We start from the raw sequence: 144,179 nt of genomic DNA on the forward strand, positions 1-144,179 counted from the left end.
CACCATGGCTAAACAGCAGAGTGAAAGAGACAGTTAGAGACAAAAAGGCACTTTTCAAAAACTGGAAGTCAAATTCTACCGAGGAAAATAGAAAGGAGCATAAATTCTGGCAAGTCAAGCGTAAAAGTATAATTATGGAGGCCAAAAAACAATCTGAAGAGCAACTAGCAAAAGACACAAACTAACAGCAAAAACAATTTTTTTCCAAGTACATCTGAAGCAGGAAGTATGCCAAACAATCAGTGGAGCCACTGGATGATGGAGGTGCTAAAGCAGGGATCTCAAACTCAGATCACCACGAGGGCCACATGAGGACTAGTACATTGGCCCGAGGGCTGCATCACGGAAACCTTTTCATACAACAATACAAAAGTATAGTCAAAAATGAAAAAAATGAAGAGTAATATAATATGCTATTAAAAGTTAATGTATTAATTTTTTTAAAAATTGTAATGCGAAGAGGGGTTTTAATAAAATATAAACACCTGTAACTATTTCTTATGTGATCAGTAACTCTGATGATGATCTACACCAAGGGTCTCAAACACGCGGCCCACGGGCCGTTTCCTGTGGCCCGCCATAGGTGCTGACTCTCTCCTGCACTGCATAACCCTTTCCATCCACACACACACCCCGTCACAGCCCAAAGTAGAGAGGGAAACAGAGGCTCACCTAGGAATTATAAAAATGTTACAGAAAATTTCTACTTCGTCACAGAAACTGTCCAGTGTCCCAACGGAGAGACCCCGGGCAATGTGGGGGACCTCTGGGTGCCCAGCACCCCTAACAGAGAGACCCCCTGGGTGATGGGGGATAATGCCTGGTGCCCCTAACAGTCTATCACAGGGGTCTCAAACATGTGGCCCCGCCTCTTCCCACCCCTTCCCCGCACCCATTCCAACCCCTTCCCCAAAGTCCCCGCCCCAACTCCGCCCCCTCCCTGCCCCTATTCCAACCCCTTTCCCAAATCCCCACCCCTGCCTCGCCTCCTCCCCTGAGCAAGTGGCATCCCCGCTCCTCCCCCCCTGGAAAGTCCTAAGCACCGCCAAACAGCTGTTTGGCAGTGGGAAATGCTGGGAAGTAGGCGGAGGAGCAGGGACGCAGCGTGCTGGGGTGAGAAGAGTTGGTGGGGGCAGGGGAAGAGGAGGGAGCTTGGCTGCCGCCAGAGTCAGAGCCTATGGTGGGCCGCAGGAAATAACTCCGGGGGCCGCGTGTTTGAGACCCCTGTGCTAAAGGAACACTCAAGGAAGACAAGTCTGTTGCAGAGAAGCTAAATGAATTCTTTGCATTGGTCTTCACTGCAGGGATGTGAGGGAGATACCCACACCTGAGCCATTCTTTTTAGGTGACAAATCTGAGGAATTATCTCAGAATGAGGTGTCATTAAAGGAGGTTTTGGAACAAATTGATAAGTTAAACAGTAATGTCACCAGAATCAGATTGTATTCACCCAAGAGTTCTCAAATATGAGAACTCAAATATTAAATTGGAGAACTACTAACTGCAGTATGTAACCTATTGCTTAAATCAGCCTCTGTACCAGATGATTGGCAGATAGCTAATGTAACTCCAATTTTTTTAAAAAGGTTCCAGAGACGATCTTGGCAATTGCAGAGCAATAAGCCTAACTTCAGTACATGGCAAATTCGTTGAAACTATAGGAATGAAAAAAATTATCAGACACATAGATGAACATGATATGCTGGGGAACAATCACGACTTCTGTAAAGGGAAATCATACCTCACCAATCTATTGTCCAATATGTGGACACAGGTGATCCAGTTGATATAGTGTACTTGGACTTTCAGAAAGTCTTTGACATGGTCCCTCCTCAAAGGCTCTTAAGCAAAGTAAGCAGTAATGGGGTAAGAGGGAAGGTCCTCTCATGGAGTAACTGGTTAAAAGATGGGAGACAAAGGATCGGAATAAATGGTCAGTTTTCACAGTGGAGAGCAGTAAATAGCGGGGTCTCCAAAGATCTGTACTGGGACCAGTGCTGATCAACATGTTCAGAAATGATCTGGAAAAGGGTGTGAACAGTGAGGTGGCAAAGTTTGCACATGATGCAAAATTATTCAAGATAGTTTAGTCCAAAACTGACTGTGAAGAGTTACAGCACCTGTGGATAAATGCAAAGTAATGCACACTGGAAAACATAATCCTAACTTCACGTACAAAATGATGGGGCTTAATTAGCTGTTACAACTCAAGAAAGGGATCTTGGAGTCATTGTGGATAGTTCTCTGAAAACTTCTGTTCTATGTGCAGCAGCAGTCAAAAAAAGATAATGTTAGGAACCATTAGGAAAGGGATAAATAATAAAACAAAAAATATCATAACGCCACTATATAAATCCATGGTACGCCCACATGTTGAATACTGCATACAGTTCTGGTTGCCCCATCTCAAGCCAAGATGGTCAGGGATACAACCACATGCTCTTGGTGTCCCTAAATCTCCAACTGCCAGAACCTGGGATTAGATGAAAGGGGATGGATCACTCAATAATTGCCCTGTTCTGTTCATTACCTTTGAAGCATCTGGCACTAGCCACTTTCAGAACTCAGGGCATGGGGCTAGGTGGAACACTGGTTTGACCCAGTATGCCCATTCTTATGTTCTTATGAAGCCAATCAAAATCAAATCACTTCAGGTGTCGGCTTTATCTGTTTTAAAGCTCTGGACTATTTTTAACTGTATTTAAAAGACTAAAACATGTAATCATTCAAATTAGAATTGCACAATCTTAGACTAGTAGTGTTTTGAAAATCAGACACCATACTGACTTTTGTAAACATTTCTGTAATTGGACTGTGACTGGGTAAATCATTATGATTATCACAGCTCTAAGTTGACATTCCAAAATCTCAGAATCCAAGCAGGGGGCAAATGCTTCATTTAGGTGCACACACATTTCATGGCTTCTAAACATGTAAGAATAGAATGTTCTTCCTTAGCTAATTACAGTGATTTGGACAATCAAGGAGGTGGGGGTGATGGGGAGATTTTCTTGTCTGTGGTCATGTTGTTCTTCTGATGCCAGGAACAAATATTTTAATCTCTTCAGTGGTATGAAGAGTTAGCGGGTGTGTGTATTTCAACATCTGCTCAGTTTATTATTTATTTACTAATATTGGTCTCTGAACATTTGGGGCCAGATCTTCAACAGGTGTAAATCAGCATGTATTTATGGAAGTCATTGGAGCTGATTATACCAGTTGAGGAGCTGGCTCCTGTTTTTTGGAGCACTCAATCTGCAAGCTGTTTTAGCTTCCAGAATTTCAAATCCCATATATGTGACTCATTTTTGTCACATTCACGTGGCATAATCTTTTCCTTCCCAAAGCAAAACAAATAAAAACTAAAAAAAAGAGAGCAAAATTACATAACACAACAGTTAAAGTCCCAAGGAGAACACATCCTTACAAAGAAAGGCACACTTCACAGCAGCTTAGCTAAATTAGTTGTGGCAGCTAATAATAATACTACGTCAACAATTACAGAAGGCTGAAAGGGTGCTGAGAATTAAAACTGATAGTCTTCCTAAATATGCACACATTTCATCATTTTCTAAACCTTACAATATATGACATTGAATCAAGCCTTCTAATCATTATTTCTGATGGTGAAAACAATTTCACTAAGCTTCAAATCTAAAATGTAATTTAAAATGGTGACTATTGGGGTTTAGAATTTTCCACAGATAGCATCTAGAGGAAAGCCAGTGCTTTTTGAGCACAAGCTATGGGACTGCCGAAGAAAATAGCATACAAATCAAATCTCAGCACAATTTTTAAAGTGTAAATCTTTTTAGAACCTTCCCTCAGTCTCCTGCGCAGATATACACAGCTGGGGAGAAAGCAAAATCTCTGTCAGGTACAAAATGGCTAACCTTAGTTTTGAAACCAGCTAAAATATTGGAGGGAAAAAGCAGTTGCCATAGCAGAGAATGATTACAATCCTTAAACCAAATTCTGAAATCCTTGTTCAGTTTTTACTCAGTACTTAGGCCAAATTCCAATTCAAGACTAATGGGAATTTGCCCTGAGGTCTGAGATAAAAATGAATTAGGATTTGAGGATGTGGCAGAGCCCCTAAGGAGTACTCCATATAGAGAATACTTAGATACATCTGAAGGGCTATCAAAGCCCCATTGAGGAATTTGTTAATCCATGACACCGGTGGAATATATTAACCCATCATGCTCCCCAAGGACTTCAAGTTGCCTAGAAAAGGCTAAAAAGACCCCAAACACTTGATAAAATAAAAATAAAATAAAGAAAAATATTGTAACACTACCTAAGTGTACTAACGAAAGCTATTCTAAAGAATCTACAATTGCCTCATGAAGCATATCGTACAACTCAAAAAATGATAAATTCCAAAACCAAATTGTTGCTATATAAAGACAGTTGAAAGCTCTCAAAAAAGTATTTATACAACTAAATAACAACCCTGTCAGAAAACATCTACCTATCAACTGTACATTCCATTCCCTAATAAGTTCCTCGAACCCTAAATCCTAAAGGGATGGGAAGGGAACTGGCTCACCCAACTATCTGTGCCCTGGAAAAAAACACCCAAAACCAAATCCACTGCACATACCATTTCCTTCCCTAAGATAATTTATTATTACATTGTAAAGGCCCCCACAATAAAAATCCATAATAATCAAACAGGGCATGCAACCATAATCTCCATTTTTCACACAACAATCCTATCAGGAAACTCTGCAAAGAACCTGGATCTCAAGGCCCTCGACAGAAACAAACATACACCCCCCCCCTCCCCCCGGCCAAAATAAAACATCTTTGTAAGGCAGCAAGATTATGTGACTTGCCCAAGGTCATGGGGCAGAAAATTATTACTGTTATTATTACTTTTATTTGTATTATGGTAATGCCTACAGACTCACCGAGAATGGGGCTCCATTGTGCTAGACATCATACAAATGCTAAACTGTTCTGTTGAATTTACAATCTAATGAGACAAGACAGACGAGGGGTAGGGGGAAGTTTATAACACACAAGCAGAACAATGTGAAGTGGCAAATGTCAGGTTAGTGCTACAATTTTATTTTTAAAAAAAACAAACTTTTTTGGGGGGAAAGAGATTAGTTAAACTGAAAGACAAAGAAACGGAGAGGGGATGTTGAAGTGAGGGGATGAGAGATCAGGATAGGGGATTAATAGATTTTAAAGCCATAACACACCATTAGATCATCTGATTTGACCTTCTGATTATCACAGGCCATTAAATTTCACCCAGCTACTCCTGTATTGAGCCCAGTAACTTGGGTATCACTGACACATGTCTTCCACAAAGGCATCCTGTCTTGAGCTGAAGACATCAAGAAATAGAGAATTCACCATATATCTTGGTAAGAGGAGGGAGACAAGCGTAAGCATGGAGGGCAAGGGGAGTGAGGCTGAGGTGAAGAGACTGCAAGGGGTTTGGAGCAGGCAGCCAGGGGGGAAGAATATCCAGAGTGAAAGCTGTGGAAAGCAGTCTGACACTCACTATCGCCAGTCCCTGCTGCAGCACCTGGTGAGGCTGCTTCTGTACTTTGGGCTGGCTCCTCCCTGGAATTTTTCTCACTCAGTATTGCCAACAAGAAGCATTAAAAAATCATGGATGAGGCCTCAAAAATCATGAGATAAAAGAAAAAAATCTGGGGCTCATTTTATTTGTCTTTTGGTTTCCAAGCTTTCAGGATGCACGTGGGTCACAGTTCGAAGCTTTTCAATCATGAGAGCTAAAAACTTTCTTTTTCATTAAAGTGGAGATGCTCGCCTAATCACAAGCATCCAGGAGCTGGGTATTAGAAAAACATTGAATATGGCAAGACTTGTGATAAAATTGTGAGTTGGGAACACCGCTTTCTTCTCCCAGTCCACAAAGCGCCAGGGAGTACTGCACAGGGCTGCTAGAATGAGGGGTGCTGTGTGGCAGCACCCCCTGGCTTGAAGTAGTTTCCATCATATACAAGGCTTACAGTTTTGTTCAATGGCTGTCAGCACCCCCCATTATAAAAACTGTTCCATTGCCACTGGTACTGCCTGGATCCTAGTGCTCCCATAGGGGAAGCGAGGGAGGGCATCCCACGCTGTTGTAGGCCTGGAGAGAGCTGGAAAACAGTTCACCTTACCTTTCTCCCAACCCCCACAAATGCTACAGTACCACCTGAGCAGTGGTCCCCAAACTTTTCAGGGTCAACCCCCCCCCCTTACTCCAGTCTGCACCTCCCCTAGGGTTGCCAACTTTCTGATTGCAGAAAACCAAACACCCTTGCTCTGCCCTGAGGCCCCATCCTCACTCACTCCAACCCCCCTTCCTCCGTCGCTTGCTTTCCTCCACCCTCGCTCATTTTCACCAGGCAGGGGGAGAGGGTTGGAGTGTGGGAGAGGCTGAGGGCTCCGTCTGGGGCCAGGGATGAGGGGTTTGGAGTGCGAGAGGGGACTCAGGGCTAGGGCAGGTGGTTAGGGTGCGGGGGAGTGAGGGCTCTGGCTAGGGGTGCAGGCTCCAGGTTGGGGCCAGGGATGAAGGGATTGGGGTCAGGAGGGGGCTTTGGGCTGGGTCAGAGGGGTTCGGAGTGTGGGAGGGGGCTCTGGGCTGGGGCAGGGGGTGTGGGCTCCGGGATGAGGCCAGAAATGAGGGTTCAGGGTGTGGGGGAGGGCTCCAGGCTGGGGCAGGGGGTTAGGGTGCAGGAGGAGGGCTCTGGCTGGGGGTGCGGGCTCTGGGGTGGGGCCAGGGATGAAGAGTTTGAGGTGCGGGAGGGGGCTCTGGGCTGGGGCCGAAGGGTTTGGAATGTGGGAGTGGGTGTGGGGTGCAGGCTCTGGGAGGGAGTTTGGGTATGGGAGGGGACTCAGGGCTGGGGCAGGGGGTTCGGGTGTGGGCTCCTGCCAGGTGGTGCTTACCTCAGGTGGTTCCAGGAAGTGGCTAGTATGTCCCTGCGGCCCCTCGGTGGAGGGTCAGGGGGCTCCACGCGTTGCCCTGGCCTGCAGGCACCACTCCTGCAGCTCCCTCTGGCCGTGGCTCCTGGCCAATGGGAGCTGCGGAGCTGGTACTCAGGGCAGGGGCAGGGCGCTGAGCCTTCCTGGCTGCCCCTGCGTCTAGGGGCCACAGGGACATACTAGCCACTTCCGGGAGACACACAGAGCTAGGGCGGGCAGGGAGCTTGCCTTAGCCCTGCTGCGCCTCTGACCAGACTTTTAACTGCCCTCTCAGCAGTGCTGACCAGAGCCAATGGGGTCCCTTTTTGACCGGGTGTTCTGGTAAAAAACCAGCTACCTGGCAACCCTAGCCTCCCTCCTGGGGCCCAGACTGGGGCCGTGGAGTGGGGAACATGCAAAGAGGAGTAAGGGGGTTGAGGCTGGGGGAAGGGCCAGCAGCCAGGGCCCCAGGTGAGGGGCTGGGGTCATGAGCAGAGCTAGGTGGTGCTTCATCCCTGACCCGCATGGGGGCTGGCCTGAGCCCTAACCACACCCTCCCCCATGTTCCTCTATGCACCGCCAGGGGGTCATACCCTACAGGGGACCTCTGTTCCTGAGGCTGCATCTGTCTCTGCTCCTGCTATCTTCAGTTTCAATGAGGTATTGAACCCAGCTCTCTTGAGCCCCAATCCAGCATCTGTCCCATAAAGCCAAGCTTTGAGTTGATATAGGTTGTGAAAAGTAATGACCAAAGATAATGAATTAGGGCACATTCGCAAGCTTTTTCTTCATCAGTACAACATTCCAAATGACAGATCTGAAACAGCTGCATGAACTGCTGCAGACCCCAACACGTCTGGGATGTGTAGACTTAAAAACTACCAACCCATTTTCTTAGAACATTTTACATGTTTAAAAACCAAACCCTTCTCTACTTTTCTGCCAAGACCTGAGCTCGTGATGCTCAGATTTTCCTGCAATAGTTGGGGGCCTGGCAAACATCACTCCAGGAACTTAAGCAGAGAGAGACCCACAAACCCAGGTCTTGTCAGGTAGATGAGGGAGGAAGCAATTTTTAAATATAAATATATTTGAGATTTTCAGCGTATGCCTGCTGTGTATGTATGTGCCTTGGCTGGTTTGGGGACCTTACAGGGTTTGCAAAGTATTTACATGACGTGGGGAGTTCCCCTTTAGATGTGCTTGTGTGGTCAGCACAAATCAGGAATTAAGCATTGCGCCTTTAAGAGAAGCACAGCACATGACGTGTCAGTTTGCCAAGCAGAAGAAAATGTCTCCATGCGGCAGCTGTAGAGCACAGAGCGTTTCCCAGGTTCCTCCTCCCCTGGTGTTAGGTGAACGCTGCTGGTACAGGTCAGCTCTAGATACGTCGGTGGGAGTTTGCAGAGGCCTGGGGAGGGCAAGGAGAGCGATGGGGACAATGTGCAGAATGCTGTGCTGCTGCTTGTAGGGAGTTCTGAATTCCGGGTTGAAGCCTGCTCTGAGTTGCTTAGAACTGCCTGTTTTGTTAACTAGGTTTGCACCAACGTGTTAAGTAGTTTAAACAATGTAAAGTGAAATCTGCTGTGCACAAAGCAAGGGGCTGCAGCTCTGTAATGCCATAAACCAATCTGAGAGGGAGTAGAAATACTTCCTGTAGTTCATTTATTTCAGAATCTTGTCCACTGCCAACAGATGGGACCCGTGACTTGGTGGGATTATGATTTGCAGATTGCAGCTGGATCCTGTTTTATTTGGGAATGGAGCGAATGAAGTTTGTAGAGGAATGCTGCTATGTTCAACTCAGGACAAAGCAGCTTTGGATTCACAATTTGTGCCAGTAACCCTCAAAACCCCCGAAGTTTAGATGTTAAAACGTTTTTTTTTTAAAAAAAACACTCAGTTGGATTGTTTACAAGTGTATCTTAATATAGAGAATGGATTTAAGAGCTGAAATTTTCAAAGCCACATAACTCATTAGTTTCAAGAGGCAGTTAGGAATTTTGCTGCACAGTTCCCTTTGAAGTTAATAGGAATTGTGAAGCTAAATTCCCTAGTCAGCTTTGAAAACTGCAACCAAGATTTGGGAGAACTGTTGCCACTGAGCAGCATTGCCCACCTCAAGCATTCAGAAGTCATGATTAGCTTAAAATCATGATTTAAAAAATTAAGTTCCCCCCCCCTACCCCCTTGCAATGCCTTTTGGTATGTGACCTCTATAAATATATATATTAATGAAAGCTGAGATTCTAATACAGGGGTGGGCCATAATTTTCACAGGGGGGCCACTCCACGAATTTTGGTGGCCGTCTGCTGCTGGCACATCTGTGTGTCCCCCTTGGGGTAAGATGGGTCTCTGTGCGCTGCCCATGCCTACAAGCACCATCCCCGCAGCTCCTGTTGGCCGGTTTCCGGCCAATGGGACCTGTGAGGATGGTGCTAGGGGCAGGGGCAGCGCACAAAGCTGCCTCCCCTGCACCAGGGGCACACAGAGATGTGCCAGCAGCAGCTGGCCGCTTCCAGGAGCGGTGTGGGGCCACAGCAGGCAGGCAGCCTGCCTGAGCAACCCGCTATGCCACAGGACTTTTAGTGGCTCGGAGTCGGAAATTGCGAGGGGGCAAAGGAGGTCATGTGATCCTCTCAACTGTAGAATGCCAGCACTAATCACAGCTGCCTTGTTGGAATAAATAAATGAAAATTTAGGGTCTGTTTCTGCTCCAGTGAAAATTGATGGGAGTTTTCCAATTGGCTTCATCGGTGCAGAATTGAACACAGTTTTGGGGTTACTTTTTTTTTTTTTTTTTTTTTACTATTTATTTTCAAACTTCCTTTTTATTCACTATTAGACTTGCATCCTATTGTTGTTTGTTTGTTTAAATAGCATTTTGTGATCTTTGCTTACCTTATATAATTTGGTTTTTACAGTGCCTGAAGAAGCCTAAAAAGCTACAGAAAAGCCAAGAAATACACCCCAAGTACTGCATTAAAATGAAACATCCCAAGAGACAGTATGTCTGGGCAAAAAGGTATCTTTTGCTAACATTTCATAAAAAAAATATATGGAGATATAATTAGCTCAGAGAACTGGAAAGGACCCCAAGAGGTCAAGTCCAGCCCCCTGCCTTCACTAGCAGGACCAAGTACTGATTTTTACCCCCGATCCCTAATTGGCCCCCCTCAAGGATTGAACTCACAACCCTGGGTTTAGCAGGCCAAATCTCAAACCACTGAGCTATTCATTATTTATTTATATTATGCAAGTGCCCAAAGGTCCATCAGGATTGAGGTACAATTGTGTCAGGTGCTGTACAAAGTTGTTAGATGACAGGTCCTACCTCCTTACACTTTAATTGAAAAAAAAAGCAACAAGTGAGTATTCACAAACCATAGGAGGGAAGGTGAAGATAATAGAGCAGTAGAACATTTAGTTATATAGGCAATGTACATGACATAATGGTTCTAAACCAATATTTTATTTATTATATAAATCAGCACCCTTCACAGCCCTCTATTTAGCTGCTTTGCTGAGCCTTCTCTGTTTGAAGAGACAGGTTCTGTCTGTCCCCGCATGTATTTGCACCAAAAATGTTGACCATAGGGAAGCAAAAGTGCAGAAATTTTGATTGCATGATCCTGTCTGCTTGGCAATGTGAGGATGATATGTATACATATTCTTATAATAGAAAATATATTGGTAGTTCATCCTCTCTTAAATAGATGCTCTGCTCCCACATCTCATCCTGGTGGTATTCTCTCTACTTTTCAGCCATTAAGGTCAGTCGGTAATGTGCATGTGATACAGCTGATTGGGGCAGCTGCCTGAATACAAATCCATATGTATTCTGTGTTGTTTGTGTGTCTTGGAAAAATGCTTTGCAAGTATATGACACTGCTGAGCCTTTTCTGAAATACTAATATGGATCCAAAAATACACAGAATGGGATGCTGTCCTGAGTTTCAGTGAATGATGGCAGTGCTGTTAATTTCCCCTGCCCTAGTTTTGTCTAATAGCTGTCTCCAGATATTTCCATATTCTTCAGTGTTACTCTCACTATTTTGTGGTTGGCTTTAGAAAAAACATTCTAATGTGCAAAGTAATGCTTAGAGTGGAATTTATTGGTGCTTGGTATTCTTACTCATCAGTTTTCATGCCTGGTGCTAAGGAAAAAAAATGTTTATGTAACTGATGATGGTGAAATGGTATGGGACTTGTTAACATGAGAAAGACCATCAATATTTATGGAGGACTGAGAAGGTAAGGCAGTTATATCCTGTACTGGTTCTTACTGGTTATAGCCTCCAAGATTAAAATGGTGCAAAAGCAACTCATGTTTCTCTCTTAACTGTAGGGGAAACAATACTGCCTTTGCATATATGGCTTGCATAGCCAGATGACGTTTTACTTGAACTTAATTTGTTTGGAAAATGTTCTTATAGTGATAAGTTTGAGGGAGTAGATTCTGTAGCCAAGAGCCCTATTTAGCACTCTACTTAAGCCACACTCTCATTCAGTTCAGTGAGTTATGACTCATAAGCGCTGAATAAGGAACTTGATACAGTAGCCTGTTTAAACCGGTGGCTCTCAACTTTTCCAGACTACTGTCCCCCTTTCAGGAGTCTGATTTGTCTTGTGTACCCCAAGTTTCACCTCACTTAAACTACTTGCTTACAAAATCAGACAAATAGAGAAGTGTCACAGCACACTACTGAAAAATTGCTGACTCATTTTTACCATATAGTTATAAAATAAATCAATTAGAATATAAATATTGTACTTACATTTCAGTGTATAGTGTACAGAGTAGGGCTGTCAAGTGATTAATCGCAATTTTTTCATTGAGCTGCTAAACAATAATAGAATACCATTTACTTAATTTTGGATGTTTTCTACATTTTCAAATATATTTTCAATTATAATAAAGAATACAAAGTATACAGTACTCACTTTATATTTATTTTGATTACAAATATTTGCACTGTAAAAAACAAAAGATAGTATTTTTCAATTCACCTAATACAAGCATTGTAGTGCAATCTCTTTATCATGAAAGTTGAACTTAAGAATTATGTACAAAAAATAACATCAGTTATGGAAAAAGTAGCTGTCTTTTCTTCTTCGAGTGCTTGCTCATGTCCATTTCAGATAAGGTGACTCCAAAACAGTACCCCTGAAGATGGGTAGGAGTTCACGGATGTGTAGATTGCAACATACCTCTGCCGAACCCAGCGTCATTCCTGGCCTGCTGAGTGATGGCATAACGAGCAGTAAACGTGTGGACAGAGGACCACGTTGCGGCTCTACAGGGATGTGTGCCAGGAAGGCTGCCAAAGACACCTGATCTCTTGTCAAGTAGGCTCTGACAATTGGCGGCAGTGGAACCCCTACCAGGTCGGAACAGGTCCTTATGCATGAGGTGATCCAATTGGAAATCTTCTGCGAAGACACTGGATGAGCCATCATCCTATTGGCTGTAGCAATGAAGAGTTGAGTCAATTTATGGAAAGGCTTGGTACGTTCTAAGTAAAAAGCCAAGGCCCTCTGGATGCCCAGTGCATGAAGAACCCTTTCACTGGTCTTGTGCGGTTTGGGACTGAACACCAGGAGAAAGATGTCCTGGTTCATATGGAAGGTGGAGACCACCTTTGACAGGAAGGCTGGGTGGGGCTGCAGCTGAGCCTTATCTTTGTAGATCATGTACTGAGGTCAAGGCTTTAATTTCCAAGACCCCGTCTTGCTGACGTCACCGCCACCAGGAATGTGACCTTCCATGACAGATGGGAAAGGGAGCAGGAACCCAGTGGTTTGAAGGGCAGGCCAGCGAGCCTAGAGAGGACCAAGTTAAGATCCCACTATGGGATGGGAGCCCGCACCTGCGGGAAGAGTCTCTCCAGCCCTCTCAAGAATCTGACCGTCATGTCATGGAAGAACACCATCTGTCCTTGGATCAGCAGGTGAAAAGAGGAGATGGCCGCAAGATGCACTCTAATGGAAGTGCGTGCCAGGCCCTGGTTCCTCAAATGGAGCAGGTAGTCCAGGACAGCCCATATGAAGGAACACGAGGGAGAGATGCCATTCAGACACCTAGTGGGAAAACCTCCTCCACTTGGCCAGGTAAGTCAGTCTAGTTGCAGGCTTCCTACTTTCCAGGAGGACCCGTTGGACTGCTTCCGAACAGGTCTGCTCCTCCAGGTTCAGCCACACAGCATCCATGTGAGAGGTGGAGGGACGTAAGGTTGGGGTGTAAGAGCCAACTGTGGTCCTGCAACAGCAGGTCCAGTCATTTGGGCAGGGGCCACTGACAGGTTCATGAGCATGCCGAACCAATGCTGACAAGGCCACACTGTGGCAATCATGATAACCTGCGCCTGGTCTCTCTTGATCTTTGCCAGGGTCCTGACGATGAGTGGAATCGGAGGAAACACATACATCAGGCTCCCTGACCATGACAGGAAGAAGGCATCGGGGAGGGAGCCCTTGCTCAGAGCCTGTCGAGAACAAAACCAGTGCCATTTCCTGTTCTGGATGGTAGTGAACAGGTTCACTTGGGGAGTATTCCACCTTTGGAAGATCATGAAGGCTACCTCTGGATGGAGTGACCACTCATGGAGAGAGAAGTCTCTGATGAGCTGGTCTGCCAGTGTATTCCTGAGGCCGGGAAGGTGTCAAGCGTCCAGGTGGATTTCGTGGCTGATGCAGAAGTCCCACAGACAGAGCACCTCCTGCCAGAGAGCCAACAAGTGCGCTTCCCCTTGCCTGTTGATGTAGAACACTGAGGCTGTGCTGTTCATCGGGACTCTTACCACCTTGCCCGACAGGTGGGGCAAGAAGACTGCATGCCATCCAGACTGCTCGGAGCTCTTCGAGGTTTATGTGTAACTGTGCCTCCTCTGGGGACCACATCCCCTGTGTCTGGAGGTTGCAGAGATGTGCCCCCGAGCCGAGGTCTGAGGTGTCCAACACCAACGCGATGGAGTGAGGAGGGTTGTCGAATAGAACCCCTTCCAGGACTGTCCTGCGGCCGGTCCACCATTGCAGCGAGGTAAGTATCAGCTGGGGAATGGCAACAATCTTCTCCAGGGGGTCTCGGGACTGGGAATAGACCGTCACCAGCCATTGTTGCAGGGGCCGCATCTGGAGTCTGCCATGGTGGACCACGTAAGTGCATGCTGCCACGTGGCCCAGCAGGCGCAGATAGACCCTGGCTGTAGTCAGAGGGAACGCGGAGAGTTCTGTGACGAGGTTTGTTGTCGTGTGGAACCTTTCCAGCAGCAGGAATGCTCTGGTGCAGGTAGAGTTGAGGACCGCTCCGATGATCTCTATCCTCTGCACTGGCACTAATGTCAACATTTTGTTGTTCACCAGTAGGCCCAGAGAGCGGCACATGGCTTGAAGCACTGCAACATCCCTTCGGACTTGAGACTTGGAACCGCCCTTGATGAGCCAGTCATCGAGGTACAGGTAGATCTGGATACCCTGGCACCTGAGGTAAGCCGCTACCACTGACATGCACTTGATAAACAACCTTGGTGCTGTCGCCAAGCCGAATGGGAGGACCATAAACTGGTAGTGGTGGGGCCCCATCATAAACCCAAGGAAGCGTCTGTGTGCTTGAAAGATCGCTATGTAGAAGTATGCATCCTTCAAGTCGAGGGCGGCATAGCAATCTCCTGGATCCAGGGAGGTGATACTAGAAGCCAGAGAGACCATGTGGAAGTTTAGCTTCTGTAGGTACTTGTTGAGGTCTCACACGTCCAGGATGGGCTGTAGACAGCCCTTGGTTTTTGTGATTAAAAAGTACCGGGAATAGAACTCCTTGTGCCTGTACTCGAGAGGAACTTCTTCCACCGCACCCAGCTGTAGTAACCCTGTCACCTCCTGCGTGAGGAGACTCACGTGAGAGCAGTCCCTGAAGAGGGACAGGGAAGGGGGTAGAAAGGAACTGGAGGGTCTAACCTCATTCAACTGTGGTGAGGACCCAGCAGTCTGACGTTATAGTGGTCCAAGCTGGGAGGAAAGGGGAAAGGTGGTCGGACAACACAGGGAAAAGATGGATCCAGGGAATAGTCTGGTAGGTCACCCTTGGGCGCACCCTCAAAATGACCGTTTGGCCCTCTGCTTATTAAGGGTCAAGCCCAACTGGGCAGAGGGTGGAGGCGGGTAGTTCGGCCAGTGCTTGTAGCCCTTGGCTTGTTTATGGGGTTGGTCCTGCTGAGGCTGGCTCCCCTGGCCCTGCTGCTGCTGCGGTTTGAACTGCTTACACGCCAGGGCTGGGACGTAGAGACCCAGGGTTTTCAGGCTGGTGCGAGAGTCTTTGAGGCCATGCAACTTGTCTGTTTGCTCCACAAATAGGGCCCCACCACTGAAGAGCAGATCCTGCAATGACTTTTGGGCCTCAGTGGACAACCCAGAGAGGAGCTGCCAAGAGACTCGCCGCATGGAGATAGTGGAAGCCATGGTACAGGCAGCAGTCGAGTCCTCATCAAGGATCACTCGGAACTCCTCCTTGGAAGCCTCAGGGAGCAACCCTTTGAACTTGGCCATGGCTTGCCACATATTGAAGTCATATTGGCCAAGGAGGGCTTGGTGATTGGCTACTCTCAGCTGAAGGCTGGAAGATTAATAAGCCTTTCGACCGAAAAGATCCAGCTTCCATGAGTCTTTATTTTTGGGGCTGGCCCCGGGTTGTCCCTGCCTCCTCTTGTGGTTCACCACCTCAACCACAAGAGAATTGGGGGCTGGGTGGGAGTATAGGTACTCACGCCCTTTGGTCGGCATGAAGTACCCACTTTTAGAGATGGGCCAAGGAAGAGGTGGCCTGGCACAGGGCATTAGTGATTTTGGAGACCCCCTTCATGAAGGGGTAGGACCACCCTGGTGGGAGCTGAAGAACATAGGACATCAAACAGAATCCAAGGACTCTTCCAGTTCCTCTGCCTGAAGCACCAGGTTAGAAGCAACCCTCTTCAAAAGTTCCTGGTGTGCTCTGGTGTTATCCTGAGGAACCAAGTGAGAGGGCCCTGTGATAGCCTCGTCTGGTTCCAATGAGGATGATGCGGGAACCTCCATGTCCATTGGTGGTCTAGCAGCTTGGTCCCCTGGGTCTTCCTGGACCTGCAAGGTCTTATCCCCTGAAGCCTCGAGCACCAGAGGGGGGTGGGATACTGAGGCCACTGGCCTCTCCGAGGCTCCCAACACTGATCGGGCAGCCTGGGAAGGTTGGGCGAACCCCCAGGGATTCCACGGGTATCATGGTGCCGGCCACTGCACTTAGGGCCATGGGGCAGGTTTCGGTGCTGATAATGTAGTCGGCACTGCCGGTACTGGGGCTTGTCCTGCAGTCAGGGAACCTCACTCTGAGCCAGAGCTACCAGCAGAGTAGTCAGTACTGGGTGACGAGGATTGGGGTGAGCAGTGGTTCTTGTCTGACCGGTGCTGGTGCTGCATCCTGAAGCCGACCTGTCTGAGCGAGATTGTCTTGGTTGGGCTCTCGGGGACCGACAGCATTTGGCAGATCTGCGTCTGATACCTGGTTATCCACACCTCACGCTACTTGACCGGTACTATGGGCTGGTTGCCAGGAGGATCATCCTGAGTAGGGCCATCTCCTTCTTGGAGACGGGCGATGATGGCCCAGCGATCGGTGATCTCTGGTGCCTGATTGGTCCCAGGATCAGTACCAGGCCCTTGGAGATAGTCAGGGCCAGTCCCGAAGTTCTTGCTGGGTGGTACGTGCCCCAGAGGGTCTGCGCCATTCCACCAGCGAGGTACGCCTTGAGTCTCTTGATCGGTGTCCCTGATGTGGGCTCAGCTTATTTATGTCACCTGAAAGTGAGTACAGGTGTTCGCATTGCACTGTTGTAGCTGCCATTGCAAGGTATTTACATGCCAGATATGCTAAACATTCATATGCCCCTTCATGCTTCGGCCACCATTACAGAGGACTTCTTCCATGCTGATGATGCTCGTTACAAAAAAATAATGCATTTATTAAATTTATGATTGAACTCCTTGGGGGGGGGGGAATTGTACATCTCCTGCTCTGTTTTACCCACATTTTGCCATATATTTCATGTTATAGGAGTCTCGGATGATGACCCAGCACATTTGTTTTTAAAAACATTTTCACTGCAGATTTGACAAAACAAAAACTGGACCGATGTGAGATTTCTAAAGATAGCTACAGCACTTGACCCAAAATCTGAGAGGGATGAAGTGTGGAGCATGCTTTCAGAAGTCTTAAAAGAGCAACACTCCGATGTGGAAACTACAGAACCAAACCACCAAAAAAGAAAAATCAACCTTCTGCTGGTGGCATCTGACTCAAATGTTGAAAATGAACATGCACTGGTCTGCACTGCTTTGGATTATTATTGAGCAGGACCTGTCATCAGCATAAGCAGCAAAGAGTCCTGTGGCACCTTATAGACTAACAGATGTATTGGAGCATGAGCTTTTGTGGGTGAATACCCACTTCGTCAGATGCACGTATTCACCCACGAAAGCTCATGCTCCAATACGTCTGTTAGTCTATAAGGTGCCACAGGACTCTTTGCTGCTTTTACAGATCCAGACTAACACGGCTACCTCTCTGATACTTGTCATCAGCATAGACTCATGTCCTCTGGAATGGTGTTTGAAGCATAAAGGGAGACACAAATCTTTAGCGCATCTGGTACATAAATATCTTGCGATGCTGGCTACAACCATGCCATGAGAATGCCTGTTCTCACTTTCAGGTGACACTGTAAACAAGAAGTGGGCAGGATTATCTCCTGCAAATGTAAACAAACTTGTTTGTCTGAGGGATTGGCTGAACAAGAAGTAGGACTGAGTGGACTTGTAGGCTCTAAAGTTTTACATTGTTTTGTTTTTGAGTGCAGTTATTTAACAAAAAATCTGTATTTGTAAGTTGTACTTTCATGATAGAGATTGCACTACAGTACTTGTATGAGGTAAATTGAAAAATACTGTCATTTTTACAATGCAATATTTAATAAAAATATAAAGAGCACTGTATACTTTGTATTGTGTTGTAATTGAAATCAATATAGTTGAAAGTGTAGAAACATTCAAAAATATTGAATATTTTTCAATTGGTATTCTATTGTTTAACCATGCAATTAAATTGATCAAGACTAATTTTTAAATCATGATTAATTTTGAGTTAGTCATGTGAGTTAACTGCGATTAATCAACAGCTCTCATACAGAGCAATATAAACAAGTCATTTCTATATGAAATTTTAGTTTTTACTGACTTCACTAATGCTTTTTATGTAGCCTGTTGTAAAATTAGGCAAATATCTAGATGTACTGTACCCCACTGAATACCCTCACACAAACATCTACTCCTGGTTGAGACCCACTTAGAAATAGACAAAGGTGGTTATTTAACAGAGCTTATTTGCTATTGCTCCTCTCCCAATATGAAAGTGATGGTTTGTTAGAGTAATACTGCTTTTCCTCCAACAGGTTCTTATGAAAACTCAGACTCTGGAATCTGTCAAACCTACATTGATTTATATAAACTGACATTTTTGAAAACTATTTTTAAAGTGATGGAAACAAGGTGGGTGAGGTAATATCCTTTATTGGACCAGCTTCTGCTGGTGGGAGGGACAAGCTTTTGAGCTTAACAGTGCTCCTCTTCAGGTCTGGGGAAGGTAACCAGAGTGTCTGAGCTAAATACAAGTTGGGACTATTAAGCAGATGGGGTAGGGGAGAAGGGAAAAGCACACCTGCTGTAGGAGACAACTTAACATGGAGTGGGCAATTAAGGGTTAGCAGGCTGTAGAATGTTAGATTGTCGTAATGAGCCATAGAACCAGTGTGTTGGTATAGTCCATGTAAATGTCTAGCACAATTATTAGGTTTCCAAGCTTGTCTTCTGAAGGTGTTGTGCAAGTTTCCTTTAAGGACAAAGAGGTTGCATGCAGTGTGATGATTGCTTAATGAAAAATGTTCACCCACATATGATTGTATTTTTCTGTGAGTTCATTCAGTACTTTAAACTGATCATTTATAGAAAAAATGGACAATTATGACAATGAAAACGTATCTAACATTGTATCTTTATGCACAACTCTTCTCCCAAACGGGGAGTGGAGAGAAAGCTATTACTCTGTAAAATTACATTTAACTCAAATAGCTTTTAGTCAATTTGAACCCTCTTTGAAGAACTGACTTATACATTCAAAGCAAACTGTGGGACACCTATTAAATATCTACAAAATACTGGCAGTGCAGCAGTTCTTAAAACTGTAGTAATTAATACTTAAGATTCAGGTTCCAACAAACTTTTGGAAAGACAATCCAAGAGGGAAAACAAATGCTTCTGTTGTAACTGAATACTTAAGTTACACTACTATCATTTCACAGTAAATCTGACTAGTCTTTGCAGTGGTAACCAGAACTTGATATTAAATCAGATACTTCTATCAAGACTCTTGATTTGCAAGAATGTTGCATTGTCTTTCATTTGTCCTTTTCACCCACTATAGTTCCCTTTCCTTTACTAAGCTATGAGGCTTCACATACGCTATCTTCCTGCTAATGCCAGAAGGGCTAAGGGTAGCAGAAACAGGCAAATAAAAGGTAGTGCTGTGTTCATCTCAGCTTTGACAGAGGACAACTGTAGGATCAGATACCAAAGGAAAAATTTTCAAGGGGCCTTTGAAGTGGACAAGCACACCTGTTTGTGAACATAACTCATTTAACATGATTATATGCTTGAACCACTGATCTGAAAAGTAAATATTTGCTAGCAGCAGAGAAATACAGTGTCTATAATTCCTTAGTCGTGGTGCTGCAGATTCACCAGGTTCTTATTGCATATGCATGAGCAAGCATTCATTTTTACGTGCAAGGAAAGTACTTTCTTCATGTAAGATCAAAATCTCAAATATTTTTACAAAGTATCTTGTTGCACTTTTCCAGGAATTTATTTATTTTTTATAAAGGTACTTGGAGGACGAAGCTTCCCCCTTAACTATAAGAAAAGCTTCAGAATGCCTTGGAATACAAGTCACACTTCTGGAGCTACACCTTCAGAAATGACTCAATATGTTAATTTGTTGTTATGGAATATAGTCTTACAGGAAAATGTTAGCACTAAACTATATTGGTAATTGTGATGTCTTCAATTTACATGTACAAAGACTAATGTTAATATTTTGATTTCTTCAAAGATAGTTTAATACAGAATTGAACAGTGTTGCTATAGCCATTCTAAGCACTTGTACACATAACTGTTTAAAATACCACCTCTGGGCAAGGCATTTTTCAGTAGCTGCTTTCAGATTATTAAACAAAGGCGTTAGACTACAACATTAACCAGTAATCAAAGCATCGTTATTTCTTATTACACTCTCTGGTGACTCTGATGATAAGAAATGCTAAGAAGAATGACTAGCAGCTGTTCTGGCCTCAGCAGTATGCTTGCAGTTGGACAGTTTAGCCCTGGTAAACTAGGTGGATGTTTAAGCAGCAAAGAGTCCTGTGGCACCTTATAGACTAACACAAGTTTTGGAGCATGAGCTTTCGTGGGTGAATACCCACTTCTTCGGATGCTCCAATACGTCTGTTAGTCTATAAGGTGCCACAGGACTCTTTGCTGCTTTTACAGATCCAGACTAACACAGCTACCCCTCTGATAGGTGGATGTTATGTCTGCTTACTGGTCTCCTTTACTGTGACAGCAGTATCAGGATATTGTAGCCTGAATGGAGAGAGATTAGGAACGTGTCCTAATTTTAAAGAGAACCCCCACATCCAACATACTCATAAGTTAATGTCAAGAATCACACAATTTAAATTTGACAATATTTCATTTATTGTGTTTAAGAACATTCAATAAATATCAAGTTTTCAGTTTCAGATTTGCAATCCTTGTGCACGGAAAGTCTGATTTTTTTCCCCCTGGCATAAACTCCATTGCCAGCAATGGGTGTATGAGAACAGCCAGCCTGAAGAAGCTAATAAATACTGTAATACTCCTAGATAGCAGGTTTCTGAGCATACCCCTTCTAAATGGTATGTTACAGATTCATCACACAAATTCTTCACAGAAGAAAATAAGACTTTACTACAAACTGTCCTCTGAATATTATTCTTTTACTAACAGTGGTCATTTATTTCATGGGGACACAGTATTTAGAAATACAAAGTAGACATGGATTGTTAAAAATATCAGGAAGTTAATTTCATATATGAAGAGTAAATTGAGATGCATGTGATCAGTACTGAATTGTATGAATTTAGTTGTAATGTGCCTCTTTAAGTTTCACAACAATTCGGACCAAATGCTCACAAGAGAGGAAAAGGCAACATTTAAAAACCTCTTGCATTGTTTTGTGGGTTTTTTGCTTGTTAGAACATTAAAAAAATAATCTTCATAAGTTTGGAAAAACAGTTTAAAAGCAAATCAAAATAGTTTTAATTGCAGTGGGCTATTGTATTAAAAAATAAATATTTAAAGAAAATTCCTTCCCTTAATGAGCATCACATTCAAGTACTTCCATTTGAACATCCTTTTAAACAATGCCTGCATCAGTCTGGTTTTCACTGCTTATTTATTTAAAAATTGTGTTTGTTTTTAAAAAAAGTGTGAACACTAGTGTAAACCAAATAAGACTATAGTTAATCTTAATATACACCTCTGAATCTTGAGGAGATTCTTCACAGCTGTATATTATTATCACCCAACTTCTAATGTAGCAAAAAATAAAAATAAACTCTCAGCCACTCTTTATATACATGAATTATCCTGCTCTGGGACTGAGTATTTTCATTCTGCAGTCCCTCTAACCCAAGGCATAACTTTGGATGCATCTTTCTGCGTTTTAGCTTCCTGGAAGTTTTCAGCAAATCTCTCTCTTGCTTTATCCCAGTTCTTTTTGTTCTTGCTGTTGATGATCTGAACATCTTCAACTGAAGCTGGTCTACTTGTACCCAAGCCTGCATGCATCTTGTGAATCTGAAGCTGGATCTGTCAGGCACATTGAAAAGTGTTATGGATTCCATATTTCAAATACTTCAACATTACTGTCAGGGGTGAAAGTAACTTAAAGGACTTACCGGTACGCCGGAGTCCTGAGCGGGACGTGGCCTCAACAGAAAGAGGCGGGGCCTTTCAGGATTTAAAGGCCCTGGGGCTCTGGCTGTGGCTGGGAACCCCAGGGCCTTTAAATCACCCTAGAGCTACCAGCTGCAGAGGCGGCTGGGAGCCCTGGGATTCAGGGGCGAATTAAAGGGCCCGGTGTTCATGCCACTGCAGGGAGCCCCAGGCCCTCTAAAGCACTGCGGAGGCAGCAGGGTTCCGGCGGTGATTTAAAGGGCCCGATGCTCCAGCTGCTGAAGGGAGCCCTGGGCCCTTTAAATCACCACCAGGGCCCTCCTGCCACTGCACTGGGGTAGCGGCAGCAGGGCTCCTGCAGCGATTTAAAGGGCCCAGGGCTCCCTGCAGCAGCTGGAGCCCTGGGCCCTTTAAATCACTGCCACAGAAGCTGGTCCAGTCCAGCACAGAGTACACCATAGTGGCTTACTCTTGCCGGTACACCATAGTGGCGTACTTTCACCTCTGATTACTATACACCTATCAAGCTCTGCAACATTAAGAAACCTGCTATGTTTGACTAACAATAAAATACCCAAATCATGAACACTGATTTCATGTTGATAAAAGCCTGCTACTCATCCCATTAGTTTTAGAGGTGATCTGCAAAAAACAAGAAAAAAACCACAACACCCCAAACCCTGAACTTTTTAGTTGCTGAACAATCTAAACAAACATAAGAGGATGTTTTAGCATGTATGCAACTAGTGTATTTTTTAAATTTGTGAGGCACAGTCCACCCTCTACCTTTTCCATGGAAGTGCCAGATTCTCACTCCATAATGTAGCACCTACCACTCTAAAATCCAAACCCCATATCTATTCTATCTGCATTCTGCTTCCCCACAACGATCCTTTCATCTTCGGAAACCGACATGTGGCTGTGCTGGGTGCAGAAGGGGTGCATTGGGAAGGTGCTGCAACACAGCACTGCGTAGATTCTGGGCAGCTCGGTTGCCCTTAGGCACCCATGACAGCAGCAGACGGTACAATATGACTGGTAACCGTCATCGCCAATTTCCAAAGCAGCAGACGGTGCAATAGGGCTCAGATTTCAGAGTAGCAGCCGTGTTAGTCTGTATCCGCAAAAAGAACAGGAGTACTTGTGGCACCTTAGAGACTAACAAATCTAGCAATAAGGCTGGTAACCGTCTCTGCTACCTTGCAAAGGCAAATGAATGCTGCTGTGTAGCACTGCAGTACCGCGTCTGTCAGCAACATCCAGTACACATACGGTGACAGTGAAAAAAGGCTAAACGGGCTCCATGGTTACCATGCTATGGCGTCTGCCAGGGCAATCCAGAGAAAAAGAGTGCAAAATGATTGTCTGTCGTTGCTTTCACGGAGGAAGGATTGAGTGACGAAATTTACCCAGAATCACCCGTGACACTGTTTTTGCTCCATCATACATTGTGATCTAAACCCAGAATTCCAATAGGCGGGGGAGACTGCGGGAACTATGGGATAGCTACCCACAGTGCAACGCTCTGGAAATCGATGCTAGCCTCGGTACATGGACGCACACCACCAAATTAATGTGCTTAGTGTGGCTGCGTGCACTCGACTTTATACAATCTGTTTTTAAAAACCGGTTTCTGTAAAATCGGAATAATCCTGTAGTGTAGACACACCCTAAGTTACACTTTTTTGGTGGGAGGTGTGGCGAGGAGGCCACACTGGCTTCCATGGCAGCCCAAAACTGGAAGGGTGGAAAGTGGCTTAAAGCCACCTTAGCCTTTTTCTACTCCTCCGTTGGTTGCAAGTTCTGTGCTACGCCACTGTGGGGCACAGCAGAGGATCTTACCCAAAATCTGTCTTTTAAAATATTTGCATGCTCCCTATAAAAGGGAGAACACAAAGGAAATTAGTTCTGTCTTCCTCTAGGCTTTCTGTGAAGCATTAAGATAACTGAACTACTGATTAGCTATCTAGACACAGTCTGTACCCCAGCCCCAGCCTCAATTCCCTAACAACGGATACACCACTAACATTTTCCAGTGAAGCACAGCAACTATTGATATAATTTCAAAATACTAGATTAATAATTTAAAAGTGAGTAACTGCCCTGCTGAAATGCCTCACATCCAGTACTTTGAAATCCTGTAAGTTCCTCATGACTTACAATGAAACTAGCATTTTCGGTGCAAATGCATTTTTATATCTCTGTGTAACCTGTAAAGCAAAAGTCACAGAAACCTACCGGATTCTTCATTCCACCACCATCCTTGCCTAGCCCTTCTCCTTTTTTCCATCCCATCTTCTCCAGCATTTTGCGACCCTTGTTGCTATCACTGATTTCACTTTAAAGGAAAGGAAAGTTAGCTAAAAACACGAGGAGGACAAAACAGAATTTTAACTCTATTCCTAGTGTTTGGGGTCTGTTTTTCAAATGCGTGCACAACTGCTGCTCCTGCAAACTAGGCAATTGCACTTGCCATTACCTATATGCAAGCATGAGGGGCTGAACATGTTCATGTCTGCCTCCAGACTATGCTGAACACAATGCAAAAGTTAAACTTTATTGAATTTTTGTTGGCATTGACAAAAATCTGTTTCAAGAAATGAAGTGACTTTTTTTAGTATACACTAGCTTTGTGAAATCGAGTTAGTCACCCTTTGCGAAAATTGGCATTTTAAGTGAAGGGACTGTTCCAATCCTGAGCCCCTTGTTTCCCCATCCCAAACCACCAGCCTCTGCGTCCATCATGACCACCATCAAAACCCTCCTCTGCCCACCAATCCTAAGTGCCCTATCTGCAAGTTCTCCCATTTGACAACCTTTACTATCCTTGTCTTCCCTATGCCCCAAGTTTATCATTAATCTCCCCTTTCAATAGGGAATGTCTACAAAAAAAACCCCACAACCTTTGTTGCCTCAAAATTAGGGTTGGCTCAAGTGTATATTCTACCAGTGCAATCATTAAAATCAGGGATATCGCCAGGTAAGGCTACATTAACATCCTGAGCAATGTCAATTCACTGCCTTACTACCCAAACTTCGTAATTCTTAAAGGCTTATTTGCCACAACAAACATCTTTTCATTTCCAACATACAGCCCCCCACGAATGCATACATTCAATTCCTCTAAAACCCACTCTTAACGATAATCTTGATGAGATTATGACTTGTCATAATTAAGCATGTGAAACAATGTGATTTAGAGTAGTGGTTCTCAACCAGGAGTCTGGGGCCCCCTAGGGGGCCTCGAGCAGGTTTCAGGGGGGTCTCCAAGCAGGGCCAGCATTAGACTCGCTGGGGCCTACGGCAGAAAGCCATAGCCCCACCGCATGGGGCTGATACCCAGGAACCTGAGCCCTGCCACCCAGGGCTGAAGTTGAAGCCTGACCAATGTAGCTTTGTGGGGGCCCTGCAGCATGGGGCCCCAGGCAATTGCCCTGCTTGCTACCCCTGATCGCTGGCCCTGACTTTTATATACAGAAAACCAGTTATGGCAGAGGTTGGCCGTGGAGTTTTTATAGCATGTTGGGGGGGGCCCCCCTCAAAGAAAAAGGTTGAGAACCTCTGATTTAGAAGAAATGGCTGTATGCATTGTGAGCGACTGTATGTTGGAGGTGAAGAATCTGAGTAAATGTGGATGTTACAATGGGTTATAAGTAGAGCCCTACCAAATTCATGGCCATGAAAAATGCATCATGGACCATGAAATCTGGTCTTCCCCCATGAAATCTGTTTTTTTGTGTGCTTTTACCCTATTCTATACGGCTCTCACAGGGGAGACCAGCATTTCTCAAATTGGGGGTTCTGACCCAAAAAGGGAGTTGCAGGGGTGGGGGTGTATCTCAAGGTCATTTTAAGGGGGTTGCGGTATTGCTACCTTTACTTCTGTGCTGCCTTCAGAGCTGGGAGGCCAGAGAGCAGCAGCTGTTGGATGAGTGCCCAGCTCTGAAGGCAGCGCCCCGACAGCACAGCGCAGAAGTAAGGATGACAATATCATACCATGCCATCCTTACTTCTACGCTGCTGCTGGAGGTGGCTCTGCCTTCAGAGCTGGGTTCCTGGCCACCAGCCACCGGGCCACCAGCCCTCTCCAGCTGCCCAGTTTGAAGGCAGTGCAGCTGCCAGCAGCAGCGCAGATGTAAGGATGGCAGGACCGCAAACCCCCCCGCTTACAATAACCTTGCGATCCCCACACAATTCCTTTTTGGGTCAGGATCCCTACAATTATAACACCATGAAATTTCAGATTTAAATAGCGGAAATCATGAAATTTTAAAAATCCTATGACCATGAAATTGCCCAAAACAGACCATGAATTTGGTAGGGCTCTAGTTGTAAGGCATAGGAACTGAGGTTGCTGTGGATACTAACGTAGTGTAACTGGTTATTTCCTTGACTTTAATTTATTGTGTTGATAAGAAATGCACTTGAGGAAACTTAATGCTAGATTAAAATTTGTGTGTGGGGGTTAATGGTGGCCTAATGTGAATCTGGGAGTCAGTGCAGTAACCTGAGCGCTCTCACACTGTACATTCAGCCCAAATGATATCAAATAAGGTTACCATTATAAATTCACTTTATCACCACCTATAAACGTGCACGAAAGGTTTGCTATGCATTAGCAGAGCACAGAATAAGATTTTACAGACTTACACATGGACTGAAGCTGGAGTATCATCCCTTTGAAATGTCCCCTCACTTCCAATGGTCTCCCTGCGTTTTCCTGCTCTATCTTTGTAATTTGGATTTTTTACTGCTTTGTTGTCTTCATAGTCTGTATTCTTTACAAACACAAAAATTCCATTACGGAAAGAAATCAGTGACAGGCTTTAAATGCTCCTTTTTTGTAAACCTGTTTTTCTTTTTCCCAAACAACTAGAATAGCTTTACTATATTTTATTAATTCAAAACCTCATGACCAAATACTATAGAATTCTCCTTCAGTAGTTCCATGTCACTACCACATGCTAATGTGTTATTAGCAAGTACATCAGTTTTATGACAGTCTAATTAAAACCATATAATCTCTCTATAGTACCATGTTCCTGGCGTAATTAAATGCATGTGACCTCCTGACATGAAGAGTCAATTTCCTCATATTAAGCACAAAACCATATTGACAAACCATTGGGAATTTCGTGTATTGCAATTTTATCTCTCTAAGTAGTGTCCCAGGAATCCTGCTGCCCATTAATGTCAATTGCTACAGAATGAATGAGAGATTCTGTACTTGTACAGATTCTGTGTTGGTGACATTTGATTAGCTGCCAAAGTGAAGGCATCCTGTTCCCCACATGAATGTGCACTACAGAGAGGCTGGTCATGACTACATGTTAAGGTTGGGTTCTAAAATATCCTTAAAATTGGACACATATGTATATAAACATAATACAACCAGTGCATGTAAATACATGCACACAAATATAGTATGTGCATATATACACACACAACATATTCACAATGTGTGAACAATATATGCACCACATTTTAAAGTATATAAATAGGTATGGATACATATGCTACACTATTGATTGAAACAGTATTATGCCCCTCCAAAAAAAATTGTACTAGAGCATGGAAAAAATAAACCACAAATTAAAAACATATGATACCTTTTACAATAAACTGCTTAAGTGAGATTCAAAGAACCCTCAACTAAGATTCAGAACACTCGAAGTATTTCTTTATGGGATGGTGGAAATAAGAGATTTATTTTTTTTCTTAAATCCTGTCTCTCCTCCCATCATTTCTTCTCCATTGCTTTCCCTTTTTCTCCCTCCTTATTCCTCAGGCTCTCTCTTTCCAAGTCTAGTTTGTGCTGAACTGCAGTGCCCCTTTCCCAGATTGTAGTAAGATATCCTGTGACTTTCTTATCTTCAAAGGGATAGGCATCTGGCTTTACTCTCAAATCACTACAACTGGACATTTTTTCCCCGAGCCTATATGAGAGAACTTCCACCTCCCCCTACCTACTTTTCTTCCTCTTTGAAAGTTATTTGTAAAATAGCAGCTATAATTAGTGTGTGTAAGATTAGAATTTCTCATTAAACCAGCATACTTTAAATAAGTTGTATATCTGAAAACTTTCCCTGTTAAAATCTATGATTTAAACTAGGAATCACAGAGTAAATATAAACTCCACAGCTTTCGAGCAGTTCATAAACACTTATTGTGAACTTACCTGTAAACCATATTTTACCCGTATTTTTTTTAATGCTTTTCTTCTAACTAATTCTCTCTCTTCTTTGCTCAGTGCTGGACCTAAAGGGAGACCACAAGACCAGATTTAACTGGATAATTAAGTAATACTGTTTTGAAGTATAGACAGAATTAATATTATAGAAAATTTTGTTCCAACTACTGTTGTTTTACAATTGCTAAAATGATCAATACAACTGACTATAATGACTAGATAACAGATTTAAGTTTCCTTTCTGTTTTGTGTGTTCCTAGATCCTAAACAAAAATTGCTAGCTGTAACAATATGATCAGAATGTTGTATTTCTGTTACAAGTTAACTTCAAGAACACAATGCTACTAAATAACCCAAATCTTCTAACACATTTATGTATTGAGAGGAAAATACATCACATGACATATAGTACAGAAATATACCCAGTTGACAGCAGACCATTTTCTTTTTTATAACTATTTGAAATAGAACTACCTGGTTCAGGGAAAAGGGTGACTATTTTACATTCTCAATTAATTTTGTAATGTAAGAGCTACTGTCAATACCATATCCAACAATATCATCACTTACCAGAAAATTCCTTTTTCTTATCAAGGCGAAGATGTGCTCTGACCTGTCCTGGTTCACATCCATCACAGGTGTCACTGCCAGGATGTATGTGGAAGGATAACACAGTTTCTCCGATCTTTACTTCATCCCCATGTTCCAGAACATAGGGGTCACATTTTGTTTTAGGCTATAGAAAAAGAATTATACCGTTTTGTCAGTTGTATTTATTAGAATAACTGATAAAATGCACCATTACATGTATTCCATGAATATTGTTTATATGTGAGTCATTCAGTGTATTTAAATTGGTATCTTGGTAATCTAACTACATTTTTAACTGGAACAGATTTCTCATAATTCCTAATCCAAAATAAATATGAAAATTTATCATAAGTACACCTAAAAACTGAGTAGAAGCAAAGAAATGATCCATGCATGGAAGAAAACCCACTCAGCAAAATCATCAGTGGTGATTTATAAGTCAGAATTTCATTTAAAATGACCATGTGACTGATCTGCTTTTCTATAATGCAATATATGTCCATAGTGTCCTAATCACAGTAAGTTGCAATGCTCACCTGTAGAATCTGATTTCCGTTAACAACTGTGCCATTCTGACTGCCTTGATCCACAAGAACATAATTTTGCAATTCATGGTCAAAATATACTTCTGCATGAAACTAGAAAAATATAATGAAATAAAATGCTTTCACTGCATATCATTTAGTTTACATATTATCTTAATATTTCAGGATGTATTTTAGTGGTCTGTTAACATACATCTGGTATTGTAAGTTAAGTCACACTGTTGCAGGCTTTCTGACTTGACCAAATTGAGGAGTACATGAACAAAACCTAGTATTTCTAGCATACTAAATTCCAGATCAGCACAACTGTATTTGTTGATTGGGCTGTACAGATTTACAATAGGGAACAATCCTATAATGGCAGAGAGATTGACGAAGATGACCTCAGATCTTTTCTGTCTCTGGATTTTATGAACAGAATAAACCACAATTCAACTTAAGTTTATTTTAAAAGGTGCTAACCCTGGAGCTTTTTGATGATCTTATTTTAATCTTTTTTTTAAAAAGCTGTAAACGTGAAAGTGATCCAGACAGCAACAAAATGCTGCCAAGTATTGCAGGTGGAAGAAAACAGCTTACTGCCACTAACTTTCTATGGTTCCATTGGAAAGTCACTTAACTTCTCCCTGCCTTAGTTTCTTCATGTAAAATGAGAATAAGCCCTGACCTCATGGGTGTTACGATATTAAAGCAGTTTGAGATTCTTGCATGATAGGTATTTTAAAACAACTCAACTGCCCACAAATTGGTGAATTTGGTTATTCACACTAGGAGGTGAGTTAAAAAACAAATTACGGTATTACAGAGAAATAAAAGCTCTTGAAAGAAATGACAACCTTGTTCTGAGAACTTTAGGGATGTTTATGAAAAAAATTAGAGAGGTTGTTTGGATAGGAGCAAGTACCAAAGCCAAATACAGGTAGAGGGTCTGGGGTAGCGTTTGAACACTCGCAGCGCATTTCAGATGCAATTCTGTCCACGTTGCAGGGGGATCAAAAGGGGCCTCTCTTCTTCTATCCTCCTCCTCCTCCCCTCCCTGCAGAAACCACAACCTTTGCCCCCTCCCCTCTGAAACCAGGATCCCTCTCCCCTGTCCCCTCCCAGTCTACAGCCAAGAGGGGGCCCTGGGACCTTCCTTGTTGTGCCTCTGACCCCACAATCCCAAACAGGGAGAATGGTAGGACTGGCCCTAGGAAAGCTGCCCTCCAATACCACCTAAAGCCCTTAATTACCTTGGCCAGTCCTGGGCCTGGAGCTCCTTCCCAGATGATCCTCCTCCTCTGTCATGTTCCCTCTCTCCTCCTCCTCCTCTCCCCAGCAGAATATGCAGCTAGGATCTGATAGGATGCATGCTGCGGTGATTGTCAGTGGGGTTTGGATTGTAGGATTCACTGCTCAAGCCACAAACTGTGTTGCACTCCAGTTGCCCAATGTGGAGCCTGCTGGCACACTCTAGGTCCAGCAGGGTCCACACAGGACAGCTACAGTGCTACATGCAACCTGTGGCTTGGCCCATGAATCCAGCAGTGTCCCAAACAATTCTAAATCACTGTGGCGTGCCTCCTATCAGACCCTGACTGCACAGTCTGCACATATGCCACTGGGTGGTGGTGAAGAATGCCACCCTGTGGCACTATTTTCTGTGTTGGTCAAACCCAAGTGGCAATGAGTGACTGACCCACACTTTTCTATATATAAAGTATGCATAGTTCAGCTTGCAAAATTTGTAGATTTAAACTGATTTAGTAATTTTATAATTACATGAAAAAATCAGGATTACAAAAAAATAAGGAGGGATGGCATCTCTGTACTGAGTTACTATAGACTCCTGATTCAAACATCATCTTCCCAAAAGATCATTAATAGTCACCAATCATTTAACCATCAGAGGAATGAGGTTCTGGAACTGCCTTCTAATAGGAGTAATGGGGACAAACAATCTAACTAGTTTTAAGATGGAGCTTGATACATTTATGAACAGGATTATATGATGAGATTACCTGCAATTGTAAGAGATTGGACTCAATGACCCAGGAGATGCCTTCCAGCCCTATGTCACTAATAGTAGAAAAAGGAATTTCACGGTTTTCAGTAGAACCCACTTAATTGGCATCCCGATAAATGGTATGGTTGGATTAACTGGAGTGATGGTCAGGGAACAGATTCAGTAAAATGTGTTTCAGGTAGTAGAAGCAAAGGATAACTGGTAGACCTAGTTTGTTTAAATAGCTTATCTGTAGGGCCCTACCAAATTCATAGTCCATTTTGGTAAATTTCACAGTCACAGGATTTTAAAAATCTGAAATGTAATTATTTCAGCTATTTGAATCTGAAATTTCATGGTGTTATAATTGTAGGGGTCCTGACCCAAAAAAGGAGTTGTGGGGGGATTGCAAGGTTATTGTAGGGGGGTGCAGTACTGCTACTCTTGCACTGCTGCTGGTGGTGGCACTGCTTTCAGAGCTGGGTAGCTGGAGAGTGGCAGCTGTTGACTGAGGGGCCCAGCTCTGCAGAGAGCAGCACAGAAGTAAGGATGGCAGGGTATGGTATTGCCACCCTTACTTCTGTGCTGCTGCCTGCAGAGCTGGGCCCTCAGTCAGCAGTCACCACTCTCCAGCCACCTGGCTCCAAAGGCAGCAGTGCAGAAGTAAGGGTGGCATGGTATTGCCACCCTCACTTCTGCACTGCTGCTGGGGGGGGAGGAGGGGGGGAGAGAAAAGCAGGGCACTGCCTTCAGAGGTTGGCGCCTGGCCAACAGCCAACACTCTCTGGCTGCCCAGCTCTGAAGGCAGCGGAGAAGTGAGGGTGGCAATATCGTGACCTCCCTAAAATAACCTTTTGATCCCCCTGCAACTTCCTTTTCAGTCAGGACCCCAATTTGAGAAATGCTGGACTGCCCCACGAAATCTGTATGGTATAGGGTAAACACAGACAAAAGACCAGATTTCATGGTCTGTGATGCATTTTTCATGGCTGTGAATTTGGTAGGACCCTAGTTATCTGGTTCTGTCTGAAGCCTATTTACAATAGTTTATAGGTGTTAAGGGTGTTTATAAAGCCTAAATGTGCTCACTTCAGATTGCTTTTCTTGATGAAGACTACTAAATTTAAGGTCTGTACTTTTTTATTGAAGTAGTTAGTGAAATAAAAATAAGTATATAACAAAATATAGTCGTATGAGCCTCTGGTAATCTCTTAATTGGAAGAAATATTTTTCCATTGCCCTGTATCAAAGAAGAGAATGCTACTAAATTTCCTCTCCCCTTGAGAGCTCATTTTACATAACAATTACCTAGAAGATAAATCAGACGAACACATGAAAAATCTAGTTCTCAACTCATCTGTTGGGATTTGAATATTGATATGACCAGCAAAAAGTCCTAATTAGTTTTCCAGAATATTCCGTACCCACCGCTGTAGTAGGTTTTAAACATTTTGAATAACTGGAAAGCTCAAGATTAAAATTGTATTTAATAAATTCCTTCCTGTGTTACTATCACAAGCTATTTAAACGCAAAGAATTTTTTTAAAAAAATCAACATTTATATTGTGAATTTTTAAGTTTTTCATGTCACTGCACTTGGACACTGAAATTAAATTGCTGGTTTTGGTCAGTTTTACTTTGTTTCCTTTCCATTGGGACAGTGCTGCACTGTTTCCAAAACTGCAGGGAAATTATTAAAAACATTCCTCTGCTTAAAGACAAGTTCATTTAAAAAAATACTTCTTTTAATAGCAAGACTCTTAAAAACACACACTAAAATTTTGGCCTATATTTCTGACAGCGTACTTTTAAATTTCTTGATCTATCGGAATACAAAAACAACAATTTAAGAATTACCTTACTGACTCCAACTTCAGGAATCTGGAGGGTGTGTTCCATATCTTTCTCTCTGTAAAAACAGGTAAATAGTTAGTTAACTTGATTTCTGGCATACATAATTATGTAACTTACATCATGGTACCAGAGAGATTTAAGATACTTCACACTAATTTGGTTGTGTTATAATTTCTTAAAGAAAAAGTTTTTAATACAATCAGTGACAAGAAGCACACTTTGTACAAATCGCAATATCAAGTTTCCTTTCTGAACTATTAAGAAGCTGTACAGACTGAAAACTATCGTGATGCAATATATGATGGGGAGAATTATGTTATGTACCTTGTTACATCTATAAATACTAACCCATGCAGCAGACAATGAACATATAATTAAGCTGAATCTGTAAACTTATCAGGGAAAAAAGGCTGATGCCACACAAGCAGACAAGGCCTGTAAGAAAATGGCTTTGGTTATGGAGAGACCACAGGGAACTCCTGCATACTTTGTGCTCTTCAGTGGGTCTCTACAGTAGTGTTTAGGGCACAGGTATGCATTTTTAGCATCAGACAGGGGATATAACTAGTGGAACTATAAACTACATGGATCCCTTGGCCAAAATTCCTGTGTAGTGGACAGTCATCACAATCTAGGAGCCTGCTGTAGTAACTGATGCGTGGCTGTACAGATAGTAAAGGACCTCGGGATGCAGGTTGAGAGTTAGGGGGAATTTCCATCTACTATGATATCCATGAAGTTGTGTACTACAATGTCCATTTACTGAGCCTGTGGAATCAAATCCTATATACATATCCCACCATCGAAATGCCAACAGCACACAGCATACTATACAGCTGAAAGGGAGGAAAAATTTTGGCAAACAACACTGCTCTTACATAATATATCACTACTCTTGCATAAAATACATCCAAGAGAACTCTGATATCCACAAGGAGCAGACAGGACTTTTTGAAGATCTCATCCAAAAGATACTCATGGGAAAATAAATACATAAATTGAGTTTGAGTTTCAGAGATGAAGAGTTGAGTCAACTCTACTGGAATGTGAATATGAGAGACCAGGGTTCCAGCATAAATATCTAATATGCTTCATTCTGAATTTCAGAATTATATTTTTTTTACTTGTGAAAGAGGCACTTAGTGGCCTCAAAGTCATCATCACCTTTTGGGAGGTGATAATAGCTTTCACTGAACTCACTGCAGCCAATCACACTGCACTCATTTGCAATCTACTGGTTACTACTACACCAAAACTTCAGAATTGCTAATGTAAAAAGATGAACACAAACCTAGTGACTCATCACACAATTTTTCAATGTCAGACATGAGCCAGGACTGCACAGATTCCTGTCAATTTTACCTTCCAATTGTAGCAGCTTTCACAGCTGTGATGATATAAAGTGATCCAGTCTGCAGTACTGGTGATCTAATTACAATTACTCTGATACATGGAGGCCAAATTCTCTCTTCATCTATATTTATAAAAAATAAGTATTAGTAAAAAGCAAAGCCTACAACTATGATATCACAGTCGTCTAACTTTTCAGATGCTTAGAAAGGATTTAGCCACACCTCAACTGCAATTAACTGGTGTTGTCCAGCACAATCCTGCATCAGTTTTAGCAAATGAAATGTACAAGCAGTTCTGACTGAACAACTTTGATTAAGCTATTCTTCAAAAGGCTTATTTGTCCATTTCCAGTCCAAATGGTCAGAAATGTTTTTTCAGTGTGTTGGAATGGGCTACTTGGATTACTTGTATGTACTGAAGTGCATATTTACTTCAACCAGCATAAAAAATAACTTTGTAGAAGTTATTGACATGCTATTTATTTATGGGTTATTAGGGATAGTTGATTAGAGATAAACAAATTAACATTTTGTTTAAAATGTAGTTCTACTCTGAAAAGAAACTATCTAAAATATAATCTTATTCAACAAATGTGCTCCTTATTGGTATTCAGAGTTATATCTGATTACTTTAGTTATTAAAGTTTAGTTTTGAGTACTTTTTAGCACTACAGAGCCATCACAGTTAAAAGAGAATGAGCTGTATTCTGTTCCTTCTTGTGCATGAAGAGAATTGTTAACTGAATTCCAATTGCTTGGGTAAGCTATGTGTCTTCAGATATACATGTGCAACAGCATTGCCTTTAATGAAGCTGAGCAGGTGTAATTAAGGGCACAATTTGAAAATATTGGGTTGCACAGATGCAAGGACAAAAATCAGCCTGCAGTTTCTTTATTACTCTGGTGTTGATGCACAAGCTAGAAAGAACACAGCTTGACTTTCAGATCCTAGGTTGAGTTTGCAGAGTTGATAGTTAGAAAACCATTTTTCTAATGAGTAAAAGGAGGAAAATTAATCAAGGTGTCACAAGGTAAGAACCACCGAATTACCAAGATGCTATTTTTGCATTCACTTTTCAGACTATTATGTTCTAAGGACGCCTTTATTTATACCAAAATCACCTGATGGTCAGAGATTACCATGCATGTAATTCTGACGTTTACTGAAACCCAAAACTTACCTCTGAAGTCAACGATCTTAAATGCAACTGTAATATATCATCATACCAGTTACATGGGATTCATGATTAAACAACACTAGAGGTCTAAACCAGTTAGGGTGGAGTTCACTTTATCTACATAAAGCCCGAGTAACCTGGCTCTATGTGAGTGAAGAAAAGGGATGTTACAGATAAAATTTCCTAACTGTAGCCAGGTCATGGGGTTGCAGTACAGGGCCCTTGCAGCTACTACTCAAATCTGTGGGTTGGAAAAACAACTGCAGCCCCTCCATGCACTTTTCGGTAACGTTTATGGATCAGAGGATCTGCATAAAGCTAGATCTTGTGACCTCTTCCACAGTACAGTCCTTCTGCCAACCTCTATCCCAGGGTTTCCTAACAAGGGTCGCCGCTTGTGTAGGGAAAGCCCCTGGCGGGCCAGGCCGGTGTGTTTACCTGCCCTGTCAACAGGTCCGGCCTATCGCAGCTCCTATTGGCTGTGGATCACTGCTCCAGGCCAATGGGATCTGCTAGGAGCAGCGGCCAGTAAGCCCCTCAGCCCGCACCGCTTCCAGCAGCTACCATTGGCCCGGAGCAGCAATCCACGGCCAATAGGAGCTGCGATCGGCTGGACCTCCAGACGGGGCAGGTAAACACACCGTCCCGGCCCGCGAGGGGCTTTCCCTACACAAGCGGTAATCCCTGTTTGAGAAACCCTGCTCTATCCTATCCAGAGTCAACAATGAAGACACTTTGGCAATAACTACTATGAGCTCGGGATGTGATTCTCAGATCGCATATATATATATACACTCATGCCAGCTCTCATCTGAACTAGCACACTAAAAACAGTAGAGCAGCCACAGTCGCATGGGCAGTGGCAGTCAGGGCTAGCAGCCCTGAGCACAAACCCACCTGAACCCTTTTGGTACGTACTTGGGGTGGCTAGCCCATGCTGCTGCTGCTGCCTGTGCCTCTGCAATAACACTACTATTTTTAGCTCACTAGCTCTGATGAGAGCTAATGCACATATGTCTATGCAAGCTGGGAATCACTCATCTAGCTGGTAGTGTAGACATACCCTTTCAAAGGGCATAGAGGCCTCCCTGTACACCTACTCCATACACAGCCACTCGAACATGTCCAAAGTAGAACTTAAAGTGGTCTGGAGGGATTGTGCTCATCCTCTGCAGCATAGATAAGTTTCACCCTCAGTGGATTATATAGTATTTATCTAGAGAACCTTTATCAATAACAGAAATTCTATGCACTACTTGGAGAATTGATCCCAGAAATTACTATAAGAATAGGACTGTGATCTTAATTTTAGTATATATAGGTTACACTCTCTAGTGTATATGTATTATGGCATTGCTTCCCTGTCTAAAAGCTCCTGTTACAATTCTCTACACAAACAATATTCAGTCTATGTAAGCAGAGAAAGAGTATCATGTTATCACCACAAAATAACAAAGATATACTCATATGACAGCTTTTACAAGAGCAAAATCCATATTTGTTTTTAGTCCTAACAACAGTGGAAGGAAAGAGTGGAAAGAACACAATAAATATTGGCATAAGCTTTTATATTTCACTGAAGACTGCAGTTTTTAAAGCTAAACTACCTCAAGTCATCCCTTTTCAGTTTTATTTTTATGAGTCACTATCATTTTCTTATAGTCTGCTCTCACGTATTTACTGGACTTCTGAAAAAAACTACAGAAAATACTGTATATAAAAGCCATAATAATTCACCTTCATTTTCAGAGTCTTCTGAGTTTACACTCTCTTCACTTGTTACTTCATCTTCAGTGCTATACTCCTCACATTCCGAGTCAGTAATTTCACCTTCTTCTGGCTCACTCTCTGTCTCTATTATTTTACTGTCATCCATAAATGCAGCTGTATCTTGTGTTTTTCTGTTAAGGTGTGAATTTATACCATCTGTAATAATTGATTCTTTGGCTGTTAGTCTGTTTCTTACATCAATGTCCACTTTAGCCTTCTTTCTTGCATTTGGAGACTCCTCCTCTTCAGTAGAACTTATTTGCTCATTAGTGGTGGAAAGGCAATTCAGACTTCTGGGTGATTTCTGCTCTTCTTTGTCCAAATCCTGGAGAGGATTTATAGAAACCAAACTTGAGGAATTAAACATTGTCTTTAGGGACTGAATTCTTTTAATCTATAAATAACACATTTAAATCCTTCACTAGATGTTATAACTAGTGTCAAGAGATTTTTAAAATCAATAAACTTGTGTGTGCATGCAAGAGAGAGGTTGCAGATGACACCTTTCACCCATTTCAAGCGTATCCAAGATGTTATGGCTATCTTCAATTCCTGATATTGTATCTATCACTCTCTTCTTCTAATCCCTTCACTGACAGCCTCTTTCTTCACAACAAGCTTCAGGATTCTTGTTCTCACTCTCAAAGACCTGTGTAAATCCATCCCAAATACGTCTGCTCTGCTTTCATCTCTCCTAATTTCTCTTTCCCCCTCACTCAATTCCTATGCTCCGTCCAAGCTTTCTTAATTGTTCTTCATCTCTTCCTCTATGTCTGTCTTCTCTTTTTCCACACTGCTCCCTATGCCTGGAACTCCCTGCTACGTTCGCTGATCGACCTTCCTTTCTTTCTTCTTTAAAACTTGCATCTTTAACAAAGCCTTTCATTACAAGGCACTGCAGAAGTAGTTTAATTTTCCAAGTTCCCATTATAATGCCACAGAAGATTCATACTGAAAATCTATTTCCTTACTGAAAGACTTTTCTCTATTACACATACACATGCGGCTTTATTGCATGTTTGTCCATCAGTGTTTGGCTTATAGCATTCATTTGATTTTCCTTCACAAGACCATCAACAATTTCTCAAGGCAAAATATTAAATCAACACAAAGAATTACATAAACTTTTCCAGACTATTTAAGAAAAACTGTAGTCATAATTCTGAATCTACCAACCCTGAGACTTTTAAGTGAACAGAAAAGCTTTGTCAAGTAAATGAAAAACATTTAAGGTCCCAAATTATTTACTTATTTGGAACCCTGAACTCAGAATAGATGTTTCGCAATAAATCCAATACTCTTGAAACAGAGCAGGTAAACAATGGAAAAGTGCCTTTCAAGTATTTTTTAAAAAGATTATATATAAACATGAATTAATCTTAATGTAAACCGTGTGAAAGAAGTTAAGTATTTTAATTTTATAAATGTGGAAACAGGAATAGAGAGGTAAAGTAACTTGCTCAAGGCCACAAGGCTGGTCAATGGCAGAACTGTCATTAGAACACAAGAATTCCTGTCACCCAGTCTTGGCCTTAACCCCCTAGGCAGCAAAGAACATTTAAGTCTACATACACATTTAGCTGTTTTGGAACTTGAAAACATTTTCCAAGAGCTTTTCCTCTCAACACACATTAAATTCTCATTAAACAGCAATTCTAGAAGAACCTTAGACTGTTCCAACCAAAGGACCACCACACTGCATCACTTAGATCTGCATAGGAAGGGTGGGGATGTGTCTCAGAGCACCAATCTTACCCCTTCTGCATCAAAGGGTATGTCTACATTACAAACCCAAGTCGACCTATGTTAGGTCGACTTACAGCCACCGCAATGCATGTCCACACTACCCTCCCTGAGTCAGTGGTGAGCATCCTCACCCCCTCACCCCCCCCCGCCCGGGCCTTCTCACCTCTGCACCATCCAGGGCTCACCAAGCTGTGAAATTGACAAGGCTGCCCGTCTCCTGGAATGGAGCAGGGTCCAAAGCCACCCATTTCTCCAGGGGAGCAGAGGACAGCTGGGCTCTAGCTGCCTGGCTTTCTTGTCAATTTCACGACTCCTGCTGTGAAATTAACAAGACAGCCAATGTAAGGAGCACAGTGTCTACACAGACATTGTGTTGCCCTAACTACACCAACATAAGCCTTACACCACTTGTAGAGGTGGAGTTACTATGTCAGTGTAGTAGGGCACTTACATCGGTTGGAGGAAGGCTGTAGTGTAGGCACTGACATAATTAGGTGGACATAAAGATGCCTTATGTCAACCTGTCTGGTGTAGCCGAGCCCAAAGAGGAATTCACTTGATTGCCTCAGCAACACCATCTCCGCCTCCTTGAGTGGAGAAGGTGTAGGCCTGCCTGTGGTGAGAGGAAAGGAATGGATGCAAATCATTCCTGCTTCAGCCCCGCATAAATAAGGCACAAAAGATGATACAGCTCAGATTGTATCTTTTCCACGCAGCCCTCCCTGGGGATGCTTGAGCTTCAAGTGGCCATGGCTGGCTCCAGTAGTCAGGGAGGGACTGGATGAGAGGGTCATTAGGGATCAGAGCCATTGTCATTTATTTAAAATTGTAATTAGCAATGTGGCAACCTGGTTGGTGAAGAGTTTACACAGGTCACAAGTGCCTGAGAGAGAATTATGCTAGAAGCTTCTTTGGTCAATTAGATCATAACTTTTATCAAAGATAAAGACAGATGTGTATTCACAAATTGTTCACTTTAGTATTTATGCAAATATGTGAAGATATTGTTTTAACATCCCTTCAGATGTTGTATATTAGAAAATAGATAGTTGCCTGGCTCAAAACCTGGCCAGTAAGATTAGATACTCTTGGATGAAAACTGCAATACACATTTTAAATTCTTGTATGCAGATCAAACGTTCAGAAAAAGCATGACACATAAAAAAAATGGTTCAGGATGTAAGTATCAATGCCCATAAACATAAAACTTATACAACATTCTGATCTCAGCAGTAACAGACTACTCAATTTAAAAAAGGAAAGCAAGTGAATATACATAAACAAATTACCATCTAAAAGGCAATCTCCCCCTTCTCCTGACAAAAATGTTGTATTACATGCGAACTCACTGCCCCAAATCAACAAGTATAGATGGCTTTCAACACATTACGCCATGTAAAAGAAAAAAGCAAAGTCAGCTTTAGAAATGTACTGAAACATCCCAATTCAGCTGTTTAAGTGGGGGCATTCAGTATTTAATAGAAAGCCTGTTTGTTTAAGTAAGTGTAGATATTTGCAGATCATCTTTAAACCAACAAAAAAGAATTTAGTGTTACATTTTTAATTTACAATTTATTGGCCCAATTCTGCTCTTACTGAAGTTCATGACAGCAAGGTCAGGAATTTATTGACTGGTTGTTTCAAATGTACAAAAACAAAGGCAATGTTATTCATGATATATACTGAATACCCCTGTTGGAAAGTTCTTATTTGAGACCTGATCCTGCATGATGCTGAGCCCTCACAACCACGGACTTAGTCCTGATCCTGCAAAGTGAGCTACAAGCATGGATCCTTATGCATGTGTAGACTACTGCTGAAGCAAAGTATTGAAGACAATGGAATTCTGTGGGCATGAGGATCCATGCTTGTAAATCCCTTTGCAGGATCAGACACTCAGACTAAGTTCTTTGGGGAAGGCCCATGACTTTTATACTTGTTCATAAAGCTCCTGGCATGCTTTGGGTACAGCAACAAATAAATTTAGGAATCAAGGATGCAGGAGATATGTATGGTTTTGTTGGTTAATCCAACATTTCTGTAAAGATCTGGGGTTTATTTATTTATTTTACGGGTGGTAGCTTCCACCTTTCCATTCTTAAAAGGAACAAATTTTGTTCCTTCCATCATGCCCTGGTGCTCTGTAATGTTAAAGCTGTAGACACTCTTCAATTCATTCTTAAAGCACAAGGGCATCTTAACGGAAATACGGCATCTGAAAAAATGCAAAAGAAGTGACGTACAAAAAAAAAGAGTAACGGTGCAGAAGACGACTTTTCATAATATATCAGTTGTAGTATTAATGCAGAACATAACATCTCTGTAAATGTGCATCAACACATGTACTAGATTAATAATCAGACTTCATTCAACATAACCACTGCTTAGACGAAGGAACCAGTACTTTTTTTGAAAAAGCTGAGAAATGTCAATTCCTTAAGATTCAGAGAAATGTAAACGGCAGACTTCTGATTTTTCTACTGGAGGATTTATAAGACGCTCATTCCCAGCCTGGTGACAGGGCATGGAGAATCATATAGCTAAGCTTCCACTTGTTTAATGCCACCATTCCACTAATTCTCCAGTTATTCCAGTCTTCCAGCAACCCAGAACCCAAGTTTCCAATGTAAAGAGAGGGAAGAAAAAAAAAAAAAAAGTCAGGCCATCTTCATATATCATAAGTTCAACAAAAAAAAAAGGGGGGGGGAGAAACAAACCCCCCACCCCAGTCCTTTTGGCAGGCACCTTTACAGAGCAAGCAGCACAAATGTGACGGTTACCGTAAGAACATCAAAGGTGATTCTTGGTTAGTCAAGACACCATATATTGATGTAACAGGATGCTTAATATTTCTTTTGGCAACTATAATTTAGACAGAAGCCTTGTCAAAGTTTTCTGCAGATGTCTGGATTTGTACATTTCAGTTCAATTAGAAAATAATTTAAAGACCAGATTTGATTTATGGCAAATAGGTGCAATAAATTTAATCCTATTTCCTCCAGGTAAAAAAAAACATTTAAACAGCAACTACCCAGCTACTAAGAATTTTTTTTTAATCTATCAAGGTTAAAGGTAAACATCCACAGACTAACGTGTTTGGTGTCTCAACTCTACCTTCACCAGAAGCTGCCAATTCAAAAGAAGAAATCTTCAGATTAGCCATGGTTTCTGTCAACTGATGTACCTAAAGACAGGATGAATAGCAGCAAATAGTAAACTGCACACTGTAAAAAAAATATCATCTGTATCAAGAGTTCTATGGGAAATACTTGCTATTAAACGCTGTCTCCTGGAGAGAGAGCTAAGATGCACCTAGTTTTGAGATAGCCTATTGAATTCTGTCAGAGAAGTGAACTGTACAGTCAGCATGGCATCAAGATAAAAATGTTGGAAACAGACACAATCAAAACTATTTTCTACTGTGATCAAATAAAAACTACTACTGTGTTTTTCATGAGTAAATTACATAAGAAACTGGATGCAGCCAACAGGCCTCAAATTAGTAATTTTGTGTAGTCTCTCAGGCCCCAATCTGGCAAACAGAGCCACACAGAGACATCTTTGCACCTGTGTGGAACCCATAGCTCTAGTTACAGTATCAGAGGCCTATGTTTATCATTTATTCAATCCTTGTTTGGTTTTTAAAGGTTCTGTTTTTTATTCTCCCAAATTCACTTACTTTTAAATGTTTTTTCCATGTATGAAGAGGATCCTCCCCCAATATTATTCTTTTTCAACTCCTCACAGCCAAAAGAAATAGAAACCTGATCCAATTCCCACTGAAGTTAACAGAAAAACTTCAATTGACTTCAATATGTATTGCACCAAGCCCTTATTGATCAAGGAAAACATAAGTTTATCTGATTCTATGTCCTATCAGAGACAGACATTAGAATTATCTATTAAAAACAAATTTCTTGGGCAAAGTTCTCAGTTTCATGCCTGCAAAGAAAAAAGGTCTGTAATAAGTGACCGTGGAGATCTAAAAGAATGAATATCCCTATAGAAGTTATTTATCCCATTTCCGTTATTTATACAAAAATTAAACAGCTTTGTTTTATAGGTGATATTAAAGATGGAAAAAATTCTTTTAGTATTTTTTGCAATAAAAGTGCAATATTTTAGTAGAAGCCTTCTATGGCTTTCTATTATGTAATTCTATTTCTCCAAAATATGTAAAAGTGTGGGATTTCTTTTTTTAAAAGACAGTTAACCTTTTGTATACCTACACTTACAGGTCTCTTTAAGGAACATTTCAAATGTTGGGAATATATTGCTCATTACTATAGTGTTAGGAAAATGTCCTGACTTGCTGAAAAACTGATATCTGTTTAGATTTTTTGAGACTATAGTCAATAAATGCATCTCATCACTGTGGCTTCAAAAACAAATATTAAAAGAAATGTGGTTAAGAAGAATAAATGAGAGAAATTAGTCAATTTACTGCTTTTATTAGATTAACTACTGAACTCTGAAGAAAAATGGTTTAAGTGGAATAAACCAGTAAGAATTCATTGATCACTTTTGTGGAAAAAACCTACTGTATGTCACCATACCTAGAGTAACTCAACTTATACTGTCTCAACTCTGAATTTCCTTACTTTCTGTATTTGGAACTCTCTCTTTTAATACTTAAATAAAAATATGTATATCAACAATTTTGTTTATATTTAATAAGCTAGTAACTAAAGTGCACTTCTACTCTGAAAAGTTACTGTTATAAAGGATGGATGGGGCTCCAGGTTTATTGTTTGTCAATTAACCTTTGAGATCTAATCTGTTTGTACAGGAGTTTTAAACAGTCTAATTAAAAATTCCTTCTCTTCCTTTATTTTTTTTAAAATCTGCTAACTCTGCAAACTCAACCTGGAATCTGCAAGTCAAGCTGGGTTCCTTCTGACTTATGTATCACCAGAAATAAAGATTTTGCATTCAGAATTTAAGTTACCAATTCTGTTAATGATGTGCAAACCAAAATAAAATCCAGCTCATTCTCTCAGCTATATAGGCTCTGGAAGAGAGAAATGTAAAGTAAAATGTAATAAAAACTTCTCTCTTTATGTTACTAGCTAACTATGACTATGAATGCAAACATGGACCTGGTCTATTGAGTAAGAAGTTGCTTTTTTCAGTCACTTTTCAGAGTAAATCTGCACTTTAAAGTAATTGGTAACTCAATGTGAAATAACCAGAAATAATTTCATTTTCAAAATAACTAACATTACTAGTCCAATGAATATTGTAGGCAACTTGTAAGTTTCTATTACCTACCCTGGGGGATGCTTTATGTTTTGTTATAATGAAATTATAGTGGACTGTTTAGCATTCCTGATATCAAGCGATAGGACTGATTACAGTATAAAGCTGGGAAAATTTAAATTGCTTTTCTCTTAAAAGAATGCTTTATAAGACAAAGAGACATGAATCGGCATCCCTTGACTATGCAATATATATTCTCTGATCTCTAGAGTGACAGGAATGCGGAGTAGATCTAAATTTATATATACACTGATACATAAAGTTGGAGTGTAGTATAAGAGATATGATTTTTTCAAACAGTATTTAAAGTAAGGTATCCAGCAAAGATAATGGTTCAAAAGCAAGATTTAGCAGCAAAGCTATCTGCATAAGATACAACACTAGAACCATAACATTACTCATTACAAACAAACCTGGTTCATTGTCAGATTAAAAAGACATCTTTAAAATGCTAAAATAATTACTATACATTGACTGTATATGGTCCTTTTTTTGGGAGGCACAAGATAATGTTGCCAAAAAACACTGCATACTTTATCAATATGAACTAATGACTTCTGACAGCAGCTGCAGTAGTTAATAAGATAAGTTTTACAACAGAAAAATCTTCCTTAGTATTTATATAACAAGTGCTGTCATAATCTCTACACAAGCTGGTAATTTTCTTATTACTCAATATATTTCTTTATATAATAAGATGATCACTGAAAATGGAAGCATTGCAACTCAACTAGATAAGATGCTTAAGAACACCACAATAATAATGTATATAGTTATATAAAAATGCTCAAAAAAACCTTTCAGTGATTATTTTCAATATAAATTTTGACTATAACAGACTATTTTTACATTTCATTTTCTATTTATGTTTTGCCATTTGCTTGTATTTACAAAACAGCAAAAAGTAATTGCTGTTACTTTGGAAACGCCATTTCTTTTTAATTATTGTGCTCAAAGATACAACTACATTTAAGAAAATTGTGCACTGCCTATCTTATTTACTTTGGATTTTTTTCATGTTAATGCATATCTTGTTGCCCAATCAAGTTGTAATTTGCCTGCTTGAACAAGGTACATAGTTAAAAAGAATCTAGCACAGACCACATCATAAATTATGGACGTTTCACCTCTTGCCTTTTGACTATACCATCCAATCTCCATACAAGATTTAATTTGCTAACAAGATTTCATATATAAAATATCTTACTAAAAATCAAATTAATTCAATCCAAGAGTCCATATGGAATATGATTACATAGCAGAAGTGGAAGACAAGGGCAATGTGGAAAAGCACCAAGATGTATATGCTTTTGCTAGCTAGGGTAGAGGGTTCCCTTAACAACTTGTATGGTGCTTTATTCTTGCAAATATTGTTAGATATGTGAAACACCTGATCACTCAGAACTAACTTTAAGTGGTCTACTCTTTTTTTTTTGCCAACAGACAAGCGTTTACCATTCTGACTTTTCAATCTTGCAGCTTGTCATTAGCTGAGTTAAGCTCTGCATCTGTAATGTACTGGGGGAGGAGTGGCATCAGTAGAGTTATGCTTTCACATTACTACTGAGTTGGACATTTTGTACAAAATACAACTACTTTTAAATGCCCCCTTCGCTAGCTTCCACCCCCCCGCCCCCAAGCCTAAGAGTTCACTGTGTTCTTCAACTGTGCAGCTGCGCAATGCATGCTTTCAGATTGGGATGGCCTGCTGCCTCTGATATTCCAGAGTGGGAATCTACTCTACTCATGGCAACTGATCTAGGTATGGAACTACTTCCACTAGCACTGTGAAGGGGGTCAACTAGAGGCCTCTTCACCTACAATGAAAGAAAACTAGAGATTATTCATACTGTGAAACCTGTACTAAGAAGCTACCAAAGGGGTCTGACAAAAATGGGTTCCTTAATGGAGATGGTCTTCTAATAAAGATGGAGCACAACTGTATTCAGTAAATTAGTGCATACTTTGAACGGGTCTCTCAAAACAGCAGGATGCCTAAAAAAGGTAGTCTCATCCTTCTCAACCTTGTCTCTCAAACAGAAAACCAGAGGGAGTCTGAGGAACAGCAAGGCAAATAATAACTTAGTTGCTTCAGCTAGAGTACCCTCCAAGTTATTTGCGACAAAAAAAAAAAAACATTTTTCTCACAAAGGAGAGAATGTAAATAATAAACAGCTGTTTCTAGTAGATATGTATGATACATGCTAGATAATGATCCAGAATTTAAGCACAGATGTACTTACTTCAGGGCCATTATTTTTAACATTATATTTTAGGCAATACTGATGTGACCCTTATGACAAAGCAACACCATTTTAAGCGCCTGTTCCAAAGAAATTAACTCCAAGTTTGCTATGAAAAATTATCAGATCCATCATTAACCGAATAAAATTCTGCCACTCCACTTCCCCCCAAGGTAGTTTTCCCCTGCTTTCTGATACAAAATGTTTCTATTTTATTAACAATTCTCCCAAACAACTGAAATGTTTCTATGTAACTACTGAGCATAACATGCCTTTGGATCACTGCTACCAGGTGGAGTGCGGAAGGGCAGCCAGGCCAAACTTGAGTGAATGGCAATGCAACCTAGTGCATGTGGTTGCAATGCCATTAAAGGCTCCAATCCCTCAGGAGAGTTCAAAGCACCAAGCCTGCAGGTTAAGAGTGTGTGGCTTACATGGGGGTAGGTCCAGAGCCCTTTCCTCAACCCCCCTCCTCCCAGAATCCCTGTCCAGAGCCCTAGCCATTATGGGTATTCCCCTCCACAGCCTATAGCCTTAATGCTGCTACTTCCCAGAGGCTGAAGTGGAGCAGAGTGTGGCTGGAGTTACTATTAAGAGCCTGTTATTGTACAAGAAGCTGTGTCCTCCCTCCCTCCCCCACCCCACAATTCCAGGGATTGCCAATATGGGCACCTCTGCAGCTCTCCAAGCCCAAAGGCCCAGTGCATTGCCAGACCTAAGGTTGAGAAAGAGGAGGCAACGTGCTGAACTCCAGTGTTGCCACCAAGTGATGTAGGTAACTGGAGGAGTAGAGCCAGGAACCTGAAGTCTGTGCCCTTAAGATCCCTGGCTAAGTAACTTACAGGTGCAATCAGATCATTACTAAGTGTATGCAACTAGAGGTGTAAATAACAGCATCCACAGAACTGGGGGCCATTTTTATAACTTTAGGGCTGAGTGTCCTGTGGATGCGGTTAAGTACTCTATCTTTAGATTTAGCTCAGGGAAGTAACTGCAAACAGATAATGGAACCTATTTTTTGCGGTTGCCACCTGGTATTGTAAGTAGTTGGGGGCCAGAGACCTGAGGTTTATACCCTTCCTCTCCTTCAGGCATTTGGAGCATCCAATTTTGCAGTTCTTCTAGTGCTTAATCATTAGAAATAGCTGCCTTGTACAGTACATAAAATGGATCAGTTTTTGTGGCATGTAAAGAGCTGATGATTGTACTAGTGCTTCATCTTCGAAGAAACAAAAAGTCTGGAAATATGAAGAAAGTTACTTGGAAATGAGATTTACATTTATTGGCATTGCAAATGAACCTTATCCACAAAGCACTGTCTGTGGTGATGTACTGGCTAATGGCAGCTTGAAGCCTTGCAAATTCAGATGAGACATTGTGGACTAGAGGGTAGCCACCTGACTTTTTCAAAGAAAGACTCAAAGCATTAAAGCAGCCAAAAAGTACTATAAGCAAGCATGCTACACTGCCTGCAAAGCATCTTAAAGCGTCTTGTGCCATGTCATACTAAGCCTCACACCACAGCAGACACACTGATTTTGCCAGTTGCAAAGGACATTTGTTCCATTATGTCTGGGGAAAGCTCAGCTCTGCAGGATGGTGCCCCATTCCACCGTCAAACAACATAGTGAGTTGCAGAATTTCAAAACTCAGTGGTGTGAACCATGAAGTGTTGAAATATATTCAGATGAGTCAATACAATGCAATCCAACTTCAGACAACAGATATTGCTAGAGCTGTACAACTGCTTGTTTATGTGCTTTGTGCACTGAGTCACTTCTGAAGAATTTTTTTTTGTCAACCCCTTTCAACATACACCAGGCAACAAATCTGAAATGCTAGATCAGTGGTTCTCAACCAGAGGTACATGTACCCCTGGGGGTACGCAGAGGTCTTCCAGGGGGTACATCAACTCATCTTGGTATTTGCCTAGTTTTACAACAGGCTACATAAAAAGCACTAGCAAAGTCAGTACAATCTAACATTTCATACAATCATTTGTATGTATTGCTCTCTATACTATACACAAACGTAAATACAATATTTATATTCCAATTGATTTAATAATTTAAAAATTTTAATAATTAAATTTTATAATTACATGATAAAAATGAGAAAGCAATTTTTCAGTAAAAATGTGCTGTGACACTTTTGTATTTTTTGTCTGATTTTGTAAGCAAGTAAGTTTTTAAGTGAGGTGTAGCTTGGGTGTCTGCAAGACAATTCAGACTCTTGAAAGGGGTACAGTAGCCTGGAAAGGTTGAGAACCACTGTGCTAGATAATATTCATTTGATGCCTTGGGATTTGCAGTGATGGTGCTTGATCCATGATGGAAAAGCTCAGTAGTTTTATCACCCACATTCAGTAAGTAGCCACCAGTCCCAAATGGACACACTGCATTATACACAGAGAAGCTTCGGCTGCCCAGAAAATGCATCAGCCTTGAAGTCAGTTATGCAGCAAGCCATGCAGGATAATAAATTTTATAAAAGCATGGCCACTTAATGCCCATTTATTTTCAGTTCTGTCAGGAAATGAGATCTGATCATTGTGATGTTGGCAGACCAGATGCCAACTCATGCCAAAGGCACAGTGCCTCAGTGTACACTGACAAATGCATAGGTGGAAATCAGTCTGGCTTACTTGTGGGTTAGTACAGTTAAAATAGATATTAGTGTTATATGAATGTATTTAGCATTTAGACTTTATGGAATCTTTGTAGGATGTTTCATGTATTAATCCTATTTATAATATCTGTAGCCCATGGTATAAAGTTATACTGAGTATTTGCATTGTAAACTTCTAATTGTGTAACTCACCAAACAGGAAAAGCAGCATTAATTAAGGTAAAGTGCTTGTCCTGGACACAAGATGGTCCACTGAAGGCAAATGAGGCTGTGTGTAGCATCAAAGGATAAAGACCTTGTTGATTGCCTTCCTTACTCCCTCCATGAAGGGGATACCTACACATGAACTTATCCCATCAGCTTGGATTCTGGGGTGAAGTGGATAAAAATCTCTGACAACGAGAAACTAGATTTTTGTGGTGTCTGTTTAGGAGTCTTTTCCCCTCAGAATCCAAACAAAAGATCCCCATACAGTTTAGCATGGGTCAGCCCTATAGGACATATAGATATGCTTACTACAGGAGTTTATATTACACCTCTACCTCGATATGACGCTGTCCTTGGGAGCCAAAAAATCTTACCGCGTTATAGGTGAAACTGTGTTATATTGAACTTGCTTTGATCCACCGTAGTGCGCAGCCCTGCCAACCCCGGAGCGCTGCTTTACCGCATTATATCCAAATTTGTGTTATATCAGGTGGCGTTATATCAAGGTAGCGGTGTACCTTTTTTAATTTAAGACGGTAACTAATTTGTGTGTGCGCATGTGTTTCCTGTTTTAACCTTGTAAATAACTCATTTCCTTCCTTAATTTATAAATCTTTAGTTAATTTATTACAGGATTGGCTACAGGTGTGGTATTTGGTTTGAGATCTGAGTACAAATGACCTGGGATAAGTGACTGGTCCTTTGGGACTGGAAGTAACATGAATGATGTTGTGCTTTTTGGTGTAAAGTAACCACCTATCTCACAGCCCAGCTTGCGCGGTGGCAAGATAGACTGGAATGGCCCAAGGAACTGTCTGTGACTCCATAGTAACACTTATATTGAGCAAATTGAGTTCATCTTGTTATTGAGTTGGTGAAACCTAATTATAGAGCATACAACCAGTTTGGGGTTTCTGCCCTGCTTTTTGAGTCTGCCCTGAGGTTGGCACTCATGGTTGAGAGTCACTCCAGAAAGCATGACAATAATCACCACCTACTACTCCAAACCAAAGGTAGTTATCAAGAGGAAGAGGACTTCGCCTTCTTGAGTTGTGTGAAGAGATTAAAATCATCTTAACTGATGTAAAGTCTGATCTAGTTAACCACCTTCCGCAACTACCTCTGGCGGGCTCTATTTGCTTACTTGGTTAAAGTTTTCAACCATCTGAATTCACTAAATGCATCTATGCAAGTGAAGAATAAATCCTATCAGACAAATTAAAAAATTCTATTCAGAAACAGGACACGTGGGCCTCTTGATTTGCAAGTGGAAACTACAACATTTCCCACATTTTCAGATTTCCTGTAGGATTGTGGGGTGGCAATTCTGATTGGCAGAACTTATTTTTATTCTTTTATAACTCAATGGCTAATATCTGTTTATTTTAATCTTTTACTTTTAGCTATTTAAATGTTCACACTTGTGGAAAATTATGGGGGTCCAAACAGTATTTAATGATAGATGTTGCTATTCAAGCTGTATAACCATTAATACATGAGTTGTCAGCATCATGTCAAAATATACAAAGTAAATAGCCTTAAACCAAACTCTAATAAGTTTTCAAGCAGCAATTTTCTTACTTTGCCTATCTGTAAATTTCAATTATTGATGGAAATATTTTTATTGGCATGTGTGTATATGGTAAAACTGACATTTACTGATAAAAATCTAATCCTTTCAAGCCTAATTTTGATGAGCTACAACAGGGGTCGGCAACCTTTCAGGTGGCCGAGTCTTCATTTATTCACTCTGATTTAAGGTTTCACATGCCAGTAATACATTTTAATGTTTTTAAAAGGTCTCTTTCTATAAGTCTATAGAAAGACTATACTATTGTTGTATGTAAGTAAATAAAGTTTTTAAAATGTTTAAGAAGCTTCATTTAAAATTAAATTAAAATGCAGAGCCCCCCCGGGATCAGTGGCCAGGACCCAGGCAGTGTGAGTGCCACTAAAAATCAGCTCACGTGCCGCCTTTGGCACACGTGCCATATGTTGCTTACCCCTGAGCTACAAGCTGCCGTTGTTGAACATGTGATGAGACTGAAAGCACTATTCAGTTATTACTTCCAAGAAGACTGAAGCTCATTTGCCTGGACTCATGATCTGCTCATTTCTGTAGGTTAAAGCCATCTTTCAAGGGAGGAAGAATAGCAAATTGAGCTGAAATGCCACAGCAGACAGGACAACAATTTTGGAACTTTTTCTCTCTCAAACTTCTGGCTTTCAATTACAGAGAAATTCCCAGAGCTCTCTATTCTTTCTACCTTTTGCTTCATTATACCCATGCAAAGTTGGGTTTTCCAGACTTACAGCACTGAAGACAAAGTACTGAAACAGCTCCAAGTAGATGACCCACAACTCTGCCTTCCAAATACTGAACCTCTCACTGATCTGAGTTCCAATACCAAACAAGCCCAAACCTCTCACACTGACTGACATCGGCAGCACTAATACAGAGAAGGGGTGTTTTTACAGTACCATTTGACTTGTATTTTAAGTAATTTGCCTTATATCTCCTGAACAAATGCATTAGCAACACTAGGTGACAGTAACCCACTCACTATTGTAAGGGTGGGGTGAGTGGGAAGGGCTCCAAGGGAAAAATAAATAAATAAAGCTAGTTGGGGGACTTGATTCAGGAAGGTTGAGAATCCCTACTGTAAAAGCATGATTTTTTTTTTTATTCTAGGTTTTAGACAACGTGACTGGCTGAAATCTGAGATGCTCATGTAATTTCATGGAGGAAAATAGATAATACTGCATTCTGTTTTAGAAATGCAAACTAGCAAGCACTGTGAACTGAGGTAATCAACATGTATAATTAAATTAGTAGTAGAAAAAAATTGATTTACAATTCAAATGGTGCTCCTCTACAACAATCATTTGATATAGCAAATATTGATATACATTAGGAAGATGTTTCTTTAATTCTGCTATAAGCATCAATGGCAACAGAACTAAGACATACTATCATCTTCAAGAGGTACAAGTATAAGTTTGAAATGTCTACTTATAATGTAGTACAGAGTAAACTGTTTTAGCATTTGGAAGACAAAATGTAGTAAAAAAGAGGCGCTAAACTTTTCTTAAAATACACACTGATTTCAGTGGCCATTTACGTATTAAGATGTATATCACAGTAGTTCAGTTGACACGGTAGATGACAAAAATATGGCCTGAACAAATGGTATCTGAATAGAAGGGTGGGATATAACATTAATTAAAATAATTCTATGAATTTCATATTGTATCCAAAGGATTATAGATTCAAGATGTCAATGGAATGGGCTTGGGGGATAAAGGTATTCACATTGATTTTTCTTAAAGTTTTCCTATATTTTTATACATAAAAAAGGAATTTAAAAAAAAACATTAAGGTAACATTAGGGTTCTGAAATAAAAGCAATTATATTCAAACTAAATCTGCTACTCCCTCAATTTACCTTGTTGTACTTATCTACTGCAGAGTTATGACTCATGGGTGAGTTTAAAGTGTTGTATATACTTTGTGCTGCAATTATAGTTCAAACTGAGAAAAACAAAGACATGCTGACTTAAGCCTCCCCCCACCCCTTTAGCCCCATCAATCAGAAAATTATCTTAACACTTTCTAGTGTTAATTCTTAACTTTTAGTGATGCATTGGTCATAATTTGGATACATATCATTCCTTCAGTCCTCAAAATGCACACACATTTGTTAATCACAAGTTGCATCACAGAAAAATAATTTTTGCATTTGATAAATTTGCAAATCTGAAATAAATTACCTTATATTCATTTGCAGTAATCCACTCTGGATCTTTTCTTTTCTTTTTCCCTTTTTTATCCTTAGTCTGAATGGTTGAAGCCTGGTAAGACTGCAGATCCACTCGTGAATGAAACTGGTATCGGCCACTTTCAACATCACAATAGTAATAGATTCCAGTGGTTGGATCATAATAAAGTTGATTTTCCTTTTAAAGGAAAAATAAAGCACAATGCATCCTTTAATCTGATTTATGTACTGCCTAGCAAAACATCAAATAAATAAAGAACTGTGCTTGAAGTTCACGTAAATGAAACAATGTGCTAAATACTATTACATATTACCATAGCAACAGTCATTACACAAGAAAATACAAACGCTAAGTAAAGGATCAAGTAACTGTGATGCAAAATGAGCCTGGATCCTATGATCCCAATCCTGCAAACATTTATACACAGGCTTAACATTACTTCTGTGAGTAGCCCCACTAGCTTCAAATGTTTGCAGGATTGGGGCACCAATAACACATTAACAATACTGAAAATAAAACATTAGGAATAAGCATCCTTAAAAGCAGAGAGTAAAACAGGTGATGGTGCAGGGTTGAGCCAAAATGGTGAGTGTGTTGGAAAGCTTGTAAAACCAATGTCTGTGCTGTAGCTGTCCTTCACTTTCTAGTGCTGTCAGTATAGCACTTTTCATTAGCATTACATACATTTCCAAAGCATATGACTGAGTTTGCCCATGCAGTGTTGCAAATTTAAGAGTCTAGTCTTCCTTCAGTATAGAACTTCCATTAAGATTAACATGTATGCTCTTGCATTCATAGCAAAATAGACGCCTTACAAAAGAAAAAGACATCCACATTTGTAAATGAAGACGACTCTATATTGCTGAAGCTGAATAACTCCAAATATTTTGATCCACTTTGCTTGAGGTCTTGGGCTATGTCTACACTATATTATTTACAGTGGCACAGCTGCGCCGCTCCAGCGCTTCCGGTGAAGACGCTCTAAGCTCTCTGTCATCTTAATAACTCCTGTCTCCACACTTAGGTCAGTATAATTTATGTCGGTCAGGGGTGTGGATTATTCACACCCCTGAGTGATGTAAGTTATACTCAAGTAATTTGTAGTGTAGACATAGTCTTAATATTCTTTATTTTCTCCCAAAATTATTTTCAATTAAGCATAAGAGAATCCAGCTAAATGGAATGGTTTTCTACACTTTCTCTGATATGCCTTTGGTAGCAGAGAAATCTCAATCACTCAGGGCAGGCTACTACAATCTGTTTTGTTCAAAATTTGACTTATTTTTAAGCTCCAGTTTCTAAGTCTAATTTTAAAATAAAGACTCCAACAGAAGCTTTGCTGCAAAAATATATTTTCTCCTTAATAAGAGACATCTTTGTTAATAGTATAAAAATGTTAACAGTACACAGGGTCTGAAAGGAACTAGATAAAAGACCTAAATTTGCTATTCATACTGACATTTATCATCATTCAGCAACTGCACTTTTAAACAGCATATGTGAACTGGATGACTGCACAAAACACTGCAATTGCATGTGTGAGGAACCTGACAGTTTGAGAGTAAGTGTTTGCACTGATCTTTGAACTACAGTGAATGTCAATTGGTTCACAGAAACCAGACCACCATCAACTTAATAATGCAAAAATTATGGAAAACGCTATTAAGAATTCCTTAAAACACAGTAAACATGATTTATATTGTTCACATCAAGGGACACATTTTTGTGATTTTTTCCTCTGACTGAACTAATTAAACAGCTTGATGTCCCACGAAAAACATTCAGTGGTGTCTGACCTCTGTTGCATTGGTTTCAGTCTAGAGTTAAACCACTGAAAACAACAGTGTTACTCCAGTTTAGAAAAAACGTGCTTGGATATGAAATTTTCTTTTTCTTTTCAAATTATTTCTCAGGATATTTGCATGAAAACAATCTTTATAGAAAGTACATTTCTGAAACTAGTAATTATTTCTACCTGAACTCACTGGCAACTTTATAAATATTATCAAGTTGACATGGTGAGAGCACACTCAATCAATATTTACTTTAAAATTATAAAATCAGCTTGGGTCTTAGTTCTCTGTTGATTCCATCAATATTTATTACTCCAACTTATATCAGGCAAATGGTAGATCCATATATGCAAAACATCAACGATTTTGAAAAAGAAATTTACCGAATTATAGTAGAATCCAGTGCTATGGTCATAATACAATCCAGTATTCTCATCATAAATAAACCCAGTCTGTGATACAGCAGCTTCTGCAGCAGCTCTCAAGCTTTCTGCTAATGTACCTTCTGCTAACGAAGTATCTTCTGGTTCCTAAGATCAGATAATAAAAAAGTAAGTTGCCTGCTACAAGAAAGGTCAGCTTTTATTCTTTCACTGTAACACACTTCATCATTTTAAAGAAATATCCAATTTTAATAAACTGATCAAAATCTGGTGCCTTAGGGATATGGATGGCTCGGGGGATTGTTAGTGGAGAAAAGAGGTTGAAATGCTGTCTGCATTGACATCAATGGCAATACTCCCACTAACGACATCAATGGGGCCAGGACTTCACCCAAAGCCTTTCATTTTTCATTAATCAATACAAAAAAGTGACTCAGGTCACTGACAGTAGTGAAGAAAAGGTACCATCTGTTGTCCCCACAGTGACCTTTATAAAATAAATTCTGGTTCTCAGTTCAGTGTTTAAGTACTAGATTGCAAAACCAGCACTGAGATACTTTGAGAGGTGGAGGACTGACAGGGATAGAGTGAACTCCTTTCTTAACCCTATATATTGTCCAACTACATCAGGGAGTAAGGCAAACTGACAGCATAGGGAAGTGGGAGAGCTGGCATTGCCAATGCCCATGTTATACCTATTCTGTTGATAAAAGATTTGAGTGTAAGTACTTTCAATCCAATACTGTAATCGACATAATCCTTATGAGCACTGCAACTATGCCCATATAGGCCTACCTATGCATTTATGTGCTCATCACCATGCTATCTGAGTGATTTATAAATCCAGCCATACACTATATGAAGGGTACATTTATTAGCTTATAAAAGGTTATAACATCTATTACTAATTTATTAAGTCTGTTATAGACACAAGTAGTATGTGTTAGAGATTGATATCCATGTCATTGGGTTGCATATAACCATCTAGAATACCTTCTGTTGTACTAGTATCTATCACTTACTAAAACATTCATAAATCATTTATTAACTATTTATAAATGTACCCTTAATAGGAAGTGACAAACTCTATAACAAACATCAATGTCACTGGCTTGAGTCTACCTCTGCTGAGATCCCCTATTCATGTTTTCATCCCCTCTCCCACTGACTGATGAAGCTCCTTTCTCTAGAACCTTTCCAAATTCTAGCTCTCCAGTTTCCAGCATGCTCATAATGCTACTGTCTGCCTTCTCAAGCATACAAAAGAAGCGCAGCCACATCACACACACACACACACCTTTTCTCAAACTCCCCCCTGTTCCCCATTTATTTCAGGATCCATTTGAAAACTAACTGCTTTGGTTTTAAACTGTGTATACTACTTGCAGCCTACTCCATATACTATGGTGAGAAGCACAATATCAATTATTTGGCCATGTCTACACTAGCACTTATGTTGGCAAAACTTTAAAAAAACAACAACACACCACAAGTGACAAGTTTTGCCAGTATAAGCTATGTTTCCCACTGACATAGCTACTGCTGCTCATTGAGCTGGTTTTATTATGTCGACGGCAGAGCTCTCTCCTGTCAGCATAATGTGGCTACACACACAATTTTACAGTGGCACAGCTGTATTGGTACAGTTGTGTTGCTGCATGCTTGTAAGTGTAGACATGGCCTTAGATAAGATACCTCAGACCTTATGTCTCTCTCTCTCCTCTGCTACTTCCCCTCATTCTGGAATCGACCCTCTCTCCCAGGCTTTTCCCACAATTTCACAACTAATGGTACAAGAGCCTTCTTCTTTGCAGTTCCTACTCATTGTCAGAGCCTTACCATTGTTCTGATCCATGAATTCCATTTATCTTCAACTCATTTAAAAGCATCCCTTTTTCCCCTTTCAGGTTGCTACAGACTCCTTCCTCACACATCTGGAGTTTCTTCCCACACTCACCTCCAAGGCAGTACCTCTGGCTGCAATCTCAATTTCCTTGTCCACTTCTGCATACCTCTCCAGCTGCACCTCCAACCTACCTGCACACGTTTTGCAAATACTTCTGGCTGGGCTACTTTTCATGCTTCCAGGCCATGCCAGCCCAGGCCCATGCCACCACACGCACACACACATGCACACTTCCTTTAAATTGCGCCTTAAAAGAAAAAAAATCCCATTTGGTTCCAGCTTTACAGAGATGGACAAATCAATGGACTACTATCCCTAGAGGATGCAAAGTTATGTGACTGCTTTTTAAAAAAACAAAAAGCAATTATAAATGCTGTTGTGTATTTATGGTTCCACATAATGCAGATTAGAAGGATGTTCCCTGTGTAAAAACATGCTGCAATTATAGCTCCTAATCTAAATTCTATGCATCTTAAATTTTCTTGCTTTAAAATGTGCATACACCTTTACAACCTAGCCCCGATCCTGCACCCAGATCCACACTGGTGGACCTAATTGAAGAACTGGGACCCTAGTTTTATTGCACAAAGGAGAAAAGTTTGTAAACAATCTTCAGTACTGGATCACTGAAACAGCTATCTCGTATAGTAATATCAGAACTGAAGCTAGACTTTCAAAATCATAGACATGTAGACAGATTAAGGACTCCAAAATTATTTCTAAACACACAGTTCTACTACCTGTAAATTCTCGATTAAGTTATCCCCTTGTCCACATTCAGCAAGTTCTGTGCTACCAATGTGTGAATGAATATCACCACCTGCCTGAGATTGCTCTGTAGAATTAGGATTGGAACCTTCACTCTTATGGTTCTGCTGCACTGATAGTTCAGATGTGTTATCTTGAGCATCAATGTTGTTACAATAATTCTGATAATTGTAATAATCTGTAGAAAAAAGTTTAAATTGCATAAATTAGCAAAGTAACATTTTACACAAAATCAGCCTGAAGACCCTAATGCATGTGCTTCATTTTTCACAGGTAGGCCAACTGGAATCAATTTCCAGGCAGCATACACCATTTTTTGTTTACCCCACTTTTGTTGAGCAAATGAAAACTTGCTTAAATGTACTTATGCAAGTGCTGAAGTGTATGCACAAGTAATCCTGTTATTTATTCTTCTATTATGCCAATGCCTAGAAGCCTCCATTAAAGATCAGCATATCATTGCGCTAGGCACTGCACAGACAAGTCAAACAAAACAAAACAAAACCGAACAAAAAGAGCTGAGCTCCTTGCCCTGGAAGCTCACAATCTAGAAATCAGGCAGCACATAATAAGTGGATGAAACAGAATGGACTAGGATGATAAAATGACAATAAAATGAACTGTGTTTGGTAAAAGCTTAAAGGGCAACTCAACATTTGCCTAATTAACACCAGACAATAGTGATTTAAATCCATCGCAGCAGAAGTTGTTTTTAAAAAGGTATTTAAAAGAGGATAAGGGGATGGGATCCTAGCAAGTGCCCCTTCCCAATCACTGACTAGGACTGCTCTGAAGGGAAACCAAGTCTCTCTGCTCTGGATCCCCTTGGGTCTTTAGGCTGTGGTCTGAGTCCCTTGGGCCATCCAGACTCTGGAAAGCAGACAGGGCCCTCCTTCCTCATGAGGCTTCTATATGCTGGGTGACAAAATGGACCCTTGAGCAGACCAGTTTCTACCCTTTTAAAACCTGCAGCCCCATGTTCAGTGACCCCCTTGCCGGCTTCCTCACATGAGCACAGGCCCCTGTCAGCTGACTTACCAATGAGACCTCTCCCCATTAAACTAGTTCTTTTGCACAGGGACAAGTCTTTTAGCAAATTAACAACCTTTGTGTATTTAATGGTCAACTCCCCTCTACTGTTATTCTTCTGTCACCAGCCTTTTCAATGCCAACACAACATGGAGGCAAACAGACCTTGGAGAAGGACAGAAGAGTGTATAGTCAAAACAGAGTTTGCAATCTGACAGACACCTGGGGTTCATAATCTCACAGAGTTCAAAAATTGTAGAATCATACTCCCAGTTCCTCACAGGTAGCTTTCCAATTTTGATTACAAGGTTTTTTTGCATGCATAGAGGGCAGCATGACTGCTTGAGGGAGAAGCAGACAAGGGGACAATCGAAGCTACATCACCAGCAGTACAAAGCCGGGATCAGCAGTTTGATTTCCACAAACAATGGCAGGGCTTAATAGTGAAAGGCCTTAAAGGCAATGACAAGAAGTTGTGTTTGATGCAGGAGAGGAAGGGGAGCTACATGTGCATATAAAATAAGCTTCAACTGAATAAGAAATGGAGAACAATATTTACTGGGTTAGTTAAGTCTGAGAACTCATTTAACTAATTAATGAAACTGTTAAGGATCTCTTTCCACTGTTTCCAGTGCAATTTCCATTGGCTACCTGATTGTTGCCAAGAATCATAGTCTTCAGTTTGCACTTCTACACTAGATGTATCTCTCTCTTTTTTCTTCCTATCATGGACTTCCTTACTGAGTTCTTCGACCTGCAAGAAAAAGCATGCATTATAAAAAAATATTAAATCAAAGCCATTATAATTATCCATCTCAGAAAACTATTCTGCTCTATTTTCTTGCAGATATTGTAGAGAAACAACTATTTAAATCTACCATAGATACCATAACTGATTTTAGCTTCTTGAGACTCCCATATATTAGATCAGTGGAGGTCATAACAAAAGATGATATTCCAGTCATATTAAAAAGTTATACTGATTAAAGAAGAAAATGTGAAGGAAGGGACCTAACCCCTAATTGTTTGTAAGATACAAGTTTAAAATTAAAAAACACCCATTTTTCATGTGACCCTAAAAGATGATGTTTATCATCTTAGTATACCAGTTAGTGATGCATCTTAAAATGTGTAAAGGCTATAAAACCTTTGTGAGCCATACTGTCCCAAATCTTTACCAGGCTGTCTTCCATCTTTTTTTCTCTTGCCTCTCCCTAGTGTAATCTTCCCTTTTGATTAAGGAACCAGGTTTGTGAATCTGAATACGATATACAACGTACGATATAGAACGCACTTTTAATTGGTGGTTTCAAAAATGCTGGAACGAAGTTCCAGTGCTGGACACTCAATTTGAGAAGCTAAATTAGATCAAATATCCCTGTGGGACTTTCCCTGAACTGAAGAGTTTTAGAGCTTATGATTGTCTGGTGCTGCAGCTGAGGAAAACAGCTCAGCGACATGATGGGCTAACAGGGCCCAAAGCCTGTCAAGAGCCAGAGGCAGCCTGGGGCTGGGCATGCAGACCCGGATCCCTGAGGGAAAGCCCTGAAAACTCAGGAATTGATGCGGTGTCTGGCTGCTAAGGAAAGGGCAGCGGCAGTGTGGGAAGGGGGCTGCCGGGGAGGGGGTGAAGCAGACCCCAGCGGTGAGGGGAGGGAGTGTCCGGGTGACAGGGGAGGCTCGGGGAGGGGACAGACCCGCAGCGGCACAGGACGGGGTCGGTACCTGAGTCTGCAGCGCCTCATTGCTCTCCTGGGCCTCCCGGTAGAGCCGCTCCGTGTGGCGCAGCAGCCTCTGCACCTGCTCCAGCTGGCTCCGGCAGGACCCCAGCTCCGCCTCCAGCACCTCCACCTTCCCCTGCAGAGCCCGCAGCTCGGCGCCCGGCTCCGGGAGCGGCGGGGAGGCCATGCCCGGGGCTCTGGCTCCGGCTCCCAGAGACGCTCAGCGGCCGGAGCAGAGGCGCAGCCAGAGCCAGGAGGCAAAGCGGCAGCGGCGGCCTCCCGCCATGGCCCCGGAGTCCCTCGCGCCGGCTAAGAACGCGCCCGAGGAAAAGTTTCCGGCGGGAACGAGAGGTTGCGGCCGTGCGCTGCGCACTACACGGGCACCAAGGGGCGGGACAGGTGACCCGGAAACGGTCTCAGGGCAACAGGAAGCGACGGAGAGCGCTAGGGCTCAGCTGTGCGCTTGCGCAGTGCATCTAGGCCTATAAATGGGGGCTGGGGTAGCTGCTTTCTTCCCTATTCGTTCCGGGGGCGCTCGGAGTTCAGTGCGCTGGGCACCGCCCTTGGCGGGCCGAGCGGGAGGGACTCCGCGTTAGTGACGCTGTTGGAGGGCAGCAGGCGGGGCGGGGTGGGGAGTAACCGGCTACAAGGGGCTCAGGACAAACAGCCGGCGGGTAGGCGAGCCTGATCCTGGGCAGCCGGATTGCCCTGGTCGAGAGAGCGGCTCTCCGGTGGCTTCGGGCCCGCGCCTGGGGAGACGGGGGGGAGGAGAAATGTGTGTGTAACGACGCCTGTAGAAACGCTGAATAGCGACCCCGAGCCCATTAATCACCGTGAGCTGGGAGACTCTGCTGATCGGCCTGTGGGCGTCATTGCTCCGAGCACGCGCTGGTTTTGAGCCAAACCAGACAGAGATTGGGTCTGTTTTAGGTTAGATTTTATACATTGAAATCTGAATATGGTACAGAAACTGGTGAGTGATAGCGCTGGATTAAATTTTAAACTACTATTGCACTCCCCTTTCCTGCAAGCAGGTGTAATTTCTTGCTGATGTACAAGTCAGAGCATTGTCTTATAAGGATTCTTAAAGTGTCAGACAGTCGAATCCAAGAGCTCTTGTGTTCAAAATCCTGAACGGAAGGTATCAATAATATTTCCAGTCAGATTCAAAGAGTGCCACACAGTTTATTAGCAACCAAATATTTATACTAAACACATGCAAACATTGTAAACAGTAGAATATTCCTGAAGTAACTTTTAAAACAAACAAAAAAACCACTCCACCTCTGTTCTGCCCTCTTCCCCGAGACCCCTGTGATGGGTTCCCCCTGGGGTGCTGTCTGGAAGTGGGGTACCACTGAACCCTCTGACCAGCCAGCTCCCTTTTTCACTGTGCTATTGTGGCAAGCTGTAGACCCACTCCTGGTCTTACACTTCCACAGGCATTCATACAAATAGGGACACACCCAGCTGCAGTTACATGCAGGATCTCTGACTAGCCACTGCACAAACCAATGGTAGAAAGGCTAAAGCCAAGGTAACTCTCAGCTTTCCAGGCACATACCCTCTCTGGAGCATAAACCTAAAATTATACCATCTTGTGCTGCTCAGGGAACTGTATGGTGTAAGCTCATAGAGTTCTCCCCCAATGTGGAAAGGAATATGCAACAGCCTTTGCCCCTTGAGCTACGATTTCCCACGCACTTCACTCCAACTCACTGGTTTAGATAAAGCAAAAACAAGTTTATTAACTACAAAAGATAGATTTCAAGTGATTATAAGTGATAGCAAACAGCTCAAAGCAGATTACCTAATAAATAAACAAAAACACAAACTAAGTCTAAGATACTTGAAAGATAGGATATGAATTAGCAAATTCTCACCGTGGCTGATGATACAAGCAGGCTGCAGATTCTTAACGGACAAGTTGCACTTGCTTTATAGCTTGGCATTCCCAGGTCTTTCAAACATAGGCTAGAAATCCCCCCACCCATTTTTCCCCATGGTTCTGGGACAGGTTGCAATGACATGGAATTGCAGAGGTGTGCTCTTCTAGAGTTTTTTGTGTCCTCTTGGGTTTTTTAAATATCCTCTTCAGGGGATAGATGTGGTTGGAGGGAGAGATGCCCCTAGTATTTTGTTAGATGATGGCCAAATGTTTTCCGAATTTGATGACAGTTCGGCTTTTTTCAGCTGCTTCCATTGGTGTCCAGTAGATGGCACTGGTTTATTACAAATTTTCATGGTTCTGTTTTGGCATCATGGATAGGATGACTGACTTTTTACTTCATGGTGGCCAGCAGGAGGCTGGTGAAGAAGCTTGAAGAAAATCCACAAATGTGGAATGAAAAACTTCTGTAATATCCAGGTTGATGAAGCTAATTTATTGACTTGGCAAGGGCTTATTGTTCCTGACAATCCTCCACATGATAAGGGAGCCTTCAGAATGTTCCACCTTGACACTCTGAGTACATTTCCCAGACCTGAAGAAGAGCTCTGTGTAAACTCGAAAGCTTGTGTCTCCCACCAACAGAAGTTGGTCCAATAAAAGATAATACGTCACCCACTTTATCTGTCTTTTACTTCTACAGTCATTCAAGCAATGTCAATTTAACAAGAATTCATGTCAAGCAGTTTCTGTTTTTAGGCCATACGTTAGGTGTCTCTATATTTTTTTATGGTATTTAATCTTTCAGTTCAGGTTACAAAAAACTAACCTTTCTATAAGTATAAATTCCGTTTTTAGTAAACAAGTGTATTATGTTCTCCCACACTTGGGGGTTTTGTGGGTTCCTCCAGCAGTTTGTGCAAGCATTTTCTGCATTATATAGGTTGTGCCTGATTGAATCCTTCCAGCCTTGGTAATCACCTGGGAAGGATGAATAAATTGCTAGAATTTCTTCATGATCTGGCATAGCTAGAGTCTCTTCTGCTGTGATTGGCTCTAGGTGATTCAGAACAAGATGCTCTGCACGAGCATAAACTTTTAATAAAAGTTGCACCTGGACAGTGTATTCAGCCTTATATAGAACTTTATGGTCACTGTCCCAGGGCAACTTAATATCTAACTGGAGAATATGCTCAACTAAGTAAATGTTGGCTGCAGGTAATAGCTTTCACTCTTTCTCTGGTTGGATGCCTGACACTCAGGCTCTTTCCGTCTTCATCCCATAGTTGTCTTCCTCCCAGAGACAGTAAAACAGAAGTGCTCAGGGAGCTCTTGCTGGTGATGTATGACATGGTGTCTGCAGTCCTCATTGCTTTCTATAAGGATAGGATCTGTTGTGTTAAGAGGGTGTCTCCAGCCCAACAAGAGGTAGTTAATGAAATACTTATTTGCTATTACAGCTAGACAATTGGAGGATTGGGCCAAAAGAAATCTGATGAGGTTCAACAAGGACAAATGTAGAGTCCTGCACTTAGGACAGAAGAATCCCATGCACCGCTACAGGCTGGGCACCAACTGGCTAAGCAGCAGTTCTGTAGAAAAGGACCTGGGGATTACAGTGGACAAGAAGCTGGATATGAGTCAATAGTGTGCCCTTGCTGTTAAGAAGGCTAATGGCATATTGGGCTGCATTAGTAGAAGCATTGCCAGCAGATTGAGGGAAGTGATTATTCCCCTCTATTCAACACTGGTGAGGCCACATCTGGAGTATTGCGTTCAGTTTTGGGGCCCCCACTACAGAAAGGATGTGGACAAATTGGAGAGAGTCCAGCGGAGGGCAATGAAAATGATTAAGGGGCTGGGGCACATGACTTATGAGGAGAGGCTGAGGGAACTGGGCTTATTTAGTCTGCAGAAGAGAAGAGTGAGAGGGGATTGTTGTCAGAGTGCTACCGGTGTGGTGCTCTGCTTTCTCCAATGTTGATATCACTCGGCTGCGTGCATGTGTTCCCCCTGTGTGCTGTCCCAGCTCTGCGCAGATAGCTGACACAGCAGACCCGACAAGAACCCCCAATAACCACAGAGTCTAGTAAGATGCACAGTCACGTCGACTAGGTTTATTGCGACCTCGGACACAATTGCAGTTCCCCGTAGATTACTTAGTCTACCGGGCATACTACTAATAGGTGCTTGGCAATGGACCCGGCTCAGTCAGTGGCGGGACTTTCCACTGCCCCCTCAGCCGGACAAAGACACCGCCCCAGGGATGCATTCTTATACACAGGTACAAACAAGTTACATATCACACCTGACGTATTGAGGTGCAACCCCTCTACGCAGCAAGGTTCAACCTCTCTACGTATTAAGGTGCCGCCTCTCACCTTGTACATGTTGGTTCGATCAAAACAACTCTATCCATCATTTTACCCTTTTGCCCCTGTCATTGGGATGGGTCGGCCTGTCCTTTATTATCTGTGGAATGTTCCAGTATAATATATTCTGGTGCTGTGTTTATACTTTGGTATGCTAGGTGAATATATGTTTATGCAACATCAGCCCTTTTCTTGCCAGCTTCTGTGAACCAAGCCGGCCTTCAGCTCACAGCCTTACTTTGCTTTTTAGCTAAGTCTTTAGTTCAGGCCTCAGGCCTCATACTGGGCCTTTATCAGGGCCTGCACTTACTACAGGGATATGATAGCAGCCTTCAACTATTTGAAAGGTGCTTCCAAAGAGGTTAGAGCTAGACTGTTCTCAGTGATGGCAGATGACAGAACAAGGAGCAATGGTCTCAAGTTGCAGTGCGGGAGGTCTATGTTGGATATTAGGAAAAACTATTTCACTAGGAGGGTGATGAAGCACTGGAATGGGTTACCTAGGGAGGTGGTGGAATCTCCATCCTTAGAGGTTTTTAAGGCCCATCTTGACAAAGCCCTGGCTGGGATGATTTAGTTGGTGTTGGTCCTACTTTGAGCAGGAGTTTGAACCTCTTGAGGTCTCTTCCAACCCTAATCTTCTATGATTTTATGATTTAAACAGTTATGTATGGTTCAGGGTTTCATGTCAAATTATCACTGCTTTTTTTCCATTGTAACCACCAACACTACAAATTTTCATCTACCTTTTATTAAAGGCACAGTACAAAGGAAAACAGTTAAAGCGTTTGAAATGTAAAGTGTTACACCTTTCATTTTACAGTATTTCTTCCTTCCTTTCCCTTAACTGTACAGTCATTTATAGAGAAATCCATTTTGACTTTTTTAAAAATATATTAACTGTCCTTTTTGGGGAAAAGAGAAAAGGTTATCTGGATTAGAGCGGTTGTTGTTTGGAGTCTGATACTGTTTCCTTTAAGACAGAACAACACAAAAGGGAAGAGCAAAGAATAGCAAAGAGAAAATGCAGCTTCTGTCTCTGGTGCTGACTTATTTGCGACCTCGCTGCTGGCCCAGCACGCAGTCTGATGAGCCATACCATCACAGGTGCATTACCCTCCATTAGCCTTTGGCTTCATAGGGTCCTTCCTCAGTTCTTGGCAGCAATTGCTGAGGGCTATATTATGCTTGAAGGAATTATTCTATTGAGCATTAAAAAGAGGAAGTCGCTATGAATTCCTTCACAGTATAAACTGCAATTCTTTCTTAGCTGAGGTTTGTCTTGATGGAGTGTTTTATAGCCAGATGTGATGCTGTATGGAATGTGAGTGACCATTTATAATACTATTTATACCAATATTAGAAAATTGCAATTGTAGGGATATTAAAGAAGGTTTATATTGAACATGGTTTATATGAAAAATGAACATGGTTTATATGAAAAATGATTTATTGTTAGAAATAATTTATTGTTAATTGATACTTTATAACTTAAGATTTATGTTAGAAGTAAATTTGTGATTCCCAGCATTTAGCCTCTAACCTGCAAGCCACCAGCTGTGTCTGTGTGAAGCCTGTTCAAAGAGATACTTGGTATAAAACTTGTTAAGCTCAAAGAAATACTTTGTATAAAACTTGTTAAACATTAATTATCTCTAGATAAGCCAAAACAGTAGCTGTTATAGTGTATAGATAGAGACCCCCACCCTCTGTAAGTTTTCATCTCACTTTATCTTTGCTTGTTAAAAGACAGGGAGTCTCACATAAATTGGTAACACCCCAAAAGGTAAAGAGACAGTGAAATAGATGTGATTAAGATAGAGAATGTATGTGGATGCATGCCTAGTTTAAACAATGAATGAATGATTAGGGAGTCACCAGCCTGAAGAATTCAGTGTCGGCTGAAGAAGGTGTCAAGTGGGATCAACCAGATGACCCCCGGAGGGCAAACTGGAATCCACCCACCACACCTCAAAGGAAGGAAAAACAAAACACCTAATAACATGGAGCCAGCCATCTGCTGATTGATTTAGCAACAGCAAAATGAAGCAACTCTCATGAACTGACATAGGGAAAAATCCCTATAAAACTGGACTCTTTTCGCTGAAAAAAATAGCGTGGTTTTGTTTGACAAGAACTGTGCTGTGTCTGCATGTGCTGCAACATTTTAGATGGTTTTAAACTCTCCTTTGCCAGAACTTTGCCACATAGCACACACTGTGGCCATGGGTCCTCCTCAAAACAGTCCCTGTAAATCCATATTCCAAATACTTCAAATCGAATTTGCAATTTCTTAGTTTTTTACTGTTCGGATCCTCGTTATCAGCTCTTCTTTTGCTGCAAGTGGCAATCAACTCCCCTTCCTTACCCCTCTTTCCACCACTTTTCTTCAGAATATGGTCCATTGCTAAAATTATTTCTACAGCAACTTTTCAAACTAGCTTCAACCACAATATGCTGAGTCAGTTGCTAGGTAACTATTTCAGACAGTTCTGACAGACACATGCCTGAGTAGAGAAAGTGACGCATTATAAAATAAAATAACTTTAACTTAATAGAACTACTTTTATTAGGCAACCCCATGAAAACAAACTTGTGGTCCACTCCGAGGTCACGACACACAGCTTGAGAACCGCTGCACTAGAACTTCTAGGTTAACCTCCAACGTAGCAGGGTGTAGGAAAATGAACAGGAGTTGGAAGGCTGTTGCCAAAGTCCTGGCAGACCTGTGTTACTGTGAAGTACCAGAGTGAGGGGGAAGACACCAACCCAGGCCCTGGGGCACGCCCAGGACTGGAGTTTGCCATTTCCTGACTGGAAACACAGATCAAGCTTTCACAGGGCAGCTTGATGTGAAGTTGACCACAGCACAGGCTCAATGCCAATTTTTCTCTGCTTCAGAGAGATGAGTTTGGGCTTGGCTAAGCTGCATAAATTTGGGCTGGGATGAGGGCACCGGGAGTTGGCAAACCAGACCGTCTGAGGCTGGAGGGGTTCGGGATGCTGACCTTCTCTAGACGGCATTCCAATAGGTCATTGTCAATCGTAATACTGAGCTTGTTCAAGGTGTTCAGACCAACCTGTGGCTCTACTTGCGCCAGCTCATCATCGATCTAATCTTCAAGGCCGATATGGGAGTGGTAGCGATGCTCAGCCTCCTTCCATGTGGTGTCAGCTACCAGACACCAAAACTCTGTGACATAATTAGCAACTGGGCATTGTCCCTGCTACAGGATCTAGAACAGTGGTTTTCAAACTGTGGGTCGTGACCCAGTACTGGGTCATGGTGGATCTGGTCAAAACCACCAACCGGGCCATTAAAAGTCCAGTCGGAGGTGCTGCCAGGCTAAGGAAGGCTAGTTCCTACCTGTTCGGACACCGCGCTGCGCCCTGGAAGTGGCCAGCAGCAGGTCCTGCTCCTGGGCAGGGGGGCCAGGAGGCTCCGTGTGCTGCCCCCGCCTTGAGCATTGGCTCCGCACTCCCATTGGCCGGTTCCCGACCAATGAAAGATGGGTGGGGAGGTGCCTGTAGGCGAGAGCTGCACAGAGCTGCTTGCATGCCTCCGCCTAGGAGCCAGACTTCCTGCTGGCTGCTTCCAGGGTGCAGCACTGTCTGCAGTGCCAGGACAGGTGGAAAGCCTGCCTCTGCCCCCTGGCTGTGCCGCTGACCAGGAGCTGCCAGAAGGAAGCTCGCATCCCAACCCCACGCCCCAATCCCCTGCTCCAGCGCTGAGCCCCCTCCTGCACCCCAAATTCCTCATCCTCAGAGCCTGCATCCCCATCCCAGAGCCCTGACCCCTCCTGCACCCCAATCCCCTCTTCCACCCAGAGCCCCCTCCCACACCCTGAACCCCTCATTTCCGACCCCACCATGCAGCCCTCACCCCCTCACCCAACCCTCCTCCACAGCCCTAAGCCTCTCCCACACTCCAAACCCCTCATCCCCAGCTTCGTTGGGTTGCAGACATCAACAATTTTCTTCAACTGGGTCGCCAGAAAAAAAATGAAAACCACTGATCTAGAGTGCATCCTCAGCTATGCACACGCAGCTCAGGTCATCAAAAATTACCACTGTGGCTAGAACAAAGTCCTCAACCTGCTTCAGGAGGTGTCTAAATCTTCCAGGAGCAGGGAACCCCACCCAATCCCTTTCCCAGTCAGCAGGCTAAGTCCCACCTGAGATTCGTCAGCGGGGAAAAGATTGCATGGCACAGCAGGAATAGGAGCCAGTACTGGTCCATAAAACCATGGAACTGGCTATGGTCACTGCCAAACTTGTCTGGCAGGGGAATTTTAGGTTCCTGGGCGGGGGGGAGAAGTTGCAGGTGACACAGACTGTGCCTGCAGCGCAGCCTTCTGCACCTGAAGGGCGTCTGCCTGAGTCTGTAAGTTCTATAGGGCCTCCCTGTGTCAGATAGGGAGGTGCTGGCCTTCACAGGATCCATTCCAGTACACAACCCCTTCCCACGCCCCTTCTTTACCTCATCCTTTTTTGTTGGGCTGCTCAAACTGTCATGTACTAGGGCATGAGGGGTAAAGCCTAGTGGTCAGAACAGTGGTGGTCAGGCCTGGTAGTCGGAATCAAGATGCAGGAGTCAGAGTCAAGGGTCAGAGTCAAGAACCAGGAGTCAGAAACTGAGCAGGGGAGCAGGCCTGGAGCAGACTGGAGCAGGGCAGGAACAAGGGGTTCTTTTCTTTGCTAAGTCTTTACTTTAATCAACACATATTGCCCAATATTTTCTTATAGATTGGTTTTTTTCATGCAACAAATCTGCCTGCACATGAATCAAAGCATTTAGGTATTCCAGACTTATATGACCATACTGGTGGTTCAGCTCTTTCTGTGACTTGGGATTACCTTCAGCAAACATTGCAAATAACTCAATAAAATTCCTCTCATGATATGAATCATTGCTCTCATCTTGCCCTCTGAATGCTAGACTTTGCTGAGCCTAAATAATTTGTGATTTTGAGAAGGAGAATGTATGTGCTCTTGATGACCATTTATTGCATCCCTTTGATTCAAATTAAAAGCTGACGCAACAACTTGCCACTGCCAGTCTGAATTGCCTGAAATTCAAGCCAACCTTTGAAGGAAAACATGGAATTCAGATTTCATGCTTGTTAACTTTGTCAAAGATTTTTTTCCAGTTCTTCATACCACTGCGACAATGCTGCCCATGGGAGCCAGCTGAGGTCACTTAATTAGGGTGAACTGCAAACAGAACGGGGCAGACAAACCCCAAAAGCTGGTGGATATTCCAATACTTAGATTTAAAGCCAGCACAGAACAGCTTCTATATTATCTCACTGGTTACTCAGAAGTTCAAATAATGCAGTTTTCTTAAAGTGCCCAGCCTCAGGCCTCCATCCCGACACACATGTCACATATGATGATGATTACTGAAAATCTTATCTCATTATATAAAAGAAAAGGTTCTTCCAACCCCAAAGGATCAGCCACGCACCCAGGTCCAATTATAACTTAGATCTTGCCCAACATACACGCTTATAGTCAATTTTCATTAACTAAACTAAAATTTATTAAAAAAGAAAAGAGAAAGAGTGTTGGTTAAATGATCAATATACATACAGACTTGAATTCAATTCTTGAGGTTCAGATACAGAGCAGAGATGAGTTTGTAGTCGGCAAAAGTCTTTTTAGAAATAGTCCATAGGTTATAGTCCAATGTCCATATTCAGGGTGACTCCAGTCAGTGACGGAGGATCTCAATTCTTGTGGCTTAAGGTTTCCCCCTCTTGAAGCCCAAAGCAGATCTGAGATAAAACAGGATGGTGTTCCAGGGTTTTTATACATTTTCCAGCAGCCATTTGGCCTGAGAGAATAAGCTTAATCATCTGTCTCCCAAACATCCTTGCAATTAGCATAGTGTAATTTATCCATTAAACAGTTCATATACAGTTTATCACAATCTTCAAAGAGACATATAGATAATAAGACTATTTCACTCAAGTGTCATCAAAAATGTTAATATTCTTTTTTTGATCTTTGAATCAAAGCTATAGCAATAGACAAGAATTGTTTGCTTACATGACAAGTTCTGAGCAAACATCTACCCTTCTACCTCTAACAATATGGGCTCGCATTTCAAAGCTCTATTTAAACCTAATGGGATAGCCCACTTATCATTTACATATTTTCCTAACAAGTCTTTAAAGGTTAGCCATGGGTCATGTCAGTCTGTGAGTTAATTAACTCTTTCTGGCCCCATATTATATTACACTTATAACATCACAACCATTATCAATAAACACTACCCCTAACTTCCCTAGTTTCCCCACAGCTCCCATTGGCCGAGAATGGGGACCCTGGGCAGCACATGGAGCCACCTGTCCCTCCCTCCTCCCCCACCAAAAGCCACTGCCGGACATGCCGGCTGCTTCCGGGAGCAGCGTGGGGCCAGGGCAGGCAGGGAGCCTGCCTTAGCCCCACTGTGTCACCTTCCAGGAGCCACCTGAGGAAAGCAGCGCCTGGCTGGAGCTTGCGCTCTGAACCCCTCCTGCACCCCAACCCCCATCTCAGCTCTGACTCCCCCACACACCCCAACCCCCTGCCCCAGCTCCCTCACAGAGCCTGCATCCTGGACCCCAACATGTTGCCTGAACCCTGAGCCCCCTCTCGGAGCCAGCACCCTGCACTCCAACCTCCATCCCCGAGCCCCGTCCTGCACCCAAACTCCCTCCCAGAGCCTGCACCCTAAACCCCCTCCTGCACCCCAACCCCCTATCTAAGGCTCAGCCCGGAGCCCCTCCCACACTCCAAACCCCTCGGCCCCAGCCCAGAGCCCGCATCCCCTCCCACACGCCAACCCCCTGTCCCAGCCCAGTGAAAGTGGTCTTGTGTTTGAAAGGGTTGGAGACCACTGCCATAGAGGTTCCCAACACTATAACTGCCATCACAGCCTTGAAAAGCACTGCTGTTCATCAGAATGAATATAAATAGCATTACATTCTAAGAAGGAGTCAGTCTTGGCTGGAAAGACTGTCCCAATTCCTAGGATAGGATTCTCTGGTCCCATGATTAATTCTCATCCTCTTCCTGCCCCATAGCCTTATGTGTGTTGTCTGGTAGACAACACATAAGGAAATCTGTTCCTTGTCTCAAATCCTGCCTCCTCACTTCATGCACATGTTCTGCTGCCAGTGGGCATGGAGGTGAGGACAGAGAGGAGGTGGGGAATGTCAGGTAAAGGGACCTCCCCTTTGCCTTGGACCCATTTTTTTTTTTACATAGGATACATAATAGATTTACGGTGGTGCTAACATGCATTAATAACAGATATTTACATTTTTCCTTGCATGTAATATAGAAACTTCACTTCCTTAATATGTGAAGAAAGGTGCTTAAGCTTTAAGTATATAGTACTCTTCAAGGTATATCTAATCAGTGCCAAGGAATTTTCCATTATACACCAATAAAGCTGTCTATTCCCTAAAGCAATGCAGTTCCTTTCCCTCCAGTGCTGGCTGGCAACAGTTATTATTAATCTCCAGTTGGAGTTCTTCAGTGTAGGATTTAGTTTACAGAACCCTGCAAATCCACAGATATCTGCTTTATAACCGTGTATATCTGCATCGGTGGTTGTATTGTGTACCATCTTTGTGGATTGCAGATTGGATACAGATCCAAATTTTTGTGTCTGCACAGGGCTCTAACAGTGAGATAGGCTGGAGATGCATATAAAAGGTGGAGTGCAGCTCATGGGTCAGATGTGAGTTAACTATTGTGGATTGGGTATGGATCCAGATTTTTATATCCACACAGGATTCTATTAATTTGCCATTAAACTCTCTGACAGCTTGCCTACAAAGTGTGCAAGTGCATACCAGCTGAGGTGTAAATTCTAGTGCATACTAGGTCATGTTCATAGTATATCAGAGATAGAAGGGACCTCAGGAGGTCATCTAGTCCAACCCCCTGCTCAGGGCCAGACCAATCCCCAGACAGATTTTTGCCCCAGATTCCTAAATGGCCCCTCAAGGATTGAATTTACAACCCTGGGTTTAGCAGGCTAATGTTCAAACCACTGAGCAATCCCTCCTTCCATAGTTGCATCTCAAAACAGTAGTATGTCAACGTGCACTAAAGAACTTTTAGTGTGTTAGCAGGGGCCACACAGCTAGTCAGTGCATGACACTCTGAGGCACACTAGAATATACACTTCAGCTGCTGTGCACTAATGCACTATGTTCACAAGCCCTGAAACTAATTCTATAATGGATATCTGAGAGCTCTGTCCTGCCGTACATGATTATAGTTGGTGAAAATACCATAGTCTTAGACTGTCTGTGTAGGCACTGTGATAATTTTTAATTGCTTGTTGTTCAAGATGCTGGTACTTCTTGCCATAGAAAAAATAGTTCCCTAAAATAGCATGATTTTGCTTTTGCTTCCTTCAGCTGATGCCCTTAAAAGGAAAAAGTGTAAAGCCAAAATGAGGGGCTATCATTTATACAATTGGATAGTCTCCTATGGTTGAAAGTGTCCTAGGTTACAAATTCATACAATATGCTGAAAGGATCTATTCCTAAGAAGTGCTGTCTGGATGCACAAGACCCACAAGGCAAATATAAGGGACAGAAAAGCAACACAAAGAAAACCCGTGGAAGAGTACAACTGTGTTGTACCCAGTCGTTTGTCAGCTGTCAGTAGATAAGAGACTGGAATCAGGTATATCTTATGGAAACAGGGGCGTGACCAGCTACTACAACTACATGCCTACTACAAATGCTCATAAACCAATACAAACAAGTACAGTAACTAGCCACAGAACCTATTCCATGCATTGTAAGATCACACTGTGAAGACATTAAACTCTATTGTATAATGTGGAAATCATATTTATGGAGAGTCTGCCATTCTAAATACAATAGAACTGCAGATTTACCAATACTTTGGGAATGGAGGTTGTTTGTAACTCTAAAACATTCGTAACTCTGAACAAAATATTATGGTTGTTCTTTCAAAAGTTTACAACTGAATATTGAAAAAGGAAGAAAAATGCTGCTTTTAACCATCTTCATTTAAATGAAACAAGCACAAATTTCCTTACCTTGTCAAATCTTTCTTTTTAAAATGTTCCCTTTATTTTTTTAGTAGTTTACATTTAACACAGTACTGTACTGTATTTGCTTTTTTTTTTTTTTTTGCTCTGCTACTGCCTGTTATGTACTTTCGGTTCCAAATGAGGTGTGTGGTTGACCTGTCAGTTCGTAACTCCAGTGTTCATAACGCTGAGGTTCTACTGTATTGCTTATCCAAAATAAAAATTTAATGAAAAATTGAATTCAAACTCTATGCCACAGGAAAAAGGATGCTTTGATGGCCAATGCTCAACATACAATATGTGCTATCACGCAGGAGTGGATTGACCATGAAACAAACCATGCAGTGGCACAGGGGCCCCTAACAACAGGGGGGGCCCCAAAATGCAGGACAAATATCTGACAACTTGCCCTTGAGTCCTGGCCGGAGATGCAGCAGGGCTCAGGCAGGCAGGCTGCCTGCATGCCATGGCCAGTGGCCCCACACCACTCCGGGAAGTAGCTGGCTTCTGGCATGTCTCTGCACACCCCTGGCGGGGGGGAGGCGGCTCCGCACGCTGCCCCCGCCCGAGTAGTGCACGGAAACCTGCTTCCCCCTCCCCCCCAAGAGGCGCGCAGAGACGTGCCAGCAGCAGGGCTAAGGCAGCTCCCTGCCCACTCTGCCTCCCTCCCTATGTGCTGTTTCGCTCCCAGAAGCAGCTGGCATGTCCCTGCGGCCCCTGGCAGGTGGTTGTCTCCATGTGCTGCCCCCGCCCCAAGCGTTGACTCTGCAGCTACCATTGGCCGGGAACTGAGGCCAATGGGAGCTGTGTGGGCGGCGCATGCAGGCAGTGATGCACAGAGATCCCCTGCTCACCCCCTACCTAGGAGCCTCTGCCGGAGGGTTGTGTGTGCCAGTTGCTTTGGGAGCCACACCGTTCCCCTGCCCCTCTCCTGCACCCCAATCCCCTGCCCCCATTCAAGCTACCTCGCTTTTTTTTCATTTACTTCCCATTACTTATAATATAGGAGAAGGATAAAGAAAAAAATAATTAAAAAAGGCAGGGGGAGATAAGAGAGAATGTTCTTTTTCTTGGCTGGGTCCCAAAGGGGGGGGAGCTGAAAATGAAGCTGCACACAGGACCCCACTAACTCTAAATCCGCCACTGCTATCACGGCATCCATTTCCGCACTATCTGTTCCCTTCAGTCATTCACACACAATATTGTTCTGTAAGTTGCTGTTAATTTACCTTATGTAAAGTTGAGAGACAGCTTTAATCTGTTTGCAAAAATAGCATTAAACTGTGAAAAAATCATAAAAAGCTATCTGCCGTCTTTCATTCATAGTAATTATTTAGTAATGAAATATTTCTGTTCATATAAATGTGAAGCTGGTTTTGAAACCTTGCGATAGGCATGTGGGCTGCAGTTAATATATGCCTCCTTATGCCAAACATACCCAGCTTTGTATGTTGCTAAAGAGGCTTTCTATAAAACTCTGGCTGTGTCTGAGGCAGCTGACTCTATTTTGATTTAAATAATAAAAAGATGTATATACAAAGCGTTAGACATCCTGAATCATAATTGTTGTAATATTAATTAAATAATTATTCAAAAAGGAACTCTGCTACAAAACAGCTCCTTTCCATTCTCTCACCACTCTGAGAAACATACCCTCAGCCCTCTTCGAACCCCTATCAAAATATATGTTTGCAAAACTACAATGCCCCAGTAATATGTCTGTTAAATCCTTTGAAATAAAGCAGCATGGCTTGTGGTAAAGAGCCTCAGGGCAATCGCTGGGCAACTTCCTATTAAAGCCTGGTGCCATAGAATATGCATTATTCTACAAAGGGGTTCTATCAAATCAGGCATAAGAGAACAGCCACAGCTCATTCACATGTTTACCTAGAAATGGCTCCATCACTCAGCAATGTAGTGAAGTCAGTACTGGTTCTTGTCTCAATAGCCTAGCAGATGCCTCAGGCACCATATAAATTCTCTGTCTAAATATCTAGAGAGCAGGTATAAAATGATATTAATTCTTACATTAGCGGCACTAATAAGGCAATACTGAACCGAGTACTCACACAAAATACAAAGTAACTGGGCCAACATGAGTTGGCTTGCCCATTGTTGTTTGGGAACTAATTGCAGAACAAAACATTTATCTGATTCACAATGGTAGCTTGAATGACACAGTCCAATTAAGTATATGCCCATTGGAAATGATGATACAAAAGGACACCTTTAGACTGTAGATGATAAAAAGCAATTAATGGCTATTGAGTGCTACTCTTAGCATGTGCTAGTGGTATGGAGGAGAGAAAGGGCCTAGCGAGGGCACGACTTGCATATGAGGGAGTGCTGCTTCCTATTTGTCCTAACACTACCTTCTGTCGCCACTGGCATTAATGCAAGTATGTGGGCAGAGTGGGAATTAGATGCTGCCATTGCGCTATGGGTGCAATTTACATCCACTTCACATTTACTTGGCTCAGGTGACTAAGGGTACAAAAGGTTCAGTGCAGCAGAAAGCTTCCTGGAGGCATACTGGATGAGAGGGCACTGCTGGAGATACACAGGAACAATTACTCAACATGAATTTCTGCTGAAAGGCTGCACATTTATTTTGTTCTACATTTGTATCCACATCACCATAACTACACTGTAAACCTGGAGGTAAATCTTTGCAACTTAAAGGTTTCCAGGGCCCATAAATCCTAGTCTGACCGCACTGTCACAGGGCCTGTCCATACAATCAAGTTGCACCAGTATAGTTTATACTGATTTAATTGTACTGTTGCCTCTTTTGACCTCATCAGCTAGTCAAACTCTGGGGCCTGGGGACGTTCTAGTTGAAAGCAGGAACTGATGGAGTCTGGTATTTTCTTTGGTGCCATCTTGTTTATTTCCAAGGAATGTACAAAGTCCTGCCTGTCTGAATGCAGAGGGGATGAGAAACAAAGGAGCAATTTCTTAGTTTACAGCCCCAGACCTCTTTAGCCAACACCAGACCCAAAAGCGCTCTTTCAAGCTTTTTTCCAGGGTCACACTTGGTATGTCTACGCAGGGATAAAAGATCTCTGGCATGGCTGCGGCTGGCTCGGGTCACTGACTCAGGCACATGGAACTCAGGCTGCAGGACTAAAAATCTCTGTGGAAACATTCAGGCTCGGGCTGGGAGCCTGAGCTCTGGGACCTTCAACTCTTGCAAGGTCCCAGAGCTCAGGCTCTATCCCAAGCCCAAATGTCTGCACAGTGATTTTTCCACCCCAGAGCCTGAGCCCCACAAGCCCAAGTTAGCTGAGCTGGGACAGCCACAAGTTTTTTTAATCTCTGTGTAGAAATACATTGTGTTCACAGTCTACTGTGTGGCTTTCTTGGGGGTTTTTTGCCTCTGCCTCTCTGTTCTGTGTGTTCTCAGTTTCTGTGCCTTCCCTTAGAGACATACCTCTCCACCCTCCCCCTCTCCCCCCCACACCTGGTCATAATACCCATTGGAACCCCACACCCACATGGTGGTAGTCTCTGGGCAGATTCTATTAGGCCTTGTTTTAAGTATGGCCCCTGAAGTGGTTCTTATACCTATCCTAAGTGAAAGGTGTATTCACATATTAGTTTGAAGAGGTTTTTACTCAACCCATAACAAGGTTTCACCCAGCTCATAATACCCATGTAACTAATCTGATTGTTTGAGTTCATACTGCTTTGCATGCACTAGTTTAAGCTACTTTGCTTGTGGAGCAGTGTGTCCACACAGCACAATGTTCTATCAATATAAACACCTTGCAGTCGGTGTGGCATTCTGGGTTCAAAGCACTGCTAATAGGCTTTATACATTCTCAATGCTTTTCACAGTGGATTGTGGGATACCTGCCAGTACTGGGTGGAAAATTAGTATTCTGGGTCAAACTCCCATTATTCTTCCTGCTGCATCCTATAATTCATTGGGTTCTTGTTGGCCGATTCATTTTCAAAGAGCTGTCAGGTAGCATGGAGGAAGCACTGCTAAGCTTCACAGGCTTGTCCAGGATCCTCCTGTCTGCATTATTTGGTAGATGTTGGCAGCTGAGCAGCCAGGCAGCTTTAAGTGAGACTGTGGCTTACCACTGTGATTCTGCACAGCTACTCTGAGAGAAGGAGGAGAGATACCAGCAGATGCTCCTGCATGACGCATTCCTTGATCAGCTGCATTTGGCGGAATGCTGCTTCTGGACCTGGCCAGCCAACACAGGACAGCATAGTGAAGTAAACCTAGGATTTCCGGCACAAGATAAACTAGTAAGACAGTTTCTGTTGGGAAAAATAAATGCCATTATACTAGTACAACCTTTCCATGTAGATACAACCATAGCTACAGCCATCCAACTAGATCATGCTGCAATGATTACTTAGCACACGAGACAGCGAGTGTGTTACAGGGCTGCTCTCCCACAGACCAATTGCTAAGAATTCCTCAAGCCATTCATGATGGATTCATGATCCAGGCTGAACAAGATACCAGTGTCTGACATGGTACCTATCAGGGCAAAAGACCCCAGGACAGTGAACTTGAGGCCCAGCAACTATCTTTCCTCCTCTCCCCTCAGAACCAGGCATAAGTGCAAATATCTTTATCTCCTGGCTGATGTTCTTTCTGACCCAATTCACAGCCGCCAGATTTTGTCACCTCACCATACTCACCAGGTAAGGAGCCTGCTCGGAATAGATGTTTCAAGTCATCCAGTCATGTTAATCCTTCTAATCGCACCAGCGCAGGTTCTAACATTGAATCATTCTTACCAAGGTGCACAGTGATTGCATCAGGAGGGCTGAAGCGTGAACTCAGATGGGATGTACCAGTGTTATAGGTGTTCCCAACTCATAGCCTGGATACCGTCTTAATGAACCTGCAGCATCATAGTGTGATGCTGTACCCCATAATGCTTTATGGGAATATGACTATTCATCCTATTTGTACACATATATCATTTTTGTTCTTGCATATTGGCTGTATACTTGCTTGATTTCTAAGTAAGCTTTGTAAGGCATTTGGTCAGTTTCTTTTCAAAGGAATTTGCAAAGTTAAGTGCCCAATCAAGAAGCACTTAAGGAACAATGGATCTTGGAATGCTCCAATCCACATAAGAATTCTACTTGAGGATATTCAATGTAGCATGTGAACCATGGCTGCTACCTGTAGTTCTGAGTCATGCATGGACATGTGACTTGCCCATGTGACTCCAAAACTCCATCTTGGAGCTGGACTTTGCATAGGAGAGAGGAGGGGGTCTCCACCCAGAAGAGAAAGTCTATTTAAAAGCCAGGAGATCCCTCCATTTGGTCTTCAGCTGGCTAAAGAGAGAGCCTCTCCACCCCCAAAAGATACCTGAAAGAAACTGGAACAAAGGACAGTAACTACAGGGAGTGTGAGTGATTGCTGGACCCAGACTAGCAGGAAACTAGTCTGTAAAAGGAAGCTTATTGGAATTGGTGAGGTGTTATTTGTATTAAGTTTCTTAGACATAGACTTGCATGTTCTATTTTATTGTACTTGGCAATTCACTTTGTTCTGTCTGTTACTACTTGAAACCACTTAAATCCTACCTTCTGTATTTAATAAAATCACTTTTTACGTATCAATTAACCCAGAGTATGTGTTAATACCTTGGGGGGGGGCGGGAAAAAACAGCTGTTCATATCTCTCTATCAGTGTTATAGAGGGTGAACAATTTATGAGTTTACCCTGTATAAGCTTTATACAGAGTAAAAGAGATTTATTTGGGTTTTGGACCCCCTTGGGAATTGGGCATCTGAGTGTTAAAGATAAAGACACTTCTGCTTTCAGTTAAGTCTGCAGCTTTGGGGCAAGTAATTCAGACCATGGGTCTGGGTTTGCAGCAAGCTAGTGGGTCTGGCTCAAACCAGGCAGGGCACTGAAGTCCTAAGCTGCCAGGGCAGGAAAGCAGGGGCAGAAGTAGTCTTGGCACATTGGTTGGCAGTTCCCAAGGGGGTTTCTGTGATCCAACCCCTCACATATAGGTGGTAGTTTGACTTGTATATTTGGTGGGTGGGGGGCAGCTCCAGTCAGGCCAATGGGGCCATGCATAGGAGGGCAAATTCTGCATCTGCCCAAGGCTTGCAGTTTGGGGGGGTCAATGCCCTCTCTGTCCCTCCCATACTATGCCCATGTGCAGGATGTCTACTCAGAACCCCAGCTTTCACACCCAGAAAATGCCATACCCATATGGAAGATTGGCTCTGGGATGATACCTTCTCGTGGGGGAAAAGAGACAAATGCCTAATGTTGTACACAATATTATGAAACTGGTACATAATATTTTGCTTGAGCCAGTGTACTATTCAAGCCAATGTAAGCTTCAGAACAGTCTGAAACTCACCTCCTAATAGCCTGGACACGTATTTATTTTGGACTTTCGCTCATTCACCCCAACTGCATGAGAAGCTCCTGCTTTTAGATCCAACTCCCAGGTTCAATCCCAGCAGGTAGCCCAGCTACAGATGTTGTTACAAGTGGTGATCTCTACAAGGATTTCAGCTGCTATGGTGCTCTGATGTTCTGGACACGCTTCCCCGTGTGTAAAGTCAGGGGGAGCGCACCCTGTATTTGCAGAATGTGGATCTATTTGCTCCTCTGTTGACTGGACTGCAAAAAGAGGTCTGGGTCTGCTACTGCATCCAAGTTAATGGACTGGTCCTTTATCTCCAGCAGTAGAGGATCATACATTTAGATCACAGGTTTGGGGTTCATTGCCTGCAGGCATCCTCACCAGAGTTATCATTACACCTGGAAGGAGCAGAGTTTCCTTAATCTAGATGAAGGGCTAAATTAAGCTACTCTACACAAAAGAGAGAAATCAAGGGAAAACTGAAGCAGTGGCCATGTCTGACAATGCAATGGCAACCCACTGCTCCTGTGGTCCAGCATAAATATGCATGATAGATTTTAAGGTGAGAAGGGATCATTATCATCATTTACTTTGGCCTCCTGCACAGCACAGGCCAAAAAACTGGATCCCAGTAATTCCTGATCAGAGGGACAGAGGCAACCTTTACACCAATTTGGCTCAGTAAATGCCCCTTTTGTTGTTTACATCAGAAGTATCCTGAGAATCAGACAGTTGAGATGTACAACAATGTGACCCTAAGCCCTGTATTCGCACCCCAAACACTGCTGCAATGACATTTGTATAAACTATGCCTTGTAAGATATCATATGAAAGTGAGTCATTAATATTGTTGTAAAAGGTATGTGTTAACATTATATGTGAAGTTATGAATTCCCTCTGTATGTTATTAGAACATGTTTGAGAGAAAGACACCCTAGACTTGAGGTAACAATGATAAACACATCTGTCCTAGATAAAGGAATATCTGTTTACCTCAATTTACATTTTAGCTGTAAACGAAGCTCTCAAACTAAGCCAGCAGGGCGTGTTTGGAGCCTGAACTCAACAGAAAGAGAATTAACATGGCTCCTGAACCCTAGAGAGACACAGGAGACTGAATCCCCCAGAGGCCTTTCTGACCTTAAGAACATAGACAATTCTTTGGAAATACAAGGGACAAAGAGAGACTCGATCTTTATCTTTCACCTAAGAAGACAAGGAAGACCATCACCTTTTATGTCTGTGGAAAGTCCTGACTGAGAGACAGTCAGCCATCTGGACAAAGAATAATCATAATATAAACTATCTTCAACAAAAACTGTATCTTGCTAGATTAAGTTTTAGACTTTCAGATGTGTATTTTCACTTTTACTTTGTGCTTGTAACCATCTGTACCTTTATTTCTTTGACTTGGCATCACTTAACCTATGTCCTTTTGTTAATAAACTTGTTTTACTTTTAATCTAAATCAACCTAGTGCTGTGTTTAAATTGAAGTTCTGGTTAATGTGGCAAGCTGCTGAGTATTGACTCTTTAAAGGAGCAAATAAGCCTTATTTCTCTGGGTGTCCCAGGAGAGAACTGGACACTTCAGGGCAGATGGTTTGGGGGAAATTTGGGACTGGAAGTGTGTTGGGATCATCTTGGCAGGTGTAACCAAAGCTGGTAGAAACCAGAGTGAGGCTGTTGTTTTATAAGCAGAGTGCTGGGGTCAAAGCGCTGAACCAGAGCTGCACAGGACACAGGTACTCAGGGAACTGCATGCTTGTCTGTGGGTTGTTGGTGTCCACTGAGATCATGTAAGCCAAAGTAGCAAAGCATTTTAAGGCACCCAAAGTTACAGGGCAGGTGGTGATACAACCCCTCACTGGTCTGGATTGTAACCCAGAACATGACAAACAGATTGTAAACTGATATGCCAAGGATAAGTCTTTGGAGGACAAGATTAGAATTCAAAATGACCTTGACAAATTAGAGAATGAATCTGAAATTAACAAGATGAAATTCAGTAAAGGAAAGTACTACATTTAGGAAGGAAAAATCAAATGCACAACTACAAAATGGGAAATAACTGGCTAGGTAGTAGTAAAAGGTCTGGGGATTATAGCAGATCACAAATTGCATATGAGTCAACTATGTGATGCAGCTGCGAAAAAGGCTAATATCATTCTGGGGTGTATTAACAGGAATGTCATATATAAAGCACAAGAGGTAACTGTCCTGCTCCACTCAGCGCTGGTGAGGCCTCAGCTGGAGTACTGTGTCCAGTTCTTCATGCCATGCTGTAGGAAAGATGTGGACATGTTTGAAACTGTCCAGAGGAGAGCAACAAAAAGTGATTAAAGGGTTAGAAAAACCTGACCTATGGGGAAAGGTTAAAAAAACTGGGCATATTTATTCTTGTGAAAAGAAAGCTGAGGGAGGATCTGATAAATCTTCAAATTTGTTAAGGGCTGTTATAAAGAAGACGAAGAACAATTGTGCTCCATATCCACTGAAGATAGGACAGAAAGTAATTGGCTTAATCTGCAGCAAGGGAGGTTTAGATTAGATATTAGGAAAAACTGTCTAACTATAAGGATAGTTAAGTTCTGAGCAGGTTTCCAAGGGAGGTTGTGGAATTTTAAGAACAAGCTGAATGAACACCTGTCAGGAATGGGCTAGGTTTATTTGGTCCTGCCTCAACACAGAGGGCTGGACTTGATGACCTTTCAAGGTCCCTTCCAGACCTACATTTCTGTGATTCTTTGACCACTGAAGATGATGTCCACTTTAGTTATATAGATGGTGGTACACCCCAGGGCCTGGCCACTTCATTCTTCAATGAATAGAAGATAGTTACCACTCAAAGCTTGGCAGACCTCCTTGTTGCTGCTGAACAGGCAATGTCATCCTGGCTGGGGATCAGAGCTAAGAAAGACAGCCATACAGCAGCTGGACTAATCTCTTTGGGGAGATATGGGATTAAGACCTCAGTTCTGGCCAGTGTCTGAATCAGGTGCCTAAGAGTCATGTGACAACTGCCCAGCTGGAGATGGTGTGTACTGTAAGAAAGGCTGCTGTTCCCACAGTGGGAGAGATAAAAGGGGCTGTGTCCTCTCCACAAAAGCCTGCAGAAAGATAGGTGTCTGGGCCTCCTGCCAGGGCATGAGCAGACAACTCTGCACCAAAGGGAGAGAGACTGTCTGCAGAGCTCTGCACTGTGGGGCAGAAAGGACTGTCCATCCATTCTACTCCTCTGGGCTAATGGTCAAACCCTGCTGTTCAGGAGAAGAACAGCTCTCACGTGGGAGGGCCAAAGGAACTGTTAATTTGTTTCATGTATAAATAAGACAGACACCACAAGAGGAGATTTTATTCTAAACACAAGTGTGAATATATTGATCTAAGAGCTAGAAGGGGATCTCAAGCAGCAAATGGGTGACGGGTAGGCCACTGCTATAAGATACCTACAAGCTACTCATTAAATCTCTAATTACATACGTCGTCTACAATTTAAATTAAGATACTGTATAAAGAATGTTCCAAATGTTCCAAAGAAGCTGCTCTTCTTTCCTAAATTCATCTTTTAAAAGGAGTCAGTTGCCTAAAATCCTGTGATCTGGTAAAATCTCTCCAATGCAGTGCCAGGCATTGGTGGGATACACTGTACTTGAATGCCAATATGATACCAGCTTCAGCTATGAAAAGCTTCTCCCTGTTGATGCAACTGTCACAGGAGTTGTCACTGTTACTCGGAGGCCTATTGACACATTAGAATAAATATCATTTATAAATGAAATGAAGGGGTACCAAGTGCATCTAATGACTTTGGTAAATGTGACGATCTTTGCATTTCAGCAATAATATCCACACAATCTGCATCTGAGTTACTTTCATGTGAGTCAGTCAGTGCTATTGCTAGGTTAATGCAGCACTTACTCAGTTTGATATCTCTAGCGTTTTTTTGTTTCTTAACCCCATACAGGAATCCAGTTGCAGCTTTATGTTCACTGAAACAAACAATGTGTTAATGTACATGCCAGCAAAACACTGAAAATTCAACTCTAAATGTCTTGTCTGTGCTCTTTACTAGTTCTCCTTTCAATTAATAATTTATTAGACATTTAAGTTATCAGATGCAGACTAACAGCAGTTCTGGAGTAACTGAGAAACAACTTTTACACACTTTTTTTGTCCCCAAGTGTACTTTCCCATGCTCTCTCCCTTGTGTTTAGATAGCCTGTTATGGACAGACGTGGCTGCTGATAACTTTGCAGATAAGGGTTTTGCATGAGTTTGCTACTCTAACTCCATCAGATCATGCTGCAGCACTAATTTTACCTACTTATGAAGATTTTATACAGCCAATTCTATACCTTAGGCACTTCCTCCAATCTATAGCTGGGAAATTAAAATCTCCCATAATCACTTAATTCCCTAGTGGTAGGGCCCAGATACTCCTGGATGTGATAGCTGACAGATTTCTTCCACCAAATAGTCACCAAACAAAGAAGAGGTGATGCCATTTTAGATCTAATATTGCTAAGTAGTGAGGACCTCATACAAGAACTGATTGTACAGGACAACCTGGGTTCAAATGATCATGAGCTAATTCAGTTTAAACTAAATGGAAGGATTAATACAATAGGTCTGCAAATAAGGTCCTTGATTTCAAAAGGGCAAACTTTAAAAAATTGAGGGACGTAGTTAGGTAATTGGACTGGACTAAAGAACTCAAGGATCTGAATGTAGAGGAAGCTTGGAATTAGTTTCTGCAATTTAGATTTAAAGTATCTGATGCCTGTATCCCAAGCAAGGGGGGGAAATCTGTAGGGAAGGTCAGCAGACTAAACTGGATAAAAAGGCATTTCAAACAGGTTATTAAGAGAAAGCAGAAAGCCTATAAGGAAGAGAAGAAGGGATGGATCAGCAAGGAAAGCTACTTCTTATAGGTCAGAAAGTGTAAGGGAAATATGAGAACTGCCAAAAGCCAAGCAGAGTTGAACCTTGCAAAGGAAATTAAAACCAATAGTAAAAGGTTCTTTAGCCATATACATAAAAAGAAAATATGGAAAGAAATGGTCCTGCTAAACTGAGAATGGGGTGAATATTAAAGATAATATAGGCATGGCCCAAAACCTCCGTTTTTAATAATGAAGAGCTTAGAGGTTGTTGCAGGGTGGCTGATGGCAATGAGGATATGCAAGTAGAAATTACCACATCTGAGATGGAAGTCAAATTCAAACAGCTTCATGGGACCAAACCAGGGGTGCCTGGATAATCTCCAAGAATATTAAAGATTATGGCTGTATTACAGGAGTAGGTGGGTGAGGTTCTGTGGCCTGCAAGGTGCAGGAGGTCAAACTAGATGATCATGACTGTCACTGCTGTGCTTAATGTCTATGACCCTATAACTCCACTAGTAACCTCCCTCTAGCTGGACAGTTCACGTTTCAGTAGGACCCACTGTAGTTTCCCGTTTAATCAGTTCCTTATCCAACCTTCAGTTCTTGTATTAATCCCCATTTTCTCCAATTTAACTAATAATTTCCCCTGTGGAACTTTATCCAGTGTATCACTGAAATCCAGGAAGATTAGCTCTACATCATTTCTTTTGTTGAGAAAATTAGTTATCATGTTAAAGAAAAAGATCAGGTTGGTCTGGCATGATCTACCTTTGGTAAAACCATGTTGTATTTTATCCCTATTACCATTTTACAAATGTGTTAAACTGCAACTATTGTAACCTTAGCACAAGCCCATCAAATAATAACCCCTGTAGGTTAAGTATAAACATAAAGAATTTGAGTTAGTTTAAATTTGGTTAAGAAAAAAACATATTTGATTTATAGATTTTGGCTAGTAGGGAGAAGGCCCCAATCAGCAAATAAAAGAAGGCCGTGAGAATAATAAATCTGATTACCTGTAGTGAGGGAAGGATATATGGTTCCAAACATAATTAATAAAATAAAGAACTGCAGTAATAACATTGTGACACATGGCTAGAAAGGGTTAAACAGCTTGCAGGCTGAAGGACCCAAAGCCCACCTTTAAAATCATGTTAGAAAGGTATGCAAATGATAATTAGGGCCATTCTAACTGCAGTAACAAGACAAAGAAAAATTGTCTTAAAAGAAACAAATCCAAACCCCTTCCCACCTTTCTGCTGGTAAGCAGGGAGGTGGGGGAGAAGATAAGAAAGGAAAGGCCTTGGGAAGAAAAGAGGTTGTAAATCTTATCTGGATTAAGACTGGAAGTAAGGGTGAATTGTCTCAAATTGGTTTTTATCTGAAGTCAGTAATTGGCAATGACATCACTTGTTTGTAAACAGGTATAAAAACTCTTAAAGGGGTTCATTGCTAATACCTGCCTGAGCAAATTGGAGCCAACCAATATGGGTCTAAGCACCTCTGGTTTAGTCTGTTTGTAAGTATCTTGATCAAATGCTCATAAATGTTTTCTTACTGTTTGGATATAGTAAATTCTTTACTAGTTAGGCTTTTTAGGCATGTTTAGAGCAATTGTATAAATACCATTTAGCCTTTGGATTTAATAAAGGAACTTATGGTTAAATTAGTGTTTAGTGGTTTCCCATATTAATATTAATAATTTCACATATTAATAATTGCAACAACCTCTAATCAACATCCTATTCTCTCAAACCCATCAGTAATCCTGTCAGTCAGTCTATCAATACATCTCCTCCCCAAATGTCCAAAAAGAACAAAGGACTTTGCTGCATACCTGGAAAGTTAACAAATCCAGAATCAGGCAGACCAAGTAGGGGAGTAAGCTCCGAAGTCAAGGATGCTCCATGCAGAATGTCATATGCCCTGTGTGCAGCTCACTCCTTTCTTTAAATCAAGGGTGCTCCAGTTTGAGCACCTCAGACCATTTGCAACGGTGTTAGTATTAGAAAATAGAAAGGTGACTTCTTCTGGCAGTTCTTCAGCTTCTGTGTACAGAGCACTTTCACAGCACGCTTTCCTCCAGGACCAACACTGCAAATCAAACATACCTCTGCAGGTATCTCAAGTTCTTCATGCCTTCAATCTTATACTCCAGCAGGAGTCAGCGAGGTTTCAAAGTTGTTCAAATGTAAGGCTCCAAAGCTTCTCATCTGCTCATGGATGATGAAAATAGGACCTGTATAAGACAGAAATAGACACTGAATGACAACTCATGAAAACAGTTTAGCAATATTGTGCTTGGATTGTCCCCTCATTAACACATGTCCTCTGCAGTGAGTGAAGGAAATTACATAATTTCTATGCTCTTGCATGATGACATCAATCAGTTTTCCCCACCTCAGGCTATGTCTACACTAGTCACTGAACACACATCCATGTGCATTGTTGTACCACCACTCCCCCATGGTCAGCATCTGAACCCCTGAAGTACATGCATGGAGCGCGCACAGCAAGAAAGCTAGCATGCATGAGGGGCATGGGTATGTACACGCCTCCGCTGTGGCACAATCCCATGTGCTACCATGCAGCATGGAAGGGGACATGGAGGAGGACTGGAATATCATACAAGAAGATTTGGCTGAACTTGTAAACTGGAGTAAAGAAATGGGATTTAATTTAATAGTGAAAAGTGCAAGGTCATGGATTTAGGGTCTAACAATAAGAATTTTTGCTAGACGCTAGGGACATATCAATTGGAATGACAGAGGAAGAGAAAGACCTGAGTGTTATTGGTTGATCACTGGATGACTACGAGCCACCGATGTGAAAAAGGCTAATGAAATCCTGGGATGCATCTGAAGATGTATTTCCAGTAGAGACAGGGAAGTGTTAGTACCATTTGTCACAGAGTCACCAGGCGATGCTCTGGAACTACTCCATACAAAGCCAGTCAGGACTCTGGGGGAGCCTCCTCTCTGTGAGCAGACTCTCCAGGGCAAGAAGCTTACACAGCTTCAACCTTCCTGGTCTGACCTCAGAGCATTCAGCAGCCCCTTCTCACACTGTGCGCTTCCCCCAGTGAGTCCACACAGGCGGGGCTCCTGGGGAAGCCAGAGGGCCCTGCACCCCACCTCCGCAGTCAGACGTGACTCTTAGCCAGCCAGTAAAACAGAAGGTTTATTAGACCACAGGATCGACAGTCCAAAACAGAGCTTGGAGGTACAGAAACCGGACTCCTAAGTCAGGGCCATCTTGGGGCCAAGGAGGCCAGACCCCTCCTCTGGCCCTCCCTCTCTTTCCCCAGCCAGCTCCAAACTGAAAAACTCACCATCCCCTCCTCTGGCCTTTGTCTCTTTCCTGGGCCAGGAGGCCACCTGATCTCTTTGTTCTCCAACACTTCAGCTGGCACCTTTGCAGGGGAGGGCCCAGGCTATCAGTTTCCAGGAGACAGGGTGTCAGCCATTCTCTGTGCAGACACCATCACACTGGCCCTCTAAGGCTCTGCAACAATCACACACCCTTATCTCACCACCTAGATACTTAAGAAATGCATTGGGGAAATGGAGGCACCCACACAGTATTCAGAGAAAACGTCCAGAACATTCCCACTTTGTCACACCGTTATACAAGGCACTGGTAAACCCTCATATGGAATGCTGTGTGCAATCCTGGTGTCCCATGTTTAAGAAAGATTAATTCAGACTGGACCAGATACAGAGAAGGGCTACTAGGATCATCTGAGGAATGGAGAACCTACTTTACAAGAGGAGACTTCAGGAGCTTGGCTTGTTTAACCAAATGAAGGCTGAGGGGAGATATGATTGCACTCTATAAATACACCAGAGGGATAAACACTGGGGAGGGAAAGGACATATTTAAGTTAAGGGCCAATACTGGCACAAGAACAAATAATTACAAACTGGTCATCAACAAGTTTAGGCTTGAAATTAGACAAAGGTTTCTAATCACCAGAAGAGTGAAGTTCTGGAACAGCCTGCCAAGGGGAGCAGTGGGGTCAAAAAACCTAACTGGTTTCAAGACTGAGCTTGATAAATTTATGGAGGGAATGGTATGATGAGATTGCCTACAATGGCATGTGACCCACTGTTGTTTAGAGCAAGCCCTATAAGGGTGTTTCACTGGGAAAGGTCCCAAGGACCCGTAGGGCCCTGAGCCACAAGAGAAAGAGGTATGGAGGGATAAGAACATCAGAACAGCAATACTGGGTCAGCCCAAAGGTCCATTTAGCCCAGTATCCTGTCTTCCAACAGTGGCCAATGCCAGCTGCTTCAGAGGGAATGAATAGAACGGGTAATCATCAAGTGATCCATCCCCTGTTGCCCATTCCCAGCTTCTGGCAAAATACTTACATTGACTAGGTTTTGCCCTGAGCCCCGGACGGATACGGGTGGGTGTCTTATGCCCCGAGCCTACGGAAGAGAAAGGGTGGGAGTGCCTAAATTAACCAGACTGTGCCTTGAGCCACTGATGAGGTAAAGGCGGGATGCCCTAGATTGTGCAGGTAACACTTAGGTCCAGGAAGGAAAAGGGAATCCTTTGGTTGTCCAAGGAACATCAGAGCAGTCCTTTCTCCCTGTGAACATAAATGTATTTTTACCTGGTGCCTGGTATCTGTCCTCCCACTGCTCCGATCCATGCTGCAGAAACTAGGAGAACCAGAAGTGGGTGAAGGATCAGATTCAGTGGCTACACAAACACCGTGTTGTGTCCCTTTGCAATTGAGAGGCAAGTGGCTTGCAGTGCTCATCGTAAAGTTCCAGGAACAAAATGAAGTTGTGGTGTGACTTTCTTTCCTTGTCTCTTTCACATCTGCTTGCTGGACACAGCAGATGGATTTTCTGGCAATGCAGTGGGATTAGCAAGGTGGGTGAGCATTTTTAGTGGTTTGGTTTTCCTCTTCCATGGGAACTCCATCTGAGTCTATTTCCTCTTGAATTGCCTCCCATTGCTGTAAGCATATTTTAAGCTGGTTCTTCATATTCAACAACAGCATGAATGTGGTTGATTCATCTTCATAGGTGTCCAATCCTCTCCATTCAGCAATATGTAGACGGGTGATCTTCAGCAGAACATCTCCTTTAGGTGAATCACAATGACGCTTGTGACTGGCACAGAATTCTACCGTGCTCCATCCAGCATTTCTTTGATGGAAATTATGGTAGATTTAATTTCCCATAGTATATTCTACACGCTCTTCCATTCTGGATGAAATGTTGCCTCAAATCCCTCTTAATCAAGGAAATTCCCCATTTTGCTTGTGGTGGAGCTAGCCAATGCTTCCACTTAATTATTTTTTCCCAGCAGCCAAAAAATTGTTGCTTTATAAAATAAACCAAGACATAGACCAGAACCTACCTCCCCGTTGTCAGTGTTACTTGAGCTCAAGAAATGCATTCACAAAGTTTTAAAAACCTCTATTGCTAAAACAATTCTATAGCCAGTACATTCAGCTACAGAGCTTCTGGGGACTAAGAGTTTTCTCTGATCTGTCTCAAGAAAAATGTAGACTACTTTTGTACATTAATCGGAAATTGAAATAATGTTTTGGGAGGATCAGAGAAGGTTGCCATTATTCATAACAAAAATTCTGATATAAAATACATCATCTAGTAGTTGTTTGATTAATTATCCAAAGTAAAAACAATCTACATCTTCATATACAATATGTAAAAACCAAATATAAATCACATAGGATTTAAGCTGTAATGTTAATCTGGTGAGCAAGATAACTGTTTCTAAAAGAAGTTATATCATAAAACTTAAGATAGCAGAAACACTGCTAATCATTTTTGAAACATTTTACATTTCAGAGGATTCTTACTCCCATCTCTTATCTAGTTCACCAATGACATCACAAAGTTATCACTGTATCCAGCTGTGAAGTCAGCACTGCTGCAAAAAATGTGAAATGAATTGAGAAGCAGATATTATGATAAATTGCAATTGTGCTATATCAAAAAGAAAAGATTTCTTTTGAGACATCCATATTAAAGTGACAGCTACATGTCAAGAAATACAGCACATTTTCAAACAGCTTTGCTATGTAGAAATTGAAAGATGAAGCCAGATCTTATCTAAAACTGAAGATAATAGGCCTGGTTTCCAGACTAGATGACAAGTGCACATGACAGTTTTCAGTTTTGCTCTGGATATGGTTATGATCTTGCATAAAAAAGAACAAAAATAAGAGAATTTATTTATTCAGTAACATTTGAAGAAGACTTCCCAAGTGCCAAAAAAAGTATGCTGGAGTCAGAGGACAGGTTTGAGCCTTCTCCTATTGACTTCAATGGAAGGTTGAAATGCTGGTCAATTGATTTGCACTTTAAAGACGCAACCAGTTGTTAAAATCAGATACTTCCTATGCAATGAATTAGTAAATTACATCTAAAGCAATAAAATGTACATTGTACATTCAGTTGTGGAAAGATGTGTACTTCACCCAAAGTCCAACAAATACAAAATAAATTTTCCTTTAATCTTTTAAAAGGCTTTTCTTCAGTATTTTCATGACAGCTATCTTAAAGCCAGCATCACCTTTTTATATTTTTTTCTGCCTGGTATAAGATAGTAGAAAGCCTTCATGGCATGCTCAAAAGGGGAAGTAATGAGTGTTTTGCATTTTCATTTCCCTTCGGAATGTTATTCCAAGAGAAATTAATACATTCAATCTTCCCTCAAGAGAAATCAGGGAAGTGTTTTGGTGAGTTATTTTCTATCTGTACATGTCTATTTATGTGTTTTGCTCTTTAGGGAACAAAACTCAACAGACCAATATGAAAGGTACCTTGACAACTGAGAATGACAGAATGTCCATAATTTAATAGACTGAATTAGGTTTTTATCTTAACTTCTGAACAGTGCCAGATACATAAAACCAATATGAAAAATTCATAAGAAGTCTGTCCTATCACGAGCATTTGTATGTGTTTTAAGAAAAGAGAACCTAAATAAGTTAAATACTTCCTTCAGATAGACACACACAATTTCTGTTCACTTCAGTGGGAGCTGCACATGGTTCATATTGCATATGCAGGACGCCATTGCATTTAACTTCTCATTATCAGGCCTTATGCTTCAGGGAGTAAAAGGATCATCAGCTGGGATCGGGATTCCCTCTGCTAATAGGACAGAAATGCATAACTGACTACGTGGAATTTTACAAGGGCAGTTCTCCATCTGGTAATGGCCTCTGATACCCTTTCTCTGGGTTCTCAAAGAGGCCACTGAATGTTAGACTGGGCTGGAACAAAAGACTATTCATCAGACTAACTGGACCATGTTTGCTGGAATGGCAGGTCTTGTTTTCTTGTTCGCTATTTTTATTCGGTTTTAATAGTTTAAAGTTTTTTAAGTAGGTGAAAGCCAGTGCTGTTAAAAACTGTGGAAGTTGAGCCAAGTAACCCACCATCTGCAATCTTTCTTATGCAACCAATTAAATTGTTGCATGAAAATTAGCTGTAGAGTAAGATGATGATTGGTTGAGTTACCTCTGATATCATAATGGCCTGGGACTCTTGGCCCCACATAGATACATGCCTTGCTGTAGCTGAAAGCCTGTGCTGTTGCATGGCTGTAATTTGTAAAGTCAAAATTGCTGAGAATTTGAAAATTGGATGGTAACAGACTGTGAATCCCAGTGATGACATAACCTGGTGACATTCTGAACAAAAAGAGCCCTCACCATTCGAAATTTTTTAGGGGTCTGCAAATGAAAAAGAGTTGAAAACCATTGTATTATATAAAAGCAACAAAGAATCCTGTGGCACCTTATAGACTAACAGACGTTTTGCAGCATGAGCTTTCGTGGGTGAATACCCACTTCTTCAGATGCAAGTGGAATATATTGTATTATATAGATTGTTTGCTAGTGAAGAGGTATTGCACCTTTCTAGTGAAAGTACATAGTACAGTATGGTTTAACAAAGAATATTTATACCCCTTAATCAAAAGTGTAATTAACTGAAACCACTATTTCATCAATTACTCATTAATTAAAATGCAGCTCTTTATAATATAGCATCACTGTAGTTATGATAAAGAAAGACTTTGCAAGTTAAAGCAAAGCCCCTGATTTCAGTGCTTCATAACTCCTTCCCAACTCAGAAAATCAGGGTTGAAATTTTTCATATTAATTCTCAGCCTAGAAGTGGGGTTTTTTTCAGTTTAAAGAAAATCCACTCATTCGTGTGAGTTCACTGAGCATGAAAAAGTGTTTCAGCTATTAAAGACCTGTTCAGATGCCATTTTGAACTCAAAACATGTTGGTTTCTCTTAAAGTTCAAACTTGGCATGTAACTAATTCTCAGAGAAATGTGGCCTGAACCAAGTCTGACTGAAAATCCATTCCTTAGGAGCTGTTGGGGGCACTCAGTAACTCACAGGAGTGTTCAGCACCTTGCAGATTTGAGTCCATGAAGGAGGTAGCTAATATTTTTGTCTCAACTCTTATAGGGGTAAAAACAATTGAATGGACTTGAATTTAAAGTGAAACATTGCATTTCAAGCACTCTGGGTAATTAGAAGTATTCTTGAGCTATACATTAATCAGGGCAAGGATATCAGAGGGCAGTCCTGTGCAACATCACTTCCAACTATTTATTTTAAAAGGCGAGATAAGCCATGTAGCAGTGCACTGCTAGGTACTGGAAATAACTATTTGCTAGAATGAGGCATTTTTTTCAATATCTAATTAAGGCTGTGTCACTTGGTACCTCTTGCTAGAGGTTTGCCCTGTCATGACAACAGACTTAAAACAGGCCTTCCCAGTGGAGTTCCTGTCCTTAAGGTATCTCTGGTTCGCAAGTTGCAGCTTGTGTCTCAGCTGTGTTGAGATGCCAGTGTAGGCAGAGAAGGAAAATAAGATAGGGTTTGTATCCTTTTCAAGAAATTAATATTTAGGGCAGGTCTACACCACTGCTAAGTCGATCTAACTGCATCACTCGGGGGTGTGAAAAAGACACCCCCTGAGCATAGGTGCTGGAACTAGAGGTGCTGGGCGTGTTGCCGCACCCCCTGGCTTGATTTGGTTTCCATCATACAGTTTACAGTTTGGTTCAATGGCTCTCAGCACCCCCACTATACAAATTGTTCCAGCACCCTGCCCCTGAGCGATGCACGTTACAGTAACCTAAGTGCGGTCCACACTGGCACTATGTCGGCAGGAGACGCGCTCGTGGAGGTGGAGTAATTATGCCAACAGGAGAGCACTCTCCCATCGGCACAGAGCATCTTCACCAGACACGCTACAGAGGTGCAGTTGCACCGATGTAGCACTTCTACTGTATACCTGCCCTTAGAGAAAACAACATGAACAGTTAAAGCCCAGATCATACTTCTTATGAGGTTTGCAAAGGTAGCTCTCAACTTCAACGCTCACTCATGTGAATAGTCCCACACAGGTCAGAGGGCACTTATCACTGTAATACAAAAGCACTAACAGAGTTTTAGCTGATTGTTGCAGTCCCAGTTTTTTCCAATAAATATGAAGTGGTTGGAAGTAGATGGCATTCCCAGCTTGCTCTGAACAGAGCTGCCACACACTGGATATGGTCCAATGCTACTTTCTTGTGGGTTTGTCCTCTATTGTTAACTTAAATAGGCTGAGGTTTGTTTTGTTCTAAAGTTCAGACTCCCCAAGCTTGGCTGTTCCTAGATTTTTTTTCTCTGCAGGACCTTCTCTGTCCCAAAAGCTAATTCTCACTGCCTCAGAGAATCACCAGTCCCTCATATCCTACTGGGAATGAACACAATCCAGCTGCCAGCATGAGCTACTATACATTTTTATGTTGGGTTCTACCTATTACAGGTACTGGGAGGGGCAGGTCTATGCCTGTCCAAAACCACCACCTCCTATGTTAGGTTCTAACACCTGAATTTAGGGTGCCTCAACAGAGGAGCTCTGTATTCTTTAGCGGAGTCCTGGGGTGTGCCATATCCTTACACGGCTGTTGTAGGGGGAATCAGCAGAAACAAGTGATAAATAAAATAAACCATGCTACAAATTCCAGTCATGCATCCCTTTTAAATGGATAATTGACAAATCATGCTTTATCGGTTTCAAGAGTATCCATGCACATCATTGAACACAGGAAGAGGTATTGTTTGGTCTTGCATTTAGGAGTGCTTTCCAATTAAAAGCAAATCACTGAAAGAGACTTTCAAATTGGTTTCATTGAAGAAGAAGAAATGAAGGAGCTACTTGAGATTTGACAATAGCTGAAATGATTTGAAATCATGAAGGGCGAGAGATAACATTTAATTAACATTGGTAAAAATAGAACATTGCTTTGAATTTACGCAAGTTCTCTCGCTGTTCTATCTATTTGCAATGTTCTTTCTTTAAGTCTTTCTTTCTAAAGAAAACTGTAGCAGCCCGCCTCTTCTACAAATAATATTACAGCCAAAGCTCTGGTAGCATTTCCATTGTAAAATTTCTTTTTTCAGAGCTCAGCTGTAAAAATTGTTCCAAGCTGGGTTTTGCAGCATAAGGTCAGGGTCACACAGAGGTTTTTGGGGTCCTGGGGCAAAATCTGAAACTAAGGCCCCTCCCCCTTCCAAAAAAAATTACCACTGGGGAGAGGCCGGGGAGAATGGGCGTTAGAGAGTGAGCCCAGACTGGACTTACCCCTCTTAGGGGACTTGTAACTGTCAATAGTGGGGGAGTGTCACAATTTAAAGGTTAGGGGGTCATGGACTGGCCCACATGTCACCTCTGCTGCCTATCCATCGGCCCTTTACGTGCTCCCCTCCTCACTGTTCTCTCCCCACTTTGCCCCTTTGCCCCCCACCAGCCCACTACTCCTCTATACCCCTGTCATAAACATACAGCTAAGGGTAGCATAAAATCCCTCTTTACCCTGTAAAGGGTTAATTCCTCTTTTACCTCTAACAGGTTAAGAAGCTCAGATACCCTGGTTGGCACCTGACCAAAAGGACCAATAAGGGGAGATGATACTTTCAAATCTGTGGGGGAAGGTTTTTGGGGTTTTTTTTGTTTGTTTGTTTTACTCTCTCAAAGTCAGCAAAGGAACCAGGGCAGGGTAAATACATCTCCCTAAGCCACATCTGGACTAAGCATCTAGTATTGCAGAAATGGTAAGTAATAGCAAAGAAATGCATTAGATTATTTTTTGTTTTAGCTTGTGAATTTTCCCTGTGCTAAGAGGAAGGTTTTATCCCTGTTTTTGTAACTTTAAAGTTTTGCCTAGAGGGGAAATCCTCTGTGTTTGGAATCTTTTTGTTACCCTGTAAAGTTATCTTCCATCCTGATTTTACAGAGGTGATTCTTTTATCTTTTTTTTAAAATAAACTTCTTTTAAGAACCTGATTGTTTTTCAGTGTCCTAAAGACCCAGGGGGGTTGATCTGTGCTCATTTTGTAACCAATTGGTTAGGATATTATTCTCAAGCCTTCCCAGGAAAGGGGGTGTAGGGACTTGGGAGATATTCTGAGGGGAGGTAGGGCTCCAAGTGGTCCTCCCTGAATGTTGGTTTAAATCACTTGGTGGTGGCAGCGATAAGGACAAGGTGGATCTTGTGCCTTAGGAAAGGTTTAACCTAAGCTGGTAAAAATAAGTTTAGGGGGTCTTTCATGCGGGTCCACACATCTGTACCCCAGAGTTCAGAGTGGGGAAGGAACCCTGACAACCCCCCTGGTGGGGCATGTCCCACTCCCAGCAGTGTACAGAGACCCATGCCCTGGTGGGAGTGCTCCGCACACCTGCAGCCTGCCCGGCAGGCTCCTTCCTCCCGTGCTGCCTCTGGCTGGGCATGGGGCGCTGCCCAGGAGGAGCTGAACCCTGCATGTGCCAAAGCCACCCAGAGCCCTGCGCAGCACCAGGTGGCCACTACACCAGCCTGGGGAAGCCTCTCAACCCCTCAGATAAGCACTGGAGGAGGGAGGGGAAGCGATTTACAGCCCAATCTGCAGGCTCCCTGGGGGCTTAGCATCCTCTTCACACTCTCTCTCTCTCTCTCTCTCTCTCTCTCTCTCTCACACACACACACACACACACACACACACACACACACACACACACACACACACACACACACACACACACACACACACACTGTTCCGGGTCCTGGCCCCAGGGAGTGCGGGACTGCCCCATCTCCATGGCGACCTCCCCCGCTAAGCCACCTCTGGCTGGGCTGCTGAAGCCTTGGCAGTCAAGTTCCCTGGGGCTCCGGTGCACAATGCCTCCTTAGTGCTTAACCCTTTCCTGCCTGCGCTGCAGCCAGGGGACAGGAGGCAGCTGGGTTATGTCATTGGTGAGAAGCAGCGTGGATGTGTTAGCTGCCTTTCCGTGCTGTGCGGGCAGGAAAGGCCAGGAGCTGCTTCCAGCCACAGGGGGGAGGGAGAGGATGATCTTTGCAAAGACACGGGCCAGGTCATCCCTGCCTCACTCCTCCCTCTGTGTCTGGAAGCAGCTCCTGTCCCTTCCTGCCCAAACAGTGTCAAAAGGCTGCTGCTGGCCACGTTCTGGTTGTGTACCCTCCCTGGTAGAAATCTGGGGGGCACGTGACCCTGCCTGCTCCACCACAAGTCACCTCTAACAGCGGCGGCTTGGCTCCTGTCCCACAGGTCTGGGTTTGGCTCTCTGCTCTGGGCGTTGCGACTGGTCTGCACAGTTGCAGCACCACTCAGGTTTGGCACAGCCGTGCTCCCCCACATTTCAGTGTGTGGCATTGCAACCCGTCGCACAGGATCACAATGCCACTCCAGTTTGGCATGGCTGCCCCTTTGTCATGATGGAGGGACCACCAGGCACCCTACTCATACTCTCTAGTCCCGTTTACACATCCAAAGATCACATTAGCCCTTTGGCCATAGTGTTGTACAAGGAGCTCCTGTTCAGCTGATTATCCAACACGACCCTTCAGTTATGTGGCATAATGTGGCATAAAGGAAAACCTTTAGAAACTGCAAATGCAGATGTTTTCTGGAGCCAGCTTTTGGGCCACAAAGCTCACAGATGTCAAGCTGTGGCCCTTTGATCAGGAATTCAAGTAGGGAGGAGTTGGGGCAGACCAGTCCCCCTCCGCTTCCTGGTTTCGATAAGCAGTGCTCCTCTGCAGCTTCCGCTTCCCTTTTGGGTGGTGTGGTGGGAGCTCTCTCTCCCTTAGCCACCTCATCAAACCATTGCCCTCAAGTTAAGGAGATGTCAGGGCTTATCTCATTTTTTTTCAGGGGTTGAGTGGGAAATGACTTCCTTGTAAAGTTAGACTTAAACTGGTCCATAGGATGAAAGCTTCTCATTGAACCTTCCTGGAGATCATAGGTTTTCAGTCTTCTCCCAACCTCTTACAAAGGGCTCCTTAGGGTCTGCTGTCAGCCCATGGCCAGAGGCCCCTCAGTTTTCAGAAGATCTCAACATCAGTTAGCAGCTGCTTACGCTGCTGCACATTCCCAGGGGGCTGGCTCTTCTGCTGGGCAACACATGTGACTTCTTGCCACACGGAAGGGCCACTCAGAGTGTGACGGGCAGCGTGGAGCAAGCACCAGACTCAGAGCGAGGAATTGCGACATTCTAACCAACTGGACTACAAGCAAATCCCAGCTTTGCCATTTGACTAAGGCCTCAGAGGGAGTCTTCACTTAACCTTTGTGTTTTAGTTCATCCACTACTCGAATGAGGAGTGACGCTTATCTACCTGACAGGGTGTAGAGGTGATTAGTTAATGTCTGTACAATGCAGTATGTGGGCTTTCTGGTGAACACAAACCCTCCAGTGGCTGAGTGACTTCCCAGTTTATTTTGACAATGGTTCTTTGCATAACAACTTATGCTTTAGTCACCCACAAAAAAATCTTGAGGCTCTATGAGGGGGTAACTGGATGATATATTGTGACCTGTGAGATACAGGAGGGCAGACTAGATGATCTAATGGTCCCTTCTGGCTTATCCCCTGTGAAATGCTGGCAACTAGGCATGGACCCCAAAATAAGCAGCTGGTCTCCAACACTCCATTAGCAATCTGAGATGTGTGTGTGTTGGTCAGGGTGAACCTGAAGATCTCTCCTCCCCCCACACACAGACACACACACACACCCCTGAATTTTGCCTTAACTGCATACAGGTTCCCCTTTTGGCTACTAGAGGCCACTGTGCCACAAAGTAGCCAGAGCTGTTGCCTCTAGTACCATGCTGCCCCGGTGTGCTCTGAGGAGGAGAGTCTGTAGCAGGCAAAACATAGGCGATTTGTCCCCTCCCCTAGTTTGTGTTACTGCAGGAGTCATGGGTAGCCTACAAGCTGGAGGAAGGGGGCAGCTGCTGGATCCTACCAGGGGACTGAGGGATAGGAGGCTTCAAGGGGGAGCGGGGAAGGCTGTGCAAGGGGGAGAGAGTTGGGGCACAAGCGGCTACGTGTCTATGTGAGCACATTTTGTATGTAATTGAGGTTGTGTTTGCAGTCTGCAGTTGTCACCCGCACATTGAGAGCTCAAACACCAAGAGGCACAGCAACAACAATGTATTCTATTTTGTCAGTCTCATGAGTTTTGAACTCAGGGTTGGCAATATTGCACACTTATATCAAAGGTGTATTATGTCTGGGAGCACCCTAAAGAGTCCTCCTTAGGCCAGTGCTGTGTGTAATGGGTGTTATGGGCATGAAATTATTTCATGGGGCCACTGAAAAATGCTATTTCTGGGCCCTCTTGAGGATAAGAGTTGTGTCTCCATAAAAGGGTAAAAGCAAATTTTTGTTTGAAGCCCCTTTGCATTACAGTCAAGAGGAAACATTATTAAATTAATCAATATTGTAAATGATGGTTTGATGGGAGTTTGAGGCATGAATATCATGAATATCAATTTTGTTTGAAACAATGGATGATAATGAAAACTTTTCATATGGTAGTGACTCACGTGTAATATACTGCTTTTCCTTTGATAGGAAATGATGTGTGAATGAAATCTATAGTTGCTATGATTAGTTGTTGCTGATCTTAAAGACAAAGTGAAAAAAGTGGGAAGTGCGTCAATTTATCAACAAGCAAATCGCTCAGCTACCAGAAGTAATGTGGATCTAAATAAAAATGATTATAATGAATCACTTCCCTGAAGTATAATTTAGCTTGTATTTAGTACTGAGTAGGTAAAGCTTTGGGGTTGTAAGAAGTTTTACTTGAGTTCATGCAGAAAAACAAAAATTCTTTAAGGAAAAAAATATCTTTGTTAAATAAGGCAATTTCATGTCTGCAGTGTCTCTGGTAATGGGGTTCACTACTATAAATTGCCTGTATGTACAGGTGAATAAAGCTCCCCTTTAAGTAGCATAAAATCTGCCTTGCACATTAAGCCAGAACATTTTGATTGCATTGAAGTTACATTTTAAATCTTCTAAGAATAGAGATATTCTATAGCAAAGCTGTTTATATCCAGCACTTGGTGCAATCTATAAACCTACATTTTTCATTGTTCAGCTTTTTTGGAGACTGTTGCCTAATTACAGATAAAACCTTCCATGCAATCAACCTTCAATCAAGTGAATTGAATGGCACAGTTTCATCGCATTAGTGTTAGCAGTACATTTAGTTATAAATATAAAGCATTCTGAAAAACATTTAAATATTTAGACTCCCATTCAGAAGGATGACACTTGTCCTGTTCTGAGCATGGTTATTTCCATTGACAATCATCACAGACCAGTTCATCCTGGTTGTTATCAAGGCAATTCAATACCTGTTTTAAAAAAAACTATTAAATAAATACTGGTGTGGCTTTCTGCCCTTGGACAACGTCAGCCAATCTGTGATTAGTTGCCTCTTGAGTTTTAAGTGCAGAGGACCTCATTGGTGGAACAAACAAATAAATCTAAGCCAGTATGATGGAGCAGTCTGACAGTTGCATCACAATGCCAGAGGTTTGAGTGTGGGATTGCTCATGCCTCTATTCCTTCCTGGGTAGGGTGACCAGACAGCAAATGTGAAAAATCGGGACGGGGTGGGGGGTAATAGGAGCCTATATAAGAAAAAGACCCAAAAATTGGGACTGTCTCTATAAAATCGGGACATCTGGGCACCCTATTCCCGGCTCTCCTTCATGGTTGTTTTCTCAGGAACCAACAGTAGCAAACTGCCTTCCAATTGTGGTTTTAAAGCATTTCTACTGTGCTCTCTGCATTTAATAACCACTAAGGCCTCAATAAATACAGAAAGATAGGTTTAAATATGCATTGATTTTTCACATGAGGAAAAGCTGCATCTGCAGCACAAAGAATGGCTTGTCTTTTTGTGCAAAATACATGATGGTGTGGGGTTATATAAAAGCTTTATCAGCATGAGTTTGGAAGGCAACATTAATCACGAGTGGTGACGCGACAAGTGAATCGTGCAGTTCATTCCAGCCAAGTGCCAACAAATGCTGTGTGTATAACACTCAGTGGAATTACTAGAGACATTTGTAGAGAATACTCCTTGTCATAGCCTTCCACCTATAAAGTTAGTATTTCCTAGTACCGAGATCCTGAATGTGGGAGTGTGCATTTCTGTGTGAGAGAAGACAGAAGCAGGCAGAAAGCCAAACTGACACTAACAGAAATACTGGTAATGTGGCCCCGAGAGAAAGCTTTTGGGGCACAGAATGCTGGCTGGGAAGGCAGTCTTGGAATAGGAAGCAAAGAAACTTTCTCCTGCTATTTGTTCCTATAGTGTTCAGAGAGACAGGATTTTGTGTATAGTCTTTGTAAATAAACAAGATTGCATCAAAGAAAATACCTGCCTCTATCATCAAGTTCTCCTCCTAGTGGAAACAACCTGCAGGGCCCTGCACTTCGGCTATCTGTGTGTATGAAAAAGGAGTAACAGTAAAATTATCTTTTTGGAACCAGATCATGACACCCTCTTCAGAATCTGTTACAAAAACCATTCTTGAGAGGTGTCCACACAGCCCTTTCTTTCTCACAGTGCAATCACATTATTTGTGTGTGTGTGACACCCATCATGCTTTGTATCAGTGTATCCCAGGAAAACCTAAAATGCTATACTCTAGCAGCAGAAGGGGATAGAGGGCCTACTGTCTGCTGCTTCTCACTTTATGTAGTAGTTTATATCCATGCCAAGTGAAGGCAGCGTTCTAACATCAGCACGAGTGTCTGAGCTGATGGTACTTTACACCCTCCTTTGCAAGCATGTAAATGGCTATACAAGATGCAAGGCAACGAAGTGCCTAAGGGGTGTATCCAGAGGACCTAGAGGTTGTATGCACAGTGCAGGGGCGGCTCTACAAAGTAGGCTGCCCCAAGCAGCGGAGCGCCCGCGCGCGCTTTCCCAGTCCCGCGCGGCCCCTCCCCCTCGGCCGGCTCCGGGGGGGAGGGGGCGGCATGCTCTCTCCGAGCATGCCCCGGCATGCCTGGCGGAGGTCACGGAGGCCGGACCGCGCGGGACCTGCCGCCGCAGCATGCCGGGAGCTCAGCGCCGAGGGAGACGGGACCGGCAGCCATCGCCGCGTCAGCAGGTCCGGCTCGTCGGGCTCGGCCGACCTCCGCCCAGGCATGCGCCCGGATGCCCACGGAGCCCCATGCCCTCCCCCCCCAGGATGCCGGCTGCCTGGCCACCTGGGTGCCGCTGGCACAGTGGCACCAGCAACATATAGGGATATGCACTTTAATATGCCATGCTATATAGATAGGCTAGGAGGACCAGTCAGCCCAGTTACACAGCACAGTAGAAGATTCCATCTACATAGCAAGGAGACAACCATGTGTTGCACTGACCACAGTCAAGGGTGACATATGGCTATTCATGCTCTTACTAACCATGGCAGTTATACAGCATGTGGACACAATCAATGTGAAGAACGAGGCATAATAGCTAGCCCAGGCACCATCCTTTGCTGCAGTCACCAGAACACCTTGCCACCTTATGAACAAGAACTCTACTGCTCACTGTTTCAGCATTTGTAACGTTTTGGTCTGAAGTCTAAATTGAAACCCTGGAATTGTAAGTGTTGCTTATGGTGCAGTAGAAATATATTCTCGTACTGCAAGTGCTGTTTTATTACTGAGGTAATGTTAAGAGTGCACATTACTTTTCTCTAGTCCTTGTGGCACTAGTACTGAATAATGGTTGTGTACCTATGTGACAGGATCCCCGGGGTGCAACCTGGGACTGTAGGGCCACTGTGCTCCCTTAACTTACTAATCTTGGTTGTGTCTCACAATGCCTTACTGGTGACAAGCAGCAAACCCCTCCAGGTACAGTTACCACTCAGTATATCCACATGTGGAGCCCCACACCCAGCTAGATTGTATGAATGCCCCCCAGAGCCACTCACGAATCACAAAGAACACAGGTTCTCAAACTGTGGTCCATGAGCTCCATTCAGGAGATCCACAGAGAGTTCCCTCTAAGGTGCGTGTCTGGGTGGCTGCACACGAGAGAATGAAGGGCCACACACCTAATTAGTGGAGCCGCACAGGCGTGGCTCCACTAATTAGGTGTCGGGACCCTGGAGAAGATGCACATGTAAGGTGAGGTGGTGGCCGTGGGGGGGAATAGAGTTTAGGTGGGAGGGGGCAGTGGGGTGAGAAGTGGGGGTGGGAGAATTTGGGACTTGCAGGGCTGTGGTGTCCAGAGAAAGAGGCAACTTTCTCCAGCTCCAGGGCTGCAGCTGCGGGGGAAGGGCCCTCCTTCCCAGCCTCAGCGCTGTGGCTACTGCGGTGGGGGAGAGAGGGAGAGACTCCCCTCCTTCCCAGCCCCAGCTTGGGAGCTGCTGTGGCGGGGGAGAGAGGGCACATCCATCGCATTAGAAAGGTAAGACTACTGATATTAAAATATGAGTTGTGTGCTTTTATCTGTAGAACAAAAAAACATTAATTAACTTTTCTTTTATCCAAAGTGCTTTATAATAGTTAGCTAACAGTACAAACAACATTTGGAAAAATCATTAAGTGATCTGCCAAGACCTTCAGCAATTTTCAAGCAGTCTGCAGAAAAAAAAGTTTGAGAATCACTGACACAGAGCAAGTCACTAGCCAAATTCCACCAGCTCTCAGCTTTGCACCTCAGGAATATACCATCTTGCACTGTTCAAGACCTTTCTTGAGAAATGCAATTTTTTAATTGGTTCACCACTTCATCAATGGAAAGTGGACATGCAACAGCCTTTTTAACCTGAGCAGATTTACCAAATACTTCAATCAAACTCACTGGTAAGGATAAACATTAGAATAAGGTTGTTGATTACAAAAAGATAGATTTTAAGTGATTATAAGTGATTGGCAAAAATTATAATTTTACAAAAGGAAAATAAAAAATAAGCACACAGTCTAAATTCTCAGTCTTAATAGACTAGGCAATATCTGGACTAAGCAGTTTTTCTCACCCCACTGGATGCTGCAGGAGGGTTACAGTTTTTCATACGCAGGCTCTCCCTGTTAGCCTGGGGACCCGTCTCCTCAGTTCCAGCATTCTCGTTGCCTTCAGCATAGGTGGGGGGAGATAAAGGACAAACCATGAGGCCTCTTTCCTCTATTTTATATCCTCATTTCATGTGCTTGTAGAACGCAAGACCAAGCATGTCTGGTGGGCATTGCTGAGTCACCAGGCAAGGTTAAGCAATTCCTCTGGTGTGGCCTTGTGCAAGTAACTCTCTTGCTGGACAATGGCTGTTGATGGTTGTTTGACACCTGCCTGGGCACTGGTTACCTCCCTTGTTTGACACCTGCCTGAGCACTGGTTACCTCCCTTGTTGTTGTTGTTGTATCTGGCGATAACCCAACTCACAGAATATTTTAGTGACTACCACACAACACACTCTCATAACTTCTATGCACTAATGATATACATATTTAGATAGAACAATGGCTTTCAGCAGATCATAACCTTTCCCATGATACCTTACATGGCATGCTTTATATGAAATATCACAATTATATAAAAATGATGACTATGAGGGTTACAGGGCACTCCCCCGAGGTATAATGTCACATGTTAAGAGTATACATTACTTTTCTCCACTCCTTGTGGCACTATTACTAAATAATGGTTGTGTACCTCCAAACCAAATGAAAGTATTTGTCTAGTGTCCCAGACCACTGTGTTGCTACAGTACTATTGTGTGGTTGGAAGATGTGTTGAGACTGATGCAAACATTTCACAGCTTCTCTCATGTTATTGGCTATCTGATACGTATAGGGCATTAACCCTAGCATGAGGCATTTTGGAGTTTTGATTCCAACACACGGTGTGCAATTTATCACAAACTCGTGCATTTTGTGACATGGGGCCAGGTGTGCCCTCCATACTTGCAGCTCCCTCTTACCCTCCAGATCTCACCTGCCCCACTGGCAATTCTGCAGCACTATGCCCCCGCAGGGTTGGGATCTGTGGGGGAGGAAAGGGCAGCCCTTTATTACCTGAGGCCACAAGACAGGGAAATTATGTGCTTCTCCTACCAGCCCCATGAGGATCGATTGAAGAGGTGACCCAGCCTCAAGCCCTATTACCACTCCCACCAATCCTCTTTCAGCGACTGCTGTGCTCAGCGGGAGGTGGACACTGGGTTGATATCTAGGGGCAACACTCCCATTGACTTCAATCGGGCCAGGATTTTACCCCAGGACTCTAGAGCCAATGCAGCTACAGAGTGTGTGCATATGGATGTGGCAGGTTTGGGGCTAGTCCTCCAGCTAATTTTGGGAGGGGTTCCAATGGAATGATGTTAGAGCAGTGGTTTTCAACCTGTGATCCAGAAACCCATGTGGTCCACAAACTTTGTCTAGGATTTCCAAAGGGTTTCGCATCTCCATTTGAAATGGTGTCCACAAATGAAAAAAGGTTGAAAACCACTGGCCTAGAGAGGAACCTCTCTTTAAGCCTCCTTGTAAAGTTTTTACTATACAAGGGGTCCATCTCACCCATGGATATCACAGCCTTGCATTATTTAGTCCCAGTGAAGCTGGATCACTGGGCAGAGCAGGTGAGATCACTGGGACCACCAGTAGAATTTCGAACCTAGAAGGCACATTCAACCAGGTTACCATGTTAAAAAAACTGCCTAAGAAATGTTTACTCCTTTCCTCCCCAAAGGCAGAATTTTCCCCTGCAATGACAGATTTAGGGTCCAACAACTCAGGACCAGCTCACGGATGAAAATGGCTGCTATACACCCAGTGAGTGGTTAAAGCAGATTGAAACTGAAGAGCCAAAGAGGTGTGGGGAGCCGTTGAGAAGAGCTGCTCCACCAAGCCAAGGAGAGGAGGTCCCTTCAGGGGCGGCTCTAGGTATTTTGCCTCCCCAAGCACAACAGGCAGGCTGCCTTCGGCGGCTTGCCTGCAGGAGGTCCCCAGTCCCGTGAATTCGGTGGCACGCCTGTGGGAGGTCCGCCGAAGCCGCGGGACTAGAGGACCCTCCGCAGGCATGCCGCCGAAGGCAACCTGCCTGCCGCCCTTGCGGCGACCGGCAGAGCGCCCCCCTGTGGCTTGCTGCCCCAGGCACGCACTTGGCGTGCTGGTGCCTGGAGCCACCCCTGGGTCCCTGCTACTTTCAGTAGAGGATGAGGAGTGGCTCTCCTCAACTCAATGCCTCTTTCTTTAACATTGTTACAGGGTTTAAAGGTAGATTTCTGATTCCACATCATTCTAATTCCTGGGCAGACTCACATGTGTTTTTGGTTAAGGCACTCGGTGTACCTGTGTTTAGGAAAAAAACTCCTGTTATTTCATAAAGGAGCCTGTTTCTTACCACTATCTTAAGTGAGAGGCAGTGGTTACACCCACCTGTTTCAATGATGATTCACCCAACCCACAACAGAATTTATAGGTTCAGAACAGGGTCCCCAAAGTTAGGCTCCTACAGAAGTGTCAATTTTCAGAGATGCTGAGGCCCTAGCAGCTTCCACTGATTTTAGAGGGGGCAGATGAGTGATTGGTAGTTCTGAAAATCAGGACATTTGTTTAGGTGCCTGCCTATGGATATAGGAGCCTAATTTTAGGGACCCAGTATTAAAAATCTCAGCCATAATGTCACTAAGGCCTAAATTTAGCAGCAATACTTTCAAAGACGTGAAGAATTAATCGAGAAGTGCTCCTGAGATACACTTGAGATGGAGCCTTATTTTTCTAAGGTAGAATAATTTGTGTAATGCTGATATTTCAATATACTGTCACCCTTCTGAAAGCTGTACTTGGAATGCTAACACAACATTCCCCTCTTATAGGTAGGTAAAGGTCCAGGGACAAAAATATCTATATTTATAGGTACTTATACCCACACTTTCCTCATAGTGCCCACTTAATTATCTTTACTGTTTAAGGTTTTTAATTAACTATTAAATCGGTGCTTACTGTAAGTCTTCATATGGGTATGCAACAGTACAAACCGAATTTGTGGCCATAATGTTACTTTAATGCTCCAGTTTTACAGTGACAGATGTCCAAGATTATCATTTCCAACAAAACTGCACAAGATTTACAAAGTTAACCAGAGAGATAAACAGCTTCTCGAACAAATGCAACATAAAATTTTGCCAACACTTTGAATGTTTTTATTCATGTTTGGACTTGTGTAAGGAAAAGTTTCCATGCTACAAATGTTTTTATTAAAAACAAGTAAATAGAAATAAATAATAGTACATTTATAGTAATAAATAAGCAATCTTTGCATATACTAATAATGGATTTTCTATTATAAAACTGATGTTCATTCCTCTATATTTTTTCTTTTTGTGCGTGCATCTGATATAAAAAGATAAAGTTGCTAATTGAATTTGATATTAATTTGTAGTTTTTATGCGCGCTCAAACTAGCTACACAGAGGATTTTCGCCTCTGACCTTTTGAAATAATAAGTATATTGGGAACATAGTCTTCTGTTCTCTTTATTAATTTTGGATACAATAAAGGAACCCAAATATTGCACACAAAAAAAGTATGATGATAAATAGAAAGATTAACCCGTTAGGTAATTTTTCCTGATTGGTCATGGGAACAGCTGTTTAATATGAAAAAGATAAGGATGCTTATGCCGTAGAAAGTTTGATAATACTAGTTAGTTAAAATTAAAAGTACATTTTTTTTATCAACCAAGACCATATTTTTGCTAGCAGCGTGAAAATGCTTTGAATGGTTTCTCAAATACCAGGGAAGCAGAACTCCTCAATGCTATTCTCCTTTCTGTTTTCCAATTCATATTGGTCAAGCTGGTGATACTCAAATGACACACGATTAATATGCTTGCCACTGGATACCATTCGTAGTACAGTATTGTCACAGCCAATCTTCATTTGCGCTAATCAATAAAAAGATAGGGTTTTACATTATGTTAGGAATTACTAAATACAAATGCCTCACTTTCATAGTATAACATGCCTAAATAGACAGTTGAAAGTATCCATTCTTATATAGTAACTTTCTCGCTATGATGAACTTTTCACCCAGCTGACTGTAGAATGATGACACTACTGAATACAAGTGAAATATTAACAAAATTAAAAAATACATTTTTGTATTTTTATATTAATTTTTAAATGGTTTGACCAGTTCACCAAATGTTCTATTTACTAATACTAAATCCATATGTTATTTCCACCTGTCCCCTTTCTATATCTATACCCTGAAATGTATATGAATATTAAATACCATTGATAATAATATTTAAAGGAAACCATTCCCAACCATGGAGGTGTCATTAATAAACCATTTGTGAAATATTTCCTATTGAAAGAATGACAGTTTTTAGGTGGCAACACCAAGAAGATTCTTCCTAATGTAAAACGTGTGTTTAAATTCTAGTACAGCATGCCCAAATGGGAAACACTCACATTAAATTCAAAACCTAGAAAGAAGCTGGAACAAATTATTAATCAATTTGTAAACACCTGAAGAATAATAGGGTTATAAGGAATAGCCCAAGAACAAATCATGTCAAAGTAACCTAATTTCCTTCTTTGACACAGTTATTTGCCTAGTGGATAGGAAGAAAGCAATAGATGTGCTATATCTTGACTTTAGGAAGGGTTTTGACACAGTCCCACATGACATTCTCATAAGCAAACTAGGGAAATGTGGTCTAGATGAAATTACTATAAAATGGGTACACAATTGGTTGAAAAATCATACTCAAAGAGTAGTTATCGGAGATTTGCTATCAAACTGTGAGAATGTGTCCAATTGCATCCTGCAGAAGTCAGTCCTGGGTCTGGTACTATTCAATATTTTCATTAATGATTTTTATAACTGAGTGGAAAGTGTGCTTATAAAATTTCTGGAGGACAAGATTGGAATTCAAAATGACTTGGTAACTTGGAGAATTGATCTGAAATCAACAAGATGAAATTCAATAAAGACTAATGCAAAGCATGGCACTTGAGAAGGAAAAGTCAACTGCACAAATACTAATGGGAAATAACTGGCTAGGCAATAGTACTGGAGAAAAAGATCTGGAGGTTATAGTGAATCACAAATTGAATATGAGTCAACAATGAGATGCCATTGCGAAAAAGACTGATGTATAAATAGGAGTGTCATATGTAAGACACAGAAGGTAACTGTCCCACTATACTCATCACTGCTGAGGCCTCATCTGGAATATTGTGCCCGGTTTTAGGTGTCATACTTTAAAAAAGATTTAGGCAAATTGCAGAGTCCAGAGGAGAGCAATAAAAATAATAAAAGGTTTAGAAAACCTGAGCTGTAGAAGAAAGGTTTTAAAAAAGGCCATGTTTAGTCTCGTGAAAAGAAGACTGAAAGGGACCTGATAACAGTCTTCAAATATGTTAATAGCTGTTATAAGGAGGATGGTGATCAATTGTTCTCCATGTCCACTGAAGGTAGGACAAGACATAATCAGCTTAATCTGCAGCAAGAATGATTTGGGTTAGATATTAGAGAAAACTTTCTAACTAGAAGGGCAGATATGCTCTGAAATAGGTTACCAAGGGAAGTTGTGAAATCCCCAGCACTGGAGGTTTTTAAGAACAGGTTAGACAAACACCTGTCAAGGATGGTCTAGGTTTATTTAGTTCTGCCTCAGTGTTGGGTGGATGGACTAGACAACCTCTTGAGGTTACTTCCAGCCCTACATTTCTATGGATAGCTGATTATTTACATGGTTATTCCACCCCATTGGTTAAAAGGCATCAAGAGATCTGTGTTTCCATGTTGCATTACCAATGAGTAAAGATACGATTCTGTCATGGACATCATGGATTCCATGACTTTCTGGGACCTCCGTGACTTCTTCTGGAGCAGGGCTGCTGGAGCAGAGGCTGGGGTTGGGTCAGCCCCCACCACAGGAGAAGTGGCAGGTCTGGAGCAGCTGCAAGCCTCGGCAGTGCTCTGTTTATCATCCCTCTCCCCCAGGTATTTTTAGTAAAAGTCAGGGACAGGTATTGGGGTTCTGTGAATCTTTGTTTACTGCCCAGGACCTAAAAATACCTATGACAGAATCTTAACCTTACCAATGAGGGAATGTGTCATTTTCCTTACTATTAACCTTCCCTTATATCAAAAGGCAGTGCAAACATATCCCTCACGCTTTCCTCAATGCGTCACCTTTGAAATATACACCTTTGTGCTATCCCTTTTTCAGATCCCAAGCGTGTCCCTTCTAGGATGAACCTGAGCTCTAAGATGTCACGATTGTTCCTAAAGCTTCATAGCAGCACATTATGCTGAAACTAATCCATCCTGCTTCAAGCCAGTTCTATAGGATTTATATTGTTGCTCATCTCTTTTCCCATTCTCTCACCTGTCCTCATTTCTTCCATCCTCACACCTTTTCTACACTTGCTCCCACTCTTTCTCCATTTTCTTTTCCCCTGTGTTCTATTGTACCTTCTGCCTCTCTCTGTTTTCTTCCTCTGCTTCTCTCCCCTTCACAGATCAATCCTTTCTCCCTTTAACTTTTTTCCCAGTCCCTAGTCTTCATCCTGTTAAGTCCTCTGTGCACTCAGAGTTCCCACTGAAGTCAGTGGAACTTCTCAATATAGAGGTCCCACAGTACTGAACTCTGTCTTTCTCATTGCTTCTTCAGTTATTCTGCTGTATCTCTCCATATACCTGTGTTTTCCAAATATGCATTAGGAGTGGCATCAGGCCCCACACCTTGTCAAAGCTGATTGAGCCTGTTATTAAACCCTGCTTTGTGATGAGCAGCCCGAGGAGCAGTTTGGCATTAACCTTTGTAGAACTCAAAGTGGCCTTTTGTATTTGGAGGGAGCCTGAATCCACTGGCCTCCCAACCCTTCAGATTCATCCCGACAATATAGTACTGTATGATTTCCCTTTTTCTCATTAACTGGAGCACTATTTCACACTGTATTCAAAAGCTGCCTTGGAAACAATATTACCTCATAGGAGCACTCAGCGTAGGCTCAGTAACCTTTTTTTTTTTTGTCTGAGACTTTAATTCTGTTTGCTATGGTATAGAGTGGTTTTTCTCAAATGGTGGGTTGTGACCTCAAAGATGGATCATGCAAGGCAATTGGGGTAGGAGGAGGAGATGTCACGAGCTGCTAAATTACAATCTAAAGCAAAGAAAATCTTACTGCCCCGTACACCCTTACTCATCACGATCAAGAGTTTTCTGTCAACCTCTTGAATCACATATCCACAAAAGTACATTATATAGGCTTATTATTATCCCACATACATTTTTATTCTTTCTTTTATAGTAAATATAAGGAGACTGCAAAAACTTTTTACTTTGAATAACAGGTCATCAGCCTGAAAAGCTTGAGGTACGATGATTTCGAGCTTCTCTAACGTCCCGCATGTTAGAGGAAATTATGTAAGCAGTACATTTTTTTCCTTTCCAAAGGAAGAGAAGGCTCTTAGAACTAGAGCTGGGTGAAATTTTTAGGACAAAGCTTTTTCATCAAAAAATGTAGATTCAGGTCGACCGAAACATTTAGTTAGTTTATACTGAATTTACCAAATTTTTTCGTCCAAACAAAACAAAACAATCTGAAAAAATCAAAACGTTTTGTTTTGATGTTTTTAATGAAGCATTTTAAGTATTCAATTTCAAAATGACTTTTTGTTTTGTATCAAAGGTATAAGAAAGGTTTTAAAAGGTATTTAAAAACACCCTCAAATATTAAACATTTCATTTTGGGTTGGACAAAATATTTTGTTTGACCTGAAATGTATATTTTTAACTACTTCGGTTTGCCAAAATATTTTAAATATTTTGCTTTTGAGTCACCTTGAAATTATATATAACATATATATTTTCGATTTTTCAGTTCAATCACCAGACCAAAAAATTGCTTAATCACATCACACTCCTTGGGACTTTGAGTAACATACGAAGTACTCCTCCCCCTCCACTCAGAACTTGCCTGCCCTGTTTTGACCTTATCATGGTTGCTAGAACATCCTTCTGTTGCAGTCCTTATTGACTATCTGTAATAAGAATGAGTTGGTTTTTTTTTAATTGAAGCTTAACCCTGCTGTGGTTTCTAGTCTGTCCTTAGGTTCTCCATCTGGGGGCTGTGATACAGGAAACCTAAACGTACTGGCTGCAGTCTTAACATCTTTGATTCTCAGGTTCTGCTCCATATGAAGTACCCAGGCCCACCAGGAAATCAGATTTCTGCTGTACTCTATTGCTAATTAATTATTTCCTCATGCACAAATTTAAACAAAAGATCTCACCAGAACCATGAAAGGATTGGCACAGATCAGCTAGAGGGAACATCTTGGAGGGGTCTAATCCAGTTCCACCCAACAGCTCCACAAAATCTCCCACTCCTGCACAGCCTGTTGATGGTTTCTATAAAGACAGAGACAGAAGATACATTTTGAATATACTTAATAAATTAAATAGTCATTTAGATATCATTGAAGTCAATGGGAGTTGTGGGCGCTCCTGTAAAAATCAGGCCACTTTTGGCCTGTTTAATGCTCTAATTTGAAGTTAGCAAATTTAATTTCCTTAAGAGACCATGCAAGTAATCTGTAGATGGATTTTGCCAATAGGAGTACCCAATTACGGTTTTGGATCACGTTGGTTCTAGCAAACCAAATAATCCTATCAAAAGCAGTAAGATACTATAGCTGTGGTGCTGAAATATATTACCTTTGCAAAGTTTAGTCAATTAATTTTTGCTGCTAATATAATCCTAACTATAAATTCCACACCCACAGGGCTGTGCAAATAACTGACTTTTTGGTTCACTGGCAATTATGAAAAATAAAAAAATTAAAAATGTTTCAAGTAGACCCTGAAAACAATTTTTATTTATTTATTTATTTATTTTTGCAAACTGAAAAGTCAAAAAAATTGTTTGGGTTCAAATGAAATGTTCAAAACAATATTTCATTTCAATGTTGAGAGAGCGAGAGAGAGAGCGAGAGAGAGAGGAGAGAGTGCGTACCCCGCTCTGTTTCACCATCCCATTACCTTTCTAGGTAGTTGTCAGCGTGACAATTAACCAGGCTATGTTGTTCAATAAGTTCACTTATAATGAAAATATCAGGAAAGCACAACATTCTCCCTCCATTTTTCCCAAGTAGGGAGCATTGTGAAAGGAACAGAAACCCCATTTTAGCTGACCTAAAATCCACTGGGGCAGGGTGAAAGAGGATTTTGGAGCCAAACCCTCCCTGCAATCCTGGGGAAGCCTCTCAATACATTTTGGCTTCCACAGACTGAGGGAGCTGGGGAGAGTCTCTTTCTGCAGCTTCATTGTCTCACAAAACTGCGAAGATTTTATTCTGTGATTTAATGCTGACTGCCAGCATTACCTTATACCAACTCCCATTCTGCTACTTCAACCCATCGTAAAAGCTGTGCTCAGTTAGTTTCCACTATTACTTTTCCTGTTACAATCTCACGTCTGCCTGTTAATGATTAAGTCACACTCATTTTGCACACCACCATATGCCAATTTGGTGCAAATTACATTTTTAGGCAACTTCTGCCACCATTTATGTGATTGCAGGCCCAGAGACTTCAGTGAGACAAATGGGACTCCTTGTGGGACAAAAGAGGTGTGCATCTGTTGGCAGAATCAGATCCACAGGCATTTTCAGCTAGTTTATAATGGGCAAACTCTGTTTTTTCACTTAGGAGACCTACATTTATTGGGGGGTGGGGTTGCCCTGGCAACAGGGGCGGCTCTAGACCCCAGCGCGCCAAGCAGGTGCGTGGGGCGGCCGTTTCCCGGGGGGCGGCTCCCCTCTTCCCGCGGCTCCGGTTGAGCTCCCGCCGGCATGCCTGCGGCAGGTCCACCGGAGCCCGGGACGAGCGGACCTGCCGCAGGCAAGACTGCAGCGGGTCCCCTCTTCCCGCGGCTCCGGTTGAGCTCCCGCAGGCATGACTGCGGCAGGTCCGCAAGTCCCGGGCTCCGGTGGACCTGCCGCAGGGAAGAGGGGAGCCGCCGCGGGACTGGGGAAGGGCGGCGCAGCGCTCCGCGCTGCTTGGGGCAGCCTACTTTCTAGAGCCGCCCCTGCCTGGCAATAACCTAAGAACTATGTTTGGGGGAACACTCTCTCTCTCCTTGATTAGAGACAACCATGTAAATCCATGCAAGGAGGGTCAGTAAGGCAAGGTGATACATGGGTACTGGTTTGAGCTGGATCCTTTGAGATTTAAGATATGCAGTTTATCTACTGAGTCACCCAGGCTCCCATAAATGTTCTCTTTTTTTAAATTAAACTATCTCTGTGCCACAAACAAAACAGCAATGGTATAATCAATATATGATGAGAATTTATGAAGTGGTTAAAAATTATACTTCAAACTCCACAGACTGAACATTGCTGTTATCTGCATGAAATTCAATACCTTAGCTTTAATCATTTACTGTTCTTTCCCATACATTGTTTACAGCCAAATCTTGGCCCTATGGTGCTTGACATCATGAAGCTGGACAGAACCCAGGCCCCTTGCCTCAGGCTAACTCCATAGGTATGGAACACTATTGAAAACCTGTGGGCAAAGTAGCTCCTCAATGGACATCACATAGCAGCTACGTGGCTGACAAAACCCAGCCCCAGCCCAAGTGGCTGTCAGACCCCATCTCCATATGTCTCAGAGTATGTCTATGTTGCAATTAGTCATCCATGGCTGGCCTGTGCCAGCTGGCTCAGGCTCACACTAAAGGGTTGTTTAATTGCAGTGTAGACACTTGGGCTCAGGCAGGAGCACGGGCTCCAAGACCCTGCAAAGTGGAAGGGTCCCACAGCCCGAGCCCAAACATCTACACAACAATTAAACAGCCCTGCAGCCTGAGCCCGAGTCAACTGGCACAGGCCAGCCACAGGTGTCTAATTGCAGTGGAGACATATCCTGAGGCTATGACATCACCCTTACAAGCCCATTACTGTGTCACTAGGGAGCTCCAGAGAAGCAAAGAACCCCTCCAAATTCATGGAGAGGCAAGCAGGTTCCCCCACAGCTCTGTGATGGAAGAGCATAAAGAGGTTGCACAACTTGAAGATTATCAGCTGGTAGTTCTGCAAGGGAGCCAAGACAGGAGAAGCATCCCCTGGGACAAAGAAATCTGCCTCACTCCTCCCCCCAGTCTGCATGTTATGGGGGGGAAAAGGTTCTTTGCAGCTGTGGGTGTTCCTCCTGTTCTTGGAACCCTTTAGAACTAACAGCTGTTCATTGTTAGATTATGTGTGTGTAATCCTCTTAAACTCCTCCATGGCTGAGCTGTGGAAGAACCCGCTTGCCTCTCCATGCATTTGGAGGGGCTCTTTGCTTGCTCTGGGCCTTCCTCCTGCCGTATTAATTGGCTTAAATTATAAACGGGTCTTCTTGGGAAGACCTGTTGTGGTCCAAATGGGTTACTATGATCTTCAGAGGAATCCAGTAAGCAGAGTTTCCTCTGGTTGAACTCAAGGTACTAATTTTATACCATTTCCCTAGATTTCAAACCACCTCAGATTCAATTCTGCAAGTTAACAAGTCCCCTCCTACTGAAATAAGAAGGGGCAGAGGGGTCTCAGCACCTCATGGGACTGGATCCACTGTAAATAGATTCCTGCTTTTAAAGTCTGTCATTCTAAACACACCCGTAATCACACAATATGTGTTACCCTTTTGCCTGTTTAGGACCATCACTACTTGTTGCGTCAATGTAGATTGCATGCTCTTTTGAGCAGAAGCCCTTGGTTTCTTATGAGATGCCTAGCACATATAAGGGCACTCAACCTATTAATAATAGTAAATATACAAATGATACTCTGTATAACCTCTTTATCTATGCTACACTCCAGCTGAAGACAGTAACTTACTATGACACAAACAAACAACTCACCTTTAAATGGAGGCTATTTAAATGTCCCAGTATAAGGTCAGATATTTTTATCACCACTGGATAGATTATGGAAAAACTGCAGTTTCTGTGCTGATGAGGAATTACCATGGTAAACCTTCCAGTAGGGGTCTGAGAGATGACATTGCAAGCTTTAGCACAGGAAAAAGATACAGCATAATTATTTGGACAGTAGTCACAATCTGCATACAGCAAAGACGTAGACCTCCAACTGTATTCTAGACACTTTCGATGTAATTGTAGCTCACAGGCCAAACTCACAGGGCCAGATTCTGCCCTCTAGGACCTCTGCTGACTTCAGCAGAGTTATTCTGTTTTACAGCTGGTGTAATCGTGAACAGAATCTGGCCTGCATGCGGTGTCATTAAACTCCCAAAATAGGCCAGTCTTCCCTGTTCACTATATCCCATTTTCTCAAATAATGGATGCTATCAAAGAACAATTCATTTTATTACTATTTATTATAAATAGAATGCTGAAAAGAGATTCACTCAGCATTTCCTTTGGCTACATGGTGTTGTTCTCTAGCAATTGCCAGCATATCACTCAGAATGTAATATCACATGCCAAAGAACTTGAAGAAATTCCTTTTAGCTGAATATTTTAGACTACGTCTACACTGTAGTTGGGGGTGTAATTAGAAGGTTTTGTAGATTATCTATGCTACCTTTAATCTAGCTAATCTGCTAAAAATAGCAGTGAAGACGCAAAGGCTTGTGGTTTAGGGCTTGTCTACACTTACAGTGCTGTTTTGCTTAGTGAAGACACTACCTATGCCGACGGAAGAGCTTCTCCCATTGGCGTAGGTACTCCATCTCCTCAAGAGGTTGTAGCTATGTCTACGAGAGAAGCCCTCCTGTCGACATAGTGCTGTCCACATTGGGTGTTAGGCCAGGATAACTATGTCGCTTAGACGTGTGAATTTTCCGCACCCTGAGTGACGTAGTTATACCAACATAAGTTTGTAGCATAGACCAGGGCTTAGCTATACTTGTGGGACATACAAGCCTGCCTGCCCTTCCCAGGTACATCATTGCATTGCTAGCCCTCACTGAAGCCTGAACCACCACAGCCTCACTGCTATTTTTAGCAAGCCGGCTAGATTAAAGGTAGTGTGGGTACATGTACACGAGCTGCAAATCATTCCCGACTGCAGTGTAGATGTAGCCTTAGACCTGATCCTGCAACTGACTCTGCCTGGGTTGACTCTTGTATCCTCATGGAGTCCAACTGACTTCAGTGGGGCTCTGCATAGGAGCAGGGGTGTGTTAGGGATTAAGACCTAGCTCTTTGGTCAGTACTGAATAATAAGATAAATATTACATGAAGCCCCCAAGCTATTATCTTACATTATATAGCTACTAAAACATTCATTGACAGCCATGTTCTGCCCCCACTTACTCACATTGAAATGGAGCCCATTGAAACCAGAGAAGATGAATATTGGTTTTATTTTAAATTCTTCATTAAATTGAGAGATTCAGTGGCAGCTTCCCTTGTGTCTCAGTGACACAGAGCAGCAATTGTTTTTGGCACACTTGTTTCTGCCATATTAAAGATCCTATATTTTCATTCCAAGGAATCTTTCACCTTTAAAGAGGATTTATTCTAATGTATGACTCAGGCATTGTCCCTAGAGCCACACAGAACCCGTTGTGTGCAGCCCACTCCCACCCTGCTCGATCCTACAGGGAACCCAGGCTCTAGTTCAGGGTCCACCCTGTGGAGCAGGAAACTGGATGAGCTGAAGAGAGAAGTGAGTGGAACCGGGGAATACAGGTCTTCCCCTATCCTGGCCCTCGGTGTTATATTGTCATTTCCTCAGAGCAGTCACAGGCAGGGGCAGGCTCCAGAGGAACCATGCTGCAGAGAAGCGGCACTAGGTATCAGAGCCCACATGGAAGCACAAACATCCCAGAGATCATCCAGATTTGGGGTCAGCCCCCACAGCCTTTCATATGGGGAGGGAGGAGATTAAACCCTCTCTTTCCATGGGGGATCCTCACAGAGAATTCCTTCCTCTGAGTTTCCACCTATGCACAGGATGGTTTGGGCCTATAATATAAAGTAGGGCATATTCAGTGTGGGTAAGGGTGGCAGAATTGCACTCTGAGTTAGCATGTTTATCAAATAAATAGTAACTGGACTGGGTCGAATAGTACTTGTCAAATAAACTGTTTTCTGAATTTTGTGCTGTGTTTTGAGTAAATTATTTTTCATTTGGTCAGTTTATAGACCTGTGCAGATCATTTGAAAACACGGCTATAGAGTAATTTGGCAAAATTCACCACATATTTCAAATAACATATTTGAATATTTTTCTCATTGCCTACCCTGCTCTAGTTATTTGCCAAATTTAAGATCCTTAAAGTAATACCATTTACTCTTATTGGATATATTAACATTATAGATTGGAACAAATCTTCTTTGAAATAAAAATTCCTTGGATCTTACATATAGCAGGCATTCTTAAAAAATCTCTCATATTTCACTGACTTTCTCTCTTAATGTGAGACACAAGCTTAGGCTATATTGGTTATTTCTGAATCAGGTCCTCAGCTGGTATAAATTGTCATAGCTCCATTGAGCGATGTCACTTTACAGCAGCTAGGAATCTGGTTCTCTCTGTCTATCCATTTACTGAAAAGTTCAAAATGATTTCAGAGAGAGTGGTTTTAAGTTTACCAGCTTCTTTTCAACTGTACTGCTTCATAATGCTTCATAATGATTGGTGCTTTTTGGTTCCTAATCCAAATGTAGCCCATCTGACAATCCAAGTGGCAATATGAAAATCAGACTTACGGAAGAGGTTGGCATTTTTCTTTATTGTAAACGTAAATCCATTCCCAGGTTCATGAACCCTGAAGAAGATCATCGCCACATTCTGGGATGACCTGAAGCTCCTTCGGATGTTGCCGCTTTCGCAAAAATCTATGTATCTTTCTGAAGTAGGGAGAGGATGGTCCAAAGAACTAGGAAACTTCTCACCTTTGAGTATCCAGCCATCAAATATCTACAGGGGTTCAGTGATTCAAAGAACAGTTCAGGTTTGTTACCATTCTGTCAGCAGTCTCCAGATGTGTCAAAGATTACAGAGTGTAAAAGATGTAAAAGAGGCTCCACTATAGAGTTTTCCTCTAAAGGTGGAGTTTGAGAGTGAGATTTTCAAAAGCACATAAGAGAATTAGGAACACAGGACCCATTTATTTTTAATGAGCTCCTAACTCCCCTAGATGGTTTTGAATAACCAACCCTGAAACATGAAACTTCACACTGATCCTTCCTACAATGATGCCACCACTTCAGTAAGGAATACAAACTTGCATTTTACAAATCTTTGGCAGAATTCAACCCCTCCGCTCATATTTAAACATTAAAGGGATTAAAAACCAGTCCTTCCTGACATTTTTACAGAGGGTCTTGTGTTTTTCAGACTCCTCTGCCTTCGAAGGCAGTGCTTATGGACTTGATATATCTCATAATGCTTTGTGCTTCTGGAAATAATATCAGATCTCCTGGGGGATCAATGCTAAAAGATGCTGAAAGATAACATTATATTTTGCATGGTGGCAGCTGACAGAACAATGCATCTTCACAGCCAACATCCATTCTCTGAAGTTTTCTGCCTGGCTTTGCTGCCCTACCTGCTGCTGCTCCTCATCCTCTGTGCATCCTATCTCTCTGCTTCCAGAAACCTGCTACCACATCTTCTCTCTAGTTCCATAGCTATCCTCTTACCAATCCCTCACCCTTGCTGAATCCATCTCACCTTCCCCCTCGCCCCAAACAGCCTTCCAATTACCTGTGAAGGTTTGACAGCCAGAGTTTCAGTCCAACAAGCCTGGAAAGTTTGAGTGGGATTCTGAGGAACTGAGTGTGTGCTGTGTTGTGGGTGGTTGTGTGTTGGAGGTGAAAGAGTGTTCATGGAAGTCAGGAGTCTGTGAATGTACTTGAGCACTCTATACTTCTGGGAGTAAGGTCTGTGAATGGTGTCTGATTGGGATTCTGATGCTGCTTTACCTGGTGATCACCTTGGTTTTTGTTGGCTGTGCTGGGAGGAAAGGCACTTGTGCAGCCTTATCAGCAATTTAACGACCTTTCTTGTATGGGTAGGTATTGGCCCCACGTCAAAGGCACAGAAATGCAGCTGTATTCTAGGTCAGAGAGTGACTAAGTATTTTAAGATTATATAGAGTTCTATCCTGCAAACTCTACTTGTGAGTAGATGACTGCTTCCATGAATAAAGGTTTTCAGAATGATGTTCTCAGATGGTAAGGTCCTATTTATACTTCAGGGACATGTACCATGTGTTCATATTATTTACATTTATATTATGGTAGCCACAGAGGAGTCAGCCAGATCAGGTCTCATTGTGCTAGGCATTGCACAGACACCAAGTAGTAGGTATTCCCTTACCCAAAGAGTTTACAATCTAAACAGATAACACAGAACAGGTGGGTGAGCAAAACAAGTGGATGGCGGGATGGGCTAACAAAAATAATATGCTAGCTGTATGAGTGGTCCTTGGCCAATGAGTAGTAATAATCTCAATTTGCCACCTGCCTCACTCTTATTCTCATTCTCATTCTGTGTCTTGCTCAGTGCTCGTCATATCTTATGTACCTAAAAACAATGCTTATATTAGCTATCATCTTCTTGGTAATTGCTACAAGTAGATCTTGCATTATAATCCTAACCCAGAAATACCAAACCACCTCAACTAGTAGTTGATCTGTTGATTTTTTTGACACCAGGTGTTTAGTCCAAAACCACCAATGAAATTAGAATAATCTGTGTTTCTATAGTCTCTGTGGTTAAAAGAAAGTAACTGCTGATGTTTCAGTCAATGCATAGAAGATAAATGTTTAGGCTATACTTTTCCGAGGGGTAGTGTTGGTTGTATTTAACGAAGAGAAGCTGGAGTGAGAAGCCCATGGTTTAAAACTATAATTGTATTATTATTATTATTATTATTATTTATTATTCCATTATTATTACTGTTCCATTATTACTAAGCCAAGCTTTTGACTGACCTCATCTAGCATCAGCGTCAAACACATGTCACCATCTCAACATCTAACTATTAATTACTTTGATGCCTCTGCCTTTTTCCACTTGGAATGTTTTAATGCTCATTTTTAATTGGATAGAAGACATTCCTGAGCCCTGGCACTTCAGCTTGAAAAATCAGCATGATAAATATTCAGTGAAGAATTCCTGCCAGTATTACTGCTTGTGCTAGGTCAGACCTTTTTCTTTCTGTGCCTTTCCTTTTAATGAGGGAGACGCAGTAGGTGAGGTAATATCTTTTATTGGACCAAGGGTATAAATTTTGGAGCTTCATAGAGCTCTTCTTCAGGTTTGGGGAAGGGTATCCAGAGTGTCCCAACTTGTATTTAGCTTAGGCATGCTGTCAACTTTCCCCAGACCTGAAGAAGAGCTCTGTGAAACTCCAGAGCTTGTACCTTTCACCAACAGAAGTTGGTCGAATAAAAAATATTGCCTCATCCACTTTGTCCTTTTCTCATCCTGGAACCAACTGGACTACACCATTTCCTTCTCATCTCACTCTGAGGCTTGTGCTGACCACAGAAGAACATGACAGTAAACATGGCATCAAATATGCCCTTACAGTGTTCTGAGAAACTTTGTGAGAACATTTGTTCTGGCTCTGACAAACAATAAAGTACCTGCACTGCAATTAGCTTAACTGAGCAACTACCCTTTGAGAGCTGATTCACTTGTCTTCTCATTCCTTTACTCAGCAAGCCATTACATGCTTCAGGGGTTTTCATGTAGAGCTCTTAGATGCTAAGGGCCCAGATCCTGCAAGCGTTTAGTGAGGAATCCTTATGCTTATAGGAAAAGGCTTTCTTACCTAAGGATCAGGGCCCAGATCTTCTAGAGCAGCAAATCCTTATCAAGTGGCTACATGTGAGTGTTAGAATATAAGCAGGTAAAGCTGTTTGTAAGAATTGTGAAACTCAGAGTGTAGGCTGCAGGAAAATCCACGAAGGCCCCTAGTGAAGTTCTGTCTGAATTTTTCTGGCCCAGCAGGAAAGGTCCAGTGTCAAATGCCATGGCTCCACAGGAAGTCCCCAGTATCACTTCTCCCCTCCCCTAATATCACTCACTGGTAATGTGACACCGGTGGAGATCCCAAGGTGGGAGAGACTACAAAAGAGTAATACAGCGGGGATCTGTATTTCCACTGGGAAGTCAAAAGTCCAAGGCGTGGCTTGGTTCATTCCACACCTCCTCCTTATTTCCTCTCCTCATCCCCAGACCCCTTCTGAGAAGGATGGGATCTGCACGTGTATAGCCCCCTCCCATGTTAAGATTAGGGGGGCCCATGAGGTCAAGACACTGGTACTTTGAAGCCTCCCCTGGTTTCATTAACTGAATTAAGTACTTGGTGAAAGTTTCTCCCTGGTGTAAGGCCATTGAACTCAGAGTTTTCCAGTGACGTTTTCTTCGTTCTGGAATATAATTGACCATGAATCATGAAGTTCATTCTGTTTAAACGCTGTGAAAAGCTCCATTGGAGCCATTTAAAAGAAAGAATGTACCAAGCCCCTCATCAGTAAACTAAAGCTAAATAAATGCCTGTGCAGTGGAAATCCTCTGAGAGCTACAGTAACATCCACAGCATTCGTGTGATTCATCGTGTTACAAAAGCAACAACAAAGCAACACTAATGAGGGGTGAGAGAGCAACTGGGCTTCTCTTTTAAACTAGTCACATGAAAACGGGGAGGAAGAAATAGCCGGGGGTCCTCTGTGAAAGTTCTGAAATGTTTGCACTGCGGTTTAACAAGGAACTCCGCCTGCATCGTGATCAGCTCTCACAGGGGGAGAGTTTCAGAAACGCCTACGGGATTTAGGAGCACAAGTACCAATGACAGTTACTTTTTAAACCCCTAAAATATACATACACACGCACACCCATTTCCCCTCCACCCCCCACCCCCCACCCATAAATGCAATGTCCTGTGCCTGGCTAGTGTACGGAGGATACGAGTATCACCAGGCGCTGCCAGCCTCCTACCTTCAGGAAATCTCCCCCTTGGCAGTCAATATTGACGAAGTCGTAGTCTAGTGTGATGAGCTCCTCGGGGTCTCCTATGAAGAAAGCGGCACAGTGCAGCTGGGGCTGCGCGGCGGTGAAGGTGAACTGCCCCTCCACGCTCAGCATGTCGATGCACCCTGGAGAGACGGAGACTGCAGCTGAGCACCGCTCCCCGCAGGGAGACCCGCGCCCAGCTCCCTCTGACCGTGCCGCAGAGAGACACCCCCGGCCACCCCCACCCCCCGGGGAGAACTGAGCTGGGGGGAGTCGAGGCTGCTCGGGCTTAGACCTCCGTGCCCGGGGTCCAGGCTGCCCATCCCATCTCCCACTCCCTTCAGCCAGGAGCGCCCTGCTGACCCCGGATCCCCCACGCCCGGGCCGAGAAACGCACCCTCAGCCCCCTGCCCCCAGGGTCCCCCGATCTGAGCTCTCACCGGGGCTCCCCCTTAGCCGAGACGCGAAGAAACTCACTGAGCGCCCGATGGTAGAGCTGCCTGCCTGCCAATTCCCGCTTCAGGTCTGCGCTGAGGAGCAGAAAGGGCTCGTCCTCACCAGCACCCCTCGCCTGGGGAAAGGAAACACTTGGGCAAGAAGAGCCTGGGCCAAGGTGAAATGGGCTGATGGCAGCAGCCCCCCCCCCCGGGCCTGTACCCCCCTGAAACAGGTGTCAGAGAATGGCAGCCCGCCCTCCTCCAGAGCTTTGTCTGAAACTTCCTGCCTGTCGCGGGTGAGGCAACCAGCTCCAGAGGGGACCAGAGCTGGAGAGAGAGCGCGAGCAATCCAGATGCACGGTGAATCAATGCCAGCAGACTGCGGAAAGGAGCACTAGCTGCGGGAATGGGGGAGAGGAACTGCTTCCCTTAATGTTACCTCTAGTCTGCTCCTAAGGATTTGGAAGGGAGGGGGGGGGGTAGAGGAGACAGACAGGATGCCCTAAACCTGGAACTGCAAGTTGGAAGAAGGCAGGAGAAGGTGTGATGAGCTGTGATAGGTGTCAGTTGCATTGCTCACCTCTAGGTATCTGGTTTCCCCCTTGAGGGCAGCCAAGAAGATCAGGATGCAGTGGCACTGAAGTCTGAAAGCAGAAGCCATGCTGGCACTTCCTCTCTGGTCCCTGCTTCTCTCTCACTGTCTAAGTTTTCTTTCTTGTCTGTGCTGATAGGCAGCAGCCTGTGGGGTTCCTTTGACAGACCCTTTTTATAGAGCTGTTGGGAGGGGAGGCACTTGGTCCCTGTACTGCTAGGAATTCAGTTACCATTGGTTACCCTATCTCAGTGACAAAGTACGTGGGTATGACGAGGGTCCAAATCACAGCCACACATTTCCAAGCCAGTCTAGCTCTTCTCATTGGCAACTGTCTTTTCTACTTACCTGTCTGGCATAGTTAAACAGCTACAGGGAGAAGCGCAGTGTCCCTCTGCACCTACTAAACGTGGGATTGATAGTTAGAATTAGCCCAACTATCCAAAGGCAAACAGGAAACAAAGAGCCTCCCCACATCTCTCTCCCCTTACATGGAATTTCACAGCACATCCAGGAAAGGCAGCAGCAGCATCCCACACTGAACCAGAACCTGTTCCTACGCTATGTTAACTGGACCCTCTGAATGCATGCATGTCTGCAATGCTATCAGTGCCTACAAGGGCTCTTACCAATTGTTTGCTAGACTATGAGATGCTTTGCATAGTGTTATATGAACATTAATTAATTATCCTTCACAATGCCCTTGTGAAGGAGGTAGGTAAATGGGGTCTCCTCTCCTAGAGATGTAAAAGCAGGTGCATACTGCATAGAACAAGGTCTCCCCCTACAGCAGCCAGAGTAGCAGGGTAGAAGGTCCAGCCAGGGACCTCTGCTTTCCCTCCCCTGCCTGTCTTGGTTGGGGGCAGCTCCTATGGGCAACAGGTTCCATATGGCTTCCCCCAGGCAGAAGGGCTCCAGGGAGGTAAAAGCAGAGCAGGGGGGAGGGCAGAGCAAGTCTCAGGAAGCAGCAGGATTCCCCCAGCAGCTCACTCATTAAGAGTTGTCCATTTGAAGGCATTTATGTCATCAGAGACAATAGTTTGGAATCTTTTACTAATCATTTATCAGATGGGTAGCCGTGTTAGTCTGGATCTGTAAAAGCAGCAAAGAATCCTGTGGCACCTTATAGACTAACAGACGTTTTGCAGCATGAGCTTTCGTAGGTGAATACCCACTTCGTCGGATGCAAGTAGTGGAAATTTCCATATGCAAGCAAGAAGCAAGCTAGAGATAACGAGGTTAGTTCAATCAGTTGCCATTCCTAATATCTGATTTATGTCAATATACAAAAACCTGTAGGAGAACACTTCAACCTCCCTGGCCACACAATAGCAAATCTTAAGGTGGCCATCCTGCAGCAAAAAAACTTCAGGACCAGACTTCAAAGAGAAACTGCTGAGCTTCAGTTCATCTGCAAATTTGACACCATCAGTTCAGGATTAAACAAAGACTGTGAATGGCTTGCCAACTACAGAACCAGTTTCTCCTCACTTGGTTTTCACACCTCAACTGCTAGAACAGGGCCTCATCCTCCCTGATTGAACTAACCTCGTTATCTCTAGCTTGCTTCTTGCTTGCATATATATACCTGCCCCTGGAAATTTCCACTACTTGCATCCGACGAAGTGGGTATTCACCCACGAAAGCACATGCTGCAAAACGTCTGTTAGTCTATAAGGTGCCACAGGATTCTTTGCTGCTTTTACTAATAATTGGAATTCTGTCCAATGAATTTATTTATTAAGATTCTTTAATAAGATTAAAATTCCTATTTTAGAGTTTACTTTCATGTAACCTATTTCCTCTTATCCTCTGTATTTAAACCTATGGTTTTGTGTTGCATCAAAAATCTTCATAAAGAAATATAAACCGAGAAATTGTCTCCACATATTTTGGCCTCTCCAAAAATGTCTTTCTAAGTGTGTAAAACGTCTCATGCATTCAGTTCACATACGACTTTTAAACATTGACATTGTTTTGTATCAAAGTTATTAAAACTGGTCTTGTGAACAGAGTAGTTAATTGGTGGCTGACCCAGCAATGAAATAGTAAATTTGTCTTCAATTAATCTGCTCTGAAATATTTAAATATTGTGGCTCTATGCTGAGATTTGCAAAGGCACCTAAGAGACTAAAACACCAAATCCCTATGAAAATCACAGCTCTAAGCCCCTGGTCATGCTATCATAGAGAAGGAGGATAGAGAAGGACTTGAGTAGTTGCAAGAGTTCCTGGGAACATTACATTAGAATCAGGAGAAACTGGAGCTGGAGAGGTTCCCCACTGATGGCCTTGCTCTCACTCCTGTAGGAGAATCTAGCATCATTCAGCTTGCATTGTCATATGTTCACTTTTAAAACTGAATAAAACAAATGTAAAACATATACCAGCCAAGATCACAGTGTAAGAGACAACTAATTTATGAGGACACATCTGGAATAAGTCAAAGCTATAGCTGAAATGTCACCATCTAAGAGTGGAGATACAGAACTCATTCATCCCCAGCAGCAGCCTAGAACCAAGACCTGTTCCTCCTGTGCTGAATCCCTCTGGAGATACAGCACAGAACCTAGTCCATGGTTTTGATTGGTGCTAATCCAGTTAAAATGAGGGAGCCCCTAGTGTATGTCGCCTTATGACTTTCAGGCCCTGAGCCCTGGAATACCTGAAGAGACAGAGAATGTTTGGTGAGCCTATGAGCATGTGAGAGTTTCACACATTATTTCCAGGTTCTTGATCATTTCAAACTTGTGACAAGCCACTGATAGAATTAATGAACAGTAACAACATAACCCATTTGAGATTTAAGCCTTTTGTAGAATATGCACCAGAGATGTCCCCAGTGGTGACTGATACCTTATTGAGGAGCCCAGTTGATCATGCAGATTCACTAGCAGCTCGGGATCAGATGGAAGAACAAGGTGCAATTGTGAGTGGAATGGCTTTCCTGTGAGATTTACAGCACTTTTTGTCTGGCCACAGGCAGCTTTACTTGTGGTGGTTCACTGCTTCCAGTCCTGGCTAGAAACTGGTGTTCGCAAGGAGCATCTCTTGGAACCTCAAACAAAGGTTTGGATCAAGCTCAGTCCTAAACTTGAGCAAGAGATTCATTGGTGTTATTGAAGCTAAACCAGTTGCCCACTATGAATACAATCATTTTATTTGTACTTCAAAATAGTTATGAAGAGATCCAATTAGATGGAAACACACTGGGGCAATTATTTCAACACAGATTAAATCATTGTCCCCCTGCAATATTAAAAAAACCAAAACTACTCTAGATATTCATTTAAGGAGCTCTTGAGCTTTAAAATCAAAATCCAAAGACTATGCTCCAAATTCTCTTCTTATTTCCATCACTTCAAATCCCTAAAAGTTGCACAACTGTGAGGCCAGAATATGATCATATAAGTCACACAAATCTTGTATTTATATTATCTTTTACTCAGAACCCTTTCTATGGCTGATAGATCAGAAGGCCTGGTATGGCATTCAGTTACTATGGAAAAATATAAGATTTACACTATTGTAAAATCAGATTTCAGTATGAACAGTAGGAATAATTTGTACGTGTCCTTGTTAAACTTGGACTCACCTGTAAGTCTCCTACCATAACAAGTTGAGAACTATAAGCAACTTCATGCTCCAGAATGCAATAATATTTCATTGTTACTTCATGCCAATACACTTTCATTAATGAACTGCCTTGTACAACTGCCTTGTGCAATCCCTATCTTGCTAATACTGTAGTTTTTCTACTTCCTACCCAGAGCAGTGTCTGTATTTCTCACTGCAATATTCTTGTTCAAGACTCTTTATAAAATCCTAACTTTTTATTGCAGAGCTACCTGTTCAGGAAATGTGGTTTTGACAATCAAACACAAACAGAAAGAAATTAGAGGTTTCACAGTATCCAAAATGATTTTAAAATATTTTGTAAAGAAAAGCACCCGAAATGCCATGCATACCCTCTGGCAAACCAATGGGGTGTTATTTCTTTCTTTCATTATTTGACTCCTGATAACACTTCTGAGGATATGTCTTTTGTTAACATCCATTTATACAACCTAATAAAACACATTTCCAGGCTGACCCTGCTTCAGGCTAAATAATTTTTTCTCATGTTATTTGGGCCTAGCCTACACACTAGCAAGCTACACAGCTGTAATTCACTACCCATGTAGCTCCACCAGTAGCATAAATGGTGGAGGTTGTTGTGCTATCAGATAGTGTACACTCAGATTCTGTCTACATGATAGTTTCCACCAGTGAAGCTGCACCACTGGTGAATTATAGTTAAGAAGCTTGGTAGCACAGATTCAGCCTCAGTCATGTCAAATAAGAATCAAGGGTAATTGGTGCTTGGTTGTGACGGTTTTTTTTTCTCTTGAGATTAAACTGAGAGCTTGAGAGAATCCTCTTGGCATGTACTATAAATTCTCAGTGGCTTGCTCAGAGCTTGTAGGCATCTGTGACAGTGTGAAAACCTAAGACTGACTCACCACTCTGGGCACTTGGTAAGTGTCCCCACATGGGCTAAATTTGGGAGATAATTGGCCAAGGATTGAATGATTAACCAAGTTGGCTCAGCTCCTCAGCTGAGGAGAACTAAAAGAGACATAGGAAGAGGAAGAGAGGTAAACTGGAAGGAAAGGCTAGAGAAGCCCAGGATTTCAGGGAGATAAGCTCTCTCCACCTGTGTCTAGGGAGCATGTAAGAACCTCAAGCTGTGGGGAGCATGTTATGTTATATTTAGACTGTAAATAAAGCACTTGGTGTTGAACTTGCCATGAGTTCTCTGTGAGGACTGTTTACAATACAGAATCCAGAGTGAGAGGAACCCGCCCTGTGACAGCATCTCATAAACTTTTACCTCAGATAGGGGTTCTTGATGATAATAAATAAGAGGTGGGAAAATACAGTTGAATAGTACAACTGCTGAAATGAAATTCTTTTGCCATACCCTTTTCAAATACAAGAGCTGCTTTGTGTTAGTATAATACCTCAGGTAAGTGTGTATAATGGAGTCGCCCTCAAGATCAGAGCCCCAGTGAGGTGAGAAGCCTGCTACTCACAGCTAAAGTTGTTACTCAAGTTGTAGGAGCTTGCCTTGAAAGTTCTAGGTTTGCTCCTCAATGACAGCCAGGGGGTCTGTGTGTGTAATGGCCACATGTGATTACATAGCAAGACTGTCAAAATACTCTTCATGTTGAGACTTGTTTGCAAACTGATATCTAAAACAGTGAAAGAGGAACCTGAGCTGGGGACATGATATAGGAGGCTCTCCCCAGTAGCATGTAGAGCAGGCTCTCTCTAATTCACTGGAACAAGAATTTCCCATAATCAGCAGGAGCCTAATTTGGAATTCCAGAAACAGTACTAGACCTCGGCTTGGAGAAATACTGCCACATCATGCTCTCATTCCAGTGGATGTTCAGGGTTTGATTCAGCCCTGATTCCACAAGCATAGCTCATGGCTGTGGGGCCCCAGGATCAGAAAGTTTGCTTTGCAAGGGCAGTAATAGAGGCTGTTGTATTAATTTAGATAGAATATATGGGCCCAAAGAGTCAAAGGTGTTAATGTGACCCTTTCACTTTCCAGCATTAAATAGTGATAAACAAGACTCAGGGTTTGGTATCAAGAGACCTCAGCCTGCTTAAGTACCATGGCAAACATACCATTAAAAATATTTTTAACTCCTTATTAAGGATACAGAAAAGAATGAAAACAGGTTAAAGCATTTGAAATGTGAAGGGTTAAGTAAGGCTTTTATTTTAAGGTCATCCCTTCTTCCCTTTCCCTCTAGCTGGAGAGTTGTTAAAAGGGACCCTCTTCCCCCATTTGACAGCCTTTTAGATGGTATTAGACATGGCAATAATGGTCCTTTCTGGAGAAAAGAGCTGGACTGAAGCTATTGTTAAAATCCAGTCCTGCTTCCACAAAACAAACACATGCAAGAGGAGAGAGAAAAGAACAGCAAAGATAGAAAATGTAGCTTCCATCTCTGGTGCCGACTCTCACTTGCAACATCACTGCTGGAGAAACACAAGCACAGCACATGGCCTTATCAGCCACCCCAAGATCTGGCAAAGTGGTACCAGCATGGGGTGGTTGAAGGCATTGCTTTCGGTTGCTTCCCTAGTCAATTTAATACTGTACAGGCTTACACCATTGTTGCAAAATATTAAACAGAAGGTAAAAGAAGAGTGATAGGAAAGAGAAAAAACAAGGTGGGGAAGGAAAAGAACACATTGCAGGGAGGTGGGAGATGACAGTCTTACTGTGATGCTGACAGACCAGGTGCCAGCTCATGCCTAGACTCCAAGGACTCACTGAACTCTGACAAATCCTTAACTGGAAACCAGTCTGGCTCATCTGTCTGTTAGTATTGTTAAAATAGATATTAAAGTTGTAAGAATGTGCTTAGTGTTTAGACTTTATGAAATGCTTGTAGGATGCTGCATGTGTTAATCCTACTTCTAATATCTATATCCCATGTTATAAGGTAATATTTGTGTTTGCTCTGTAACTATAAAAGTGTTAGCTATGAAACTGGACACTCGTACAGTCAAGTGTGAAATACTAGTTTACCACAAGAGGTGTCATCTCCTGCCCAACAAAAGAAGGCCCACAGACATCAGATGAACCATTGTGAAACATCACCAGACAAAAGACTGTGTTGATTGCTCCCCCACACCAGGAAGATGGTACGTACACAAACACTCATCCCATAACAGCTTGAACACTGGGGGGAAAGGGAATAAAAATCCCTGCCAAGGAGGAATTGTTATCACTATGCTGCTTGGAATATGGAGAGAGCAATATTTCTAAGCATAAGCAAGTGATCCCCAAGCTGCTTAGCTTGGGTTAGTCTAAAGGCCATATAGAGCGTGCATATTACAACAGGGTCTATTACCTTTCAAAACCTAAGACTGTAACTCATTTGTGTAAGTATGTTTACCTGCTTTAACCTCATAAATAACTCTTTTTTCTTTTTCTTAATAAAGTTTCAGTTAGTTTACTATAGAATTGGCTACCATCTTTGTCTTTGGTGAGAAATCTAAGGTACAATTGACCTGGAGTAAGTGACTGGTCTTTTGGAGCTGGGAGTAGGAACGTGAATATTGTTGTCATTTTTGGTGTAAGGGACCATCTATCACAAAGACAAGCTTGCCTGGGTGGCAAGATAGATCAAAGTGCCCAGAGCAACTGTCTATGACTCCATGTTAAAGCTGTTCTAGTGTCTGAGGCATTCACAGTTGATACAGTAACTCCTCACTGAACGTTGTAGTTATGTTCCTGAAAAATCAACTTTTCTCAAAACAAACAATTTTAAACAAACAATTTAATACTGTAGACAGCAATGATGATTGTGAAGCTTGGTTGAGGTGGTGAAGTCAGAGGGTGGAAGAGGGTGGGATATCTCCCAGGGAACGTCTTACTGCTAAATGATGAACTAGAATAGCTGAGCCCTCAAGGGTTAACACGTTGTTAATGTAGCCTCACACTCTACAAGGCAGCACAAATGGAGGGAGGGGAGACAGTATGGCAGACAGAGACAAAGACACACACCCTGTGTGTGTGAGAGAGAGAGAGATGCGCATTGCCCCTGTAAGTATGCTGAGTACACTGCCTTTTTAAGTAGATCAGCAAGTTGAGACAGCAGCTGCTGCCAGCAAGCTCCCTCCATCCTGAGCTCTGTCATGTCCCGTCCCTGCCCTATGGAGATGGGGTAAGCGGGGGAAGGAGCAGGGAGGAGGGGGACATCCTGACATTAGCCTTCTTCTTCCCTCCCCCCACCGCTACACAGCAAGCAGGAGGTTTCCGGGAGCAGCTCCAAGGCAGAGGGCTGGAGCAGCACATGGCAGTGAGGGGAGGGACAGCTAAACTGCCAGCAATTGACAGCCTACTGGGCGGCTGCTGCACAGGGAACTTAGGGGAGCTGGGAGCTGGTAGGGGGGCTGTCGGCCCACCCTGGTTCCAAGCCCCCATCAGCTAGCTCCAACAGGCTGCCCTTTCTGAAAGCAGTGGACAAAGCAGGCAGCTGCCAAATGACATTATCAGGGAGCACTGCACAACTTTAAACGAGCATGTTCTCTAATTGATCAGCAACATAACAACGAAACAACGTTAACTGGGATGACTTTAAGTGAGGAGTTACTGTACTTGGTTGGTGAAATCTAATTATGGAACACACAACCAGTTTGGGGTTTGTGCCTTGCTTGTAGACAGTCGGCCCTGAGGTTGGCAGCCATATCCACAAGCCTCTCCAGACAGCTTGACACTCACATCTGTAGCCTTTATTTTAAATTGAATTGGTTGACAATTCCGTGGTGAATTACAGTGAGTCCGGCTCCTGTACTAACTACTGCTTTTTAGGTTTCAGAGTGGTAACCGTGTTAGTCTGTAACAGACTAGATGGGTCACTACAAAAAGTACTTTTCCCTCTGCTTATGATCACACCTTCTTGTTGACTGTTGGAAATGGGCAATGTCCACCTTGATTGCATTGGCCTCGTTAGCACTACAAAAATACTTTTCCCTCTCTTGATAGTCACCCCCTCTTGTCAACTGTTGAAAATAGGCCACTTCCACCTTAACTGAATTGGCCTCGTTAGCACTGACCCCGCCCCCCCCACCACTTGGTAAGGCAACTCCCATCTTTTCATGTGCTGTAATATTTATACTGCTTACTGTATTTTTCACGCCATGCATCTGATGAAGTGTGTTTTAGCCCACAAAAGCTTATGACCAAATAAATTTGTTAGTCTCTAAGGTGCCACAAGGACTTCTCATTGTTTTTACTGTTTTTTAGGATCAATAGAGTGGAAATCACTCTTAGATTTGGAGGTTCTAGGAACACACAAAGAATGAAGACAGTCACACACAGTCACAAGTAAAAAGTCTTGTCTGTATTATAAGCTGTACTAAGCAGATGATTAAGGTTACAATCACCCATGCATATGCAAAACGTGAGAGAGCCCAGGCAATAGCTACTACAATATTCATCCTCACATTTCCAAAGATGTTACTGAGCCTGGTGGATCTCTCAACATATAGTCATCGATAGAGGGGTGGTTCCTGATAGGGTCTTCCCAATGAGGTCTTTCCTTGGAGTCTTCCCACCCTATCCATACCAGGGAGCCCCTTTTTTTTAGTTCTGATCATGCTTAGCACCTTGTGCAAATGCCTGAGGGTATCAACCTCCTTTTCCTTATTTGTACTTCCACACCCCATAAATTTCAGGTTGCCCTGCTTTTCATAGGTTGTTCTCTTAGTTCCCCTTATTCTCATTAGCATTTATGTAAACATGTTTTCATGGTGACCTATAGTCAAAGCGGAACTTTCCATGATGTTACAATCAGGTACCTTGCGGCCTATTTTTCCAGAACATCACCTATTGGCACATTCTCTACAGTAATCTTGTACCTTTACTGGCATAGAGTCATTATTCAGTCACCCACTCATGTCAAGTCTCTTTAAGTCTGAGGCCCAGTGTGGCTAAGCTGAAATGTTACAGGCCTTAGCCTTTAGGCCTTGCATTAGAGCCTTGCTTTACTTATATACCTAATCACTCATCACTCCTAAATACTTGTCAGTCTTGTACATCTATAGTCCTATAACTTAAATCTATTCATCACACATTGATTACATATGGAATTACCCTCAAGAATAACACAATTAAATGATAACATGAACTAACTGGCTACACATCCCAGATGGTGTTCAGGACTTAGTCAGAACTGGTGGAGGTGGCAATGTCATCTGAGTTCTTCTCTTTCACCCAGTCTGGTCAGGCTATCTCTCAGGATTAGGATGACAACAGCCCAGCAATGTTATGCTAAATCTTGGGGTGCCAAAAGATGGTGGCAGTGTCAGCCATGATGGTAAAACTTGCTCCTTTCCTGTCTCTCTGTCAGTAGTTGTTGGCAGTCAGCTTCTTCTGCACATTTTTTCCCCAAATGTCTTCTCTTTTAAGGACCCCAAAAGGAAGTGATGGGCAGAATAGCCATTTCTCTTATTATTTTGTTCATCTATTAGGCCTAATTTCCACACACCAATTTTGGCTCACTGATTTTTGGTCCCATGCTTTTCTTGTTTGCCAGGCATGATCTTAACACAGATTTATCAGAAGGCTTTTTTGTTTGGACTAATTTAGTCTTTCTGTCTTCCTTTTTCACCTTTTCCCATCAACATTTGCTATTATAGATTATTGTGTCATTTTCTGAACTTTCATTTACTTTTCACAGTTGAGTCATGTCATAACTATAAAGGGAAGGGTAACAACCCTCCTGTATACAATACCATAAAATCCCTCCTGGCCAGAGGCACCAAAATCCTTTTACCTGGAAAGGGTTATGAAGCTCAGGTAACTTAGCTGACACCTGACCCAAAGGACCAATAAGGGGACAAGATACTTTCAAATCTTGGAGGGAGGAGAGGAGGAAGGCTTTTGTTTGTGCTTTTTGTTTTGGTGGTGTTCGCTCTTGGGACTAAGAGGGACCGGACATCAACCCATGTTCTCCAAATCTTTCTGAACAAGTCTCTCATATTTCAAACTTGTAAGTAACAGCCAGGCAAGGTGTATTAGTTTATCTTTGTTTTCTCAACTTGTGAATGTTCCCTTTGCTAGAGGGAGGTTTATCCTTGTTTTGTTGTAACTTTGAAACTAAGGCTAGTGGGGGTTCCTCTGGGATCTTTGAATCTGATTATCCTATAAAGTTATTTTCCATCCTGATATTACAGAGATTATTTTTACCTTTTCTTTTTCATAAAATCCTTCTTTTAAGAACCTGATTGATTTTTCCATTGTCCAAAGACCCAGGGGTTTGGGTCTTTGATCACTTTGTAACCAAGTGGTTAGGATATTATTCTCAAGCCTCCCCAGGAAAGAGGGTGTAAGGGCTTGGGGGGATATTTTTGGGGAAGAGGAACTCCAAGTGATCCTTTTCCTGTTTCTTGTTAAATCACTTGGTGGTGGCAGCATACCAGGTTTTAACCTAAGCTGGTAGAAATAAGCTTAAGAGGCTTTCATGCAGGTCCCCACATCTGTACCCTAGAGTTCAGAGTGGGGAAGGAACCCTGACAAGTCACAATTAGGGTAAAGTTGTAGGCCCAATGATCACAATAAGGCCCAATGTGCCCATAGCTTCTCCGGGGGCTTGAAGCTGGTCAGCACTGCCTGAAAAGTGGATGGCTCTAGCCAGGAAAGGGCATAGCTAGGGTGCCCAGGAGATACACTGAACTCAGCGCATCCACTTAGAAGTCACTACCATTGGGTCTCCTCTGGACCCTGGCTAGGGGAGGCAGTAGTGTAAAACAGACTTCCTTCCATTATGGGGAGACTGCCCTTTAGCTGCAGCCTCCCTTACTGGTGCGAGGGTGAACATAAGAACGGCCATATTGGGTCAGATCAAAGGTCTATCTAGCCCAGTATCCTGCTTCCAACAGTGGCCACTGCCAGGTGCCCCAGAGGGAATGAACAGAACAGGTAATCATCAAGTGATCCATCCCCTGTTGCCCATTCCCAGTGCATTTTACTGTTGAAGTGAATCTCAGGCCTGGTCTACACTAGGACTTTAAGTCGAATTTAGCGTCGTTAACCAGACTAACCTCAAACCGTCCCACACAGGCCATTTTTTAATTCCTAGCTAGGGGCTCTTTAGTTTTTTTTTGGTACTCACGCGACAGGTGGAGTAGCGCTAAACGACATGGCTAGCTGCTCAATTTAGCTAGTGGTGGATGCTAATCTAATCGTAGCTTAGTAGCAGCACACCCACACACTCTGTTGGGCTCTCTGGACAGTCCGAGCTTGGAGCTTGCTGACTCCAGCCACACAGGAACCGACCCTGGGAAAAATTCCTTTTCTTCCTTTCTGGTCTGGGCACTGACTTCTGGACTGGACGGGGGACACGCGGCACGCCGCCAGCAGCTGCTGCATGCATCCAGCAGAGGCAGCCGAGAGGTCCGGAATAAAAAGAGAGAAAGAGGTCCCCACTGGAGACGACTGGGATGATCGTCATGGATCTGATGGCTGTGTGGCTGGGAGCTGCTGCTCTCGGGCGAACAAGCGGAAAGAAGAAGAACAAAGAAAGAGCCAAGATAACAAAATCCACAATAGACAAAGGGCAGAGTGATGGCGGAAAAGTGCCGCAGTCGAGAAAAGAAGGACCAAAAAAGGGTGAAAAAAACGGACGCCCCGGGCGCGCTCCTCCGCAGCCAGCCCCATGCATGCTCTGCATGCCATTCTGCATCATTGCCGGCTGGTGGTCTGCCGGGGGAGCCGCGGGCCAGCGCCGTGGCGGCGCCGCGGCGCGGGCGGGGGCGGCTTGCCGGGCTGCGGCCGGTCGCCGGCTCGCGGTGCGGCGGACCGGGAGCAGGGACGCCGGGACCGCGCCGCGGCGCGCGGGCCCGTCCGCGCTTCGCCGCGCTCGGCCTGGCATCTGCTCCGCGCAGTCGGGCTCCGTGGATCGGCCGCCCGGGCTTCCCGGGCCTGGCATGCCGGCCGCGCCTCCGCCGCGCCGCGGGACGAGGGCGACGCGACCGGGAGGACGCGCGCAGCGCGCAGCCGGCTCAGCTGCGCCGCCACGATTTCTGCTCTCCCCCCTGGCCCCCACCAGCCACTGCTGACCCTGAGTGTACCTGGTGGGTTCTCGGCATGTGACAGTGGGATGGATGAGTGTACGGATGTGGAAATGGAGGGGCGAAGGCGAGGACCGGGCGGGAGGAGCACAGCGGCAGGCGACATCAACACAGCGCACAGCACAGCCTACCCATCCCTCCCACCCCACAGAGAGAACATAACTCCCCTCCAGATCCCCACCTCAGATCTCATCAACATAAACATGGAAACAGTTAAATAAAAAAAACAAAATTTAAAAAAAAAAAAAAAAAAAAAAAAAATAAAAAAAAATAAAAATAAAAAAAAAAAAATAATAAATAAAAAAAAGTACATAGGGATTGAACAAACATCCTCTTCAAGCATATAAGGAAGAAACAAGCAGTCCAAAAGAGGAGAGGCTCAAAAGGAGAGGTGCCTTGGAGAGTGCAGCCTCCATGCCATGCCTTCAGAGGTGCTCCAGACTAATGTACAGGTCATGGCCTCATCTCTCAGCCTGCATAATCAATCCGCCTCTGCATTGCTTCATGCATATCTGACTCCTCTCTCTGTCCATCTCTCTCCCTCCACCTCTCTCTGACTCAGGTGTGTCTGCTCGGGACAGGCTGCATCTACAGGGGGCAATTACTTTAAATGGTTTAAAATTGAGGTTTAAAATTAGGTTTTAAAACAACAACAACTAACAACGACAACGTGAACAGGCCACAAGCATGAATTGATCTTTGCACTGGACTGCACTGAGGGGAAGCTGCTGGAGGCAGGCTCAGAGCTAGCACTGCAGAGCAAGCAGCACAGCTATCCACTAACTGACACTACTTTTATCTTATTAAAGCTAAGGCAGCTCAGGACTGTCTTTAGCAGAGATCTGCACCAAGCTCTCCTCCTTTCTTCTCCTCAAAATCTCTGGCGTCCAAATGAGCTCTCGACGAACTTGTTGTCCTGAGATCTCGTGGAACTTGTGACTCTGGTAACTGTTGTCTAGGTTGTGTAAACTGACTGTGTTTCAGTGTTCTCTCACTGGTTATCTTCATGTCACTCCTTCTCACATGTTTCCCATCCCCTCCCATCTGCTGTGTTCACAGCTTCCCCTCTCCCTGCATCCCAAGGAAGCTCTAGGCTGCGGGAGAAAGAGAATGATGCTCAGAAAGGGACTGAGATCCAGAGCAGAGAGCTGCAGGCGCCAGCAGAGGAGCAGGGAGGCTGCAGCGCAGCAGAGAGGCAGCACACAGCGCAGAGGCAGGGTGGCTGCAGGGAAGGTGACGCAGGCTGGGCAGCAGACCTTGGCAAGCAGGAGCAGGAAACGGAGGGAGCTCCCTGAGGCAGGTCTGCAGGCGCAGGCGCCAGGAGAGAGAGCCCTGCACTGCCCAACCAACCAACCAACCACCCCCTCACCCTCCAACGCCAGACTGCACAAGACGGAGGGGCGAGGAGAGGATTACAGCTGTCACTGGCCCACAGCTGCACAGCTGCTGCCTAACGCACCCTGACCCTCGCCACGCCCCACCTGCTCTCCTTGTAGGATCAGCACCCAGCGCCAAGTTCTGTCCAACACACCTCCAAGCTTACCTTTGACACACTGTTGTACGCCTTTGCGTTTCCAGAGCATTTGTTTTTGAGAGCAGTTTGATCATGATTACTCATGCTACTTGAACCCCACCAAGATTTGCGCATGCCAAGCCTACAGGGCTGGCTGCTGCTGGTGCTGCTCCAGCAAGTCCGCCCAGGCACTAGGGCAGCAGGGCTGCTCACAGCTGTCAAGGCCCCTACTGCCCATCAGGGAGCCAGCAAGCCAGTCAGTTCAGCAGTGCATCCTCGAGTTCCAAGTTTGCATTGCAGTTCCCCTTTGTTTCATGCCCAGCCCAGAGTCACTTGACCCACCCCAAGTGTGCTGCCCCCCCGCCACCAGCAGCACACACCGGGCCCCACAGTCCGCCAACACCACCATGCACCCATCCTGACGCACCTGCACCCTGAGCTCCTGCGCGCGACGCTGCTGCTGCGGAGGTCCTCGCTGCTCCGCTGAGCCTCCTGTCTGCCTCCTCTCCGCGATGATCTCGCAAGCTGGAGAAGGGGTGGTGTGGGTGCGCAGAGTGGAGCCATGCACAGAAAGCTGCTGCGATGATGTGGCCCGGCGCTCTCCATGCTCGCAGTGCTGTGGTTCTGCCGCGCTTCCTGACCGCGAGGGTGCTCGAACAGATTTCCTGGAGAGGCTCCTCTGGAGCGACCACACGAGCTCACAAAACCACCCAGCAGGCATCCCCCCCTCCCTGTTTCACCAGCAGGGCAAGCGGGATTCTGGCCCAATGTGGCAATGGGCAGCGGAGCTGCGCTGCAGGGATTCCCACAGACTGACTCAGAGTAGTCTCAGAATGTTAATTAATGTTAGTGTGGACAGTTCAGAATTATAATTTTAACATTCGATCCACAAATTCGACTTAAAGTCTTCTGAGATACAATTCTTCAGATAGTCTTCCAAGAATCTAACACCAGTTTCTTAAACAAGGGCTTATTTTCATGGCAGGGGTGTTCAGAGCTCAAACCCCACACTACTCACTGACTCCTCTCACTGCTAGGAGCATCCTGATGCCAGATCAATGCCCAGTCCCTCACAGGCATTTGTCTCAGCCACATTTTATCTCCATCCCAATCACTTTAGTCTATTGAACTGACATGAGCAACAAATAGCCTGTTATGATGTGACACCAAGGCTATGAGTCAAGAGGATTTCTCCTTCTGCCCCAGGCACCTCATCTTCAGCTGATAGTGCTGATTTCTCACTGCTGCTCTAGCACTGGTATCAGGATGGCTGGGAAGGAAGGGGATTGGGGTGATGCACTGTGTGAGATGTCTGGATGAACTTTAAGCTTCCTTCTGCCTCAGGCACTGAAGAGAGCACTGTGATGCTTTTATCTACCTCCTACTTGTCCCTAGTGTAACTCAAACATAATTTAGGTACCAGCTTTTCCCTTTCCCAGTGGTGCTCTTGTGAGGTGGTGCCAGGTCTTTGTTAACAAGTTTTGTTGCTTGCTGTTTATCGTGTGTGATGAGGTCTCCTGCTGGGCCAATTTCCAATCTTTGCGGGGGAGGGAAGGAGATTGCCTGGTGTCACTTGGGGACTGCTGTAGATATGACTCTATACTGACTTTGAGTCCTTCAATATATTATCGGTGATTGATGGGATTAGCAGGGCCCGTTTAAGGAGACACAGATTTAGTGGTTCCTAAACGTCACCATGTAACATTTAGGGCCAGATTTTCAATCCTGGTCTCCCATTTGTGCAAAATTTTGCACCTGCAATTAATTATGAGTGCAAAATAGCTCCTGTAAAACAGGAGGCAAGGCTGAGGAGCCTTTAAAAATCAGGGCCCCAATGTTAATGGGACACTACAATGTAAAATAATATTCAGGAAAACCTTTGGTTCAAAACCTCTCTGAGCAAGTCAGAAATGTGAAGCTACGCTCGTATGGAAATCCTGCTTCTGGCAAAGGTCACGTTCTAGGGCAGGCTCCTCGTGAGGCAGTGCTGTTCACAGACTGCAATTCCTGGATTGCAGGGGGAAATAGGGAAGCAGGTTTCAAGCAGGGTTTAGAGTCTCTACAGACTCCCCCTGCCCGGTGATTGTGACAAAATCTTGACGGAGAGCTGAGGGCAGGCGGCATTCATGCCACCATTGAGACTGTTTCCGATTACACTGAAGAGAAGAGAGGATGAGAAGAAGCAGAAGTAAGGAGACAACAGAAGGTAGGAGATAGGGCAAGTACCAAAGGTCATTTTAGTTGCAATTTGCTACTGAAGTGCCTAAGAAAGATGGCAGCTTTCCTCTCTTCTTCCTTTGGGCTTCATGCAGCTTTAATGTTTGTTCTTACCTTTTAGTCACATGAACTGGGATTCCCTATTGCTCTGAAGACTTTGTCCAGATTGGTTTATTGTCTCTTTAGTGAAGATGCTACTACGCTTCTCCCATGGGCATAGTTAATCCACCTCCCTGTTAGGCAGTAGCTATGTCAGCAGGAGAAGCTCTCTACATGGGGGGTTAGGTCGGTATAACTACATTGCTCAGAGGTGTGAATTTTTCACACCTTTGAGTGATGTAGTTATACCAATATAGATCTGTAATGTAGACCTGGCCTTATTTTCTTTTCCTCCACCTCTTCTGCTCTGAATTCACATAAGCAGAGTTTTCTACGTCAAATGACAGAACGAATTATCTTTCTACATTTTCTCTTTGAGTAGCGAGAACGCATGTCAATAATGCATTAATAGCTTTAGGCCATGTCTACACTACAGAGTTAAGTTGACTTAAGTTATGTCGATGATCATAAACTGCTGTAATTACATCGCTTGTGCATTTTCGTATAATGCTCCTTGTGTCAGTGGAGCATGTCCACAGTTGGTGCTCTAGCGCTGACAGAGAGAGCAGTGCATCATGGGTAGCTATCCCACTGTGCAAATCATCACCTTCTCCCAGTAGGAGTTCTGGGAATGGATTGTGGTGCATCATGAAGGCCAGATCACCATCCCATAATGCAGTTTTATCCATCCCATAATTCCAAGGGCTTCTAACTACTTTTCATGCGTTTTTCAACTGCATGTCTCATAGACAACTCATGCCTCCCCATGCTGGGAGAATCACAATCTAAAGGGGAGGACATGTGACAGCCCCACATGTCTCCTGTGCCCAATGACCCCCCCACACCCTGCGCCCAGCCTGGGGCTGCCACACTCTCCCTGCCCCACATTACCTGAGTGGGGGGAAGGGCGGACTCTGCACGTTCAGCTGCTCTCCTTGGCAGCCGGGCGGGGAGTGGGTCAGAACTGTTTCAGCCTGAGATAATCTGGCTGGAAGGCAACAGCAGCCCGCTCCCTGCCCGGGCCCTACTGCTGGGGACAGGGGCCAAGCATGTAGGGTGGAGCAGGAGGGGAGAAGAAGCTTGCTTAGCTCCTGTTCCCAGCATCAGGGCCCGGGCAGGGGAGCAAATTTCTATTGCAACCACCCTGTGTATGTCACAAATAAAGAATCACTGTCTTTGTAAGACTAAATTTTTATTAAACAGCAATACACAGATTAACATTTATTACAAGGGACGTGCCAGTGAGCAGCACTCTCTGAAGTGAGGCTCTCACAGCTGTGTGTAAGTCCAGCTGTCGTTATGGAAAATGTCCCTGGGGTGGAGTGTAAGGGGTACTGCGATGGGCTGGGAACATGAGAGGAATGTTGGGGAGAGGAGTTGGGGAGGGTAAAGACGGCAGTTCTGCATGGGCTGCAGGGGGAGTCAAGCATGCATGTATTCTGCCTGCAGCGTGATCAGGGACCTGAGCATCTCTGTTTGGTTCTCCATGAGCTTTATCATCCACTCCTGACCCTCTATTGTCTGCTCCTGATCCCGTCTCCTCTCCAAGCTATCCATTTCTAGTTTTTTATGTATTGTCTCTATCCATGCTCTGCACTTACTATGAGCCTGATCTGAAGATTGCAGCACTTCGCAAAATGTCCTCCTTGCTCCTCCTTGTTTGCCTCCTTATCTGACGGAGCCGGTGTGTAGGAGCTGGCTCTCAAGGGCACGTCTGCCAAAGCAAAAGAAACAATACACAGAGTCAGTATTGTGTGTGCACTGACGGTCTTGAATCATAAAAGTTACATGCACTTCTTTGTCACTTTCCCTTGGCAAGCACACAGCACGGCCAGGGCACTAAACATGGTGACTTCGGACTGGCAGGGTGGGGTGATGGTGCAAAGGGTCTGGGTGGTTTCAGACAGGGATCAGTACAAGCACTTTGGGACACTATTCTGAATACTGGCACCGTTTTTCACAGGCAGGGGTGATCAAAGTTGAAATCACACTTCTGAAGGTAACCGAAGATGCAAGGGTGCATCTCCTACATGCGTGCAGCTTCAGACCAGGTCTGTATGCTGCTCGCTACATGCTGCTTTGGTTCCTGCAGAAGTAATTGCTGATTGGTGCAGCAAAGTTTCCTACAATGGAGGAAGAAACAAAGCAGCTCTGCCAAGGAACCTTCAGCAGAGGATTGCACAGTATCTGCAGGAAAGTTTCCTAGAGATCTCTATGGAGGATTCCTGGGAGGTCATGGTGTGCATCAACAAACGTTTCTGCAGGGTCCCCACTGTGTAGCTGCACAAGGGAATGCGAAGCAGATGCAAACAGTGCCTTGTGTTGTTAATTTCAATCCCTTCTCCCACGTGCACCATGTAACAAAATAAAGGACATCTCTACCTCATGTAACCATGCATACCAAAGCAAAATGAGTACTTACTGGCACTCCTCTCTCCCGCTTCCGGCATGCCAGACCTGGACTGCTGGGACAGGCTAGACTCCTCTGGAGTCAAAAAGACTTCCTGGCTCCTGCCACCAGGCAAGCCTGTTGCCTATCTCACATCCTCCTCCAACTTGACCTCCTCGTCCACCACTTTATTCTCGGGGTTGACTCCACTGGCTGCTGCCTCCAGTCCCCATGAAGTATCCATGAGGCTCTTGGCAGTGGATGTGGAGTCACTGCCAAGGATGGCGTGCAGCTCCTTGTAGAAGCAGCATGTTTTCAGCATCACACCAGAGTGATGGTCGGCCTCCCCTGCCTTCTGGTACGCCTGCCTCAGATCCTTGATCTTAGCATGGCACTGCTGCAGGTCTCTTTTGTGCCCCTTCTCCTCCAGGCTACAAGCAGTCTGCTTGT

General features: G+C 43.1%; 2 protein-coding genes, 1 long non-coding RNA gene and 1 other non-coding gene across 7 annotated transcripts; 2 read left to right on the forward strand and 2 right to left on the reverse strand.

Moving 5' to 3' along the window:
- Positions 1-8,176: 8,176 nt before the first annotated feature.
- On the forward strand, positions 8,177-16,808 carry LOC120407837. The gene is made up of 4 exons (XR_005600274.1): positions 8,177-8,307; positions 9,859-9,959; positions 14,297-14,419; positions 15,284-16,808. It is a non-coding gene; the product is annotated as an uncharacterized LOC120407837 (long non-coding RNA).
- On the forward strand, positions 11,174-11,312 carry LOC120408810. Its single transcript, XR_005600986.1, has one exon. It is a non-coding gene; the product is annotated as a small nucleolar RNA SNORA47 (small nucleolar RNA).
- Positions 16,809-20,746: 3,938 nt separating the features above from the next.
- AGGF1 (angiogenic factor with G-patch and FHA domains 1) lies at positions 20,747-61,356 on the reverse strand. 3 transcript variants are annotated; one of them, XM_039544048.1, is made up of 14 exons: positions 60,938-61,356; positions 59,864-59,966; positions 58,156-58,361; positions 55,510-55,656; positions 53,325-53,510; positions 42,331-42,400; positions 34,533-34,644; positions 33,174-33,225; positions 29,324-29,425; positions 28,767-28,932; positions 28,185-28,264; positions 26,657-26,784; positions 24,245-24,344; positions 20,747-21,919 (listed from the first exon to the last, which is right to left on the reverse strand). In XM_039544048.1, exons 1-14 carry the CDS (start codon positions 61,118-61,120, stop codon positions 21,719-21,721), a joined length of 1,836 nt encoding a protein of 611 aa, XP_039399982.1. In that variant the 5' UTR covers positions 61,121-61,356; the 3' UTR covers positions 20,747-21,718. The 3 variants fall into 3 exon arrangements, with proteins under 3 accessions (XP_039399982.1, XP_039399980.1, XP_039399981.1); XM_039544046.1 differs by lacking the exon at positions 42,331-42,400 and adding an exon at positions 37,438-37,795 and having other exon boundaries at positions 60,938-61,355; XM_039544047.1 differs by lacking the exon at positions 42,331-42,400 and adding an exon at positions 37,438-37,795 and having other exon boundaries at positions 58,240-58,361; positions 60,938-61,354.
- Positions 61,357-108,214: 46,858 nt separating this feature from the next.
- On the reverse strand, positions 108,215-125,066 carry LOC120408367 (corticotropin releasing hormone binding protein). Of its 2 annotated transcripts, XM_039545217.1 has the most exons (7): positions 124,859-125,066; positions 124,319-124,412; positions 123,827-123,984; positions 119,581-119,791; positions 116,761-116,909; positions 113,147-113,264; positions 108,215-108,776 (listed from the first exon to the last, which is right to left on the reverse strand). In XM_039545217.1, exons 1-7 carry the CDS (start codon positions 124,937-124,939, stop codon positions 108,619-108,621), a joined length of 969 nt encoding a protein of 322 aa, XP_039401151.1. In that variant the 5' UTR covers positions 124,940-125,066; the 3' UTR covers positions 108,215-108,618. The 2 variants fall into 2 exon arrangements, with proteins under 2 accessions (XP_039401151.1, XP_039401152.1); XM_039545218.1 differs by lacking the exon at positions 124,859-125,066 and having other exon boundaries at positions 124,282-124,345.
- Positions 125,067-144,179: the final 19,113 nt, after the last annotated feature.

The sequence above is a fragment of the Mauremys reevesii genome, linkage group 6 (assembly GCF_016161935.1).
Source record: "Mauremys reevesii isolate NIE-2019 linkage group 6, ASM1616193v1, whole genome shotgun sequence".
Classification (NCBI taxonomy): Eukaryota; Metazoa; Chordata; order Testudines; family Geoemydidae; genus Mauremys; species Mauremys reevesii.

Bases quoted from the DNA above. Each gene is read 5' to 3' on its own strand.
- AGGF1 (XM_039544046.1), bottom strand. From the start codon at position 61,120: ATGGCCTCCCCGCCGCTCCCGGAGCCGGGCGCCGAGCTGCGGGCTCTG. The intron at 37,796-53,324 runs GTAATTTATTTC...AATCCTCTCCAG, and splicing joins TTACTGCAAATGAATATAAG to GATTTGGACAAAGAAGAGCA. The intron at 28,265-28,766 runs GTAAGTGATGAT...GTCTCCCTTTAG, and splicing joins TAAGAAAAAGGAATTTTCTG to GTCCAGCACTGAGCAAAGAA.
- LOC120408367 (XM_039545217.1), bottom strand. From the start codon at position 124,939: ATGGCTTCTGCTTTCAGACTTCAGTGCCACTGCATCCTGATCTTCTTG. The intron at 123,985-124,318 runs GTGAGTTTCTTC...CCGTCTCTCCAG, and splicing joins GCTCTACCATCGGGCGCTCA to GGTGCATCGACATGCTGAGC. The intron at 113,265-116,760 runs GTGAGTTGTTTG...CTGTCTTTATAG, and splicing joins TAAATAGCCTCCATTTAAAG to AAACCATCAACAGGCTGTGC.